Source organism: Limanda limanda, chromosome 13, assembly GCF_963576545.1.
Source record: "Limanda limanda chromosome 13, fLimLim1.1, whole genome shotgun sequence".
Lineage (NCBI taxonomy): Eukaryota > Metazoa > Chordata > Actinopteri > Pleuronectiformes > Pleuronectidae > Limanda > Limanda limanda.
The window spans coordinates 27,253,819-27,397,997 of NC_083648.1; positions in this window are offsets into that span (position 1 = coordinate 27,253,819).

The following is a 144,179-nucleotide window of genomic DNA, read 5'->3' on the forward strand; positions in this document are numbered from 1 at the left end:
GGGTAGCGCGCATCGATCGGTACCATCCTTGAGCTTCTCCGACTTTCGGAAGGGTTAGGGTTAGGGTTAGGGATGAAAGCACATAGGAGAAAGAGATATTCTTGAATAACTTTTTTTGTGAAGGTCGGAGAGACTTGCAAGTAGGCTCTACCCCCACTAAATGGGGTAGCGCGCATCGATCGGTACCATCCCTGAGCTTCTCCGACTTTCGGAAGGGTTAGGGTTAGGGTTAGGGATGAAAGCACATAGGAGAAAGAGATATTCTTGAATAACTTTTTTTGTGAAGGTCGGAGAGACTTGGAAAGTGGTTGCATCTGGACTAATTTGGGTCCTGCGGATCGATTGGTACCATCCCTGAGCTTGTACGACCTTCGGAAGAGGTCGACCGACGAAATTCCCCCAAATCTGAGGAGATATTCTTGAATAACTTTTTTTGTGAAGGTCGGAGAGACTTGCAAGTAGGCTCTACCCCCACTAAATGGGGTAGCGCGCATCGATCGGTACCATCCTTGAGCTTCTCCGACTTTCGGAAGGGTTAGGGTTAGGGATGAAAGCACATAGGAGAAAGAGATATTCTTGAATAACTTTTTTTGTGAAGGTCGGAGAGACTTGCAAGTAGGCTCTACCCCCACTAAATGGGGTAGCGCGCATCGATCGGTACCATCCTTGAGCTTCTCCGACTTTCGGAAGGGTTAGGGTTAGGGATGAAAGCACATAGGAGAAAGAGATATTCTTGAATAACTTTTTTTGTGAAGGTCGGAGAGACTTGGAAAGTGGTTGCATCTGGACTAATTTGGGTCCTGCGGATCGATTGGTACCATTCCCGAGCTTGTACGACCTTCGGAAGAGGTCGACCGACGAAATTCCCCCAAATCTGAGGAGATATTCTTGAATAACTTTTTTTGTGAAGGTCGGAGAGACTTGCAAGTAGGCTCTACCCCCACTAAATGGGGTAGCGCGCATCGATCGGTACCATCCTTGAGCTTCTCCGACTTTCGGAAGGGTTAGGGTTAGGGATGAAAGCACATAGGAGAAAGAGATATTCTTGAATAACTTTTTTTGTGAAGGTCGGAGAGACTTGGAAAGTGGTTGCATCTGGACTAATTTGGGTCCTGCAGATCGATTGGTACCATCCCCGAGCTTGTACGACCTTCGGAAGAGGTCGACCGACGAAATTCCCCCAAATCTGAGGAGATATTCTTGAATAACTTTTTTTGTGAAGGTCGGAGAGACTTGCAAGTAGGCTCTACCCCCACTAAATGGGGTAGCGCGCATCGATCGGTACCATCCTTGAGCTTCTCCAACTTTCGGAAGGGTTAGGGTTAGGGTTAGGGATGAAAGCACATAGGAGAAAGAGATATTCTTGAATAACTTTTTTTGTGAAGGTCGGAGAGACTTGGAAAGTGGTTGCATCTGGACTAATTTGGGTCCTGCGGATCGATTGGTACCATCCCCGAGCTTGTACGACCTTCGGAAGAGGTCGACCGACGAAATTCCCCCAAATCTGAGGAGATATTCTTGAATAACTTTTTTTGTGAAGGTCGGAGAGACTTGCAAGTAGGCTCTACCCCCACTAAATGGGGTAGCGCGCATCGATCGGTACCATCCTTGAGCTTCTCCGACTTTCGGAAGGGTTAGGGTTAGGGTTAGGGATGAAAGCACATAGGAGAAAGAGATATTCTTGAATAACTTTTTTTGTGAAGGTCGGAGAGACTTGCAAGTAGGCTCTACCCCCACTAAATGGGGTAGCGCGCATCGATCGGTACCATCCCTGAGCTTCTCCGACTTTCGGAAGGGTTAGGGTTAGGGTTAGGGATGAAAGCACATAGGAGAAAGAGATATTCTTGAATAACTTTTTTTGTGAAGGTCGGAGAGACTTGGAAAGTGGTTGCATCTGGACTAATTTGGGTCCTGCGGATCGATTGGTACCATCCCTGAGCTTGTACGACCTTCGGAAGAGGTCGACCGACGAAATTCCCCCAAATCTGAGGAGATATTCTTGAATAACTTTTTTTGTGAAGGTCGGAGAGACTTGCAAGTAGGCTCTACCCCCACTAAATGGGGTAGCGCGCATCGATCGGTACCATCCTTGAGCTTCTCCGACTTTCGGAAGGGTTAGGGTTAGGGTTAGGGATGAAAGCACATAGGAGAAAGAGATATTCTTGAATAACTTTTTTTGTGAAGGTTGGAGAGACTTGCAAGTAGGCTCTACCCCCACTAAATGGGGTAGCGCGCATCGATCGGTACCATCCTTGAGCTTCTCCGACTTTCGGAAGGGTTAGGGTTAGGGATGAAAGCACATAGGAGAAAGAGATATTCTTGAATAACTTTTTTTGTGAAGGTCGGAGAGACTTGAAAAGTGGTTGCATCTGGACTAATTTGGGTCCTGCGGATCGATTGGTACCATCCCCGAGCTTGTACGACCTTCGAAAGAGGTCGACCGACGAAATTCCCCCAAATCTGAGGAGATATTCTTGAATAACTTTTTTTGTGAAGGTCGGAGAGACTTGCAAGTAGGCTCTACCCCCACTAAATGGGGTAGCGCGCATCGATCGGTACCATCCTTGAGCTTCTCCGACTTTCGGAAGGGTTAGGGTTAGGGTTAGGGATGAAAGCACATAGGAGAAAGAGATATTCTTGAATAACTTTTTTTGTGAAGGTCGGAGAGACTTGCAAGTAGGCTCTACCCCCACTAAATGGGGTAGCGCGCATCGATCGGTACCATCCCTGAGCTTCTCCGACTTTCGGAAGGGTTAGGGTTAGGGTTAGGGATGAAAGCACATAGGAGAAAGAGATATTCTTGAATAACTTTTTTTGTGAAGGTCGGAGAGACTTGGAAAGTGGTTGCATCTGGACTAATTTGGGTCCTGCGGATCGATTGGTACCATCCCTGAGCTTGTACGACCTTCGGAAGAGGTCGACCGACGAAATTCCCCCAAATCTGAGGAGATATTCTTGAATAACTTTTTTTTTGAAGGTCGGAGAGACTTGCAAGTAGGCTCTACCCCCACTAAATGGGGTAGCGCGCATCGATCGGTACCATCCTTGAGCTTCTCCGACTTTCGGAAGGGTTAGGGTTAGGGTTAGGGATGAAAGCACATAGGAGAAAGAGATATTCTTGAATAACTTTTTTTGTGAAGGTTGGAGAGACTTGCAAGTAGGCTCTACCCCCACTAAATGGGGTAGCGCGCATCGATCGGTACCATCCTTGAGCTTCTCCGACTTTCGGAAGGGTTAGGGTTAGGGATGAAAGCACATAGGAGAAAGAGATATTCTTGAATAACTTTTTTTGTGAAGGTCGGAGAGACTTGGAAAGTGGTTGCATCTGGACTAATTTGGGTCCTGCGGATCGATTGGTACCATCCCCGAGCTTGTACGACCTTCGAAAGAGGTCGACCGACGAAATTCCCCCAAATCTGAGGAGATATTCTTGAATAACTTTTTTTGTGAAGGTCGGAGAGACTTGCAAGTAGGCTCTACCCCCACTAAATGGGGTAGCGCGCATCGATCGGTACCATTCTTGAGCTTCTCCGACTTTCGGAAGGGTTAGGGTTAGGGTTAGGGATGAAAGCACATAGGAGAAAGAGATATTCTTGAATAACTTTTTTTGTGAAGGTCGGAGAGACTTGCAAGTAGGCTGTACCCCCACTAAATGGGGTAGTGCGCATCGATCGGTACCATCCTTGAGCTTCTCCGACTTTCGGAAGGGTTAGGGTTAGGGTTAGGGATGAAAGCACATAGGAGAAAGAGATATTCTTGAATAACTTTTTTTGTGAAGGTCGGAGAGACTTGGAAAGTGGTTGCATCTGGACTAATTTGGGTCCTGCAGATCGATTGGTACCATCCCCGAGCTTGTACGACCTTCGGAAGAGGTCGACCGACGAAATTCCCCCAAATCTGAGGAGATATTCTTGAATAACTTTTTTTGTGAAGGTCGGAGAGACTTGCAAGTAGGCTCTACCCCCACTAAATGGGGTAGCGCGCATCGATCGGTACCATCCTTGAGCTTCTCCGACTTTCGGAAGGGTTAGGGTTAGGGTTAGGGATGAAAGCACATAGGAGAAAGAGATATTCTTGAATAACTTTTTTTGTGAAGGTCGGAGAGACTTGCAAGTAGGCTGTACCCCCACTAAATGGGGTAGTGCGCATCGATCGGTACCATCCTTGAGCTTCTCCGACTTTCGGAAGGGTTAGGGTTAGGGTTAGGGATGAAAACACATAGGAGAAAGAGATATTCTTGAATAACTTTTTTTGTGAAGGTCGGAGAGAGTTGGAAAGTGGTTGCATCTGGACTAATTTGGGTCCTGCAGATCGATTGGTACCATCCCCGAGCTTGTACGACCTTCGGAAGAGGTCGACCGACGAAATTCCCCCAAATCTGAGGAGATATTCTTGAATAACTTTTTTTGTGAAGGTCGGAGAGACTTGCAAGTAGGCTCTACCCCCACTAAATGGGGTAGCACGCATCGATCGGTACCATCCTTGAGCTTCTCCGACTTTCGGAAGGGTTAGGGTTAGGGTTAGGGATGAAAGCACATAGGAGAAAGAGATATTCTTGAATAACTTTTTTTGTGAAGGTCGGAGAGACTTGGAAAGTGGTTGCATCTGGACTAATTTGGGTCCTGCAGATCGATTGGTACCATCCCCGAGCTTGTACGACCTTCGGAAGAGGTCGACCGACGAAATTCCCCCAAATCTGAGGAGATATTCTTGAATAACTTTTTTTGTGAAGGTCGGAGAGACTTGCAAGTAGGCTCTACCCCCACTAAATGGGGTAGCGCGCATCGATCGGTACCATCCTTGAGCTTCTCCGACTTTCGGAAGGGTTAGGGTTAGGGTTAGGGATGAAAGCACATAGGAGAAAGAGATATTCTTGAATAACTTTTTTTGTGAAGGTCGGAGAGACTTGCAAGTAGGCTCTACCCCCACTAAATGGGGTAGCGCTCATCGATCGGTACCATCCTTGAGCTTCTCCGACTTTCGGAAGGGTTAGGGTTAGGGTTAGGGATGAAAGCACATAGGAGAAAGAGATATTCTTGAATAACTTTTTTTGTGAAGGTCGGAGAGACTTGGAAAGTGGTTGCATCTGGACTAATTTGGGTCCTGCGGATCGATTGGTACCATCCCCGAGCTTGTACGACCTTCGGAAGAGGTCGACCGACGAAATTCCCCCAAATCTGAGGAGATATTCTTGAATAACTTTTTTTGTGAAGGTCGGAGAGACTTGCAAGTAGGCTCTACCCCCACTAAATGGGGTAGCGCGCATCGATCGGTACCATCCTTGAGCTTCTCCGACTTTCGGAAGGGTTAGGGTTAGGGTTAGGGATGAAAGCACATAGGAGAAAGAGATATTCTTGAATAACTTTTTTTGTGAAGGTCGGAGAGACTTGCAAGTAGGCTCTACCCCCACTAAATGGGGTAGTGCGCATCGATTGGTACCATCCTTGAGCTTCTCCGACTTTCGGAAGGGTTAGGGTTAGGGTTAGGGATGAAAGCACATAGGAGAAAGAGATATTCTTGAATAACTTTTTTTGTGAAGGTCGGAGAGACTTGGAAAGTGGTTGCATCTGGACTAATTTGGGTCCTGCAGATCGATTGGTACCATCCCCGAGCTTGTACGACCTTCGGAAGAGGTCGACCGACGAAATTCCCCCAAATCTGAGGAGATATTCTTGAATAACTTTTTTTGTGAAGGTCGGAGAGACTTGCAAGTAGGCTCTACCCCCACTAAATGGGGTAGCGCGCATCGATCGGTACCATCCTTGAGCTTCTCCGACTTTCGGAAGGGTTAGGGTTAGGGTTAGGGATGAAAGCACATAGGAGAAAGAGATATTCTTGAATAACTTTTTTTGTAAAGGTCGGAGAGACTTGGAAAGTGGTTGCATCTGGACTAATTTGGGTCCTGCGGATCGATTGGTACCATCCCTGAGCTTGTACGACCTTCGGAAGAGGTCGACCGACGAAATTCCCCCAAATCTGAGGAGATATTCTTGAATAACTTTTTTTGTGAAGGTCGGAGAGACTTGCAAGTAGGCTCTACCCCCACTAAATGGGGTAGCGCGCATCGATCGGTACCATCCTTGAGCTTCTCCGACTTTCGGAAGGGTTAGGGTTAGGGTTAGGGATGAAAGCACATAGGAGAAAGAGATATTCTTGAATAACTTTTTTTGTGAAGGTCGGAGAGACTTGCAAGTAGGCTCTACCCCCACTAAATGGGGTAGCGCTCATCGATCGGTACCATCCTTGAGCTTCTCCGACTTTCGGAAGGGTTAGGGTTAGGGTTAGGGATGAAAGCACATAGGAGAAAGAGATATTCTTGAATAACTTTTTTTGTGAAGGTCGGAGAGACTTGGAAAGTGGTTGCATCTGGACTAATTTGGGTCCTGCGGATCGATTGGTACCATCCCCGAGCTTGTACGACCTTCGGAAGAGGTCGACCGACGAAATTCCCCCAAATCTGAGGAGATATTCTTGAATAACTTTTTTTGTGAAGGTCGGAGAGACTTGCAAGTAGGCTCTACCCCCACTAAATGGGGTAGCGCGCATCGATCGGTACCATCCTTGAGCTTCTCCGACTTTCGGAAGGGTTAGGGTTAGGGATGAAAGCACATAGGAGAAAGAGATATTCTTGAATAACTTTTTTTGTGAAGGTCGGAGAGACTTGCAAGTAGGCTCTACCCCCACTAAATGGGGTAGTGCGCATCGATCGGTACCATCCTTGAGCTTCTCCGACTTTCGGAAGGGTTAGGGTTAGGGTTAGGGATGAAAGCACATAGGAGAAAGAGATATTCTTGAATAACTTTTTTTGTGAAGGTCGGAGAGACTTGGAAAGTGGTTGCATCTGGACTAATTTGGGTCCTGCAGATCGATTGGTACCATCCCCGAGCTTGTACGACCTTCGGAAGAGGTCGACCGACGAAATTCCCCCAAATCTGAGGAGATATTCTTGAATAACTTTTTTTGTGAAGGTCGGAGAGACTTGCAAGTAGGCTCTACCCCCACTAAATGGGGTAGCGCGCATCGATCGGTACCATCCTTGAGCTTCTCCGACTTTCGGAAGGGTTAGGGTTAGGGTTAGGGATGAAAGCACATAGGAGAAAGAGATATTCTTGAATAACTTTTTTTGTGAAGGTCGGAGAGACTTGGAAAGTGGTTGCATCTGGACTAATTTGGGTCCTGCGGATCGATTGGTACCATCCCCGAGCTTGTACGACCTTCGGAAGAGGTCGACCGACGAAATTCCCCCAAATCTGAGGAGATATTCTTGAATAACTTTTTTTGTGAAGGTCGGAGAGACTTGCAAGTAGGCTCTACCCCCACTAAATGGGGTAGCGCGCATCGATCGGTACCATCCTTGAGCTTCTCCGACTTTCGGAAGGGTTAGGGTTAGGGTTAGGGATGAAAGCACATAGGAGAAAGAGATATTCTTGAATAACTTTTTTTGTGAAGGTCGGAGAGACTTGCAAGTAGGCTCTACCCCCACTAAATGGGGTAGCGCTCATCGATCGGTACCATCCTTGAGCTTCTCCGACTTTCGGAAGGGTTAGGGTTAGGGTTAGGGATGAAAGCACATAGGAGAAAGAGATATTCTTGAATAACTTTTTTTGTGAAGGTCGGAGAGACTTGGAAAGTGGTTGCATCTGGACTAATTTGGGTCCTGCAGATCGATTGGTACCATCCCCGAGCTTGTACGACCTTCGGAAGAGGTCGACCGACGAAATTCCCCCAAATCTGAGGAGATATTCTTGAATAACTTTTTTTGTGAAGGTCGGAGAGACTTGCAAGTAGGCTCTACCCCCACTAAATGGGGTAGCGCGCATCGATCAGTACCATCCTTGAGCTTCTCCGACTTTCGGAAGGGTTAGGGTTAGGGTTAGGGATGAAAGCACATAGGAGAAAGAGATATTCTTGAATAACTTTTTTTGTGAAGGTCGGAGAGACTTGGAAAGTGGTTGCATCTGGACTAATTTGGGTCCTGCAGATCGATTGGTACCATCCCCGAGCTTGTACGACCTTCGGAAGAGGTCGACCGACGAAATTCCCCCAAATCTGAGGAGATATTCTTGAATAACTTTTTTTGTGAAGGTCGGAGAGACTTGCAAGTAGGCTCTACCCCCACTAAATGGGGTAGCGCGCATCGATCGGTACCATCCTTGAGCTTCTCCGACTTTCGGAAGGGTTAGGGTTAGGGTTAGGGATGAAAGCACATAGGAGAAAGAGATATTCTTGAATAACTTTTTTTGTGAAGGTCGGAGAGACTTGGAAAGTGGTTGCATCTGGACTAATTTGGGTCCTGCGGATCGATTGGTACCATCCCCGAGCTTGTACGACCTTCGGAAGAGGTCGACCGACGAAATTCCCCCAAATCTGAGGAGATATTCTTGAATAACTTTTTTTGTGAAGGTCGGAGAGACTTGCAAGTAGGCTCTACCCCCACTAAATGGGGTAGCGCGCATCGATCGGTACCATCCTTGAGCTTCTCCGACTTTCGGAAGGGTTAGGGTTAGGGTTAGGGATGAAAGCACATAGGAGAAAGAGATATTCTTGAATAACTTTTTTTGTGAAGGTCGGAGAGACTTGCAAGTAGGCTCTACCCCCACTAAATGGGGTAGCGCTCATCGATCGGTACCATCCTTGAGCTTCTCCGACTTTCGGAAGGGTTAGGGTTAGGGTTAGGGATGAAAGCACATAGGAGAAAGAGATATTCTTGAATAACTTTTTTTGTGAAGGTCGGAGAGACTTGGAAAGTGGTTGCATCTGGACTAATTTGGGTCCTGCAGATCGATTGGTACCATCCCCGAGCTTGTACGACCTTCGGAAGAGGTCGACCGACGAAATTCCCCCAAATCTGAGGAGATATTCTTGAATAACTTTTTTTGTGAAGGTCGGAGAGACTTGCAAGTAGGCTCTACCCCCACTAAATGGGGTAGCGCGCATCGATCGGTACCATCCTTGAGCTTCTCCGACTTTCGGAAGGGTTAGGGTTAGGGTTAGGGATGAAAGCACATAGGAGAAAGAGATATTCTTGAATAACTTTTTTTGTGAAGGTCGGAGAGACTTGCAAGTAGGCTCTACCCCCACTAAATGGGGTAGCGCGCATCGATCGGTACCATCCTTGAGCTTCTCCGACTTTCGGAAGGGTTAGGGTTAGGGTTAGGGATGAAAGCACATAGGAGAAAGAGATATTCTTGAATAACTTTTTTTGTGAAGGTCGGAGAGACTTGTAAAGTGGTTGCATCTGGACTAATTTGGGTCCTGCGGATCGATTGGTACCATCCCCGAGCTTGTACGACCTTCGGAAGAGGTCGACCGACGAAATTCCCCCAAATCTGAGGAGATATTCTTGAATAACTTTTTTTGTGAAGGTCGGAGAGACTTGCAAGTAGGCTCTACCCCCACTAAATGGGGTAGCGCGCATCGATCAGTACCATCCTTGAGCTTCTCCGACTTTCGGAAGGGTTAGGGTTAGGGTTAGGGATGAAAGCACATAGGAGAAAGAGATATTCTTGAATAACTTTTTTTGTGAAGGTCGGAGAGACTTGCAAGTAGGCTGTACCCCCACTAAATGGGGTAGTGCGCATCGATCGGTACCATCTTTGAGCTTCTCCGACTTTCGGAAGGGTTAGGGTTAGGGTTAGGGATGAAAGCACATAGGAGAAAGAGATATTCTTGAATAACTTTTTTTGTGAAGGTCGGAGAGACTTGGAAAGTGGTTGCATCTGGACTAATTTGGGTCCTGCAGATCGATTGGTACCATCCCCGAGCTTGTACGACCTTCGGAAGAGGTCGATCGACGAAATTCCCCCAAATCTGAGGAGATATTCTTGAATAACTTTTTTTGTGAAGGTCGGAGAGACTTGCAAGTAGGCTCTACCCCCACTAAATGGGGTAGCGCGCATCGATCGGTACCATCCTTGAGCTTCTCCGACTTTCGGAAGGGTTAGGGTTAGGGTTAGGGATGAAAGCACATAGGAGAAAGAGATATTCTTGAATAACTTTTTTTGTGAAGGTCGGAGAGACTTGGAAAGTGGTTGCATCTGGACTAATTTGGGTCCTGCGGATCGATTGGTACCATCCCCGAGCTTGTACGACCTTCGAAAGAGGTCGACCGACGAAATTCCCCCAAATCTGAGGAGATATTCTTGAATAACTTTTTTTGTGAAGGTCGGAGAGACTTGCAAGTAGGCTCTACCCCCACTAAATGGGGTAGCGCGCATCGATCGGTACCATCCTTGAGCTTCTCCGACTTTCGGAAGGGTTAGGGTTAGGGTTAGGGATGAAAGCACATAGGAGAAAGAGATATTCTTGAATAACTTTTTTTGTGAAGGTCGGAGAGACTTGCAAGTAGGCTCTACCCCCACTAAATGGGGTAGCGCTCATCGATCGGTACCATCCTTGAGCTTCTCCGACTTTCGGAAGGGTTAGGGTTAGGGTTAGGGATGAAAGCACATAGGAGAAAGAGATATTCTTGAATAACTTTTTTTGTGAAGGTCGGAGAGACTTGGAAAGTGGTTGCATCTGGACTAATTTGGGTCCTGCAGATCGATTGGTACCATCCCCGAGCTTGTACGACCTTCGGAAGAGGTCGACCGACGAAATTCCCCCAAATCTGAGGAGATATTCTTGAATAACTTTTTTTGTGAAGGTCGGAGAGACTTGCAAGTAGGCTCTACCCCCACTAAATGGGGTAGCGCGCATCGATCGGTACCATCCCTGAGCTTCTCCGACTTTCGGAAGGGTTAGGGTTAGGGTTAGGGATGAAAGCACATAGGAGAAAGAGATATTCTTGAATAACTTTTTTTGTGAAGGTCGGAGAGACTTGGAAAGTGGTTGCATCTGGACTAATTTGGGTCCTGCGGATCGATTGGTACCATCCCTGAGCTTGTACGACCTTCGGAAGAGGTCGACCGACGAAATTCCCCCAAATCTGAGGAGATATTCTTGAATAACTTTTTTTGTGAAGGTCGGAGAGACTTGCAAGTAGGCTGTACCCCCACTAAATGGGGTAGCGCGCATCGATCGGTACCATCCTTGAGCTTCTCCGACTTTCGGAAGGGTTAGGGTTAGGGTTAGGGATGAAAGCACATAGGAGAAAGAGATATTCTTGAATAACTTTTTTTGTGAAGGTCGGAGAGACTTGCAAGTAGGCTCTACCCCCACTAAATGGGGTAGCGCGCATCGATCGGTACCATCCTTGAGCTTCTCCGACTTTCGGAAGGGTTAGGGTTAGGGATGAAAGCACATAGGAGAAAGAGATATTCTTGAATAACTTTTTTTGTGAAGGTCGGAGAGACTTGCAAGTAGGCTCTACCCCCACTAAATGGGGTAGCGCGCATCGATCGGTACCATCCCTGAGCTTCTCCGACTTTCGGAAGGGTTAGGGTTAGGGTTAGGGATGAAAGCACATAGGAGAAAGAGATATTCTTGAATAACTTTTTTTGTGAAGGTCGGAGAGACTTGGAAAGTGGTTGCATCTGGACTAATTTGGGTCCTGCGGATCGATTGGTACCATCCCTGAGCTTGTACGACCTTCGGAAGAGGTCGACCGACGAAATTCCCCCAAATCTGAGGAGATATTCTTGAATAACTTTTTTTGTGAAGGTCGGAGAGACTTGCAAGTAGGCTCTACCCCCACTAAATGGGGTAGCGCACATCGATCGGTACCATCCTTGAGCTTCTCCGACTTTCGGAAGGGTTAGGGTTAGGGTTAGGGATGAAAGCACATAGGAGAAAGAGATATTCTTGAATAACTTTTTTTGTGAAGGTCGGAGAGACTTGCAAGTAGGCTCTACCCCCACTAAATGGGGTAGCGCGCATCGATCGGTACCATCCTTGAGCTTCTCCGACTTTCGGAAGGGTTAGGGTTAGGGATGAAAGCACATAGGAGAAAGAGATATTCTTGAATAACTTTTTTTGTGAAGGTCGGAGAGACTTGAAAAGTGGTTGCATCTGGACTAATTTGGGTCCTGCGGATCGATTGGTACCATCCCCGAGCTTGTACGACCTTCGGAAGAGGTCGACCGACGAAATTCCCCCAAATCTGAGGAGATATTCTTGAATAACTTTTTTTGTGAAGGTCGGAGAGACTTGCAAGTAGGCTCTACCCCCACTAAATGGGGTAGCGCGCATCGATCAGTACCATCCTTGAGCTTCTCCGACTTTCGGAAGGGTTAGGGTTAGGGTTAGGGATGAAAGCACATAGGAGAAAGAGATATTCTTGAATAACTTTTTTTGTGAAGGTCGGAGAGACTTGCAAGTAGGCTGTACCCCCACTAAATGGGGTAGTGCGCATCGATCGGTACCATCCTTGAGCTTCTCCGACTTTCGGAAGGGTTAGGGTTAGGGTTAGGGATGAAAGCACATAGGAGAAAGAGATATTCTTGAATAACTTTTTTTGTGAAGGTCGGAGAGACTTGGAAAGTGGTTGCATCTGGACTAATTTGGGTCCTGCAGATCGATTGGTACCATCCCCGAGCTTGTACGACCTTCGGAAGAGGTCGACCGACGAAATTCCCCCAAATCTGAGGAGATATTCTTGAATAACTTTTTTTGTGAAGGTCGGAGAGACTTGCAAGTAGGCTCTACCCCCACTAAATGGGGTAGCGCGCATCGATCGGTACCATCCTTGAGCTTCTCCGACTTTCGGAAGGGTTAGGGTTAGGGTTAGGGATGAAAGCACATAGGAGAAAGAGATATTCTTGAATAACTTTTTTTGTGAAGGTCGGAGAGACTTGGAAAGTGGTTGCATCTGGACTAATTTGGGTCCTGCGGATCGATTGGTACCATCACCGAGCTTGTACGACCTTCGGAAGAGGTCGACCGACGAAATTCCCCCAAATCTGAGGAGATATTCTTGAATAACTTTTTTTGTGAAGGTCGGAGAGACTTGCAAGTAGGCTCTACCCCCACTAAATGGGGTAGCGCGCATCGATCGGTACCATCCTTGAGCTTCTCCGACTTTCGGAAGGGTTAGGGTTAGGGTTAGGGATGAAAGCACATAGGAGAAAGAGATATTCTTGAATAACTTTTTTTGTGAAGGTCGGAGAGACTTGCAAGTAGGCTCTACCCCCACTAAATGGGGTAGCGCGCATCGATCGGTACCATCCTTGAGCTTCTCCGACTTTCGGAAGGGTTAGGGTTAGGGTTAGGGATGAAAGCACATAGGAGAAAGAGATATTCTTGAATAACTTTTTTTGTGAAGGTCGGAGAGACTTGTAAAGTGGTTGCATCTGGACTAATTTGGGTCCTGCAGATCGATTGGTACCATCCCCGAGCTTGTACGACCTTCGGAAGAGGTCGACCGACGAAATTCCCCCAAATCTGAGGAGATATTCTTGAATAACCTTTTTTGTGAAGGTCGGAGAGACTTGCAAGTAGGCTCTACCCCCACTAAATGGGGTAGCGCGCATCGATCGGTACCATCCTTGAGCTTCTCCGACTTTCGGAAGGGTTAGGGTTAGGGTTAGGGATGAAAGCACATAGGAGAAAGAGATATTCTTGAATAACTTTTTTTGTGAAGGTCGGAGAGACTTGGAAAGTGGTTGCATCTGGACTAATTTGGGTCCTGCGGATCGATTGGTACCATCCCCGAGCTTGTACGACCTTCGAAAGAGGTCGACCGACGAAATTCCCCCAAATCTGAGGAGATATTCTTGAATAACTTTTTTTGTGAAGGTCGGAGAGACTTGCAAGTAGGCTCTACCCCCACTAAATGGGGTAGCGCGCATCGATCGGTACCATCTTTGAGCTTCTCCGACTTTCGGAAGGGTTAGGGTTAGGGTTAGGGATGAAAGCACATAGGAGAAAGAGATATTCTTGAATAACTTTTTTTGTGAAGGTCGGAGAGACTTGCAAGTAGGCTCTACCCCCACTAAATGGGGTAGCGCTCATCGATCGGTACCATCCTTGAGCTTCTCCGACTTTCGGAAGGGTTAGGGTTAGGGTTAGGGATGAAAGCACATAGGAGAAAGAGATATTCTTGAATAACTTTTTTTGTGAAGGTCGGAGAGACTTGGAAAGTGGTTGCATCTGGACTAATTTGGGTCCTGCAGATCGATTGGTACCATCCCCGAGCTTGTACGACCTTCGGAAGAGGTCGACCGACGAAATTCCCCCAAATCTGAGGAGATATTCTTGAATAACTTTTTTTGTGAAGGTCGGAGAGACTTGCAAGTAGGCTCTACCCCCACTAAATGGGGTAACGCGCATCGATCGGTACCATCCCTGAGCTTCTCCGACTTTCGGAAGGGTTAGTGTTAGGGTTAGGGATGAAAGCACATAGGAGAAAGAGATATTCTTGAATAACTTTTTTTGTGAAGGTCGGAGAGACTTGGAAAGTGGTTGCATCTGGACTATTTTGGGTCCTGCGGATCGATTGGTACCATCCCTGAGCTTGTACGACCTTCGGAAGAGGTCGACCGACGAAATTCCCCCAAATCTGAGGAGATATTCTTGAATAACTTTTTTTGTGAAGGTCGGAGAGACTTGCAAGTAGGCTCTACCCCCACTAAATGGGGTAGCGCGCATCGATCGGTACCATCCTTGAGCTTCTCCGACTTTCGGAAGGGTTAGGGTTAGGGATGAAAGCACATAGGAGAAAGAGATATTCTTGAATAACTTTTTTTGTGAAGGTCGGAGAGACTTGCAAGTAGGCTCTACCCCCACTAAATGGGGTAGCGCGCATCGATCGGTACCATCCTTGAGCTTCTCCGACTTTCGGAAGGGTTAGGGTTAGGGATGAAAGCACATAGGAGAAAGAGATATTCTTGAATAACTTTTTTTGTGAAGGTCGGAGAGACTTGCAAGTAGGCTCTACCCCCACTAAATGGGGTAGCGCGCATCGATCGGTACCATCCCTGAGCTTCTCCGACTTTCGGAAGGGTTAGGGTTAGGGTTAGGGATGAAAGCACATAGGAGAAAGAGATATTCTTGAATAACTTTTTTTGTGAAGGTCGGAGAGACTTGGAAAGTGGTTGCATCTGGACTAATTTGGGTCCTGCGGATCGATTGGTACCATCCCTGAGCTTGTACGACCTTCGGAAGAGGTCGACCGACGAAATTCCCCCAAATCTGAGGAGATATTCTTGAATAACTTTTTTTGTGAAGGTCGGAGAGACTTGCAAGTAGGCTCTACCCCCACTAAATGGGGTAGCGCGCATCGATCGGTACCATCCTTGAGCTTCTCCGACTTTCGGAAGGGTTAGGGTTAGGGTTAGGGATGAAAGCACATAGGAGAAAGAGATATTCTTGAATAACTTTTTTTGTGAAGGTCGGAGAGACTTGCAAGTAGGCTCTACCCCCACTAAATGGGGTAGCGCGCATCGATCGGTACCATCCTTGAGCTTCTCCGACTTTCGGAAGGGTTAGGGTTAGGGATGAAAGCACATAGGAGAAAGAGATATTCTTGAATAACTTTTTTTGTGAAGGTCGGAGAGACTTGGAAAGTGGTTGCATCTGGACTAATTTGGGTCCTGCGGATCGATTGGTACCATCCCCGAGCTTGTACGACCTTCGGAAGAGGTCGACCGACGAAATTCCCCCAAATCTGAGGAGATATTCTTGAATAACTTTTTTTGTGAAGGTCGGAGAGACTTGCAAGTAGGCTCTACCCCCACTAAATGGGGTAGCGCGCATCGATCGGTACCATCCTTGAGCTTCTCCGACTTTCGGAAGGGTTAGGGTTAGGGTTAGGGATGAAAGCACATAGGAGAAAGAGATATTCTTGAATAACTTTTTTTGTGAAGGTCGGAGAGACTTGCAAGTAGGCTGTACCCCCACTAAATGGGGTAGTGCGCATCGATCGGTACCATCCTTGAGCTTCTCCGACTTTCGGAAGGGTTAGGGTTAGGGTTAGGGATGAAAGCACATAGGAGAAAGAGATATTCTTGAATAACTTTTTTTGTGAAGGTCGGAGAGACTTGGAAAGTGGTTGCATCTGGACTAATTTGGGTCCTGCAGATCGATTGGTACCATCCCCGAGCTTGTACGACCTTCGGAAGAGGTCGACCGACGAAATTCCCCCAAATCTGAGGAGATATTCTTGAATAACTTTTTTTGTGAAGGTCGGAGAGACTTGCAAGTAGGCTCTACCCCCACTAAATGGGGTAGCGCGCATCGATCGGTACCATCCTTGAGCTTCTCCGACTTTCGGAAGGGTTAGGGTTAGGGTTAGGGATGAAAGCACATAGGAGAAAGAGATATTCTTGAATAACTTTTTTTGTGAAGGTCGGAGAGACTTGGAAAGTGGTTGCATCTGGACTAATTTGGGTCCTGCGGATCGATTGGTACCATCCCCGAGCTTGTACGACCTTCGGAAGAGGTCGACCGACGAAATTCCCCCAAATCTGAGGAGATATTCTTGAATAACTTTTTTTGTGAAGGTCGGAGAGACTTGCAAGTAGGCTCTACCCCCACTAAATGGGGTAGCGCGCATCGATCGGTACCATCCTTGAGCTTCTCCGACTTTCGGAAGGGTTAGGGTTAGGGTTAGGGATGAAAGCACATAGGAGAAAGAGATATTCTTGAATAACTTTTTTTGTGAAGGTCGGAGAGACTTGGAAAGTGGTTGCATCTGGACTAATTTGGGTCCTGCGGATCGATTGGTACCATCCCCGAGCTTGTACGACCTTCGGAAGAGGTCGACCGACGAAATTCCCCCAAATCTGAGGAGATATTCTTGAATAACTTTTTTTGTGAAGGTCGGAGAGACTTGCAAGTAGGCTCTACCCCCACTAAATGGGGTAGCGCGCATCGATCGGTACCATCTTTGAGCTTCTCCGACTTTCGGAAGGGTTAGGGTTAGGGTTAGGGATGAAAGCACATAGGAGAAAGAGATATTCTTGAATAACTTTTTTTGTGAAGGTCGGAGAGACTTGCAAGTAGGCTCTACCCCCACTAAATGGGGTAGCGCTCATCGATCGGTACCATCCTTGAGCTTCTCCGACTTTCGGAAGGGTTAGGGTTAGGGTTAGGGATGAAAGCACATAGGAGAAAGAGATATTCTTGAATAACTTTTTTTGTGAAGGTCGGAGAGACTTGGAAAGTGGTTGCATCTGGACTAATTTGGGTCCTGCAGATCGATTGGTACCATCCCCGAGCTTGTACGACCTTCGGAAGAGGTCGACCGACGAAATTCCCCCAAATCTGAGGAGATATTCTTGAATAACTTTTTTTGTGAAGGTCGGAGAGACTTGCAAGTAGGCTCTACCCCCACTAAATGGGGTAACGCGCATCGATCGGTACCATCCCTGAGCTTCTCCGACTTTCGGAAGGGTTAGGGTTAGGGTTAGGGATGAAAGCACATAGGAGAAAGAGATATTCTTGAATAACTTTTTTTGTGAAGGTCGGAGAGACTTGGAAAGTGGTTGCATCTGGACTATTTTGGGTCCTGCGGATCGATTGGTACCATCCCTGAGCTTGTACGACCTTCGGAAGAGGTCGACCGACGAAATTCCCCCAAATCTGAGGAGATATTCTTGAATAACTTTTTTTGTGAAGGTCGGAGAGACTTGCAAGTAGGCTCTACCCCCACTAAATGGGGTAGCGCGCATCGATCGGTACCATCCTTGAGCTTCTCCGACTTTCGGAAGGGTTAGGGTTAGGGATGAAAGCACATAGGAGAAAGAGATATTCTTGAATAACTTTTTTTGTGAAGGTCGGAGAGACTTGCAAGTAGGCTCTACCCCCACTAAATGGGGTAGCGCGCATCGATCGGTACCATCCTTGAGCTTCTCCGACTTTCGGAAGGGTTAGGGTTAGGGATGAAAGCACATAGGAGAAAGAGATATTCTTGAATAACTTTTTTTGTGAAGGTCGGAGAGACTTGCAAGTAGGCTCTACCCCCACTAAATGGGGTAGCGCGCATCGATCGGTACCATCCCTGAGCTTCTCCGACTTTCGGAAGGGTTAGGGTTAGGGTTAGGGATGAAAGCACATAGGAGAAAGAGATATTCTTGAATAACTTTTTTTGTGAAGGTCGGAGAGACTTGGAAAGTGGTTGCATCTGGACTAATTTGGGTCCTGCGGATCGATTGGTACCATCCCTGAGCTTGTACGACCTTCGGAAGAGGTCGACCGACGAAATTCCCCCAAATCTGAGGAGATATTCTTGAATAACTTTTTTTGTGAAGGTCGGAGAGACTTGCAAGTAGGCTCTACCCCCACTAAATGGGGTAGCGCGCATCGATCGGTACCATCCTTGAGCTTCTCCGACTTTCGGAAGGGTTAGGGTTAGGGTTAGGGATGAAAGCACATAGGAGAAAGAGATATTCTTGAATAACTTTTTTTGTGAAGGTCGGAGAGACTTGCAAGTAGGCTCTACCCCCACTAAATGGGGTAGCGCGCATCGATCGGTACCATCCTTGAGCTTCTCCGACTTTCGGAAGGGTTAGGGTTAGGGATGAAAGCACATAGGAGAAAGAGATATTCTTGAATAACTTTTTTTGTGAAGGTCGGAGAGACTTGGAAAGTGGTTGCATCTGGACTAATTTGGGTCCTGCGGATCGATTGGTACCATCCCCGAGCTTGTACGACCTTCGGAAGAGGTCGACCGACGAAATTCCCCCAAATCTGAGGAGATATTCTTGAATAACTTTTTTTGTGAAGGTCGGAGAGACTTGCAAGTAGGCTCTACCCCCACTAAATGGGGTAGCGCGCATCGATCGGTACCATCCTTGAGCTTCTCCGACTTTCGGAAGGGTTAGGGTTAGGGTTAGGGATGAAAGCACATAGGAGAAAGAGATATTCTTGAATAACTTTTTTTGTGAAGGTCGGAGAGACTTGCAAGTAGGCTGTACCCCCACTAAATGGGGTAGTGCGCATCGATCGGTACCATCCTTGAGCTTCTCCGACTTTCGGAAGGGTTAGGGTTAGGGTTAGGGATGAAAGCACATAGGAGAAAGAGATATTCTTGAATAACTTTTTTTGTGAAGGTCGGAGAGACTTGGAAAGTGGTTGCATCTGGACTAATTTGGGTCCTGCAGATCGATTGGTACCATCCCCGAGCTTGTACGACCTTCGGAAGAGGTCGACCGACGAAATTCCCCCAAATCTGAGGAGATATTCTTGAATAACTTTTTTTGTGAAGGTCGGAGAGACTTGCAAGTAGGCTCTACCCCCACTAAATGGGGTAGCGCGCATCGATCGGTACCATCCTTGAGCTTCTCCGACTTTCGGAAGGGTTAGGGTTAGGGTTAGGGATGAAAGCACATAGGAGAAAGAGATATTCTTGAATAACTTTTTTTGTGAAGGTCGGAGAGACTTGGAAAGTGGTTGCATCTGGACTAATTTGGGTCCTGCGGATCGATTGGTACCATCCCCGAGCTTGTACGACCTTCGGAAGAGGTCGACCGACGAAATTCCCCCAAATCTGAGGAGATATTCTTGAATAACTTTTTTTGTGAAGGTCGGAGAGACTTGCAAGTAGGCTCTACCCCCACTAAATGGGGTAGCGCGCATCGATCGGTACCATCCTTGAGCTTCTCCGACTTTCGGAAGGGTTAGGGTTAGGGTTAGGGATGAAAGCACATAGGAGAAAGAGATATTCTTGAATAACTTTTTTTGTGAAGGTCGGAGAGACTTGGAAAGTGGTTGCATCTGGACTAATTTGGGTCCTGCGGATCGATTGGTACCATCCCCGAGCTTGTACGACCTTCGGAAGAGGTCGACCGACGAAATTCCCCCAAATCTGAGGAGATATTCTTGAATAACTTTTTTTGTGAAGGTCGGAGAGACTTGCAAGTAGGCTCTACCCCCACTAAATGGGGTAGCGCGCATCGATCGGTACCATCTTTGAGCTTCTCCGACTTTCGGAAGGGTTAGGGTTAGGGTTAGGGATGAAAGCACATAGGAGAAAGAGATATTCTTGAATAACTTTTTTTGTGAAGGTCGGAGAGACTTGCAAGTAGGCTGTACCCCCACTAAATGGGGTAGCGCTCATCGATCGGTACCATCCTTGAGCTTCTCCGACTTTCGGAAGGGTTAGGGTTAGGGTTAGGGATGAAAGCACATAGGAGAAAGAGATATTCTTGAATAACTTTTTTTGTGAAGGTCGGAGAGACTTGGAAAGTGGTTGCATCTGGACTAATTTGGGTCCTGCAGATCGATTGGTACCATCCCCGAGCTTGTACGACCTTCGGAAGAGGTCGACCGACGAAATTCCCCCAAATCTGAGGAGATATTCTTGAATAACTTTTTTTGTGAAGGTCGGAGAGACTTGCAAGTAGGCTCTACCCCCACTAAATGGGGTAGCGCGCATCGATCGGTACCATCCTTGAGCTTCTCCGACTTTCGGAAGGGTTAGGGTTAGGGTTAGGGATGAAAGCACATAGGAGAAAGAGATATTCTTGAATAACTTTTTTTGTGAAGGTCGGAGAGACTTGCAAGTAGGCTCTACCCCCACTAAATGGGGTAGCGCGCATCGATCGGTACCATCCTTGAGCTTCTCCGACTTTCGGAAGGGTTAGGGTTAGGGTTAGGGATGAAAGCACATAGGAGAAAGACATATTCTTGAATAACTTTTTTTGTGAAGGTCGGAGAGACTTGTAAAGTGGTTGCATCTGGACTAATTTGGGTCCTGCGGATCGATTGGTACCATCCCCGAGCTTGTACGACCTTCGGAAGAGGTCGACCGACGAAATTCCCCCAAATCTGAGGAGATATTCTTGAATAACTTTTTTTGTGAAGGTCGGAGAGACTTGCAAGTAGGCTCTACCCCCACTAAATGGGGTAGCGCGCATCGATCGGTACCATCCTTGAGCTTCTCCGACTTTCGGAAGGGTTAGGGTTAGGGTTAGGGATGAAAGCACATAGGAGAAAGAGATATTCTTGAATAACTTTTTTTGTGAAGGTCGGAGAGACTTGCAAGTAGGCTGTACCCCCACTAAATGGGGTAGTGCGCATCGATCGGTACCATCTTTGAGCTTCTCCGACTTTCGGAAGGGTTAGGGTTAGGGTTAGGGATGAAAGCACATAGGAGAAAGAGATATTCTTGAATAACTTTTTTTGTGAAGGTCGGAGAGACTTGGAAAGTGGTTGCATCTGGACTAATTTGGGTCCTGCAGATCGATTGGTACCATCCCCGAGCTTGTACGACCTTCGGAAGAGGTCGATCGACGAAATTCCCCCAAATCTGAGGAGATATTCTTGAATAACTTTTTTTGTGAAGGTCGGAGAGACTTGCAAGTAGGCTCTACCCCCACTAAATGGGGTAGCGCGCATCGATCGGTACCATCCTTGAGCTTCTCCGACTTTCGGAAGGGTTAGGGTTAGGGTTAGGGGTGAAAGCACATAGGAGAAAGAGATATTCTTGAATAACTTTTTTTGTGAAGGTCGGAGAGACTTGGAAAGTGGTTGCATCTGGACTAATTTGGGTCCTGCAGATCGATTGGTACCATCCCCGAGCTTGTACGACCTTCGAAAGAGGTCGACCGACGAAATTCCCCCAAATCTGAGGAGATATTCTTGAATAACTTTTTTTGTGAAGGTCGGAGAGACTTGCAAGTAGGCTCTACCCCCACTAAATGGGGTAGCGCGCATCGATCGGTACCATCCTTGAGCTTCTCCGACTTTCGGAAGGGTTAGGGTTAGGGTTAGGGATGAAAGCACATAGGAGAAAGAGATATTCTTGAATAACTTTTTTTGTGAAGGTCGGAGAGACTTGCAAGTAGGCTCTACCCCCACTAAATGGGGTAGCGCTCATCGATCGGTACCATCTTTGAGCTTCTCCGACTTTCGGAAGGGTTAGGGTTAGGGTTAGGGATGAAAGCACATAGGAGAAAGAGATATTCTTGAATAACTTTTTTTGTGAAGGTCAGAGAGACTTGCAAGTAGGCTGTACCCCCACTAAATGGGGTAGCGCGCATCGATCGGTACCATCCTTGAGCTTCTCCGACTTTCGGAAGGGTTAGGGTTAGGGTTAGGGATGAAAGCACATAGGAGAAAGAGATATTCTTGAATAACTTTTTTTGTGAAGGTCGGAGAGACTTGCAAGTAGGCTCTACCCCCACTAAATGGGGTAGCGCGCATCGATCGGTACCATCCTTGAGCTTCTCCGACTTTCGGAAGGGTTAGGGTTAGGGATGAAAGCACATAGGAGAAAGAGATATTCTTGAATAACTTTTTTTGTGAAGGTCGGAGAGACTTGCAAGTAGGCTCTACCCCCACTAAATGGGGTAGCGCGCATCGATCGGTACCATCCCTGAGCTTCTCCGACTTTCGGAAGGGTTAGGGTTAGGGTTAGGGATGAAAGCACATAGGAGAAAGAGATATTCTTGAATAACTTTTTTTGTGAAGGTCGGAGAGACTTGGAAAGTGGTTGCATCTGGACTAATTTGGGTCCTGCGGATCGATTGGTACCATCCCTGAGCTTGTACGACCTTCGGAAGAGGTCGACCGATGAAATTCCCCCAAATCTGAGGAGATATTCTTGAATAACTTTTTTTGTGAAGGTCGGAGAGACTTGCAAGTAGGCTCTACCCCCACTAAATGGGGTAGCGCGCATCGATCGGTACCATCCTTGAGCTTCTCCGACTTTCGGAAGGGTTAGGGTTAGGGTTAGGGATGAAAGCACATAGGAGAAAGAGATATTCTTGAATAACTTTTTTTGTGAAGGTCGGAGAGACTTGCAAGTAGGCTCTACCCCCACTAAATGGGGTAGCGCGCATCGATCGGTACCATCCTTGAGCTTCTCCGACTTTCGGAAGGGTTAGGGTTAGGGATGAAAGCACATAGGAGAAAGAGATATTCTTGAATAACTTTTTTTGTGAAGGTCGGAGAGACTTGAAAAGTGGTTGCATCTGGACTAATTTGGGTCCTGCGGATCGATTGGTACCATCCCCGAGCTTGTACGACCTTCGGAAGAGGTCGACCGACGAAATTCCCCCAAATCTGAGGAGATATTCTTGAATAACTTTTTTTGTGAAGGTCGGAGAGACTTGCAAGTAGGCTCTACCCCCACTAAATGGGGTAGCGCGCATCGATCGGTACCATCCTTGAGCTTCTCCGACTTTCGGAAGGGTTAGGGTTAGGGTTAGGGATGAAAGCACATAGGAGAAAGAGATATTCTTGAATAACTTTTTTTGTGAAGGTCGGAGAGACTTGCAAGTAGGCTCTACCCCCACTAAATGGGGTAGCGCGCATCGATCGGTACCATCTTTGAGCTTCTCCGACTTTCGGAAGGGTTAGGGTTAGGGATGAAAGCACATAGGAGAAAGAGATATTCTTGAATAACTTTTTTTGTGAAGGTCGGAGAGACTTGCAAGTAGGCTCTACCCCCACTAAATGGGGTAGCGCACATCGATCGGTACCATCCCTGAGCTTCTCCGACTTTCGGAAGGGTTAGGGTTAGGGTTAGGGATGAAAGCACATAGGAGAAAGAGATATTCTTGAATAACTTTTTTTGTGAAGGTCGGAGAGACTTGGAAAGTGGTTGCATCTGGACTAATTTGGGTCCTGCGGATCGATTGGTACCATCCCTGAGCTTGTACGACCTTCGGAAGAGGTCGACCGATGAAATTCTCCCAAATCTGAGGAGATATTCTTGAATAACTTTTTTTGTGAAGGTCGGAGAGACTTGCAAGTAGGCTCTACCCCCACTAAATGGGGTAGCGCGCATCGATCGGTACCATCCTTGAGCTTCTCCGACTTTCGGAAGGGTTAGGGTTAGGGTTAGGGATGAAAGCACATAGGAGAAAGAGATATTCTTGAATAACTTTTTTTGTGAAGGTCGGAGAGACTTGCAAGTAGGCTCTACCCCCACTAAATGGGGTAGCGCGCATCGATCGGTACCATCCTTGAGCTTCTCCGACTTTCGGAAGGGTTAGGGTTAGGGATGAAAGCACATAGGAGAAAGAGATATTCTTGAATAACTTTTTTTGTGAAGGTCGGAGAGACTTGAAAAGTGGTTGCATCTGGACTAATTTGGGTCCTGCGGATCGATTGGTACCATCCCCGAGCTTGTACGACCTTCGGAAGAGGTCGACCGACGAAATTCCCCCAAATCTGAGGAGATATTCTTGAATAACTTTTTTTGTGAAGGTCGGAGAGACTTGCAAGTAGGCTCTACCCCCACTAAATGGGGTAGCGCGCATCGATCGGTACCATCCTTGAGCTTCTCCGACTTTCGGAAGGGTTAGGGTTAGGGTTAGGGATGAAAGCACATAGGAGAAAGAGATATTCTTGAATAACTTTTTTTGTGAAGGTCGGAGAGACTTGCAAGTAGGCTCTACCCCCACTAAATGGGGTAGCGCTCATCGATCGGTACCATCCTTGAGCTTCTCCGACTTTCGGAAGGGTTAGGGTTAGGGTTAGGGATGAAAGCACATAGGAGAAAGAGATATTCTTGAATAACTTTTTTTGTGAAGGTCGGAGAGACTTGGAAAGTGGTTGCATCTGGACTAATTTGGGTCCTGCAGATCGATTGGTACCATCCCCGAGCTTGTACGACCTTCGGAAGAGGTCGACCGACGAAATTCCCCCAAATCTGAGGAGATATTCTTGAATAACTTTTTTTGTGAAGGTCGGAGAGACTTGCAAGTAGGCTCTACCCCCACTAAATGGGGTAGCGCGCATCGATCGGTACCATCCCTGAGCTTCTCCGACTTTCGGAAGGGTTAGGGTTAGGGTTAGGGATGAAAGCACATAGGAGAAAGAGATATTCTTGAATAACTTTTTTTGTGAAGGTCGGAGAGACTTGGAAAGTGGTTGCATCTGGACTAATTTGGGTCCTGCGGATCGATTGGTACCATCCCTGAGCTTGTACGACCTTCGGAAGAGGTCGACCGACGAAATTCCCCCAAATCTGAGGAGATATTCTTGAATAACTTTTTTTGTGAAGGTCAAAGAGACTTGCAAGTAGGCTGTACCCCCACTAAATGGGGTAGCGCGCATCGATCGGTACCATCCTTGAGCTTCTCCGACTTTCGGAAGGGTTAGGGTTAGGGTTAGGGATGAAAGCACATAGGAGAAAGAGATATTCTTGAATAACTTTTTTTGTGAAGGTCGGAGAGACTTGCAAGTAGGCTCTACCCCCACTAAATGGGGTAGCGCGCATCGATCGGTACCATCCTTGAGCTTCTCCGACTTTCGGAAGGGTTAGGGTTAGGGATGAAAGCACATAGGAGAAAGAGATATTCTTGAATAACTTTTTTTGTGAAGGTCGGAGAGACTTGCAAGTAGGCTCTACCCCCACTAAATGGGGTAGCGCGCATCGATCGGTACCATCCCTGAGCTTCTCCGACTTTCGGAAGGGTTAGGGTTAGGGTTAGGGATGAAAGCACATAGGAGAAAGAGATATTCTTGAATAACTTTTTTTGTGAAGGTCGGAGAGACTTGGAAAGTGGTTGCATCTGGACTAATTTGGGTCCTGCGGATCGATTGGTACCATCCCTGAGCTTGTACGACCTTCGGAAGAGGTCGACCGACGAAATTCCCCCAAATCTGAGGAGATATTCTTGAATAACTTCTTTTGTGAAGGTCGGAGAGACTTGCAAGTAGGCTCTACCCCCACTAAATGGGGTAGCGCGCATCGATCGGTACCATCCTTGAGCTTCTCCGACTTTCGGAAGGGTTAGGGTTAGGGTTAGGGATGAAAGCACATAGGAGAAAGAGATATTCTTGAATAACTTTTTTTGTGAAGGTCGGAGAGACTTGCAAGTAGGCTCTACCCCCACTAAATGGGGTAGCGCGCATCGATCGGTACCATCCTTGAGCTTCTCCGACTTTCGGAAGGGTTAGGGTTAGGGATGAAAGCACATAGGAGAAAGAGATATTCTTGAATAACTTTTTTTGTGAAGGTCGGAGAGACTTGAAAAGTGGTTGCATCTGGACTAATTTGGGTCCTGCGGATCGATTGGTACCATCCCCGAGCTTGTACGACCTTCGGAAGAGGTCGACCGACGAAATTCCCCCAAATCTGAGGAGATATTCTTGAATAACTTTTTTTGTGAAGGTCGGAGAGACTTGCAAGTAGGCTCTACCCCCACTAAATGGGGTAGCGCGCATCGATCAGTACCATCCTTGAGCTTCTCCGACTTTCGGAAGGGTTAGGGTTAGGGTTAGGGATGAAAGCACATAGGAGAAAGAGATATTCTTGAATAACTTTTTTTGTGAAGGTCGGAGAGACTTGCAAGTAGGCTGTACCCCCACTAAATGGGGTAGTGCGCATCGATCAGTACCATCCTTGAGCTTCTCCGACTTTCGGAAGGGTTAGGGTTAGGGTTAGGGATGAAAGCACATAGGAGAAAGAGATATTCTTGAATAACTTTTTTTGTGAAGGTCGGAGAGACTTGGAAAGTGGTTGCATCTGGACTAATTTGGGTCCTGCAGATCGATTGGTACCATCCCCGAGCTTGTACGACCTTCGGAAGAGGTCGACCGACGAAATTCCCCCAAATCTGAGGAGATATTCTTGAATAACTTTTTTTGTGAAGGTCGGAGAGACTTGCAAGTAGGCTCTACCCCCACTAAATGGGGTAGCGCGCATCGATCGGTACCATCCTTGAGCTTCTCCGACTTTCGGAAGGGTTAGGGTTAGGGTTAGGGATGAAAGCACATAGGAGAAAGAGATATTCTTGAATAACTTTTTTTGTGAAGGTCGGAGAGACTTGGAAAGTGGTTGCATCTGGACTAATTTGGGTCCTGCGGATCGATTGGTACCATCCCTGAGCTTGTACGACCTTCGGAAGAGGTCGACCGACGAAATTCCCCCAAATCTGAGGAGATATTCTTGAATAACTTTTTTTGTGAAGGTCAAAGAGACTTGCAAGTAGGCTGTACCCCCACTAAATGGGGTAGCGCGCATCGATCGGTACCATCCTTGAGCTTCTCCGACTTTCGGAAGGGTTAGGGTTAGGGTTAGGGATGAAAGCACATAGGAGAAAGAGATATTCTTGAATAACTTTTTTTGTGAAGGTCGGAGAGACTTGCAAGTAGGCTCTACCCCCACTAAATGGGGTAGCGCGCATCGATCGGTACCATCCTTGAGCTTCTCCGACTTTCGGAAGGGTTAGGGTTAGGGATGAAAGCACATAGGAGAAAGAGATATTCTTGAATAACTTTTTTTGTGAAGGTCGGAGAGACTTGCAAGTAGGCTCTACCCCCACTAAATGGGGTAGCGCGCATCGATCGGTACCATCCCTGAGCTTCTCCGACTTTCGGAAGGGTTAGGGTTAGGGTTAGGGATGAAAGCACATAGGAGAAAGAGATATTCTTGAATAACTTTTTTTGTGAAGGTCGGAGAGACTTGGAAAGTGGTTGCATCTGGACTAATTTGGGTCCTGCGGATCGATTGGTACCATCCCTGAGCTTGTACGACCTTCGGAAGAGGTCGACCGACGAAATTCCCCCAAATCTGAGGAGATATTCTTGAATAACTTCTTTTGTGAAGGTCGGAGAGACTTGCAAGTAGGCTCTACCCCCACTAAATGGGGTAGCGCGCATCGATCGGTACCATCCTTGAGCTTCTCCGACTTTCGGAAGGGTTAGGGTTAGGGTTAGGGATGAAAGCACATAGGAGAAAGAGATATTCTTGAATAACTTTTTTTGTGAAGGTCGGAGAGACTTGCAAGTAGGCTCTACCCCCACTAAATGGGGTAGCGCGCATCGATCGGTACCATCCTTGAGCTTCTCCGACTTTCGGAAGGGTTAGGGTTAGGGATGAAAGCACATAGGAGAAAGAGATATTCTTGAATAACTTTTTTTGTGAAGGTCGGAGAGACTTGAAAAGTGGTTGCATCTGGACTAATTTGGGTCCTGCGGATCGATTGGTACCATCCCCGAGCTTGTACGACCTTCGGAAGAGGTCGACCGACGAAATTCCCCCAAATCTGAGGAGATATTCTTGAATAACTTTTTTTGTGAAGGTCGGAGAGACTTGCAAGTAGGCTCTACCCCCACTAAATGGGGTAGCGCGCATCGATCAGTACCATCCTTGAGCTTCTCCGACTTTCGGAAGGGTTAGGGTTAGGGTTAGGGATGAAAGCACATAGGAGAAAGAGATATTCTTGAATAACTTTTTTTGTGAAGGTCGGAGAGACTTGCAAGTAGGCTGTACCCCCACTAAATGGGGTAGTGCGCATCGATCAGTACCATCCTTGAGCTTCTCCGACTTTCGGAAGGGTTAGGGTTAGGGTTAGGGATGAAAGCACATAGGAGAAAGAGATATTCTTGAATAACTTTTTTTGTGAAGGTCGGAGAGACTTGGAAAGTGGTTGCATCTGGACTAATTTGGGTCCTGCAGATCGATTGGTACCATCCCCGAGCTTGTACGACCTTCGGAAGAGGTCGACCGACGAAATTCCCCCAAATCTGAGGAGATATTCTTGAATAACTTTTTTTGTGAAGGTCGGAGAGACTTGCAAGTAGGCTCTACCCCCACTAAATGGGGTAGCGCGCATCGATCGGTACCATCCTTGAGCTTCTCCGACTTTCGGAAGGGTTAGGGTTAGGGTTAGGGATGAAAGCACATAGGAGAAAGAGATATTCTTGAATAACTTTTTTTGTGAAGGTCGGAGAGACTTGGAAAGTGGTTGCATCTGGACTAATTTGGGTCCTGCGGATCGATTGGTACCATCCCCGAGCTTGTACGACCTTCGGAAGAGGTCGACCGACGAAATTCCCCCAAATCTGAGGAGATATTCTTGAATAACTTTTTTTGTGAAGGTCGGAGAGACTTGCAAGTAGGCTCTACCCCCACTAAATGGGGTAGCGCGCATCGATCGGTACCATCCTTGAGCTTCTCCGACTTTCGGAAGGGTTAGGGTTAGGGTTAGGGATGAAAGCACATAGGAGAAAGAGATATTCTTGAATAACTTTTTTTGTGAAGGTCGGAGAGACTTGCAAGTAGGCTCTACCTCCACTAAATGGGGTAGCGCTCATCGATCGGTACCATCCTTGAGCTTCTCCGACTTTCGGAAGGGTTAGGGTTAGGGTTAGGGATGAAAGCACATAGGAGAAAGAGATATTCTTGAATAACTTTTTTTGTGAAGGTCGGAGAGACTTGGAAAGTGGTTGCATCTGGACTAATTTGGGTCCTGCAGATCGATTGGTACCATCCCCGAGCTTGTACGACCTTCGGAAGAGGTCGACCGACGAAATTCCCCCAAATCTGAGGAGATATTCTTGAATAACTTTTTTTGTGAAGGTCGGAGAGACTTGCAAGTAGGCTCTACCCCCACTAAATGGGGTAGCGCGCATCGATCGGTACCATCCTTGAGCTTCTCCGACTTTCGGAAGGGTTAGGGTTAGGGTTAGGGATGAAAGCACATAGGAGAAAGAGATATTCTTGAATAACTTTTTTTGTGAAGGTCGGAGAGACTTGCAAGTAGGCTCTACCCCCACTAAATGGGGTAGCGCGCATCGATCGGTACCATCCTTGAGCTTCTCCGACTTTCGGAAGGGTTAGGGTTAGGGTTAGGGATGAAAGCACATAGGAGAAAGAGATATTCTTGAATAACTTTTTTTGTGAAGGTCGGAGAGACTTGTAAAGTGGTTGCATCTGGACTAATTTGGGTCCTGCGGATCGATTGGTACCATCCCCGAGCTTGTACGACCTTCGGAAGAGGTCGACCGACGAAATTCCCCCAAATCTGAGGAGATATTCTTGAATAACTTTTTTTGTGAAGGTCGGAGAGACTTGCAAGTAGGCTCTACCCCCACTAAATGGGGTAGCGCGCATCGATCAGTACCATCCTTGAGCTTCTCCGACTTTCGGAAGGGTTAGGGTTAGGGTTAGGGATGAAAGCACATAGGAGAAAGAGATATTCTTGAATAACTTTTTTTGTGAAGGTCGGAGAGACTTGCAAGTAGGCTGTACCCCCACTAAATGGGGTAGTGCGCATCGATCGGTACCATCTTTGAGCTTCTCCGACTTTCGGAAGGGTTAGGGTTAGGGTTAGGGATGAAAGCACATAGGAGAAAGAGATATTCTTGAATAACTTTTTTTGTGAAGGTCGGAGAGACTTGGAAAGTGGTTGCATCTGGACTAATTTGGGTCCTGCAGATCGATTGGTACCATCCCCGAGCTTGTACGACCTTCGGAAGAGGTCGATCGACGAAATTCCCCCAAATCTGAGGAGATATTCTTGAATAACTTTTTTTGTGAAGGTCGGAGAGACTTGCAAGTAGGCTCTACCCCCACTAAATGGGGTAGCGCGCATCGATCGGTACCATCCTTGAGCTTCTCCGACTTTCGGAAGGGTTAGGGTTAGGGTTAGGGATGAAAGCACATAGGAGAAAGAGATATTCTTGAATAACTTTTTTTGTGAAGGTCGGAGAGACTTGGAAAGTGGTTGCATCTGGACTAATTTGGGTCCTGCGGATCGATTGGTACCATCCCCGAGCTTGTACGACCTTCGAAAGAGGTCGACCGACGAAATTCCCCCAAATCTGAGGAGATATTCTTGAATAACTTTTTTTGTGAAGGTCGGAGAGACTTGCAAGTAGGCTCTACCCCCACTAAATGGGGTAGCGCGCATCGATCGGTACCATCCTTGAGCTTCTCCGACTTTCGGAAGGGTTAGGGTTAGGGTTAGGGATGAAAGCACATAGGAGAAAGAGATATTCTTGAATAACTTTTTTTGTGAAGGTCGGAGAGACTTGCAAGTAGGCTCTACCCCCACTAAATGGGGTAGCGCTCATCGATCGGTACCATCCTTGAGCTTCTCCGACTTTCGGAAGGGTTAGGGTTAGGGTTAGGGATGAAAGCACATAGGAGAAAGAGATATTCTTGAATAACTTTTTTTGTGAAGGTCGGAGAGACTTGGAAAGTGGTTGCATCTGGACTAATTTGGGTCCTGCAGATCGATTGGTACCATCCCCGAGCTTGTACGACCTTCGGAAGAGGTCGACCGACGAAATTCCCCCAAATCTGAGGAGATATTCTTGAATAACTTTTTTTGTGAAGGTCGGAGAGACTTGCAAGTAGGCTCTACCCCCACTAAATGGGGTAGCGCGCATCGATCGGTACCATCCCTGAGCTTCTCCGACTTTCGGAAGGGTTAGGGTTAGGGTTAGGGATGAAAGCACATAGGAGAAAGAGATATTCTTGAATAACTTTTTTTGTGAAGGTCGGAGAGACTTGGAAAGTGGTTGCATCTGGACTAATTTGGGTCCTGCGGATCGATTGGTACCATCCCTGAGCTTGTACGACCTTCGGAAGAGGTCGACCGACGAAATTCCCCCAAATCTGAGGAGATATTCTTGAATAACTTTTTTTGTGAAGGTCGGAGAGACTTGCAAGTAGGCTGTACCCCCACTAAATGGGGTAGCGCGCATCGATCGGTACCATCCTTGAGCTTCTCCGACTTTCGGAAGGGTTAGGGTTAGGGTTAGGGATGAAAGCACATAGGAGAAAGAGATATTCTTGAATAACTTTTTTTGTGAAGGTCGGAGAGACTTGCAAGTAGGCTCTACCCCCACTAAATGGGGTAGCGCGCATCGATCGGTACCATCCTTGAGCTTCTCCGACTTTCGGAAGGGTTAGGGTTAGGGATGAAAGCACATAGGAGAAAGAGATATTCTTGAATAACTTTTTTTGTGAAGGTCGGAGAGACTTGCAAGTAGGCTCTACCCCCACTAAATGGGGTAGCGCGCATCGATCGGTACCATCCCTGAGCTTCTCCGACTTTCGGAAGGGTTAGGGTTAGGGTTAGGGATGAAAGCACATAGGAGAAAGAGATATTCTTGAATAACTTTTTTTGTGAAGGTCGGAGAGACTTGGAAAGTGGTTGCATCTGGACTAATTTGGGTCCTGCGGATCGATTGGTACCATCCCTGAGCTTGTACGACCTTCGGAAGAGGTCGACCGACGAAATTCCCCCAAATCTGAGGAGATATTCTTGAATAACTTTTTTTGTGAAGGTCGGAGAGACTTGCAAGTAGGCTCTACCCCCACTAAATGGGGTAGCGCACATCGATCGGTACCATCCTTGAGCTTCTCCGACTTTCGGAAGGGTTAGGGTTAGGGTTAGGGATGAAAGCACATAGGAGAAAGAGATATTCTTGAATAACTTTTTTTGTGAAGGTCGGAGAGACTTGCAAGTAGGCTCTACCCCCACTAAATGGGGTAGCGCGCATCGATCGGTACCATCCTTGAGCTTCTCCGACTTTCGGAAGGGTTAGGGTTAGGGATGAAAGCACATAGGAGAAAGAGATATTCTTGAATAACTTTTTTTGTGAAGGTCGGAGAGACTTGGAAAGTGGTTGCATCTGGACTAATTTGGGTCCTGCGGATCGATTGGTACCATCCCCGAGCTTGTACGACCTTCGGAAGAGGTCGACCGACGAAATTCCCCCAAATCTGAGGAGATATTCTTGAATAACTTTTTTTGTGAAGGTCGGAGAGACTTGCAAGTAGGCTCTACCCCCACTAAATGGGGTAGCGCGCATCGATCAGTACCATCCTTGAGCTTCTCCGACTTTCGGAAGGGTTAGGGTTAGGGTTAGGGATGAAAGCACATAGGAGAAAGAGATATTCTTGAATAACTTTTTTTGTGAAGGTCGGAGAGACTTGCAAGTAGGCTGTACCCCCACTAAATGGGGTAGTGCGCATCGATCGGTACCATCCTTGAGCTTCTCCGACTTTCGGAAGGGTTAGGGTTAGGGTTAGGGATGAAAGCACATAGGAGAAAGAGATATTCTTGAATAACTTTTTTTGTGAAGGTCGGAGAGACTTGGAAAGTGGTTGCATCTGGACTAATTTGGGTCCTGCAGATCGATTGGTACCATCCCCGAGCTTGTACGACCTTCGGAAGAGGTCGACCGACGAAATTCCCCCAAATCTGAGGAGATATTCTTGAATAACTTTTTTTGTGAAGGTCGGAGAGACTTGCAAGTAGGCTCTACCCCCACTAAATGGGGTAGCGCGCATCGATCGGTACCATCCTTGAGCTTCTCCGACTTTCGGAAGGGTTAGGGTTAGGGTTAGGGATGAAAGCACATAGGAGAAAGAGATATTCTTGAATAACTTTTTTTGTGAAGGTCGGAGAGACTTGGAAAGTGGTTGCATCTGGACTAATTTGGGTCCTGCGGATCGATTGGTACCATCACCGAGCTTGTACGACCTTCGGAAGAGGTCGACCGACGAAATTCCCCCAAATCTGAGGAGATATTCTTGAATAACTTTTTTTGTGAAGGTCGGAGAGACTTGCAAGTAGGCTCTACCCCCACTAAATGGGGTAGCGCGCATCGATCGGTACCATCCTTGAGCTTCTCCGACTTTCGGAAGGGTTAGGGTTAGGGTTAGGGATGAAAGCACATAGGAGAAAGAGATATTCTTGAATAACTTTTTTTGTGAAGGTCGGAGAGACTTGCAAGTAGGCTCTACCCCCACTAAATGGGGTAGCGCGCATCGATCGGTACCATCCTTGAGCTTCTCCGACTTTCGGAAGGGTTAGGGTTAGGGTTAGGGATGAAAGCACATAGGAGAAAGAGATATTCTTGAATAACTTTTTTTGTGAAGGTCGGAGAGACTTGGAAAGTGGTTGCATCTGGACTAATTTGGGTCCTGCGGATCGATTGGTACCATCCCCGAGCTTGTACGACCTTCGAAAGAGGTCGACCGACGAAATTCCCCCAAATCTGAGGAGATATTCTTGAATAACTTTTTTTGTGAAGGTCGGAGAGACTTGCAAGTAGGCTCTACCCCCACTAAATGGGGTAGCGCGCATCGATCGGTACCATCTTTGAGCTTCTCCGACTTTCGGAAGGGTTAGGGTTAGGGTTAGGGATGAAAGCACATAGGAGAAAGAGATATTCTTGAATAACTTTTTTTGTGAAGGTCGGAGAGACTTGCAAGTAGGCTCTACCCCCACTAAATGGGGTAGCGCTCATCGATCGGTACCATCCTTGAGCTTCTCCGACTTTCGGAAGGGTTAGGGTTAGGGTTAGGGATGAAAGCACATAGGAGAAAGAGATATTCTTGAATAACTTTTTTTGTGAAGGTCGGAGAGACTTGGAAAGTGGTTGCATCTGGACTAATTTGGGTCCTGCGGATCGATTGGTACCATCCCCGAGCTTGTACGACCTTCGAAAGAGGTCGACCGACGAAATTCCCCCAAATCTGAGGAGATATTCTTGAATAACTTTTTTTGTGAAGGTCGGAGAGACTTGCAAGTAGGCTCTACCCCCACTAAATGGGGTAGCGCGCATCGATCGGTACCATCTTTGAGCTTCTCCGACTTTCGGAAGGGTTAGGGTTAGGGTTAGGGATGAAAGCACATAGGAGAAAGAGATATTCTTGAATAACTTTTTTTGTGAAGGTCGGAGAGACTTGCAAGTAGGCTCTACCCCCACTAAATGGGGTAGCGCTCATCGATCGGTACCATCCTTGAGCTTCTCCGACTTTCGGAAGGGTTAGGGTTAGGGTTAGGGATGAAAGCACATAGGAGAAAGAGATATTCTTGAATAACTTTTTTTGTGAAGGTCGGAGAGACTTGGAAAGTGGTTGCATCTGGACTAATTTGGGTCCTGCAGATCGATTGGTACCATCCCCGAGCTTGTACGACCTTCGGAAGAGGTCGACCGACGAAATTCCCCCAAATCTGAGGAGATATTCTTGAATAACTTTTTTTGTGAAGGTCGGAGAGACTTGCAAGTAGGCTCTACCCCCACTAAATGGGGTAACGCGCATCGATCGGTACCATCCCTGAGCTTCTCCGACTTTCGGAAGGGTTAGGGTTAGGGTTAGGGATGAAAGCACATAGGAGAAAGAGATATTCTTGAATAACTTTTTTTGTGAAGGTCGGAGAGACTTGGAAAGTGGTTGCATCTGGACTATTTTGGGTCCTGCGGATCGATTGGTACCATCCCTGAGCTTGTACGACCTTCGGAAGAGGTCGACCGACGAAATTCCCCCAAATCTGAGGAGATATTCTTGAATAACTTTTTTTGTGAAGGTCGGAGAGACTTGCAAGTAGGCTCTACCCCCACTAAATGGGGTAGCGCGCATCGATCGGTACCATCCTTGAGCTTCTCCGACTTTCGGAAGGGTTAGGGTTAGGGATGAAAGCACATAGGAGAAAGAGATATTCTTGAATAACTTTTTTTGTGAAGGTCGGAGAGACTTGCAAGTAGGCTCTACCCCCACTAAATGGGGTAGCGCGCATCGATCGGTACCATCCTTGAGCTTCTCCGACTTTCGGAAGGGTTAGGGTTAGGGATGAAAGCACATAGGAGAAAGAGATATTCTTGAATAACTTTTTTTGTGAAGGTCGGAGAGACTTGCAAGTAGGCTCTACCCCCACTAAATGGGGTAGCGCGCATCGATCGGTACCATCCCTGAGCTTCTCCGACTTTCGGAAGGGTTAGGGTTAGGGTTAGGGATGAAAGCACATAGGAGAAAGAGATATTCTTGAATAACTTTTTTTGTGAAGGTCGGAGAGACTTGGAAAGTGGTTGCATCTGGACTAATTTGGGTCCTGCGGATCGATTGGTACCATCCCTGAGCTTGTACGACCTTCGGAAGAGGTCGACCGACGAAATTCCCCCAAATCTGAGGAGATATTCTTGAATAACTTTTTTTGTGAAGGTCGGAGAGACTTGCAAGTAGGCTCTACCCCCACTAAATGGGGTAGCGCGCATCGATCGGTACCATCCTTGAGCTTCTCCGACTTTCGGAAGGGTTAGGGTTAGGGTTAGGGATGAAAGCACATAGGAGAAAGAGATATTCTTGAATAACTTTTTTTGTGAAGGTCGGAGAGACTTGCAAGTAGGCTCTACCCCCACTAAATGGGGTAGCGCGCATCGATCGGTACCATCCTTGAGCTTCTCCGACTTTCGGAAGGGTTAGGGTTAGGGATGAAAGCACATAGGAGAAAGAGATATTCTTGAATAACTTTTTTTGTGAAGGTCGGAGAGACTTGGAAAGTGGTTGCATCTGGACTAATTTGGGTCCTGCGGATCGATTGGTACCATCCCCGAGCTTGTACGACCTTCGGAAGAGGTCGACCGACGAAATTCCCCCAAATCTGAGGAGATATTCTTGAATAACTTTTTTTGTGAAGGTCGGAGAGACTTGCAAGTAGGCTCTACCCCCACTAAATGGGGTAGCGCGCATCGATCGGTACCATCCTTGAGCTTCTCCGACTTTCGGAAGGGTTAGGGTTAGGGTTAGGGATGAAAGCACATAGGAGAAAGAGATATTCTTGAATAACTTTTTTTGTGAAGGTCGGAGAGACTTGCAAGTAGGCTGTACCCCCACTAAATGGGGTAGTGCGCATCGATCGGTACCATCCTTGAGCTTCTCCGACTTTCGGAAGGGTTAGGGTTAGGGTTAGGGATGAAAGCACATAGGAGAAAGAGATATTCTTGAATAACTTTTTTTGTGAAGGTCGGAGAGACTTGGAAAGTGGTTGCATCTGGACTAATTTGGGTCCTGCAGATCGATTGGTACCATCCCCGAGCTTGTACGACCTTCGGAAGAGGTCGACCGACGAAATTCCCCCAAATCTGAGGAGATATTCTTGAATAACTTTTTTTGTGAAGGTCGGAGAGACTTGCAAGTAGGCTCTACCCCCACTAAATGGGGTAGCGCGCATCGATCGGTACCATCCTTGAGCTTCTCCGACTTTCGGAAGGGTTAGGGTTAGGGTTAGGGATGAAAGCACATAGGAGAAAGAGATATTCTTGAATAACTTTTTTTGTGAAGGTCGGAGAGACTTGGAAAGTGGTTGCATCTGGACTAATTTGGGTCCTGCGGATCGATTGGTACCATCCCCGAGCTTGTACGACCTTCGGAAGAGGTCGACCGACGAAATTCCCCCAAATCTGAGGAGATATTCTTGAATAACTTTTTTTGTGAAGGTCGGAGAGACTTGCAAGTAGGCTCTACCCCCACTAAATGGGGTAGCGCGCATCGATCGGTACCATCCTTGAGCTTCTCCGACTTTCGGAAGGGTTAGGGTTAGGGTTAGGGATGAAAGCACATAGGAGAAAGAGATATTCTTGAATAACTTTTTTTGTGAAGGTCAGAGAGACTTGGAAAGTGGTTGCATCTGGACTAATTTGGGTCCTGCGGATCGATTGGTACCATCCCCGAGCTTGTACGACCTTCGGAAGAGGTCGACCGACGAAATTCCCCCAAATCTGAGGAGATATTCTTGAATAACTTTTTTTGTGAAGGTCGGAGAGACTTGCAAGTAGGCTCTACCCCCACTAAATGGGGTAGCGCGCATCGATCGGTACCATCTTTGAGCTTCTCCGACTTTCGGAAGGGTTAGGGTTAGGGTTAGGGATGAAAGCACATAGGAGAAAGAGATATTCTTGAATAACTTTTTTTGTGAAGGTCGGAGAGACTTGCAAGTAGGCTGTACCCCCACTAAATGGGGTAGCGCTCATCGATCGGTACCATCCTTGAGCTTCTCCGACTTTCGGAAGGGTTAGGGTTAGGGTTAGGGATGAAAGCACATAGGAGAAAGAGATATTCTTGAATAACTTTTTTTGTGAAGGTCGGAGAGACTTGGAAAGTGGTTGCATCTGGACTAATTTGGGTCCTGCAGATCGATTGGTACCATCCCCGAGCTTGTACGACCTTCGGAAGAGGTCGACCGACGAAATTCCCCCAAATCTGAGGAGATATTCTTGAATAACTTTTTTTGTGAAGGTCGGAGAGACTTGCAAGTAGGCTCTACCCCCACTAAATGGGGTAGCGCGCATCGATCGGTACCATCCTTGAGCTTCTCCGACTTTCGGAAGGGTTAGGGTTAGGGTTAGGGATGAAAGCACATAGGAGAAAGAGATATTCTTGAATAACTTTTTTTGTGAAGGTCGGAGAGACTTGCAAGTAGGCTCTACCCCCACTAAATGGGGTAGCGCGCATCGATCGGTACCATCCTTGAGCTTCTCCGACTTTCGGAAGGGTTAGGGTTAGGGTTAGGGATGAAAGCACATAGGAGAAAGACATATTCTTGAATAACTTTTTTTGTGAAGGTCGGAGAGACTTGTAAAGTGGTTGCATCTGGACTAATTTGGGTCCTGCGGATCGATTGGTACCATCCCCGAGCTTGTACGACCTTCGGAAGAGGTCGACCGACGAAATTCCCCCAAATCTGAGGAGATATTCTTGAATAACTTTTTTTGTGAAGGTCGGAGAGACTTGCAAGTAGGCTCTACCCCCACTAAATGGGGTAGCGCGCATCGATCGGTACCATCCTTGAGCTTCTCCGACTTTCGGAAGGGTTAGGGTTAGGGTTAGGGATGAAAGCACATAGGAGAAAGAGATATTCTTGAATAACTTTTTTTGTGAAGGTCGGAGAGACTTGCAAGTAGGCTGTACCCCCACTAAATGGGGTAGTGCGCATCGATCGGTACCATCTTTGAGCTTCTCCGACTTTCGGAAGGGTTAGGGTTAGGGTTAGGGATGAAAGCACATAGGAGAAAGAGATATTCTTGAATAACTTTTTTTGTGAAGGTCGGAGAGACTTGGAAAGTGGTTGCATCTGGACTAATTTGGGTCCTGCAGATCGATTGGTACCATCCCCGAGCTTGTACGACCTTCGGAAGAGGTCGATCGACGAAATTCCCCCAAATCTGAGGAGATATTCTTGAATAACTTTTTTTGTGAAGGTCGGAGAGACTTGCAAGTAGGCTCTACCCCCACTAAATGGGGTAGCGCGCATCGATCGGTACCATCCTTGAGCTTCTCCGACTTTCGGAAGGGTTAGGGTTAGGGTTAGGGGTGAAAGCACATAGGAGAAAGAGATATTCTTGAATAACTTTTTTTGTGAAGGTCGGAGAGACTTGGAAAGTGGTTGCATCTGGACTAATTTGGGTCCTGCAGATCGATTGGTACCATCCCCGAGCTTGTACGACCTTCGAAAGAGGTCGACCGACGAAATTCCCCCAAATCTGAGGAGATATTCTTGAATAACTTTTTTTGTGAAGGTCGGAGAGACTTGCAAGTAGGCTCTACCCCCACTAAATGGGGTAGCGCGCATCGATCGGTACCATCCTTGAGCTTCTCCGACTTTCGGAAGGGTTAGGGTTAGGGTTAGGGATGAAAGCACATAGGAGAAAGAGATATTCTTGAATAACTTTTTTTGTGAAGGTCGGAGAGACTTGCAAGTAGGCTCTACCCCCACTAAATGGGGTAGCGCTCATCGATCGGTACCATCTTTGAGCTTCTCCGACTTTCGGAAGGGTTAGGGTTAGGGTTAGGGATGAAAGCACATAGGAGAAAGAGATATTCTTGAATAACTTTTTTTGTGAAGGTCGGAGAGACTTGCAAGTAGGCTCTACCCCCACTAAATGGGGTAGCGCGCATCGATCGGTACCATCCTTGAGCTTCTCCGACTTTCGGAAGGGTTAGGGTTAGGGATGAAAGCACATAGGAGAAAGAGATATTCTTGAATAACTTTTTTTGTGAAGGTCGGAGAGACTTGCAAGTAGGCTCTACCCCCACTAAATGGGGTAGCGCGCATCGATCGGTACCATCCCTGAGCTTCTCCGACTTTCGGAAGGGTTAGGGTTAGGGTTAGGGATGAAAGCACATAGGAGAAAGAGATATTCTTGAATAACTTTTTTTGTGAAGGTCGGAGAGACTTGGAAAGTGGTTGCATCTGGACTAATTTGGGTCCTGCGGATCGATTGGTACCATCCCTTAGCTTGTACGACCTTCGGAAGAGGTCGACCGATGAAATTCCCCCAAATCTGAGGAGATATTCTTGAATAACTTTTTTTGTGAAGGTCGGAGAGACTTGCAAGTAGGCTCTACCCCCACTAAATGGGGTAGCGCGCATCGATCGGTACCATCCTTGAGCTTCTCCGACTTTCGGAAGGGTTAGGGTTAGGGTTAGGGATGAAAGCACATAGGAGAAAGAGATATTCTTGAATAACTTTTTTTGTGAAGGTCGGAGAGACTTGCAAGTAGGCTCTACCCCCACTAAATGGGGTAGCGCGCATCGATCGGTACCATCCTTGAGCTTCTCCGACTTTCGGAAGGGTTAGGGTTAGGGATGAAAGCACATAGGAGAAAGAGATATTCTTGAATAACTTTTTTTGTGAAGGTCGGAGAGACTTGAAAAGTGGTTGCATCTGGACTAATTTGGGTCCTGCGGATCGATTGGTATCATCCCCGAGCTTGTACGACCTTCGGAAGAGGTCGACCGACGAAATTCCCCCAAATCTGAGGAGATATTCTTGAATAACTTTTTTTGTGAAGGTCGGAGAGACTTGCAAGTAGGCTCTACCCCCACTAAATGGGGTAGCGCGCATCGATCGGTACCATCCTTGAGCTTCTCCGACTTTCGGAAGGGTTAGGGTTAGGGTTAGGGATGAAAGCACATAGGAGAAAGAGATATTCTTGAATAACTTTTTTTGTGAAGGTCGGAGAGACTTGCAAGTAGGCTCTACCCCCACTAAATGGGGTAGCGCTCATCGATCGGTACCATCCTTGAGCTTCTCCGACTTTCGGAAGGGTTAGGGTTAGGGTTAGGGATGAAAGCACATAGGAGAAAGAGATATTCTTGAATAACTTTTTTTGTGAAGGTCGGAGAGACTTGGAAAGTGGTTGCATCTGGACTAATTTGGGTCCTGCAGATCGATTGGTACCATCCCCGAGCTTGTACGACCTTCGGAAGAGGTCGACCGACGAAATTCCCCCAAATCTGAGGAGATATTCTTGAATAACTTTTTTTGTGAAGGTCGGAGAGACTTGCAAGTAGGCTCTACCCCCACTAAATGGGGTAGCGCGCATCGATCGGTACCATCCCTGAGCTTCTCCGACTTTCGGAAGGGTTAGGGTTAGGGTTAGGGATGAAAGCACATAGGAGAAAGAGATATTCTTGAATAACTTTTTTTGTGAAGGTCGGAGAGACTTGCAAGTAGGCTGTACCCCCACTAAATGGGGTAGCGCTCATCGATCGGTACCATCCTTGAGCTTCTCCGACTTTCGGAAGGGTTAGGGTTAGGGTTAGGGATGAAAGCACATAGGAGAAAGAGATATTCTTGAATAACTTTTTTTGTGAAGGTCGGAGAGACTTGGAAAGTGGTTGCATCTGGACTAATTTGGGTCCTGCAGATCGATTGGTACCATCCCCGAGCTTGTACGACCTTCGGAAGAGGTCGACCGACGAAATTCCCCCAAATCTGAGGAGATATTCTTGAATAACTTTTTTTGTGAAGGTCGGAGAGACTTGCAAGTAGGCTCTACCCCCACTAAATGGGGTAGCGCGCATCGATCGGTACCATCCTTGAGCTTCTCCGACTTTCGGAAGGGTTAGGGTTAGGGTTAGGGATGAAAGCACATAGGAGAAAGAGATATTCTTGAATAACTTTTTTTGTGAAGGTCGGAGAGACTTGCAAGTAGGCTCTACCCCCACTAAATGGGGTAGCGCGCATCGATCGGTACCATCCTTGAGCTTCTCCGACTTTCGGAAGGGTTAGGGTTAGGGTTAGGGATGAAAGCACATAGGAGAAAGACATATTCTTGAATAACTTTTTTTGTGAAGGTCGGAGAGACTTGTAAAGTGGTTGCATCTGGACTAATTTGGGTCCTGCGGATCGATTGGTACCATCCCCGAGCTTGTACGACCTTCGGAAGAGGTCGACCGACGAAATTCCCCCAAATCTGAGGAGATATTCTTGAATAACTTTTTTTGTGAAGGTCGGAGAGACTTGCAAGTAGGCTCTACCCCCACTAAATGGGGTAGCGCGCATCGATCGGTACCATCCTTGAGCTTCTCCGACTTTCGGAAGGGTTAGGGTTAGGGTTAGGGATGAAAGCACATAGGAGAAAGAGATATTCTTGAATAACTTTTTTTGTGAAGGTCGGAGAGACTTGCAAGTAGGCTGTACCCCCACTAAATGGGGTAGTGCGCATCGATCGGTACCATCTTTGAGCTTCTCCGACTTTCGGAAGGGTTAGGGTTAGGGTTAGGGATGAAAGCACATAGGAGAAAGAGATATTCTTGAATAACTTTTTTTGTGAAGGTCGGAGAGACTTGGAAAGTGGTTGCATCTGGACTAATTTGGGTCCTGCAGATCGATTGGTACCATCCCCGAGCTTGTACGACCTTCGGAAGAGGTCGATCGACGAAATTCCCCCAAATCTGAGGAGATATTCTTGAATAACTTTTTTTGTGAAGGTCGGAGAGACTTGCAAGTAGGCTCTACCCCCACTAAATGGGGTAGCGCGCATCGATCGGTACCATCCTTGAGCTTCTCCGACTTTCGGAAGGGTTAGGGTTAGGGTTAGGGGTGAAAGCACATAGGAGAAAGAGATATTCTTGAATAACTTTTTTTGTGAAGGTCGGAGAGACTTGGAAAGTGGTTGCATCTGGACTAATTTGGGTCCTGCAGATCGATTGGTACCATCCCCGAGCTTGTACGACCTTCGAAAGAGGTCGACCGACGAAATTCCCCCAAATCTGAGGAGATATTCTTGAATAACTTTTTTTGTGAAGGTCGGAGAGACTTGCAAGTAGGCTCTACCCCCACTAAATGGGGTAGCGCGCATCGATCGGTACCATCCTTGAGCTTCTCCGACTTTCGGAAGGGTTAGGGTTAGGGTTAGGGATGAAAGCACATAGGAGAAAGAGATATTCTTGAATAACTTTTTTTGTGAAGGTCGGAGAGACTTGCAAGTAGGCTCTACCCCCACTAAATGGGGTAGCGCTCATCGATCGGTACCATCTTTGAGCTTCTCCGACTTTCGGAAGGGTTAGGGTTAGGGTTAGGGATGAAAGCACATAGGAGAAAGAGATATTCTTGAATAACTTTTTTTGTGAAGGTCAGAGAGACTTGCAAGTAGGCTGTACCCCCACTAAATGGGGTAGCGCGCATCGATCGGTACCATCCTTGAGCTTCTCCGACTTTCGGAAGGGTTAGGGTTAGGGTTAGGGATGAAAGCACATAGGAGAAAGAGATATTCTTGAATAACTTTTTTTGTGAAGGTCGGAGAGACTTGCAAGTAGGCTCTACCCCCACTAAATGGGGTAGCGCGCATCGATCGGTACCATCCTTGAGCTTCTCCGACTTTCGGAAGGGTTAGGGTTAGGGATGAAAGCACATAGGAGAAAGAGATATTCTTGAATAACTTTTTTTGTGAAGGTCGGAGAGACTTGCAAGTAGGCTCTACCCCCACTAAATGGGGTAGCGCGCATCGATCGGTACCATCCCTGAGCTTCTCCGACTTTCGGAAGGGTTAGGGTTAGGGTTAGGGATGAAAGCACATAGGAGAAAGAGATATTCTTGAATAACTTTTTTTGTGAAGGTCGGAGAGACTTGGAAAGTGGTTGCATCTGGACTAATTTGGGTCCTGCGGATCGATTGGTACCATCCCTTAGCTTGTACGACCTTCGGAAGAGGTCGACCGATGAAATTCCCCCAAATCTGAGGAGATATTCTTGAATAACTTTTTTTGTGAAGGTCGGAGAGACTTGCAAGTAGGCTCTACCCCCACTAAATGGGGTAGCGCGCATCGATCGGTACCATCCTTGAGCTTCTCCGACTTTCGGAAGGGTTAGGGTTAGGGTTAGGGATGAAAGCACATAGGAGAAAGAGATATTCTTGAATAACTTTTTTTGTGAAGGTCGGAGAGACTTGCAAGTAGGCTCTACCCCCACTAAATGGGGTAGCGCGCATCGATCGGTACCATCCTTGAGCTTCTCCGACTTTCGGAAGGGTTAGGGTTAGGGATGAAAGCACATAGGAGAAAGAGATATTCTTGAATAACTTTTTTTGTGAAGGTCGGAGAGACTTGAAAAGTGGTTGCATCTGGACTAATTTGGGTCCTGCGGATCGATTGGTATCATCCCCGAGCTTGTACGACCTTCGGAAGAGGTCGACCGACGAAATTCCCCCAAATCTGAGGAGATATTCTTGAATAACTTTTTTTGTGAAGGTCGGAGAGACTTGCAAGTAGGCTCTACCCCCACTAAATGGGGTAGCGCGCATCGATCGGTACCATCCTTGAGCTTCTCCGACTTTCGGAAGGGTTAGGGTTAGGGTTAGGGATGAAAGCACATAGGAGAAAGAGATATTCTTGAATAACTTTTTTTGTGAAGGTCGGAGAGACTTGCAAGTAGGCTCTACCCCCACTAAATGGGGTAGCGCTCATCGATCGGTACCATCCTTGAGCTTCTCCGACTTTCGGAAGGGTTAGGGTTAGGGTTAGGGATGAAAGCACATAGGAGAAAGAGATATTCTTGAATAACTTTTTTTGTGAAGGTCGGAGAGACTTGGAAAGTGGTTGCATCTGGACTAATTTGGGTCCTGCAGATCGATTGGTACCATCCCCGAGCTTGTACGACCTTCGGAAGAGGTCGACCGACGAAATTCCCCCAAATCTGAGGAGATATTCTTGAATAACTTTTTTTGTGAAGGTCGGAGAGACTTGCAAGTAGGCTCTACCCCCACTAAATGGGGTAGCGCGCATCGATCGGTACCATCCCTGAGCTTCTCCGACTTTCGGAAGGGTTAGGGTTAGGGTTAGGGATGAAAGCACATAGGAGAAAGAGATATTCTTGAATAACTTTTTTTGTGAAGGTCGGAGAGACTTGGAAAGTGGTTGCATCTGGACTAATTTGGGTCCTGCGGATCGATTGGTACCATCCCTGAGCTTGTACGACCTTCGGAAGAGGTCGACCGACGAAATTCCCCCAAATCTGAGGAGATATTCTTGAATAACTTTTTTTGTGAAGGTCAGAGAGACTTGCAAGTAGGCTGTACCCCCACTAAATGGGGTAGCGCGCATCGATCGGTACCATCCTTGAGCTTCTCCGACTTTCGGAAGGGTTAGGGTTAGGGTTAGGGATGAAAGCACATAGGAGAAAGAGATATTCTTGAATAACTTTTTTTGTGAAGGTCGGAGAGACTTGCAAGTAGGCTCTACCCCCACTAAATGGGGTAGCGCGCATCGATCGGTACCATCTTTGAGCTTCTCCGACTTTCGGAAGGGTTAGGGTTAGGGATGAAAGCACATAGGAGAAAGAGATATTCTTGAATAACTTTTTTTGTGAAGGTCGGAGAGACTTGCAAGTAGGCTCTACCCCCACTAAATGGGGTAGCGCGCATCGATCGGTACCATCCCTGAGCTTCTCCGACTTTCGGAAGGGTTAGGGTTAGGGTTAGGGATGAAAGCACATAGGAGAAAGAGATATTCTTGAATAACTTTTTTTGTGAAGGTCGGAGAGACTTGGAAAGTGGTTGCATCTGGACTAATTTGGGTCCTGCGGATCGATTGGTACCATCCCTGAGCTTGTACGACCTTCGGAAGAGGTCGACCGATGAAATTCCCCCAAATCTGAGGAGATATTCTTGAATAACTTTTTTTGTGAAGGTCGGAGAGACTTGCAAGTAGGCTCTACCCCCACTAAATGGGGTAGCGCGCATCGATCGGTACCATCCTTGAGCTTCTCCGACTTTCGGAAGGGTTAGGGTTAGGGTTAGGGATGAAAGCACATAGGAGAAAGAGATATTCTTGAATAACTTTTTTTGTGAAGGTTGGAGAGACTTGCAAGTAGGCTCTACCCCCACTAAATGGGGTAGCGCGCATCGATCGGTACCATCCTTGAGCTTCTCCGACTTTCGGAAGGGTTAGGGTTAGGGATGAAAGCACATAGGAGAAAGAGATATTCTTGAATAACTTTTTTTGTGAAGGTCGGAGAGACTTGAAAAGTGGTTGCATCTGGACTAATTTGGGTCCTGCGGATCGATTGGTACCATCCCCGAGCTTGTACGACCTTCGGAAGAGGTCGACCGACGAAATTCCCCCAAATCTGAGGAGATATTCTTGAATAACTTTTTTTGTGAAGGTCGGAGAGACTTGCAAGTAGGCTCTACCCCCACTAAATGGGGTAGCGCGCATCGATCGGTACCATCCTTGAGCTTCTCCGACTTTCGGAAGGGTTAGGGTTAGGGTTAGGGATGAAAGCACATAGGAGAAAGAGATATTCTTGAATAACTTTTTTTGTGAAGGTCGGAGAGACTTGCAAGTAGGCTCTACCCCCACTAAATGGGGTAGCGCTCATCGATCGGTACCATCCTTGAGCTTCTCCGACTTTCGGAAGGGTTAGGGTTAGGGTTAGGGATGAAAGCACATAGGAGAAAGAGATATTCTTGAATAACTTTTTTTGTGAAGGTCGGAGAGACTTGGAAAGTGGTTGCATCTGGACTAATTTGGGTCCTGCAGATCGATTGGTACCATCCCCGAGCTTGTACGACCTTCGGAAGAGGTCGACCGACGAAATTCCCCCAAATCTGAGGAGATATTCTTGAATAACTTTTTTTGTGAAGGTCGGAGAGACTTGCAAGTAGGCTCTACCCCCACTAAATGGGGTAGCGCGCATCGATCGGTACCATCCCTGAGCTTCTCCGACTTTCGGAAGGGTTAGGGTTAGGGTTAGGGATGAAAGCACATAGGAGAAAGAGATATTCTTGAATAACTTTTTTTGTGAAGGTCGGAGAGACTTGGAAAGTGGTTGCATCTGGACTAATTTGGGTCCTGCGGATCGATTGGTACCATCCCTGAGCTTGTACGACCTTCGAAAGAGGTCGACCGACGAAATTCCCCCAAATCTGAGGAGATATTCTTGAATAACTTTTTTTGTGAAGGTCAAAGAGACTTGCAAGTAGGCTGTACCCCCACTAAATGGGGTAGCGCGCATCGATCGGTACCATCCTTGAGCTTCTCCGACTTTCGGAAGGGTTAGGGTTAGGGTTAGGGATGAAAGCACATAGGAGAAAGAGATATTCTTGAATAACTTTTTTTGTGAAGGTCGGAGAGACTTGCAAGTAGGCTCTACCCCCACTAAATGGGGTAGCGCGCATCGATCGGTACCATCCTTGAGCTTCTCCGACTTTCGGAAGGGTTAGGGTTAGGGATGAAAGCACATAGGAGAAAGAGATATTCTTGAATAACTTTTTTTGTGAAGGTCGGAGAGACTTGCAAGTAGGCTCTACCCCCACTAAATGGGGTAGCGCGCATCGATCGGTACCATCCCTGAGCTTCTCCGACTTTCGGAAGGGTTAGGGTTAGGGTTAGGGATGAAAGCACATAGGAGAAAGAGATATTCTTGAATAACTTTTTTTGTGAAGGTCGGAGAGACTTGGAAAGTGGTTGCATCTGGACTAATTTGGGTCCTGCGGATCGATTGGTACCATCCCTGAGCTTGTACGACCTTCGGAAGAGGTCGACCGACGAAATTCCCCCAAATCTGAGGAGATATTCTTGAATAACTTCTTTTGTGAAGGTCGGAGAGACTTGCAAGTAGGCTCTACCCCCACTAAATGGGGTAGCGCTCATCGATCGGTACCATCCTTGAGCTTCTCCGACTTTCGGAAGGGTTAGGGTTAGGGATGAAAGCACATAGGAGAAAGAGATATTCTTGAATAACTTTTTTTGTGAAGGTCGGAGAGACTTGAAAAGTGGTTGCATCTGGACTAATTTGGGTCCTGCGGATCGATTGGTACCATCCCCGAGCTTGTACGACCTTCGGAAGAGGTCGACCGACGAAATTCCCCCAAATCTGAGGAGATATTCTTGAATAACTTTTTTTGTGAAGGTCGGAGAGACTTGCAAGTAGGCTCTACCCCCACTAAATGGGGTAGCGCGCATCGATCGGTACCATCCTTGAGCTTCTCCGACTTTCGGAAGGGTTAGGGTTAGGGTTAGGGATGAAAGCACATAGGAGAAAGAGATATTCTTGAATAACTTTTTTTGTGAAGGTCGGAGAGACTTGCAAGTAGGCTCTACCCCCACTAAATGGGGTAGCGCTCATCGATCGGTACCATCCTTGAGCTTCTCCGACTTTCGGAAGGGTTAGGGTTAGGGTTAGGGATGAAAGCACATAGGAGAAAGAGATATTCTTGAATAACTTTTTTTGTGAAGGTCGGAGAGACTTGGAAAGTGGTTGCATCTGGACTAATTTGGGTCCTGCAGATCGATTGGTACCATCCCCGAGCTTGTACGACCTTCGGAAGAGGTCGACCGACGAAATTCCCCCAAATCTGAGGAGATATTCTTGAATAACTTTTTTTGTGAAGGTCGGAGAGACTTGCAAGTAGGCTCTACCCCCACTAAATGGGGTAGCGCGCATCGATCGGTACCATCCCTGAGCTTCTCCGACTTTCGGAAGGGTTAGGGTTAGGGTTAGGGATGAAAGCACATAGGAGAAAGAGATATTCTTGAATAACTTTTTTTGTGAAGGTCGGAGAGACTTGGAAAGTGGTTGCATCTGGACTAATTTGGGTCCTGCGGATCGATTGGTACCATCCCTGAGCTTGTACGACCTTCGAAAGAGGTCGACCGACGAAATTCCCCCAAATCTGAGGAGATATTCTTGAATAACTTTTTTTGTGAAGGTCAAAGAGACTTGCAAGTAGGCTGTACCCCCACTAAATGGGGTAGCGCGCATCGATCGGTACCATCCTTGAGCTTCTCCGACTTTCGGAAGGGTTAGGGTTAGGGTTAGGGATGAAAGCACATAGGAGAAAGAGATATTCTTGAATAACTTTTTTTGTGAAGGTCGGAGAGACTTGCAAGTAGGCTCTACCCCCACTAAATGGGGTAGCGCGCATCGATCGGTACCATCCTTGAGCTTCTCCGACTTTCGGAAGGGTTAGGGTTAGGGATGAAAGCACATAGGAGAAAGAGATATTCTTGAATAACTTTTTTTGTGAAGGTCGGAGAGACTTGCAAGTAGGCTCTACCCCCACTAAATGGGGTAGCGCGCATCGATCGGTACCATCCCTGAGCTTCTCCGACTTTCGGAAGGGTTAGGGTTAGGGTTAGGGATGAAAGCACATAGGAGAAAGAGATATTCTTGAATAACTTTTTTTGTGAAGGTCGGAGAGACTTGGAAAGTGGTTGCATCTGGACTAATTTGGGTCCTGCGGATCGATTGGTACCATCCCTGAGCTTGTACGACCTTCGGAAGAGGTCGACCGACGAAATTCCCCCAAATCTGAGGAGATATTCTTGAATAACTTCTTTTGTGAAGGTCGGAGAGACTTGCAAGTAGGCTCTACCCCCACTAAATGGGGTAGCGCGCATCGATCGGTACCATCCTTGAGCTTCTCCGACTTTCGGAAGGGTTAGGGTTAGGGTTAGGGATGAAAGCACATAGGAGAAAGAGATATTCTTGAATAACTTTTTTTGTGAAGGTCGGAGAGACTTGCAAGTAGGCTCTACCCCCACTAAATGGGGTAGCGCGCATCGATCGGTACCATCCTTGAGCTTCTCCGACTTTCGGAAGGGTTAGGGTTAGGGATGAAAGCACATAGGAGAAAGAGATATTCTTGAATAACTTTTTTTGTGAAGGTCGGAGAGACTTGAAAAGTGGTTGCATCTGGACTAATTTGGGTCCTGCGGATCGATTGGTACCATCCCCGAGCTTGTACGACCTTCGGAAGAGGTCGACCGACGAAATTCCCCCAAATCTGAGGAGATATTCTTGAATAACTTTTTTTGTGAAGGTCGGAGAGACTTGCAAGTAGGCTCTACCCCCACTAAATGGGGTAGCGCGCATCGATCAGTACCATCCTTGAGCTTCTCCGACTTTCGGAAGGGTTAGGGTTAGGGTTAGGGATGAAAGCACATAGGAGAAAGAGATATTCTTGAATAACTTTTTTTGTGAAGGTCGGAGAGACTTGCAAGTAGGCTGTACCCCCACTAAATGGGGTAGTGCGCATCGATCAGTACCATCCTTGAGCTTCTCCGACTTTCGGAAGGGTTAGGGTTAGGGTTAGGGATGAAAGCACATAGGAGAAAGAGATATTCTTGAATAACTTTTTTTGTGAAGGTCGGAGAGACTTGGAAAGTGGTTGCATCTGGACTAATTTGGGTCCTGCAGATCGATTGGTACCATCCCCGAGCTTGTACGACCTTCGGAAGAGGTCGACCGACGAAATTCCCCCAAATCTGAGGAGATATTCTTGAATAACTTTTTTTGTGAAGGTCGGAGAGACTTGCAAGTAGGCTCTACCCCCACTAAATGGGGTAGCGCGCATCGATCGGTACCATCCTTGAGCTTCTCCGACTTTCGGAAGGGTTAGGGTTAGGGTTAGGGATGAAAGCACATAGGAGAAAGAGATATTCTTGAATAACTTTTTTTGTGAAGGTCGGAGAGACTTGGAAAGTGGTTGCATCTGGACTAATTTGGGTCCTGCGGATCGATTGGTACCATCCCCGAGCTTGTACGACCTTCGGAAGAGGTCGACCGACGAAATTCCCCCAAATCTGAGGAGATATTCTTGAATAACTTTTTTTGTGAAGGTCGGAGAGACTTGCAAGTAGGCTCTACCCCCACTAAATGGGGTAGCGCGCATCGATCGGTACCATCCTTGAGCTTCTCCGACTTTCGGAAGGGTTAGGGTTAGGGTTAGGGATGAAAGCACATAGGAGAAAGAGATATTCTTGAATAACTTTTTTTGTGAAGGTCGGAGAGACTTGCAAGTAGGCTCTACCCCCACTAAATGGGGTAGCGCGCATCGATCGGTACCATCCTTGAGCTTCTCCGACTTTCGGAAGGGTTAGGGTTAGGGTTAGGGATGAAAGCACATAGGAGAAAGAGATATTCTTGAATAACTTTTTTTGTGAAGGTCGGAGAGACTTGTAAAGTGGTTGCATCTGGACTAATTTGGGTCCTGCGGATCGATTGGTACCATCCCCGAGCTTGTACGACCTTCGGAAGAGGTCGACCGACGAAATTCCCCCAAATCTGAGGAGATATTCTTGAATAACTTTTTTTGTGAAGGTCGGAGAGACTTGCAAGTAGGCTCTACCCCCACTAAATGGGGTAGCGCGCATCGATCGGTACCATCCTTGAGCTTCTCCGACTTTCGGAAGGGTTAGGGTTAGGGATGAAAGCACATAGGAGAAAGAGATATTCTTGAATAACTTTTTTTGTGAAGGTCGGAGAGACTTGCAAGTAGGCTGTACCCCCACTAAATGGGGTAGTGCGCATCGATCGGTACCATCCTTGAGCTTCTCCGACTTTCGGAAGGGTTAGGGTTAGGGTTAGGGATGAAAGCACATAGGAGAAAGAGATATTCTTGAATAACTTTTTTTGTGAAGGTCGGAGAGACTTGGAAAGTGGTTGCATCTGGACTAATTTGGGTCCTGCGGATCGATTGGTACCATCCCCGAGCTTGTACGACCTTCGAAAGAGGTCGACCGACGAAATTCCCCCAAATCTGAGGAGATATTCTTGAATAACTTTTTTTGTGAAGGTCGGAGAGACTTGCAAGTAGGCTCTACCCCCACTAAATGGGGTAGCGCGCATCGATCGGTACCATCCTTGAGCTTCTCCGACTTTCGGAAGGGTTAGGGTTAGGGTTAGGGATGAAAGCACATAGGAGAAAGAGATATTCTTGAATAACTTTTTTTGTGAAGGTCGGAGAGACTTGCAAGTAGGCTCTACCCCCACTAAATGGGGTAGCGCTCATCGATCGGTACCATCCTTGAGCTTCTCCGACTTTCGGAAGGGTTAGGGTTAGGGTTAGGGATGAAAGCACATAGGAGAAAGAGATATTCTTGAATAACTTTTTTTGTGAAGGTCGGAGAGACTTGGAAAGTGGTTGCATCTGGACTAATTTGGGTCCTGCAGATCGATTGGTACCATCCCCGAGCTTGTACGACCTTCGGAAGAGGTCGACCGACGAAATTCCCCCAAATCTGAGGAGATATTCTTGAATAACTTTTTTTGTGAAGGTCGGAGAGACTTGCAAGTAGGCTCTACCCCCACTAAATGGGGTAGCGCGCATCGATCAGTACCATCCTTGAGCTTCTCCGACTTTCGGAAGGGTTAGGGTTAGGGTTAGGGATGAAAGCACATAGGAGAAAGAGATATTCTTGAATAACTTTTTTTGTGAAGGTCGGAGAGACTTGCAAGTAGGCTGTACCCCCACTAAATGGGGTAGTGCGCATCGATCAGTACCATCCTTGAGCTTCTCCGACTTTCGGAAGGGTTAGGGTTAGGGTTAGGGATGAAAGCACATAGGAGAAAGAGATATTCTTGAATAACTTTTTTTGTGAAGGTCGGAGAGACTTGGAAAGTGGTTGCATCTGGACTAATTTGGGTCCTGCAGATCGATTGGTACCATCCCCGAGCTTGTACGACCTTCGGAAGAGGTCGACCGACGAAATTCCCCCAAATCTGAGGAGATATTCTTGAATAACTTTTTTTGTGAAGGTCGGAGAGACTTGCAAGTAGGCTCTACCCCCACTAAATGGGGTAGCGCGCATCGATCAGTACCATCCTTGAGCTTCTCCGACTTTCGGAAGGGTTAGGGTTAGGGTTAGGGATGAAAGCACATAGGAGAAAGAGATATTCTTGAATAACTTTTTTTGTGAAGGTCGGAGAGACTTGCAAGTAGGCTGTACCCCCACTAAATGGGGTAGTGCGCATCGATCAGTACCATCCTTGAGCTTCTCCGACTTTCGGAAGGGTTAGGGTTAGGGTTAGGGATGAAAGCACATAGGAGAAAGAGATATTCTTGAATAACTTTTTTTGTGAAGGTCGGAGAGACTTGGAAAGTGGTTGCATCTGGACTAATTTGGGTCCTGCAGATCGATTGGTACCATCCCCGAGCTTGTACGACCTTCGGAAGAGGTCGACCGACGAAATTCCCCCAAATCTGAGGAGATATTCTTGAATAACTTTTTTTGTGAAGGTCGGAGAGACTTGCAAGTAGGCTCTACCCCCACTAAATGGGGTAGCGCGCATCGATCGGTACCATCCTTGAGCTTCTCCGACTTTCGGAAGGGTTAGGGTTAGGGTTAGGGATGAAAGCACATAGGAGAAAGAGATATTCTTGAATAACTTTTTTTGTGAAGGTCGGAGAGACTTGCAAGTAGGCTCTACCCCCACTAAATGGGGTAGCGCGCATCGATCGGTACCATCCTTGAGCTTCTCCGACTTTCGGAAGGGTTAGGGTTAGGGTTAGGGATGAAAGCACATAGGAGAAAGAGATATTCTTGAATAACTTTTTTTGTGAAGGTCGGAGAGACTTGTAAAGTGGTTGCATCTGGACTAATTTGGGTCCTGCGGATCGATTGGTACCATCCCCGAGCTTGTACGACCTTCGGAAGAGGTCGACCGACGAAATTCCCCCAAATCTGAGGAGATATTCTTGAATAACTTTTTTTGTGAAGGTCGGAGAGACTTGCAAGTAGGCTCTACCCCCACTAAATGGGGTAGCGCGCATCGATCGGTACCATCCTTGAGCTTCTCCGACTTTCGGAAGGGTTAGGGTTAGGGTTAGGGATGAAAGCACATAGGAGAAAGAGATATTCTTGAATAACTTTTTTTGTGAAGGTCGGAGAGACTTGCAAGTAGGCTGTACCCCCACTAAATGGGGTAGTGCGCATCGATCGGTACCATCCTTGAGCTTCTCCGACTTTCGGAAGGGTTAGGGTTAGGGTTAGGGATGAAAGCACATAGGAGAAAGAGATATTCTTGAATAACTTTTTTTGTGAAGGTCGGAGAGACTTGGAAAGTGGTTGCATCTGGACTAATTTGGGTCCTGCGGATCGATTGGTACCATCCCCGAGCTTGTACGACCTTCGAAAGAGGTCGACCGACGAAATTCCCCCAAATCTGAGGAGATATTCTTGAATAACTTTTTTTGTGAAGGTCGGAGAGACTTGCAAGTAGGCTCTACCCCCACTAAATGGGGTAGCGCGCATCGATCGGTACCATCCTTGAGCTTCTCCGACTTTCGGAAGGGTTAGGGTTAGGGTTAGGGATGAAAGCACATAGGAGAAAGAGATATTCTTGAATAACTTTTTTTGTGAAGGTCGGAGAGACTTGCAAGTAGGCTCTACCCCCACTAAATGGGGTAGCGCGCATCGATCGGTACCATCCTTGAGCTTCTCCGACTTTCGGAAGGGTTAGGGTTAGGGATGAAAGCACATAGGAGAAAGAGATATTCTTGAATAACTTTTTTTGTGAAGGTCGGAGAGACTTGAAAAGTGGTTGCATCTGGACTAATTTGGGTCCTGCGGATCGATTGGTACCATCCCCGAGCTTGTACGACCTTCGGAAGAGGTCGACCGACGAAATTCCCCCAAATCTGAGGAGATATTCTTGAATAACTTTTTTTGTGAAGGTCGGAGAGACTTGCAAGTAGGCTCTACCCCCACTAAATGGGGTAGCGCGCATCGATCAGTACCATCCTTGAGCTTCTCCGACTTTCGGAAGGGTTAGGGTTAGGGTTAGGGATGAAAGCACATAGGAGAAAGAGATATTCTTGAATAACTTTTTTTGTGAAGGTCGGAGAGACTTGCAAGTAGGCTGTACCCCCACTAAATGGGGTAGTGCGCATCGATCAGTACCATCCTTGAGCTTCTCCGACTTTCGGAAGGGTTAGGGTTAGGGTTAGGGATGAAAGCACATAGGAGAAAGAGATATTCTTGAATAACTTTTTTTGTGAAGGTCGGAGAGACTTGGAAAGTGGTTGCATCTGGACTAATTTGGGTCCTGCAGATCGATTGGTACCATCCCCGAGCTTGTACGACCTTCGGAAGAGGTCGACCGACGAAATTCCCCCAAATCTGAGGAGATATTCTTGAATAACTTTTTTTGTGAAGGTCGGAGAGACTTGCAAGTAGGCTCTACCCCCACTAAATGGGGTAGCGCGCATCGATCGGTACCATCCTTGAGCTTCTCCGACTTTCGGAAGGGTTAGGGTTAGGGTTAGGGATGAAAGCACATAGGAGAAAGAGATATTCTTGAATAACTTTTTTTGTGAAGGTCGGAGAGACTTGGAAAGTGGTTGCATCTGGACTAATTTGGGTCCTGCGGATCGATTGGTACCATCCCCGAGCTTGTACGACCTTCGGAAGAGGTCGACCGACGAAATTCCCCCAAATCTGAGGAGATATTCTTGAATAACTTTTTTTGTGAAGGTCGGAGAGACTTGCAAGTAGGCTCTACCCCCACTAAATGGGGTAGCGCGCATCGATCGGTACCATCCTTGAGCTTCTCCGACTTTCGGAAGGGTTAGGGTTAGGGTTAGGGATGAAAGCACATAGGAGAAAGAGATATTCTTGAATAACTTTTTTTGTGAAGGTCGGAGAGACTTGCAAGTAGGCTCTACCCCCACTAAATGGGGTAGCGCGCATCGATCGGTACCATCCTTGAGCTTCTCCGACTTTCGGAAGGGTTAGGGTTAGGGTTAGGGATGAAAGCACATAGGAGAAAGAGATATTCTTGAATAACTTTTTTTGTGAAGGTCGGAGAGACTTGTAAAGTGGTTGCATCTGGACTAATTTGGGTCCTGCGGATCGATTGGTACCATCCCCGAGCTTGTACGACCTTCGGAAGAGGTCGACCGACGAAATTCCCCCAAATCTGAGGAGATATTCTTGAATAACTTTTTTTGTGAAGGTCGGAGAGACTTGCAAGTAGGCTCTACCCCCACTAAATGGGGTAGCGCGCATCGATCGGTACCATCCTTGAGCTTCTCCGACTTTCGGAAGGGTTAGGGTTAGGGTTAGGGATGAAAGCACATAGGAGAAAGAGATATTCTTGAATAACTTTTTTTGTGAAGGTCGGAGAGACTTGCAAGTAGGCTGTACCCCCACTAAATGGGGTAGTGCGCATCGATCGGTACCATCCTTGAGCTTCTCCGACTTTCGGAAGGGTTAGGGTTAGGGTTAGGGATGAAAGCACATAGGAGAAAGAGATATTCTTGAATAACTTTTTTTGTGAAGGTCGGAGAGACTTGGAAAGTGGTTGCATGTGGACTAATTTGGGTCCTGCGGATCGATTGGTACCATCCCCGAGCTTGTACGACCTTCGAAAGAGGTCGACCGACGAAATTCCCCCAAATCTGAGGAGATATTCTTGAATAACTTTTTTTGTGAAGGTCGGAGAGACTTGCAAGTAGGCTCTACCCCCACTAAATGGGGTAGCGCGCATCGATCGGTACCATCCTTGAGCTTCTCCGACTTTCGGAAGGGTTAGGGTTAGGGTTAGGGATGAAAGCACATAGGAGAAAGAGATATTCTTGAATAACTTTTTTTGTGAAGGTCGGAGAGACTTGCAAGTAGGCTCTACCCCCACTAAATGGGGTAGCGCTCATCGATCGGTACCATCCTTGAGCTTCTCCGACTTTCGGAAGGGTTAGGGTTAGGGTTAGGGATGAAAGCACATAGGAGAAAGAGATATTCTTGAATAACTTTTTTTGTGAAGGTCGGAGAGACTTGGAAAGTGGTTGCATCTGGACTAATTTGGGTCCTGCAGATCGATTGGTACCATCCCCGAGCTTGTACGACCTTCGGAAGAGGTCGACCGACGAAATTCCCCCAAATCTGAGGAGATATTCTTGAATAACTTTTTTTGTGAAGGTCGGAGAGACTTGCAAGTAGGCTCTACCCCCACTAAATGGGGTAGCGCGCATCGATCAGTACCATCCTTGAGCTTCTCCGACTTTCGGAAGGGTTAGGGTTAGGGTTAGGGATGAAAGCACATAGGAGAAAGAGATATTCTTGAATAACTTTTTTTGTGAAGGTCGGAGAGACTTGCAAGTAGGCTGTACCCCCACTAAATGGGGTAGTGCGCATCGATCAGTACCATCCTTGAGCTTCTCCGACTTTCGGAAGGGTTAGGGTTAGGGTTAGGGATGAAAGCACATAGGAGAAAGAGATATTCTTGAATAACTTTTTTTGTGAAGGTCGGAGAGACTTGGAAAGTGGTTGCATCTGGACTAATTTGGGTCCTGCAGATCGATTGGTACCATCCCCGAGCTTGTACGACCTTCGGAAGAGGTCGACCGACGAAATTCCCCCAAATCTGAGGAGATATTCTTGAATAACTTTTTTTGTGAAGGTCGGAGAGACTTGCAAGTAGGCTCTACCCCCACTAAATGGGGTAGCGCGCATCGATCAGTACCATCCTTGAGCTTCTCCGACTTTCGGAAGGGTTAGGGTTAGGGTTAGGGATGAAAGCACATAGGAGAAAGAGATATTCTTGAATAACTTTTTTTGTGAAGGTCGGAGAGACTTGCAAGTAGGCTGTACCCCCACTAAATGGGGTAGTGCGCATCGATCAGTACCATCCTTGAGCTTCTCCGACTTTCGGAAGGGTTAGGGTTAGGGTTAGGGATGAAAGCACATAGGAGAAAGAGATATTCTTGAATAACTTTTTTTGTGAAGGTCGGAGAGACTTGGAAAGTGGTTGCATCTGGACTAATTTGGGTCCTGCAGATCGATTGGTACCATCCCCGAGCTTGTACGACCTTCGGAAGAGGTCGACCGACGAAATTCCCCCAAATCTGAGGAGATATTCTTGAATAACTTTTTTTGTGAAGGTCGGAGAGACTTGCAAGTAGGCTCTACCCCCACTAAATGGGGTAGCGCGCATCGATCGGTACCATCCTTGAGCTTCTCCGACTTTCGGAAGGGTTAGGGTTAGGGTTAGGGATGAAAGCACATAGGAGAAAGAGATATTCTTGAATAACTTTTTTTGTGAAGGTCGGAGAGACTTGCAAGTAGGCTCTACCCCCACTAAATGGGGTAGCGCGCATCGATCGGTACCATCCTTGAGCTTCTCCGACTTTCGGAAGGGTTAGGGTTAGGGTTAGGGATGAAAGCACATAGGAGAAAGAGATATTCTTGAATAACTTTTTTTGTGAAGGTCGGAGAGACTTGTAAAGTGGTTGCATCTGGACTAATTTGGGTCCTGCGGATCGATTGGTACCATCCCCGAGCTTGTACGACCTTCGGAAGAGGTCGACCGACGAAATTCCCCCAAATCTGAGGAGATATTCTTGAATAACTTTTTTTGTGAAGGTCGGAGAGACTTGCAAGTAGGCTCTACCCCCACTAAATGGGGTAGCGCGCATCGATCGGTACCATCCTTGAGCTTCTCCGACTTTCGGAAGGGTTAGGGTTAGGGTTAGGGATGAAAGCACATAGGAGAAAGAGATATTCTTGAATAACTTTTTTTGTGAAGGTCGGAGAGACTTGCAAGTAGGCTGTACCCCCACTAAATGGGGTAGTGCGCATCGATCGGTACCATCCTTGAGCTTCTCCGACTTTCGGAAGGGTTAGGGTTAGGGTTAGGGATGAAAGCACATAGGAGAAAGAGATATTCTTGAATAACTTTTTTTGTGAAGGTCGGAGAGACTTGGAAAGTGGTTGCATCTGGACTAATTTGGGTCCTGCGGATCGATTGGTACCATCCCCGAGCTTGTACGACCTTCGAAAGAGGTCGACCGACGAAATTCCCCCAAATCTGAGGAGATATTCTTGAATAACTTTTTTTGTGAAGGTCGGAGAGACTTGCAAGTAGGCTCTACCCCCACTAAATGGGGTAGCGCGCATCGATCGGTACCATCCTTGAGCTTCTCCGACTTTCGGAAGGGTTAGGGTTAGGGTTAGGGATGAAAGCACATAGGAGAAAGAGATATTCTTGAATAACTTTTTTTGTGAAGGTCGGAGAGACTTGCAAGTAGGCTCTACCCCCACTAAATGGGGTAGCGCTCATCGATCGGTACCATCCTTGAGCTTCTCCGACTTTCGGAAGGGTTAGGGTTAGGGTTAGGGATGAAAGCACATAGGAGAAAGAGATATTCTTGAATAACTTTTTTTGTGAAGGTCGGAGAGACTTGGAAAGTGGTTGCATCTGGACTAATTTGGGTCCTGCAGATCGATTGGTACCATCCCCGAGCTTGTACGACCTTCGGAAGAGGTCGACCGACGAAATTCCCCCAAATCTGAGGAGATATTCTTGAATAACTTTTTTTGTGAAGGTCGGAGAGACTTGCAAGTAGGCTCTACCCCCACTAAATGGGGTAGCGCGCATCGATCGGTACCATCCCTGAGCTTCTCCGACTTTCGGAAGGGTTAGGGTTAGGGTTAGGGATGAAAGCACATAGGAGAAAGAGATATTCTTGAATAACTTTTTTTGTGAAGGTCGGAGAGACTTGGAAAGTGGTTGCATCTGGACTATTTTGGGTCCTGCGGATCGATTGGTACCATCCCTGAGCTTGTACGACCTTCGGAAGAGGTCGACCGACGAAATTCCCCCAAATCTGAGGAGATATTCTTGAATAACTTTTTTTGTGAAGGTCGGAGAGACTTGCAAGTAGGCTCTACCCCCACTAAATGGGCTAGCGCGCATCGATCGGTACCATCCTTGAGCTTCTCCGACTTTCGGAAGGGTTAGGGTTAGGGTTAGGGATGAAAGCACATAGGAGAAAGAGATATTCTTGAATAACTTTTTTTGTGAAGGTCGGAGAGACTTGCAAGTAGGCTCTACCCCCACTAAATGGGGTAGCGCGCATCGATCGGTACCATCCTTGAGCTTCTCCGACTTTCGGAAGGGTTAGGGTTAGGGATGAAAGCACATAGGAGAAAGAGATATTCTTGAATAACTTTTTTTGTGAAGGTCGGAGAGACTTGCAAGTAGGCTCTACCCCCACTAAATGGGGTAGCGCGCATCGATCGGTACCATCCCTGAGCTTCTCCGACTTTCGGAAGGGTTAGGGTTAGGGTTAGGGATGAAAGCACATAGGAGAAAGAGATATTCTTGAATAACTTTTTTTGTGAAGGTCGGAGAGACTTGGAAAGTGGTTGCATCTGGACTAATTTGGGTCCTGCGGATCGATTGGTACCATCCCTGAGCTTGTACGACCTTCGGAAGAGGTCGACCGACGAAATTCCCCCAAATCTGAGGAGATATTCTTGAATAACTTTTTTTGTGAAGGTCGGAGAGACTTGCAAGTAGGCTCTACCCCCACTAAATGGGGTAGCGCGCATCGATCGGTACCATCCTTGAGCTTCTCCGACTTTCGGAAGGGTTAGGGTTAGGGTTAGGGATGAAAGCACATAGGAGAAAGAGATATTCTTGAATAACTTTTTTTGTGAAGGTCGGAGAGACTTGCAAGTAGGCTCTACCCCCACTAAATGGGGTAGCGCGCATCGATCGGTACCATCCTTGAGCTTCTCCGACTTTCGGAAGGGTTAGGGTTAGGGATGAAAGCACATAGGAGAAAGAGATATTCTTGAATAACTTTTTTTGTGAAGGTCGGAGAGACTTGGAAAGTGGTTGCATCTGGACTAATTTGGGTCCTGCGGATCGATTGGTACCATCCCCGAGCTTGTACGACCTTCGGAAGAGGTCGACCGACGAAATTCCCCCAAATCTGAGGAGATATTCTTGAATAACTTTTTTTGTGAAGGTCGGAGAGACTTGCAAGTAGGCTCTACCCCCACTAAATGGGGTAGCGCGCATCGATCGGTACCATCCTTGAGCTTCTCCGACTTTCGGAAGGGTTAGGGTTAGGGTTAGGGATGAAAGCACATAGGAGAAAGAGATATTCTTGAATAACTTTTTTTGTGAAGGTCGGAGAGACTTGCAAGTAGGCTCTACCCCCACTAAATGGGGTAGCGCTCATCGATCGGTACCATCCTTGAGCTTCTCCGACTTTCGGAAGGGTTAGGGTTAGGGTTAGGGATGAAAGCACATAGGAGAAAGAGATATTCTTGAATAACTTTTTTTGTGAAGGTCGGAGAGACTTGGAAAGTGGTTGCATCTGGACTAATTTGGGTCCTGCAGATCGATTGGTACCATCCCCGAGCTTGTACGACCTTCGGAAGAGGTCGACCGACGAAATTCCCCCAAATCTGAGGAGATATTCTTGAATAACTTTTTTTGTGAAGGTCGGAGAGACTTGCAAGTAGGCTCTACCCCCACTAAATGGGGTAGCGCGCATCGATCGGTACCATCCCTGAGCTTCTCCGACTTTCGGAAGGGTTAGGGTTAGGGTTAGGGATGAAAGCACATAGGAGAAAGAGATATTCTTGAATAACTTTTTTTGTGAAGGTCGGAGAGACTTGGAAAGTGGTTGCATCTGGACTAATTTGGGTCCTGCGGATCGATTGGTACCATCCCTGAGCTTGTACGACCTTCGGAAGAGGTCGACCGACGAAATTCCCCCAAATCTGAGGAGATATTCTTGAATAACTTTTTTTGTGAAGGTCAAAGAGACTTGCAAGTAGGCTGTACCCCCACTAAATGGGGTAGCGCGCATCGAGCGGTACCATCCTTGAGCTTCTCCGACTTTCGGAAGGGTTAGGGTTAGGGTTAGGGATGAAAGCACATAGGAGAAAGAGATATTCTTGAATAACTTTTTTTGTGAAGGTCGGAGAGACTTGCAAGTAGGCTCTACCCCCACTAAATGGGGTAGCGCGCATCGATCGGTACCATCCTTGAGCTTCTCCGACTTTCGGAAGGGTTAGGGTTAGGGATGAAAGCACATAGGAGAAAGAGATATTCTTGAATAACTTTTTTTGTGAAGGTCGGAGAGACTTGCAAGTAGGCTCTACCCCCACTAAATGGGGTAGCGCGCATCGATCGGTACCATCCCTGAGCTTCTCCGACTTTCGGAAGGGTTAGGGTTAGGGATGAAAGCACATAGGAGAAAGAGATATTCTTGAATAACTTTTTTTGTGAAGGTCGGAGAGACTTGAAAAGTGGTTGCATCTGGACTAATTTGGGTCCTGCGGATCGATTGGTACCATCCCCGAGCTTGTACGACCTTCGGAAGAGGTCGACCGACGAAATTCCCCCAAATCTGAGGAGATATTCTTGAATAACTTTTTTTGTGAAGGTCGGAGAGACTTGCAAGTAGGCTCTACCCCCACTAAATGGGGTAGCGCGCATCGATCAGTACAATCCTTGAGCTTCTCCGACTTTCGGAAGGGTTAGGGTTAGGGTTAGGGATGAAAGCACATAGGAGAAAGAGATATTCTTGAATAACTTTTTTTGTGAAGGTCGGAGAGACTTGCAAGTAGGCTGTACCCCCACTAAATGGGGTAGTGCGCATCGATCAGTACCATCCTTGAGCTTCTCCGACTTTCGGAAGGGTTAGGGTTAGGGTTAGGGATGAAAGCACATAGGAGAAAGAGATATTCTTGAATAACTTTTTTTGTGAAGGTCGGAGAGACTTGGAAAGTGGTTGCATCTGGACTAATTTGGGTCCTGCAGATCGATTGGTACCATCCCCGAGCTTGTACGACCTTCGGAAGAGGTCGACCGACGAAATTCCCCCAAATCTGAGGAGATATTCTTGAATAACTTTTTTTGTGAAGGTCGGAGAGACTTGCAAGTAGGCTCTACCCCCACTAAATGGGGTAGCGCGCATCGATCGGTACCATCCTTGAGCTTCTCCGACTTTCGGAAGGGTTAGGGTTAGGGTTAGGGATGAAAGCACATAGGAGAAAGAGATATTCTTGAATAACTTTTTTTGTGAAGGTCGGAGAGACTTGGAAAGTGGTTGCATCTGGACTAATTTGGGTCCTGCGGATCGATTGGTACCATCCCCGAGCTTGTACGACCTTCGGAAGAGGTCGACCGACGAAATTCCCCCAAATCTGAGGAGATATTCTTGAATAACTTTTTTTGTGAAGGTCGGAGAGACTTGCAAGTAGGCTCTACCCCCACTAAATGGGGTAGCGCGCATCGATCGGTACCATCGTTGAGCTTCTCCGACTTTCGGAAGGGTTAGGGTTAGGGTTAGGGATGAAAGCACATAGGAGAAAGAGATATTCTTGAATAACTTTTTTTGTGAAGGTCGGAGAGACTTGCAAGTAGGCTTTACCCCCACTAAATGGGGTAGCGCGCATCGATCGGTACCATCCTTGAGCTTCTCCGACTTTCGGAAGGGTTAGGGTTAGGGTTAGGGATGAAAGCACATAGGAGAAAGAGATATTCTTGAATAACTTTTTTTGTGAAGGTCGGAGAGACTTGTAAAGTGGTTGCATCTGGACTAATTTGGGTCCTGCGGATCGATTGGTACCATCCCCGAGCTTGTACGACCTTCGGAAGAGGTCGACCGACGAAATTCCCCCAAATCTGAGGAGATATTCTTGAATAACTTTTTTTGTGAAGGTCGGAGAGACTTGCAAGTAGGCTCTACCCCCACTAAATGGGGTAGCGCGCATCGATCGGTACCATCCTTGAGCTTCTCCGACTTTCGGAAGGGTTAGGGTTAGGGTTAGGGATGAAAGCACATAGGAGAAAGAGATATTCTTGAATAACTTTTTTTGTGAAGGTCGGAGAGACTTGCAAGTAGGCTCTACCCCCACTAAATGGGGTAGCGCTCATCGATCGGTACCATCCTTGAGCTTCTCCGACTTTCGGAAGGGTTAGGGTTAGGGTTAGGGATGAAAGCACATAGGAGAAAGAGATATTCTTGAATAACTTTTTTTGTGAAGGTCGGAGAGACTTGGAAAGTGGTTGCATCTGGACTAATTTGGGTCCTGCAGATCGATTGGTACCATCCCCGAGCTTGTACGACCTTCGGAAGAGGTCGACCGACGAAATTCCCCCAAATCTGAGGAGATATTCTTGAATAACTTTTTTTGTGAAGGTCGGAGAGACTTGCAAGTAGGCTCTACCCCCACTAAATGGGGTAGCGCGCATCGATCGGTACCATCCCTGAGCTTCTCCGACTTTCGGAAGGGTTAGGGTTAGGGTTAGGGATGAAAGCACATAGGAGAAAGAGATATTCTTGAATAACTTTTTTTGTGAAGGTCGGAGAGACTTGGAAAGTGGTTGCATCTGGACTAATTTGGGTCCTGCGGATCGATTGGTACCATCCCTGAGCTTGTACGACCTTCGGAAGAGGTCGACCGACGAAATTCCCCCAAATCTGAGGAGATATTCTTGAATAACTTTTTTTGTGAAGGTCAAAGAGACTTGCAAGTAGGCTGTACCCCCACTAAATGGGGTAGCGCGCATCGAGCGGTACCATCCTTGAGCTTCTCCGACTTTCGGAAGGGTTAGGGTTAGGGTTAGGGATGAAAGCACATAGGAGAAAGAGATATTCTTGAATAACTTTTTTTGTGAAGGTCGGAGAGACTTGCAAGTAGGCTCTACCCCCACTAAATGGGGTAGCGCGCATCGATCGGTACCATCCTTGAGCTTCTCCGACTTTCGGAAGGGTTAGGGTTAGGGATGAAAGCACATAGGAGAAAGAGATATTCTTGAATAACTTTTTTTGTGAAGGTCGGAGAGACTTGCAAGTAGGCTCTACCCCCACTAAATGGGGTAGCGCGCATCGATCAGTACCATCCCTGAGCTTCTCCGACTTTCGGAAGGGTTAGGGTTAGGGATGAAAGCACATAGGAGAAAGAGATATTCTTGAATAACTTTTTTTGTGAAGGTCGGAGAGACTTGAAAAGTGGTTGCATCTGGACTAATTTGGGTCCTGCGGATCGATTGGTACCATCCCCGAGCTTGTACGACCTTCGGAAGAGGTCGACCGACGAAATTCCCCCAAATCTGAGGAGATATTCTTGAATAACTTTTTTTGTGAAGGTCGGAGAGACTTGCAAGTAGGCTCTACCCCCACTAAATGGGGTAGCGCGCATCGATCAGTACCATCCTTGAGCTTCTCCGACTTTCGGAAGGGTTAGGGTTAGGGTTAGGGATGAAAGCACATAGGAGAAAGAGATATTCTTGAATAACTTTTTTTGTGAAGGTCGGAGAGACTTGCAAGTAGGCTGTACCCCCACTAAATGGGGTAGTGCGCATCGATCAGTACCATCCTTGAGCTTCTCCGACTTTCGGAAGGGTTAGGGTTAGGGTTAGGGATGAAAGCACATAGGAGAAAGAGATATTCTTGAATAACTTTTTTTGTGAAGGTCGGAGAGACTTGGAAAGTGGTTGCATCTGGACTAATTTGGGTCCTGCAGATCGATTGGTACCATCCCCGAGCTTGTACGACCTTCGGAAGAGGTCGACCGACGAAATTCCCCCAAATCTGAGGAGATATTCTTGAATAACTTTTTTTGTGAAGGTCGGAGAGACTTGCAAGTAGGCTCTACCCCCACTAAATGGGGTAGCGCGCATCGATCGGTACCATCCTTGAGCTTCTCCGACTTTCGGAAGGGTTAGGGTTAGGGTTAGGGATGAAAGCACATAGGAGAAAGAGATATTCTTGAATAACTTTTTTTGTGAAGGTCGGAGAGACTTGGAAAGTGGTTGCATCTGGACTAATTTGGGTCCTGCGGATCGATTGGTACCATCCCCGAGCTTGTACGACCTTCGGAAGAGGTCGACCGACGAAATTCCCCCAAATCTGAGGAGATATTCTTGAATAACTTTTTTTGTGAAGGTCGGAGAGACTTGCAAGTAGGCTCTACCCCCACTAAATGGGGTAGCGCGCATCGATCGGTACCATCGTTGAGCTTCTCCGACTTTCGGAAGGGTTAGGGTTAGGGTTAGGGATGAAAGCACATAGGAGAAAGAGATATTCTTGAATAACTTTTTTTGTGAAGGTCGGAGAGACTTGCAAGTAGGCTTTACCCCCACTAAATGGGGTAGCGCGCATCGATCGGTACCATCCTTGAGCTTCTCCGACTTTCGGAAGGGTTAGGGTTAGGGTTAGGGATGAAAGCACATAGGAGAAAGAGATATTCTTGAATAACTTTTTTTGTGAAGGTCGGAGAGACTTGTAAAGTGGTTGCATCTGGACTAATTTGGGTCCTGCGGATCGATTGGTACCATCCCCGAGCTTGTACGACCTTCGGAAGAGGTCGACCGACGAAATTCCCCCAAATCTGAGGAGATATTCTTGAATAACTTTTTTTGTGAAGGTCGGAGAGACTTGCAAGTAGGCTCTACCCCCACTAAATGGGGTAGCGCGCATCGATCGGTACCATCCTTGAGCTTCTCCGACTTTCGGAAGGGTTAGGGTTAGGGTTAGGGATGAAAGCACATAGGAGAAAGAGATATTCTTGAATAACTTTTTTTGTGAAGGTCGGAGAGACTTGCAAGTAGGCTGTACCCCCACTAAATGGGGTAGTGCGCATCGATCGGTACCATCCTTGAGCTTCTCCGACTTTCGGAAGGGTTAGGGTTAGGGTTAGGGATGAAAGCACATAGGAGAAAGAGATATTCTTGAATAACTTTTTTTGTGAAGGTCGGAGAGACTTGGAAAGTGGTTGCATCTGGACTAATTTGGGTCCTGCGGATCGATTGGTACCATCCCCGAGCTTGTACGACCTTCGAAAGAGGTCGACCGACGAAATTCCCCCAAATCTGAGGAGATATTCTTGAATAACTTTTTTTGTGAAGGTCGGAGAGACTTGCAAGTAGGCTCTACCCCCACTAAATGGGGTAGCGCGCATCGATCGGTACCATCCTTGAGCTTCTCCGACTTTCGGAAGGGTTAGGGTTAGGGTTAGGGATGAAAGCACATAGGAGAAAGAGATATTCTTGAATAACTTTTTTTGTGAAGGTCGGAGAGACTTGCAAGTAGGCTCTACCCCCACTAAATGGGGTAGCGCTCATCGATCGGTACCATCCTTGAGCTTCTCCGACTTTCGGAAGGGTTAGGGTTAGGGTTAGGGATGAAAGCACATAGGAGAAAGAGATATTCTTGAATAACTTTTTTTGTGAAGGTCGGAGAGACTTGGAAAGTGGTTGCATCTGGACTAATTTGGGTCCTGCAGATCGATTGGTACCATCCCCGAGCTTGTACGACCTTCGGAAGAGGTCGACCGACGAAATTCCCCCAAATCTGAGGAGATATTCTTGAATAACTTTTTTTGTGAAGGTCGGAGAGACTTGCAAGTAGGCTCTACCCCCACTAAATGGGGTAGCGCGCATCGATCGGTACCATCCCTGAGCTTCTCCGACTTTCGGAAGGGTTAGGGTTAGGGTTAGGGATGAAAGCACATAGGAGAAAGAGATATTCTTGAATAACTTTTTTTGTGAAGGTCGGAGAGACTTGGAAAGTGGTTGCATCTGGACTATTTTGGGTCCTGCGGATCGATTGGTACCATCCCTGAGCTTGTACGACCTTCGGAAGAGGTCGACCGACGAAATTCCCCCAAATCTGAGGAGATATTCTTGAATAACTTTTTTTGTGAAGGTCGGAGAGACTTGCAAGTAGGCTCTACCCCCACTAAATGGGGTAGCGCGCATCGATCGGTACCATCCTTGAGCTTCTCCGACTTTCGGAAGGGTTAGGGTTAGGGTTAGGGATGAAAGCACATAGGAGAAAGAGATATTCTTGAATAACTTTTTTTGTGAAGGTCGGAGAGACTTGCAAGTAGGCTCTACCCCCACTAAATGGGGTAGCGCGCATCGATCGGTACCATCCTTGAGCTTCTCCGACTTTCGGAAGGGTTAGGGTTAGGGATGAAAGCACATAGGAGAAAGAGATATTCTTGAATAACTTTTTTTGTGAAGGTCGGAGAGACTTGCAAGTAGGCTCTACCCCCACTAAATGGGGTAGCGCGCATCGATCGGTACCATCCCTGAGCTTCTCCGACTTTCGGAAGGGTTAGGGTTAGGGTTAGGGATGAAAGCACATAGGAGAAAGAGATATTCTTGAATAACTTTTTTTGTGAAGGTCGGAGAGACTTGGAAAGTGGTTGCATCTGGACTAATTTGGGTCCTGCGGATCGATTGGTACCATCCCTGAGCTTGTACGACCTTCGGAAGAGGTCGACCGACGAAATTCCCCCAAATCTGAGGAGATATTCTTGAATAACTTTTTTTGTGAAGGTCGGAGAGACTTGCAAGTAGGCTCTACCCCCACTAAATGGGGTAGCGCGCATCGATCGGTACCATCCTTGAGCTTCTCCGACTTTCGGAAGGGTTAGGGTTAGGGTTAGGGATGAAAGCACATAGGAGAAAGAGATATTCTTGAATAACTTTTTTTGTGAAGGTCGGAGAGACTTGCAAGTAGGCTCTACCCCCACTAAATGGGGTAGCGCGCATCGATCGGTACCATCCTTGAGCTTCTCCGACTTTCGGAAGGGTTAGGGTTAGGGATGAAAGCACATAGGAGAAAGAGATATTCTTGAATAACTTTTTTTGTGAAGGTCGGAGAGACTTGGAAAGTGGTTGCATCTGGACTAATTTGGGTCCTGCGGATCGATTGGTACCATCCCCGAGCTTGTACGACCTTCGGAAGAGGTCGACCGACGAAATTCCCCCAAATCTGAGGAGATATTCTTGAATAACTTTTTTTGTGAAGGTCGGAGAGACTTGCAAGTAGGCTCTACCCCCACTAAATGGGGTAGCGCGCATCGATCGGTACCATCCTTGAGCTTCTCCGACTTTCGGAAGGGTTAGGGTTAGGGTTAGGGATGAAAGCACATAGGAGAAAGAGATATTCTTGAATAACTTTTTTTGTGAAGGTCGGAGAGACTTGCAAGTAGGCTGTACCCCCACTAAATGGGGTAGTGCGCATCGATCGGTACCATCCTTGAGCTTCTCCGACTTTCGGAAGGGTTAGGGTTAGGGTTAGGGATGAAAGCACATAGGAGAAAGAGATATTCTTGAATAACTTTTTTTGTGAAGGTCGGAGAGACTTGGAAAGTGGTTGCATCTGGACTAATTTGGGTCCTGCAGATCGATTGGTACCATCCCCGAGCTTGTACGACCTTCGGAAGAGGTCGACCGACGAAATTCCCCCAAATCTGAGGAGATATTCTTGAATAACTTTTTTTGTGAAGGTCGGAGAGACTTGCAAGTAGGCTCTACCCCCACTAAATGGGGTAGCGCGCATCGATCGGTACCATCCTTGAGCTTCTCCGACTTTCGGAAGGGTTAGGGTTAGGGTTAGGGATGAAAGCACATAGGAGAAAGAGATATTCTTGAATAACTTTTTTTGTGAAGGTCGGAGAGACTTGGAAAGTGGTTGCATCTGGACTAATTTGGGTCCTGCGGATCGATTGGTACCATCCCCGAGCTTGTACGACCTTCGGAAGAGGTCGACCGACGAAATTCCCCCAAATCTGAGGAGATATTCTTGAATAACTTTTTTTGTGAAGGTCGGAGAGACTTGCAAGTAGGCTCTACCCCCACTAAATGGGGTAGCGCGCATCGATCGGTACCATCCTTGAGCTTCTCCGACTTTCGGAAGGGTTAGGGTTAGGGTTAGGGATGAAAGCACATAGGAGAAAGAGATATTCTTGAATAACTTTTTTTGTGAAGGTCGGAGAGACTTGGAAAGTGGTTGCATCTGGACTAATTTGGGTCCTGCGGATCGATTGGTACCATCCCCGAGCTTGTACGACCTTCGGAAGAGGTCGACCGACGAAATTCCCCCAAATCTGAGGAGATATTCTTGAATAACTTTTTTTGTGAAGGTCGGAGAGACTTGCAAGTAGGCTCTACCCCCACTAAATGGGGTAGCGCGCATCGATCGGTACCATCCTTGAGCTTCTCCGACTTTCGGAAGGGTTAGGGTTAGGGTTAGGGATGAAAGCACATAGGAGAAAGAGATATTCTTGAATAACTTTTTTTGTGAAGGTCGGAGAGACTTGCAAGTAGGCTCTACCCCCACTAAATGGGGTAGCGCTCATCGATCGGTACCATCCTTGAGCTTCTCCGACTTTCGGAAGGGTTAGGGTTAGGGTTAGGGATGAAAGCACATAGGAGAAAGAGATATTCTTGAATAACTTTTTTTGTGAAGGTCGGAGAGACTTGGAAAGTGGTTGCATCTGGACTAATTTGGGTCCTGCAGATCGATTGGTACCATCCCCGAGCTTGTACGACCTTCGGAAGAGGTCGACCGACGAAATTCCCCCAAATCTGAGGAGATATTCTTGAATAACTTTTTTTGTGAAGGTCGGAGAGACTTGCAAGTAGGCTCTACCCCCACTAAATGGGGTAGCGCGCATCGATCGGTACCATCCCTGAGCTTCTCCGACTTTCGGAAGGGTTAGGGTTAGGGTTAGGGATGAAAGCACATAGGAGAAAGAGATATTCTTGAATAACTTTTTTTGTGAAGGTCGGAGAGACTTGGAAAGTGGTTGCATCTGGACTAATTTGGGTCCTGCGGATCGATTGGTACCATCCCTGAGCTTGTACGACCTTCGGAAGAGGTCGACCGACGAAATTCCCCCAAATCTGAGGAGATATTCTTGAATAACTTTTTTTGTGAAGGTCAAAGAGACTTGCAAGTAGGCTGTACCCCCACTAAATGGGGTAGCGCGCATCGAGCGGTACCATCCTTGAGCTTCTCCGACTTTCGGAAGGGTTAGGGTTAGGGTTAGGGATGAAAGCACATAGGAGAAAGAGATATTCTTGAATAACTTTTTTTGTGAAGGTCGGAGAGACTTGCAAGTAGGCTCTACCCCCACTAAATGGGGTAGCGCGCATCGATCGGTACCATCCTTGAGCTTCTCCGACTTTCGGAAGGGTTAGGGTTAGGGATGAAAGCACATAGGAGAAAGAGATATTCTTGAATAACTTTTTTTGTGAAGGTCGGAGAGACTTGCAAGTAGGCTCTACCCCCACTAAATGGGGTAGCGCGCATCGATCAGTACCATCCCTGAGCTTCTCCGACTTTCGGAAGGGTTAGGGTTAGGGATGAAAGCACATAGGAGAAAGAGATATTCTTGAATAACTTTTTTTGTGAAGGTCGGAGAGACTTGAAAAGTGGTTGCATCTGGACTAATTTGGGTCCTGCGGATCGATTGGTACCATCCCCGAGCTTGTACGACCTTCGGAAGAGGTCGACCGACGAAATTCCCCCAAATCTGAGGAGATATTCTTGAATAACTTTTTTTGTGAAGGTCGGAGAGACTTGCAAGTAGGCTCTACCCCCACTAAATGGGGTAGCGCGCATCGATCAGTACCATCCTTGAGCTTCTCCGACTTTCGGAAGGGTTAGGGTTAGGGTTAGGGATGAAAGCACATAGGAGAAAGAGATATTCTTGAATAACTTTTTTTGTGAAGGTCGGAGAGACTTGCAAGTAGGCTGTACCCCCACTAAATGGGGTAGTGCGCATCGATCAGTACCATCCTTGAGCTTCTCCGACTTTCGGAAGGGTTAGGGTTAGGGTTAGGGATGAAAGCACATAGGAGAAAGAGATATTCTTGAATAACTTTTTTTGTGAAGGTCGGAGAGACTTGGAAAGTGGTTGCATCTGGACTAATTTGGGTCCTGCAGATCGATTGGTACCATCCCCGAGCTTGTACGACCTTCGGAAGAGGTCGACCGACGAAATTCCCCCAAATCTGAGGAGATATTCTTGAATAACTTTTTTTGTGAAGGTCGGAGAGACTTGCAAGTAGGCTCTACCCCCACTAAATGGGGTAGCGCGCATCGATCGGTACCATCCTTGAGCTTCTCCGACTTTCGGAAGGGTTAGGGTTAGGGTTAGGGATGAAAGCACATAGGAGAAAGAGATATTCTTGAATAACTTTTTTTGTGAAGGTCGGAGAGACTTGGAAAGTGGTTGCATCTGGACTAATTTGGGTCCTGCGGATCGATTGGTACCATCCCCGAGCTTGTACGACCTTCGGAAGAGGTCGACCGACGAAATTCCCCCAAATCTGAGGAGATATTCTTGAATAACTTTTTTTGTGAAGGTCGGAGAGACTTGCAAGTAGGCTCTACCCCCACTAAATGGGGTAGCGCGCATCGATCGGTACCATCGTTGAGCTTCTCCGACTTTCGGAAGGGTTAGGGTTAGGGTTAGGGATGAAAGCACATAGGAGAAAGAGATATTCTTGAATAACTTTTTTTGTGAAGGTCGGAGAGACTTGCAAGTAGGCTTTACCCCCACTAAATGGGGTAGCGCGCATCGATCGGTACCATCCTTGAGCTTCTCCGACTTTCGGAAGGGTTAGGGTTAGGGTTAGGGATGAAAGCACATAGGAGAAAGAGATATTCTTGAATAACTTTTTTTGTGAAGGTCGGAGAGACTTGTAAAGTGGTTGCATCTGGACTAATTTGGGTCCTGCGGATCGATTGGTACCATCCCCGAGCTTGTACGACCTTCGGAAGAGGTCGACCGACGAAATTCCCCCAAATCTGAGGAGATATTCTTGAATAACTTTTTTTGTGAAGGTCGGAGAGACTTGCAAGTAGGCTCTACCCCCACTAAATGGGGTAGCGCGCATCGATCGGTACCATCCTTGAGCTTCTCCGACTTTCGGAAGGGTTAGGGTTAGGGTTAGGGATGAAAGCACATAGGAGAAAGAGATATTCTTGAATAACTTTTTTTGTGAAGGTCGGAGAGACTTGCAAGTAGGCTGTACCCCCACTAAATGGGGTAGTGCGCATCGATCGGTACCATCCTTGAGCTTCTCCGACTTTCGGAAGGGTTAGGGTTAGGGTTAGGGATGAAAGCACATAGGAGAAAGAGATATTCTTGAATAACTTTTTTTGTGAAGGTCGGAGAGACTTGGAAAGTGGTTGCATCTGGACTAATTTGGGTCCTGCGGATCGATTGGTACCATCCCCGAGCTTGTACGACCTTCGAAAGAGGTCGACCGACGAAATTCCCCCAAATCTGAGGAGATATTCTTGAATAACTTTTTTTGTGAAGGTCGGAGAGACTTGCAAGTAGGCTCTACCCCCACTAAATGGGGTAGCGCGCATCGATCGGTACCATCCTTGAGCTTCTCCGACTTTCGGAAGGGTTAGGGTTAGGGTTAGGGATGAAAGCACATAGGAGAAAGAGATATTCTTGAATAACTTTTTTTGTGAAGGTCGGAGAGACTTGCAAGTAGGCTCTACCCCCACTAAATGGGGTAGCGCTCATCGATCGGTACCATCCTTGAGCTTCTCCGACTTTCGGAAGGGTTAGGGTTAGGGTTAGGGATGAAAGCACATAGGAGAAAGAGATATTCTTGAATAACTTTTTTTGTGAAGGTCGGAGAGACTTGGAAAGTGGTTGCATCTGGACTAATTTGGGTCCTGCAGATCGATTGGTACCATCCCCGAGCTTGTACGACCTTCGGAAGAGGTCGACCGACGAAATTCCCCCAAATCTGAGGAGATATTCTTGAATAACTTTTTTTGTGAAGGTCGGAGAGACTTGCAAGTAGGCTCTACCCCCACTAAATGGGGTAGCGCGCATCGATCGGTACCATCCCTGAGCTTCTCCGACTTTCGGAAGGGTTAGGGTTAGGGTTAGGGATGAAAGCACATAGGAGAAAGAGATATTCTTGAATAACTTTTTTTGTGAAGGTCGGAGAGACTTGGAAAGTGGTTGCATCTGGACTATTTTGGGTCCTGCGGATCGATTGGTACCATCCCTGAGCTTGTACGACCTTCGGAAGAGGTCGACCGACGAAATTCCCCCAAATCTGAGGAGATATTCTTGAATAACTTTTTTTGTGAAGGTCGGAGAGACTTGCAAGTAGGCTCTACCCCCACTAAATGGGGTAGCGCGCATCGATCGGTACCATCCTTGAGCTTCTCCGACTTTCGGAAGGGTTAGGGTTAGGGTTAGGGATGAAAGCACATAGGAGAAAGAGATATTCTTGAATAACTTTTTTTGTGAAGGTCGGAGAGACTTGCAAGTAGGCTCTACCCCCACTAAATGGGGTAGCGCGCATCGATCGGTACCATCCTTGAGCTTCTCCGACTTTCGGAAGGGTTAGGGTTAGGGATGAAAGCACATAGGAGAAAGAGATATTCTTGAATAACTTTTTTTGTGAAGGTCGGAGAGACTTGCAAGTAGGCTCTACCCCCACTAAATGGGGTAGCGCGCATCGATCGGTACCATCCCTGAGCTTCTCCGACTTTCGGAAGGGTTAGGGTTAGGGTTAGGGATGAAAGCACATAGGAGAAAGAGATATTCTTGAATAACTTTTTTTGTGAAGGTCGGAGAGACTTGGAAAGTGGTTGCATCTGGACTAATTTGGGTCCTGCGGATCGATTGGTACCATCCCTGAGCTTGTACGACCTTCGGAAGAGGTCGACCGACGAAATTCCCCCAAATCTGAGGAGATATTCTTGAATAACTTTTTTTGTGAAGGTCGGAGAGACTTGCAAGTAGGCTCTACCCCCACTAAATGGGGTAGCGCGCATCGATCGGTACCATCCTTGAGCTTCTCCGACTTTCGGAAGGGTTAGGGTTAGGGTTAGGGATGAAAGCACATAGGAGAAAGAGATATTCTTGAATAACTTTTTTTGTGAAGGTCGGAGAGACTTGCAAGTAGGCTCTACCCCCACTAAATGGGGTAGCGCGCATCGATCGGTACCATCCTTGAGCTTCTCCGACTTTCGGAAGGGTTAGGGTTAGGGATGAAAGCACATAGGAGAAAGAGATATTCTTGAATAACTTTTTTTGTGAAGGTCGGAGAGACTTGGAAAGTGGTTGCATCTGGACTAATTTGGGTCCTGCGGATCGATTGGTACCATCCCCGAGCTTGTACGACCTTCGGAAGAGGTCGACCGACGAAATTCCCCCAAATCTGAGGAGATATTCTTGAATAACTTTTTTTGTGAAGGTCGGAGAGACTTGCAAGTAGGCTCTACCCCCACTAAATGGGGTAGCGCGCATCGATCGGTACCATCCTTGAGCTTCTCCGACTTTCGGAAGGGTTAGGGTTAGGGTTAGGGATGAAAGCACATAGGAGAAAGAGATATTCTTGAATAACTTTTTTTGTGAAGGTCGGAGAGACTTGCAAGTAGGCTGTACCCCCACTAAATGGGGTAGTGCGCATCGATCGGTACCATCCTTGAGCTTCTCCGACTTTCGGAAGGGTTAGGGTTAGGGTTAGGGATGAAAGCACATAGGAGAAAGAGATATTCTTGAATAACTTTTTTTGTGAAGGTCGGAGAGACTTGGAAAGTGGTTGCATCTGGACTAATTTGGGTCCTGCAGATCGATTGGTACCATCCCCGAGCTTGTACGACCTTCGGAAGAGGTCGACCGACGAAATTCCCCCAAATCTGAGGAGATATTCTTGAATAACTTTTTTTGTGAAGGTCGGAGAGACTTGCAAGTAGGCTCTACCCCCACTAAATGGGGTAGCGCGCATCGATCGGTACCATCCTTGAGCTTCTCCGACTTTCGGAAGGGTTAGGGTTAGGGTTAGGGATGAAAGCACATAGGAGAAAGAGATATTCTTGAATAACTTTTTTTGTGAAGGTCGGAGAGACTTGGAAAGTGGTTGCATCTGGACTAATTTGGGTCCTGCGGATCGATTGGTACCATCCCCGAGCTTGTACGACCTTCGGAAGAGGTCGACCGACGAAATTCCCCCAAATCTGAGGAGATATTCTTGAATAACTTTTTTTGTGAAGGTCGGAGAGACTTGCAAGTAGGCTCTACCCCCACTAAATGGGGTAGCGCGCATCGATCGGTACCATCCTTGAGCTTCTCCGACTTTCGGAAGGGTTAGGGTTAGGGTTAGGGATGAAAGCACATAGGAGAAAGAGATATTCTTGAATAACTTTTTTTGTGAAGGTCGGAGAGACTTGGAAAGTGGTTGCATCTGGACTAATTTGGGTCCTGCGGATCGATTGGTACCATCCCCGAGCTTGTACGACCTTCGGAAGAGGTCGACCGACGAAATTCCCCCAAATCTGAGGAGATATTCTTGAATAACTTTTTTTGTGAAGGTCGGAGAGACTTGCAAGTAGGCTCTACCCCCACTAAATGGGGTAGCGCGCATCGATCGGTACCATCCTTGAGCTTCTCCGACTTTCGGAAGGGTTAGGGTTAGGGTTAGGGATGAAAGCACATAGGAGAAAGAGATATTCTTGAATAACTTTTTTTGTGAAGGTCGGAGAGACTTGCAAGTAGGCTGTACCCCCACTAAATGGGGTAGCGCTCATCGATCGGTACCATCCTTGAGCTTCTCCGACTTTCGGAAGGGTTAGGGTTAGGGTTAGGGATGAAAGCACATAGGAGAAAGAGATATTCTTGAATAACTTTTTTTGTGAAGGTCGGAGAGACTTGGAAAGTGGTTGCATCTGGACTAATTTGGGTCCTGCAGATCGATTGGTACCATCCCCGAGCTTGTACGACCTTTGGAAGAGGTCGACCGACGAAATTCCCCCAAATCTGAGGAGATATTCTTGAATAACTTTTTTTGTGAAGGTCGGAGAGACTTGCAAGTAGGCTCTACCCCCACTAAATGGGGTAGCGCGCATCGATCGGTACCATCCTTGAGCTTCTCCGACTTTCGGAAGGGTTAGGGTTAGGGTTAGGGATGAAAGCACATAGGAGAAAGAGATATTCTTGAATAACTTTTTTTGTGAAGGTCGGAGAGACTTGCAAGTAGGCTCTACCCCCACTAAATGGGGTAGCGCTCATCGATCGGTACCATCCTTGAGCTTCTCCGACTTTCGGAAGGGTTAGGGTTAGGGTTAGGGATGAAAGCACATAGGAGAAAGAGATATTCTTGAATAACTTTTTTTGTGAAGGTCGGAGAGACTTGGAAAGTGGTTGCATCTGGACTAATTTGGGTCCTGCAGATCGATTGGTACCATCCCCGAGCTTGTACGACCTTCGGAAGAGGTCGACCGACGAAATTCCCCCAAATCTGAGGAGATATTCTTGAATAACTTTTTTTGTGAAGGTCGGAGAGACTTGCAAGTAGGCTCTACCCCCACTAAATGGGGTAGCGCGCATCGATCGGTACCATCCTTGAGCTTCTCCGACTTTCGGAAGGGTTAGGGTTAGGGTTAGGGATGAAAGCACATAGGAGAAAGAGATATTCTTGAATAACTTTTTTTGTGAAGGTCGGAGAGACTTGGAAAGTGGTTGCATCTGGACTAATTTGGGTCCTGCGGATCGATTGGTACCATCCCCGAGCTTGTACGACCTTCGGAAGAGGTCGACCGACGAAATTCCCCCAAATCTGAGGAGATATTCTTGAATAACTTTTTTTGTGAAGGTCGGAGAGACTTGCAAGTAGGCTCTACCCCCACTAAATGGGGTAGCGCGCATCGATCGGTACCATCCTTGAGCTTCTCCGACTTTCGGAAGGGTTAGGGTTAGGGTTAGGGATGAAAGCACATAGGAGAAAGAGATATTCTTGAATAACTTTTTTTGTGAAGGTCGGAGAGACTTGGAAAGTGGTTGCATCTGGACTAATTTGGGTCCTGCGGATCGATTGGTACCATCCCCAAGCTTGTACGACCTTCGGAAGAGGTCGACCGACGAAATTCCCCCAAATCTGAGGAGATATTCTTGAATAACTTTTTTTGTGAAGGTCGGAGAGACTTGCAAGTAGGCTCTACCCCCACTAAATGGGGTAGCGCGCATCGATCGGTACCATCCTTGAGCTTCTCCGACTTTCGGAAGGGTTAGGGTTAGGGTTAGGGATGAAAGCACATAGGAGAAAGAGATATTCTTGAATAACTTTTTTTGTGAAGGTCGGAGAGACTTGCAAGTAGGCTGTACCCCCACTAAATGGGGTAGCGCTCATCGATCGGTACCATCCTTGAGCTTCTCCGACTTTCGGAAGGGTTAGGGTTAGGGTTAGGGATGAAAGCACATAGGAGAAAGAGATATTCTTGAATAACTTTTTTTGTGAAGGTCGGAGAGACTTGGAAAGTGGTTGCATCTGGACTAATTTGGGTCCTGCAGATCGATTGGTACCATCCCCGAGCTTGTACGACCTTTGGAAGAGGTCGACCGACGAAATTCCCCCAAATCTGAGGAGATATTCTTGAATAACTTTTTTTGTGAAGGTCGGAGAGACTTGCAAGTAGGCTCTACCCCCACTAAATGGGGTAGCGCGCATCGATCGGTACCATCCTTGAGCTTCTCCGACTTTCGGAAGGGTTAGGGTTAGGGTTAGGGATGAAAGCACATAGGAGAAAGAGATATTCTTGAATAACTTTTTTTGTGAAGGTCGGAGAGACTTGCAAGTAGGCTCTACCCCCACTAAATGGGGTAGCGCGCATCGATCGGTACCATCCTTGAGCTTCTCCGACTTTCGGAAGGGTTAGGGTTAGGGTTAGGGATGAAAGCACATAGGAGAAAGACATATTCTTGAATAACTTTTTTTGTGAAGGTCGGAGAGACTTGTAAAGTGGTTGCATCTGGACTAATTTGGGTCCTGCGGATCGATTGGTACCATCCCCGAGCTTGTACGACCTTCGGAAGAGGTCGACCGACGAAATTCCCCCAAATCTGAGGAGATATTCTTGAATAACTTTTTTTGTGAAGGTCGGAGAGACTTGCAAGTAGGCTCTACCCCCACTAAATGGGGTAGCGCGCATCGATCGGTACCATCCTTGAGCTTCTCCGACTTTCGGAAGGGTTAGGGTTAGGGTTAGGGATGAAAGCACATAGGAGAAAGAGATATTCTTGAATAACTTTTTTTGTGAAGGTCGGAGAGACTTGCAAGTAGGCTGTACCCCCACTAAATGGGGTAGTGCGCATCGATCAGTACCATCTTTGAGCTTCTCCGACTTTCGGAAGGGTTAGGGTTAGGGTTAGGGATGAAAGCACATAGGAGAAAGAGATATTCTTGAATAACTTTTTTTGTGAAGGTCGGAGAGACTTGGAAAGTGGTTGCATCTGGACTAATTTGGGTCCTGCGGATCGATTGGTACCATCCCCGAGCTTGTACGACCTTCGAAAGAGGTCGACCGACGAAATTCCCCCAAATCTGAGGAGATATTCTTGAATAACTTTTTTTGTGAAGGTCGGAGAGACTTGCAAGTAGGCTCTACCCCCACTAAATGGGGTAGCGCGCATCGATCGGTACCATCCTTGAGCTTCTCCGACTTTCGGAAGGGTTAGGGTTAGGGTTAGGGATGAAAGCACATAGGAGAAAGAGATATTCTTGAATAACTTTTTTTGTGAAGGTCGGAGAGACTTGCAAGTAGGCTCTACCCCCACTAAATGGGGTAGCGCTCATCGATCGGTACCATCCTTGAGCTTCTCCGACTTTTGGAAGGGTTAGGGTTAGGGTTAGGGATGAAAGCACATAGGAGAAAGAGATATTCTTGAATAACTTTTTTTGTGAAGGTCGGAGAGACTTGGAAAGTGGTTGCATCTGGACTAATTTGGGTCCTGCAGATCGATTGGTACCATCCCCGAGCTTGTACGACCTTCGGAAGAGGTCGACCGACGAAATTCCCCCAAATCTGAGGAGATATTCTTGAATAACTTTTTTTGTGAAGGTCGGAGAGACTTGCAAGTAGGCTCTACCCCCACTAAATGGGGTAGCGCGCATCGATCGGTACCATCCCTGAGCTTCTCCGACTTTCGGAAGGGTTAGGGTTAGGGTTAGGGATGAAAGCACATAGGAGAAAGAGATATTCTTGAATAACTTTTTTTGTGAAGGTCGGAGAGACTTGGAAAGTGGTTGCATCTGGACTAATTTGGGTCCTGCGGATCGATTGGTACCATCCCTGAGCTTGTACGACCTTCGGAAGAGGTCGACCGACGAAATTCCCCCAAATCTGAGGAGATATTCTTGAATAACTTTTTTTGTGAAGGTCAGAGAGACTTGCAAGTAGGCTGTACCCCCACTAAATGGGGTAGCGCGCATCGATCGGTACCATCCTTGAGCTTCTCCGACTTTCGGAAGGGTTAGGGTTAGGGTTAGGGATGAAAGCACATAGGAGAAAGAGATATTCTTGAATAACTTTTTTTGTGAAGGTCGGAGAGACTTGCAAGTAGGCTCTACCCCCACTAAATGGGGTAGCGCGCATCGATCGGTACCATCCTTGAGCTTCTCCGACTTTCGGAAGGGTTAGGGTTAGGGATGAAAGCACATAGGAGAAAGAGATATTCTTGAATAACTTTTTTTGTGAAGGTCGGAGAGACTTGCAAGTAGGCTCTACCCCCACTAAATGGGGTAGCGCGCATCGATCGGTACCATCCCTGAGCTTCTCCGACTTTCGGAAGGGTTAGGGTTAGGGTTAGGGATGAAAGCACATAGGAGAAAGAGATATTCTTGAATAACTTTTTTTGTGAAGGTCGGAGAGACTTGGAAAGTGGTTGCATCTGGACTAATTTGGGTCCTGCGGATCGATTGGTACCATCCCTGAGCTTGTACGACCTTGGAAGAGGTCGACCGACGAAATTCCCCCAAATCTGAGGAGATATTCTTGAATAACTTTTTTTGTGAAGGTCGGAGAGACTTGCAAGTAGGCTCTACCCCCACTAAATGGGGTAGCGCGCATCGATCGGTACCATCCTTGAGCTTCTCCGACTTTCGGAAGGGTTAGGGTTAGGGTTAGGGATGAAAGCACATAGGAGAAAGAGATATTCTTGAATAACTTTTTTTGTGAAGGTCGGAGAGACTTGCAAGTAGGCTCTACCCCCACTAAATGGGGTAGCGCGCATCGATCGGTACCATCCTTGAGCTTCTCCGACTTTCGGAAGGGTTAGGGTTAGGGATGAAAGCACATAGGAGAAAGAGATATTCTTGAATAACTTTTTTTGTGAAGGTCGGAGAGACTTGAAAAGTGGTTGCATCTGGACTAATTTGGGTCCTGCGGATCGATTGGTACCATCCCCGAGCTTGTACGACCTTCGGAAGAGGTCGACCGACGAAATTCCCCCAAATCTGAGGAGATATTCTTGAATAACTTTTTTTGTGAAGGTCGGAGAGACTTGCAAGTAGGCTCTACCCCCACTAAATGGGGTAGCGCGCATCGATCAGTACCATCCTTGAGCTTCTCCGACTTTCGGAAGGGTTAGGGTTAGGGTTAGGGATGAAAGCACATAGGAGAAAGAGATATTCTTGAATAACTTTTTTTGTGAAGGTCGGAGAGACTTGCAAGTAGGCTCTACCCCCACTAAATGGGGTAGCGCGCATCGATCAGTACCATCCTTGAGCTTCTCCGACTTTCGGAAGGGTTAGGGTTAGGGTTAGGGATGAAAGCACATAGGAGAAAGAGATATTCTTGAATAACTTTTTTTGTGAAGGTCGGAGAGACTTGGAAAGTGGTTGCATCTGGACTAATTTGGGTCCTGCAGATCGATTGGTACCATCCCCGAGCTTGTACGACCTTCGGAAGAGGTCGACCGACGAAATTCCCCCAAATCTGAGGAGATATTCTTGAATAACTTTTTTTGTGAAGGTCGGAGAGACTTGCAAGTAGGCTCTACCCCCACTAAATGGGGTAGCGCGCATCGATCGGTACCATCCCTGAGCTTCTCCGACTTTCGGAAGGGTTAGGGTTAGGGTTAGGGATGAAAGCACATAGGAGAAAGAGATATTCTTGAATAACTTTTTTTGTGAAGGTCGGAGAGACTTGGAAAGTGGTTGCATCTGGACTAATTTGGGTCCTGCGGATCGATTGGTACCATCCCTGAGCTTGTACGACCTTCGGAAGAGGTCGACCGACGAAATTCCCCCAAATCTGAGGAGATATTCTTGAATAACTTTTTTTGTGAAGGTCAGAGAGACTTGCAAGTAGGCTGTACCCCCACTAAATGGGGTAGCGCGCATCGATCGGTACCATCCTTGAGCTTCTCCGACTTTCGGAAGGGTTAGGGTTAGGGTTAGGGATGAAAGCACATAGGAGAAAGAGATATTCTTGAATAACTTTTTTTGTGAAGGTCGGAGAGACTTGCAAGTAGGCTCTACCCCCACTAAATGGGGTAGCGCGCATCGATCGGTACCATCCTTGAGCTTCTCCGACTTTCGGAAGGGTTAGGGTTAGGGATGAAAGCACATAGGAGAAAGAGATATTCTTGAATAACTTTTTTTGTGAAGGTCGGAGAGACTTGCAAGTAGGCTCTACCCCCACTAAATGGGGTAGCGCGCATCGATCGGTACCATCCCTGAGCTTCTCCGACTTTCGGAAGGGTTAGGGTTAGGGTTAGGGATGAAAGCACATAGGAGAAAGAGATATTCTTGAATAACTTTTTTTGTGAAGGTCGGAGAGACTTGGAAAGTGGTTGCATCTGGACTAATTTGGGTCCTGCGGATCGATTGGTACCATCCCTGAGCTTGTACGACCTTGGAAGAGGTCGACCGACGAAATTCCCCCAAATCTGAGGAGATATTCTTGAATAACTTTTTTTGTGAAGGTCGGAGAGACTTGCAAGTAGGCTCTACCCCCACTAAATGGGGTAGCGCGCATCGATCGGTACCATCCTTGAGCTTCTCCGACTTTCGGAAGGGTTAGGGTTAGGGTTAGGGATGAAAGCACATAGGAGAAAGAGATATTCTTGAATAACTTTTTTTGTGAAGGTCGGAGAGACTTGCAAGTAGGCTCTACCCCCACTAAATGGGGTAGCGCGCATCGATCGGTACCATCCTTGAGCTTCTCCGACTTTCGGAAGGGTTAGGGTTAGGGATGAAAGCACATAGGAGAAAGAGATATTCTTGAATAACTTTTTTTGTGAAGGTCGGAGAGACTTGAAAAGTGGTTGCATCTGGACTAATTTGGGTCCTGCGGATCGATTGGTACCATCCCCGAGCTTGTACGACCTTCGGAAGAGGTCGACCGACGAAATTCCCCCAAATCTGAGGAGATATTCTTGAATAACTTTTTTTGTGAAGGTCGGAGAGACTTGCAAGTAGGCTCTACCCCCACTAAATGGGGTAGCGCGCATCGATCAGTACCATCCTTGAGCTTCTCCGACTTTCGGAAGGGTTAGGGTTAGGGTTAGGGATGAAAGCACATAGGAGAAAGAGATATTCTTGAATAACTTTTTTTGTGAAGGTCGGAGAGACTTGCAAGTAGGCTGTACCCCCACTAAATGGGGTAGTGCGCATCGATCGGTACCATCCTTGAGCTTCTCCGACTTTCGGAAGGGTTAGGGTTAGGGTTAGGGATGAAAGCACATAGGAGAAAGAGATATTCTTGAATAACTTTTTTTGTGAAGGTCGGAGAGACTTGGAAAGTGGTTGCATCTGGACTAATTTGGGTCCTGCAGATCGATTGGTACCATCCCCGAGCTTGTACGACCTTCGGAAGAGGTCGACCGACGAAATTCCCCCAAATCTGAGGAGATATTCTTGAATAACTTTTTTTGTGAAGGTCGGAGAGACTTGCAAGTAGGCTCTACCCCCACTAAATGGGGTAGCGCGCATCGATCGGTACCATCCTTGAGCTTCTCCGACTTTCGGAAGGGTTAGGGTTAGGGTTAGGGATGAAAGCACATAGGAGAAAGAGATATTCTTGAATAACTTTTTTTGTGAAGGTCGGAGAGACTTGGAAAGTGGTTGCATCTGGACTAATTTGGGTCCTGCGGATCGATTGGTACCATCCCCGAGCTTGTACGACCTTCGGAAGAGGTCGACCGACGAAATTCCCCCAAATCTGAGGAGATATTCTTGAATAACTTTTTTTGTGAAGGTCGGAGAGACTTGCAAGTAGGCTCTACCCCCACTAAATGGGGTAGCGCGCATCGATCGGTACCATCCTTGAGCTTCTCCGACTTTCGGAAGGGTTAGGGTTAGGGTTAGGGATGAAAGCACATAGGAGAAAGAGATATTCTTGAATAACTTTTTTTGTGAAGGTCGGAGAGACTTGCAAGTAGGCTCTACCCCCACTAAATGGGGTAGCGCGCATCGATCGGTACCATCCTTGAGCTTCTCCGACTTTCGGAAGGGTTAGGGTTAGGGTTAGGGATGAAAGCACATAGGAGAAAGAGATATTCTTGAATAACTTTTTTTGTGAAGGTCGGAGAGACTTGTAAAGTGGTTGCATCTGGACTAATTTGGGTCCTGCGGATCGATTGGTACCATCCCCGAGCTTGTACGACCTTCGGAAGAGGTCGACCGACGAAATTCCCCCAAATCTGAGGAGATATTCTTGAATAACTTTTTTTGTGAAGGTCGGAGAGACTTGCAAGTAGGCTCTACCCCCACTAAATGGGGTAGCGCGCATCGATCGGTACCATCCTTGAGCTTCTCCGACTTTCGGAAGGGTTAGGGTTAGGGTTAGGGATGAAAGCACATAGGAGAAAGAGATATTCTTGAATAACTTTTTTTGTGAAGGTCGGAGAGACTTGCAAGTAGGCTGTACCCCCACTAAATGGGGTAGTGCGCATCGATCGGTACCATCCTTGAGCTTCTCCGACTTTCGGAAGGGTTAGGGTTAGGGTTAGGGATGAAAGCACATAGGAGAAAGAGATATTCTTGAATAACTTTTTTTGTGAAGGTTGGAGAGACTTGGAAAGTGGTTGCATCTGGACTAATTTGGGTCCTGCGGATCGATTGGTACCATCCCCGAGCTTGTACGACCTTCGAAAGAGGTCGACCGACGAAATTCCCCCAAATCTGAGGAGATATTCTTGAATAACTTTTTTTGTGAAGGTCGGAGAGACTTGCAAGTAGGCTCTACCCCCACTAAATGGGGTAGCGCGCATCGATCGGTACCATCCTTGAGCTTCTCCGACTTTCGGAAGGGTTAGGGTTAGGGTTAGGGATGAAAGCACATAGGAGAAAGAGATATTCTTGAATAACTTTTTTTGTGAAGGTCGGAGAGACTTGCAAGTAGGCTCTACCCCCACTAAATGGGGTAGCGCTCATCGATCGGTACCATCCTTGAGCTTCTCCGACTTTCGGAAGGGTTAGGGTTAGGGTTAGGGATGAAAGCACATAGGAGAAAGAGATATTCTTGAATAACTTTTTTTGTGAAGGTCGGAGAGACTTGGAAAGTGGTTGCATCTGGACTAATTTGGGTCCTGCAGATCGATTGGTACCATCCCCGAGCTTGTACGACCTTCGGAAGAGGTCGACCGACGAAATTCCCCCAAATCTGAGGAGATATTCTTGAATAACTTTTTTTGTGAAGGTCGGAGAGACTTGCAAGTAGGCTCTACCCCCACTAAATGGGGTAGCGCGCATCGATCGGTACCATTCCTGAGCTTCTCCGACTTTCGGAAGGGTTAGGGTTAGGGTTAGGGATGAAAGCACATAGGAGAAAGAGATATTCTTGAATAACTTTTTTTGTGAAGGTCGGAGAGACTTGGAAAGTGGTTGCATCTGGACTAATTTGGGTCCTGCGGATCGATTGGTACCATCCCTGAGCTTGTACGACCTTCGGAAGAGGTCGACCGACGAAATTCCCCCAAATCTGAGGAGATATTCTTGAATAACTTTTTTTGTGAAGGTCGGAGAGACTTGCAAGTAGGCTCTACCCCCACTAAATGGGGTAGCGCGCATCGATCGGTACCATCCTTGAGCTTCTCCGACTTTCGGAAGGGTTAGGGTTAGGGTTAGGGTTAGGGATGAAAGCACATAGGAGAAAGAGATATTCTTGAATAACTTTTTTTGTGAAGGTCGGAGAGACTTGCAAGTAGGCTCTACCCCCACTAAATGGGGTAGCGCGCATCGATCGGTACCATCCTTGAGCTTCTCCGACTTTCGGAAGGGTTAGGGTTAGGGATGAAAGCACATAGGAGAAAGAGATATTCTTGAATAACTTTTTTTGTGAAGGTCGGAGAGACTTGCAAGTAGGCTCTACCCCCACTAAATGGGGTAGCGCGCATCGATCGGTACCATCCCTGAGCTTCTCCGACTTTCGGAAGGGTTAGGGTTAGGGTTAGGGATGAAAGCACATAGGAGAAAGAGATATTCTTGAATAACTTTTTTTGTGAAGGTCGGAGAGACTTGGAAAGTGGTTGCATCTGGACTAATTTGGGTCCTGCGGATCGATTGGTACCATCCCTGAGCTTGTACGACCTTCGGAAGAGGTCGACCGACGAAATTCCCCCAAATCTGAGGAGATATTCTTGAATAACTTTTTTTGTGAAGGTCGGAGAGACTTGCAAGTAGGCTCTACCCCCACTAAATGGGGTAGCGCGCATCGATCGGTACCATCCTTGAGCTTCTCCGACTTTCGGAAGGGTTAGGGTTAGGGTTAGGGATGAAAGCACATAGGAGAAAGAGATATTCTTGAATAACTTTTTTTGTGAAGGTCGGAGAGACTTGCAAGTAGGCTCTACCCCCACTAAATGGGGTAGCGCGCATCGATCGGTACCATCCTTGAGCTTCTCCGACTTTCGGAAGGGTTAGGGTTAGGGTTAGGGATGAAAGCACATAGGAGAAAGAGATATTCTTGAATAACTTTTTTTGTGAAGGTCGGAGAGACTTGCAAGTAGGCTGTACCCCCACTAAATGGGGTAGTGCGCATCGATCGGTACCATCCTTGAGCTTCTCCGACTTTCGGAAGGGTTAGGGTTAGGGTTAGGGATGAAAGCACATAGGAGAAAGAGATATTCTTGAATAACTTTTTTTGTGAAGGTCGGAGAGACTTGGAAAGTGGTTGCATCTGGACTAATTTGGGTCCTGCAGATCGATTGGTACCATCCCCGAGCTTGTACGACCTTCGGAAGAGGTCGACCGACGAAATTCCCCCAAATCTGAGGAGATATTCTTGAATAACTTTTTTTGTGAAGGTCGGAGAGACTTGCAAGTAGGCTCTACCCCCACTAAATGGGGTAGCGCGCATCGATCGGTACCATCCTTGAGCTTCTCCGACTTTCGGAAGGGTTAGGGTTAGGGTTAGGGATGAAAGCACATAGGAGAAAGAGATATTCTTGAATAACTTTTTTTGTGAAGGTCGGAGAGACTTGCAAGTAGGCTCTACCCCCACTAAATGGGGTAGCGCGCATCGATCTGTACCATTCTTGAGCTTCTCCGACTTTCGGAAGGGTTAGGGTTAGGGTTAGGGATGAAAGCACATAGGAGAAAGAGATATTCTTGAATAACTTTTTTTGTGAAGGTCGGAGAGACTTGAAAAGTGGTTGCATCTGGACTAATTTGGGACCTGCGGATCGATTGGTACCATCCCCGAGCTTGTACGACCTTCGGAAGAGGTCGACCGACGAAATTCCCCCAAATCTGAGGAGATATTCTTGAATAACTTTTTTTGTGAAGGTCGGAGAGACTTGCAAGTAGGCTCTACCCCCACTAAATGGGGTAGCGCGCATCGATCAGTACCATCCTTGAGCTTCTCCGACTTTCGGAAGGGTTAGGGTTAGGGTTAGGGATGAAAGCACATAGGAGAAAGAGATATTCTTGAATAACTTTTTTTGTGAAGGTCGGAGAGACTTGCAAGTAGGCTGTACCCCCACTAAATGGGGTAGTGCGCATCGATCGGTACCATCCTTGAGCTTCTCCGACTTTCGGAAGGGTTAGGGTTAGGGTTAGGGATGAAAGCACATAGGAGAAAGAGATATTCTTGAATAACTTTTTTTGTGAAGGTCGGAGAGACTTGGAAAGTGGTTGCATCTGGACTAATTTGGGTCCTGCAGATCGATTGGTACCATCCCCGAGCTTGTACGACCTTCGGAAGAGGTCGACCGACGAAATTCCCCCAAATCTGAGGAGATATTCTTGAATAACTTTTTTTGTGAAGGTCGGAGAGACTTGCAAGTAGGCTCTACCCCCACTAAATGGGGTAGCGCGCATCGATCGGTACCATCCTTGAGCTTCTCCGACTTTCGGAAGGGTTAGGGTTAGGGTTAGGGATGAAAGCACATAGGAGAAAGAGATATTCTTGAATAACTTTTTTTGTGAAGGTCGGAGAGACTTGGAAAGTGGTTGCATCTGGACTAATTTGGGTCCTGCGGATCGATTGGTACCATCCCCGAGCTTGTACGACCTTCGGAAGAGGTCGACCGACGAAATTCCCCCAAATCTGAGGAGATATTCTTGAATAACTTTTTTTGTGAAGGTCGGAGAGACTTGCAAGTAGGCTCTACCCCCACTAAATGGGGTAGCGCGCATCGATCGGTACCATCCTTGAGCTTCTCCGACTTTCGGAAGGGTTAGGGTTAGGGTTAGGGATGAAAGCACATAGGAGAAAGAGATATTCTTGAATAACTTTTTTTGTGAAGGTCGGAGAGACTTGCAAGTAGGCTCTACCCCCACTAAATGGGGTAGCGCGCATCGATCGGTACCATCCTTGAGCTTCTCCGACTTTCGGAAGGGTTAGGGTTAGGGTTAGGGATGAAAGCACATAGGAGAAAGAGATATTCTTGAATAACTTTTTTTGTGAAGGTCGGAGAGACTTGTAAAGTGGTTGCATCTGGACTAATTTGGGTCCTGCGGATCGATTGGTACCATCCCCGAGCTTGTACGACCTTCGGAAGAGGTCGACCGACGAAATTCCCCCAAATCTGAGGAGATATTCTTGAATAACTTTTTTTGTGAAGGTCGGAGAGACTTGCAAGTAGGCTCTACCCCCACTAAATGGGGTAGCGCGCATCGATCGGTACCATCCTTGAGCTTCTCCGACTTTCGGAAGGGTTAGGGTTAGGGTTAGGGATGAAAGCACATAGGAGAAAGAGATATTCTTGAATAACTTTTTTTGTGAAGGTCGGAGAGACTTGGAAAGTGGTTGCATCTGGACTAATTTGGGTCCTGCGGATCGATTGGTACCATCCCCGAGCTTGTACGACCTTCGGAAGAGGTCGACCGACGAAATTCCCCCAAATCTGAGGAGATATTCTTGAATAACTTTTTTTGTGAAGGTCGGAGAGACTTGCAAGTAGGCTCTACCCCCACTAAATGGGGTAGCGCGCATCGATCGGTACCATCCTTGAGCTTCTCCGACTTTCGGAAGGGTTAGGGTTAGGGTTAGGGATGAAAGCACATAGGAGAAAGAGATATTCTTGAATAACTTTTTTTGTGAAGGTCGGAGAGACTTGCAAGTAGGCTGTACCCCCACTAAATGGGGTAGCGCTCATCGATCGGTACCATCCTTGAGCTTCTCCGACTTTCGGAAGGGTTAGGGTTAGGGTTAGGGATGAAAGCACATAGGAGAAAGAGATATTCTTGAATAACTTTTTTTGTGAAGGTCGGAGAGACTTGGAAAGTGGTTGCATCTGGACTAATTTGGGTCCTGCAGATCGATTGGTACCATCCCCGAGCTTGTACGACCTTTGGAAGAGGTCGACCGACGAAATTCCCCCAAATCTGAGGAGATATTCTTGAATAACTTTTTTTGTGAAGGTCGGAGAGACTTGCAAGTAGGCTCTACCCCCACTAAATGGGGTAGCGCGCATCGATCGGTACCATCCTTGAGCTTCTCCGACTTTCGGAAGGGTTAGGGTTAGGGTTAGGGATGAAAGCACATAGGAGAAAGAGATATTCTTGAATAACTTTTTTTGTGAAGGTCGGAGAGACTTGCAAGTAGGCTCTACCCCCACTAAATGGGGTAGCGCTCATCGATCGGTACCATCCTTGAGCTTCTCCGACTTTCGGAAGGGTTAGGGTTAGGGTTAGGGATGAAAGCACATAGGAGAAAGAGATATTCTTGAATAACTTTTTTTGTGAAGGTCGGAGAGACTTGGAAAGTGGTTGCATCTGGACTAATTTGGGTCCTGCAGATCGATTGGTACCATCCCCGAGCTTGTACGACCTTCGGAAGAGGTCGACCGACGAAATTCCCCCAAATCTGAGGAGATATTCTTGAATAACTTTTTTTGTGAAGGTCGGAGAGACTTGGAAAGTGGTTGCATCTGGACTAATTTGGGTCCTGCAGATCGATTGGTACCATCCCCGAGCTTGTACGACCTTCGGAAGAGGTCGACCGACGAAATTCCCCCAAATCTGAGGAGATATTCTTGAATAACTTTTTTTGTGAAGGTCGGAGAGACTTGCAAGTAGGCTCTACCCCCACTAAATGGGGTAGCGCGCATCGATCGGTACCATCCTTGAGCTTCTCCGACTTTCGGAAGGGTTAGGGTTAGGGTTAGGGATGAAAGCACATAGGAGAAAGAGATATTCTTGAATAACTTTTTTTGTGAAGGTCGGAGAGACTTGGAAAGTGGTTGCATCTGGACTAATTTGGGTCCTGCGGATCGATTGGTACCATCCCCGAGCTTGTACGACCTTCGGAAGAGGTCGACCGACGAAATTCCCCCAAATCTGAGGAGATATTCTTGAATAACTTTTTTTGTGAAGGTCGGAGAGACTTGCAAGTAGGCTCTACCCCCACTAAATGGGGTAGCGCGCATCGATCGGTACCATCCTTGAGCTTCTCCGACTTTCGGAAGGGTTAGGGTTAGGGTTAGGGATGAAAGCACATAGGAGAAAGAGATATTCTTGAATAACTTTTTTTGTGAAGGTCGGAGAGACTTGCAAGTAGGCTCTACCCCCACTAAATGGGGTAGCGCGCATCGATCGGTACCATCCTTGAGCTTCTCCGACTTTCGGAAGGGTTAGGGTTAGGGTTAGGGATGAAAGCACATAGGAGAAAGAGATATTCTTGAATAACTTTTTTTGTGAAGGTCGGAGAGACTTGTAAAGTGGTTGCATCTGGACTAATTTGGGTCCTGCGGATCGATTGGTACCATCCCCGAGCTTGTACGACCTTCGGAAGAGGTCGACCGACGAAATTCCCCCAAATCTGAGGAGATATTCTTGAATAACTTTTTTTGTGAAGGTCGGAGAGACTTGCAAGTAGGCTCTACCCCCACTAAATGGGGTAGCGCGCATCGATCGGTACCATCCTTGAGCTTCTCCGACTTTCGGAAGGGTTAGGGTTAGGGTTAGGGATGAAAGCACATAGGAGAAAGAGATATTCTTGAATAACTTTTTTTGTGAAGGTCGGAGAGACTTGGAAAGTGGTTGCATCTGGACTAATTTGGGTCCTGCGGATCGATTGGTACCATCCCCGAGCTTGTACGACCTTCGGAAGAGGTCGACCGACGAAATTCCCCCAAATCTGAGGAGATATTCTTGAATAACTTTTTTTGTGAAGGTCGGAGAGACTTGCAAGTAGGCTCTACCCCCACTAAATGGGGTAGCGCGCATCGATCGGTACCATCCTTGAGCTTCTCCGACTTTCGGAAGGGTTAGGGTTAGGGTTAGGGATGAAAGCACATAGGAGAAAGAGATATTCTTGAATAACTTTTTTTGTGAAGGTCGGAGAGACTTGCAAGTAGGCTGTACCCCCACTAAATGGGGTAGCGCTCATCGATCGGTACCATCCTTGAGCTTCTCCGACTTTCGGAAGGGTTAGGGTTAGGGTTAGGGATGAAAGCACATAGGAGAAAGAGATATTCTTGAATAACTTTTTTTGTGAAGGTCGGAGAGACTTGGAAAGTGGTTGCATCTGGACTAATTTGGGTCCTGCAGATCGATTGGTACCATCCCCGAGCTTGTACGACCTTTGGAAGAGGTCGACCGACGAAATTCCCCCAAATCTGAGGAGATATTCTTGAATAACTTTTTTTGTGAAGGTCGGAGAGACTTGCAAGTAGGCTCTACCCCCACTAAATGGGGTAGCGCGCATCGATCGGTACCATCCTTGAGCTTCTCCGACTTTCGGAAGGGTTAGGGTTAGGGTTAGGGATGAAAGCACATAGGAGAAAGAGATATTCTTGAATAACTTTTTTTGTGAAGGTCGGAGAGACTTGCAAGTAGGCTCTACCCCCACTAAATGGGGTAGCGCTCATCGATCGGTACCATCCTTGAGCTTCTCCGACTTTCGGAAGGGTTAGGGTTAGGGTTAGGGATGAAAGCACATAGGAGAAAGAGATATTCTTGAATAACTTTTTTTGTGAAGGTCGGAGAGACTTGGAAAGTGGTTGCATCTGGACTAATTTGGGTCCTGCAGATCGATTGGTACCATCCCCGAGCTTGTACGACCTTCGGAAGAGGTCGACCGACGAAATTCCCCCAAATCTGAGGAGATATTCTTGAATAACTTTTTTTGTGAAGGTCGGAGAGACTTGCAAGTAGGCTCTACCCCCACTAAATGGGGTAGCGCGCATCGATCGGTACCATCCTTGAGCTTCTCCGACTTTCGGAAGGGTTAGGGTTAGGGTTAGGGATGAAAGCACATAGGAGAAAGAGATATTCTTGAATAACTTTTTTTGTGAAGGTCGGAGAGACTTGGAAAGTGGTTGCATCTGGACTAATTTGGGTCCTGCGGATCGATTGGTACCATCCCCGAGCTTGTACGACCTTCGGAAGAGGTCGACCGACGAAATTCCCCCAAATCTGAGGAGATATTCTTGAATAACTTTTTTTGTGAAGGTCGGAGAGACTTGCAAGTAGGCTCTACCCCCACTAAATGGGGTAGCGCGCATCGATCGGTACCATCCTTGAGCTTCTCCGACTTTCGGAAGGGTTAGGGTTAGGGTTAGGGATGAAAGCACATAGGAGAAAGAGATATTCTTGAATAACTTTTTTTGTGAAGGTCGGAGAGACTTGGAAAGTGGTTGCATCTGGACTAATTTGGGTCCTGCGGATCGATTGGTACCATCCCCAAGCTTGTACGACCTTCGGAAGAGGTCGACCGACGAAATTCCCCCAAATCTGAGGAGATATTCTTGAATAACTTTTTTTGTGAAGGTCGGAGAGACTTGCAAGTAGGCTCTACCCCCACTAAATGGGGTAGCGCGCATCGATCGGTACCATCCTTGAGCTTCTCCGACTTTCGGAAGGGTTAGGGTTAGGGTTAGGGATGAAAGCACATAGGAGAAAGAGATATTCTTGAATAACTTTTTTTGTGAAGGTCGGAGAGACTTGCAAGTAGGCTGTACCCCCACTAAATGGGGTAGCGCTCATCGATCGGTACCATCCTTGAGCTTCTCCGACTTTCGGAAGGGTTAGGGTTAGGGTTAGGGATGAAAGCACATAGGAGAAAGAGATATTCTTGAATAACTTTTTTTGTGAAGGTCGGAGAGACTTGGAAAGTGGTTGCATCTGGACTAATTTGGGTCCTGCAGATCGATTGGTACCATCCCCGAGCTTGTACGACCTTTGGAAGAGGTCGACCGACGAAATTCCCCCAAATCTGAGGAGATATTCTTGAATAACTTTTTTTGTGAAGGTCGGAGAGACTTGCAAGTAGGCTCTACCCCCACTAAATGGGGTAGCGCGCATCGATCGGTACCATCCTTGAGCTTCTCCGACTTTCGGAAGGGTTAGGGTTAGGGTTAGGGATGAAAGCACATAGGAGAAAGAGATATTCTTGAATAACTTTTTTTGTGAAGGTCGGAGAGACTTGCAAGTAGGCTCTACCCCCACTAAATGGGGTAGCGCGCATCGATCGGTACCATCCTTGAGCTTCTCCGACTTTCGGAAGGGTTAGGGTTAGGGTTAGGGATGAAAGCACATAGGAGAAAGACATATTCTTGAATAACTTTTTTTGTGAAGGTCGGAGAGACTTGCAAGTAGGCTGTACCCCCACTAAATGGGGTAGTGCGCATCGATCAGTACCATCTTTGAGCTTCTCCGACTTTCGGAAGGGTTAGGGTTAGGGTTAGGGATGAAAGCACATAGGAGAAAGAGATATTCTTGAATAACTTTTTTTGTGAAGGTCGGAGAGACTTGGAAAGTGGTTGCATCTGGACTAATTTGGGTCCTGCGGATCGATTGGTACCATCCCCGAGCTTGTACGACCTTCGAAAGAGGTCGACCGACGAAATTCCCCCAAATCTGAGGAGATATTCTTGAATAACTTTTTTTGTGAAGGTCGGAGAGACTTGCAAGTAGGCTCTACCCCCACTAAATGGGGTAGCGCGCATCGATCGGTACCATCCTTGAGCTTCTCCGACTTTCGGAAGGGTTAGGGTTAGGGTTAGGGATGAAAGCACATAGGAGAAAGAGATATTCTTGAATAACTTTTTTTGTGAAGGTCGGAGAGACTTGCAAGTAGGCTCTACCCCCACTAAATGGGGTAGCGCTCATCGATCGGTACCATCCTTGAGCTTCTCCGACTTTCGGAAGGGTTAGGGTTAGGGTTAGGGATGAAAGCACATAGGAGAAAGAGATATTCTTGAATAACTTTTTTTGTGAAGGTCGGAGAGACTTGGAAAGTGGTTGCATCTGGACTAATTTGGGTCCTGCAGATCGATTGGTACCATCCCCGAGCTTGTACGACCTTCGGAAGAGGTCGACCGACGAAATTCCCCCAAATCTGAGGAGATATTCTTGAATAACTTTTTTTGTGAAGGTCGGAGAGACTTGCAAGTAGGCTCTACCCCCACTAAATGGGGTAGCGCGCATCGATCGGTACCATCCCTGAGCTTCTCCGACTTTCGGAAGGGTTAGGGTTAGGGTTAGGGATGAAAGCACATAGGAGAAAGAGATATTCTTGAATAACTTTTTTTGTGAAGGTCGGAGAGACTTGGAAAGTGGTTGCATCTGGACTAATTTGGGTCCTGCGGATCGATTGGTACCATCCCTGAGCTTGTACGACCTTCGGAAGAGGTCGACCGACGAAATTCCCCCAAATCTGAGGAGATATTCTTGAATAACTTTTTTTGTGAAGGTCAGAGAGACTTGCAAGTAGGCTGTACCCCCACTAAATGGGGTAGCGCGCATCGATCGGTACCATCCTTGAGCTTCTCCGACTTTCGGAAGGGTTAGGGTTAGGGTTAGGGATGAAAGCACATAGGAGAAAGAGATATTCTTGAATAACTTTTTTTGTGAAGGTCGGAGAGACTTGCAAGTAGGCTCTACCCCCACTAAATGGGGTAGCGCGCATCGATCGGTACCATCCTTGAGCTTCTCCGACTTTCGGAAGGGTTAGGGTTAGGGATGAAAGCACATAGGAGAAAGAGATATTCTTGAATAACTTTTTTTGTGAAGGTCGGAGAGACTTGCAAGTAGGCTCTACCCCCACTAAATGGGGTAGCGCGCATCGATCGGTACCATCCCTGAGCTTCTCCGACTTTCGGAAGGGTTAGGGTTAGGGTTAGGGATGAAAGCACATAGGAGAAAGAGATATTCTTGAATAACTTTTTTTGTGAAGGTCGGAGAGACTTGGAAAGTGGTTGCATCTGGACTAATTTGGGTCCTGCGGATCGATTGGTACCATCCCTGAGCTTGTACGACCTTGGAAGAGGTCGACCGACGAAATTCCCCCAAATCTGAGGAGATATTCTTGAATAACTTTTTTTGTGAAGGTCGGAGAGACTTGCAAGTAGGCTCTACCCCCACTAAATGGGGTAGCGCGCATCGATCGGTACCATCCTTGAGCTTCTCCGACTTTCGGAAGGGTTAGGGTTAGGGTTAGGGATGAAAGCACATAGGAGAAAGAGATATTCTTGAATAACTTTTTTTGTGAAGGTCGGAGAGACTTGCAAGTAGGCTCTACCCCCACTAAATGGGGTAGCGCGCATCGATCGGTACCATCCTTGAGCTTCTCCGACTTTCGGAAGGGTTAGGGTTAGGGATGAAAGCACATAGGAGAAAGAGATATTCTTGAATAACTTTTTTTGTGAAGGTCGGAGAGACTTGAAAAGTGGTTGCATCTGGACTAATTTGGGTCCTGCGGATCGATTGGTACCATCCCCGAGCTTGTACGACCTTCGGAAGAGGTCGACCGACGAAATTCCCCCAAATCTGAGGAGATATTCTTGAATAACTTTTTTTGTGAAGGTCGGAGAGACTTGCAAGTAGGCTCTACCCCCACTAAATGGGGTAGCGCGCATCGATCAGTACCATCCTTGAGCTTCTCCGACTTTCGGAAGGGTTAGGGTTAGGGTTAGGGATGAAAGCACATAGGAGAAAGAGATATTCTTGAATAACTTTTTTTGTGAAGGTCGGAGAGACTTGCAAGTAGGCTGTACCCCCACTAAATGGGGTAGTGCGCATCGATCGGTACCATCCTTGAGCTTCTCCGACTTTCGGAAGGGTTAGGGTTAGGGTTAGGGATGAAAGCACATAGGAGAAAGAGATATTCTTGAATAACTTTTTTTGTGAAGGTCGGAGAGACTTGGAAAGTGGTTGCATCTGGACTAATTTGGGTCCTGCAGATCGATTGGTACCATCCCCGAGCTTGTACGACCTTCGGAAGAGGTCGACCGACGAAATTCCCCCAAATCTGAGGAGATATTCTTGAATAACTTTTTTTGTGAAGGTCGGAGAGACTTGCAAGTAGGCTCTACCCCCACTAAATGGGGTAGCGCGCATCGATCGGTACCATCCTTGAGCTTCTCCGACTTTCGGAAGGGTTAGGGTTAGGGTTAGGGATGAAAGCACATAGGAGAAAGAGATATTCTTGAATAACTTTTTTTGTGAAGGTCGGAGAGACTTGGAAAGTGGTTGCATCTGGACTAATTTGGGTCCTGCGGATCGATTGGTACCATCCCCGAGCTTGTACGACCTTCGGAAGAGGTCGACCGACGAAATTCCCCCAAATCTGAGGAGATATTCTTGAATAACTTTTTTTGTGAAGGTCGGAGAGACTTGCAAGTAGGCTCTACCCCCACTAAATGGGGTAGCGCGCATCGATCGGTACCATCCTTGAGCTTCTCCGACTTTCGGAAGGGTTAGGGTTAGGGTTAGGGATGAAAGCACATAGGAGAAAGAGATATTCTTGAATAACTTTTTTTGTGAAGGTCGGAGAGACTTGCAAGTAGGCTCTACCCCCACTAAATGGGGTAGCGCGCATCGATCGGTACCATCCTTGAGCTTCTCCGACTTTCGGAAGGGTTAGGGTTAGGGTTAGGGATGAAAGCACATAGGAGAAAGAGATATTCTTGAATAACTTTTTTTGTGAAGGTCGGAGAGACTTGTAAAGTGGTTGCATCTGGACTAATTTGGGTCCTGCGGATCGATTGGTACCATCCCCGAGCTTGTACGACCTTCGGAAGAGGTCGACCGACGAAATTCCCCCAAATCTGAGGAGATATTCTTGAATAACTTTTTTTGTGAAGGTCGGAGAGACTTGCAAGTAGGCTCTACCCCCACTAAATGGGGTAGCGCGCATCGATCGGTACCATCCTTGAGCTTCTCCGACTTTCGGAAGGGTTAGGGTTAGGGTTAGGGATGAAAGCACATAGGAGAAAGAGATATTCTTGAATAACTTTTTTTGTGAAGGTCGGAGAGACTTGCAAGTAGGCTGTACCCCCACTAAATGGGGTAGTGCGCATCGATCGGTACCATCCTTGAGCTTCTCCGACTTTCGGAAGGGTTAGGGTTAGGGTTAGGGATGAAAGCACATAGGAGAAAGAGATATTCTTGAATAACTTTTTTTGTGAAGGTTGGAGAGACTTGGAAAGTGGTTGCATCTGGACTAATTTGGGTCCTGCGGATCGATTGGTACCATCCCCGAGCTTGTACGACCTTCGAAAGAGGTCGACCGACGAAATTCCCCCAAATCTGAGGAGATATTCTTGAATAACTTTTTTTGTGAAGGTCGGAGAGACTTGCAAGTAGGCTCTACCCCCACTAAATGGGGTAGCGCGCATCGATCGGTACCATCCTTGAGCTTCTCCGACTTTCGGAAGGGTTAGGGTTAGGGTTAGGGATGAAAGCACATAGGAGAAAGAGATATTCTTGAATAACTTTTTTTGTGAAGGTCGGAGAGACTTGCAAGTAGGCTCTACCCCCACTAAATGGGGTAGCGCTCATCGATCGGTACCATCCTTGAGCTTCTCCGACTTTCGGAAGGGTTAGGGTTAGGGTTAGGGATGAAAGCACATAGGAGAAAGAGATATTCTTGAATAACTTTTTTTGTGAAGGTCGGAGAGACTTGGAAAGTGGTTGCATCTGGACTAATTTGGGTCCTGCAGATCGATTGGTACCATCCCCGAGCTTGTACGACCTTCGGAAGAGGTCGACCGACGAAATTCCCCCAAATCTGAGGAGATATTCTTGAATAACTTTTTTTGTGAAGGTCGGAGAGACTTGCAAGTAGGCTCTACCCCCACTAAATGGGGTAGCGCGCATCGATCGGTACCATTCCTGAGCTTCTCCGACTTTCGGAAGGGTTAGGGTTAGGGTTAGGGATGAAAGCACATAGGAGAAAGAGATATTCTTGAATAACTTTTTTTGTGAAGGTCGGAGAGACTTGGAAAGTGGTTGCATCTGGACTAATTTGGGTCCTGCGGATCGATTGGTACCATCCCTGAGCTTGTACGACCTTCGGAAGAGGTCGACCGACGAAATTCCCCCAAATCTGAGGAGATATTCTTGAATAACTTTTTTTGTGAAGGTCGGAGAGACTTGCAAGTAGGCTCTACCCCCACTAAATGGGGTAGCGCGCATCGATCGGTACCATCCTTGAGCTTCTCCGACTTTCGGAAGGGTTAGGGTTAGGGTTAGGGTTAGGGATGAAAGCACATAGGAGAAAGAGATATTCTTGAATAACTTTTTTTGTGAAGGTCGGAGAGACTTGCAAGTAGGCTCTACCCCCACTAAATGGGGTAGCGCGCATCGATCGGTACCATCCTTGAGCTTCTCCGACTTTCGGAAGGGTTAGGGTTAGGGATGAAAGCACATAGGAGAAAGAGATATTCTTGAATAACTTTTTTTGTGAAGGTCGGAGAGACTTGCAAGTAGGCTCTACCCCCACTAAATGGGGTAGCGCGCATCGATCGGTACCATCCCTGAGCTTCTCCGACTTTCGGAAGGGTTAGGGTTAGGGTTAGGGATGAAAGCACATAGGAGAAAGAGATATTCTTGAATAACTTTTTTTGTGAAGGTCGGAGAGACTTGGAAAGTGGTTGCATCTGGACTAATTTGGGTCCTGCGGATCGATTGGTACCATCCCTGAGCTTGTACGACCTTCGGAAGAGGTCGACCGACGAAATTCCCCCAAATCTGAGGAGATATTCTTGAATAACTTTTTTTGTGAAGGTCGGAGAGACTTGCAAGTAGGCTCTACCCCCACTAAATGGGGTAGCGCGCATCGATCGGTACCATCCTTGAGCTTCTCCGACTTTCGGAAGGGTTAGGGTTAGGGATGAAAGCACATAGGAGAAAGAGATATTCTTGAATAACTTTTTTTGTGAAGGTCGGAGAGACTTGCAAGTAGGCTCTACCCCCACTAAATGGGGTAGCGCGCATCGATCGGTACCATCCTTGAGCTTCTCCGACTTTCGGAAGGGTTAGGGTTAGGGATGAAAGCACATAGGAGAAAGAGATATTCTTGAATAACTTTTTTTGTGAAGGTCGGAGAGACTTGGAAAGTGGTTGCATCTGGACTAATTTGGGTCCTGCGGATCGATTGGTACCATCCCCGAGCTTGTACGACCTTCGGAAGAGGTCGACCGACGAAATTCCCCCAAATCTGAGGAGATATTCTTGAATAACTTTTTTTGTGAAGGTCGGAGAGACTTGCAAGTAGGCTCTACCCCCACTAAATGGGGTAGCGCGCATCGATCGGTACCATCCTTGAGCTTCTCCGACTTTCGGAAGGGTTAGGGTTAGGGATGAAAGCACATAGGAGAAAGAGATATTCTTGAATAACTTTTTTTGTGAAGGTCGGAGAGACTTGCAAGTAGGCTGTACCCCCACTAAATGGGGTAGTGCGCATCGATCGGTACCATCCTTGAGCTTCTCCGACTTTCGTAAGGGTTAGGGTTAGGGTTAGGGATGAAAGCACATAGGAGAAAGAGATATTCTTGAATAACTTTTTTTGTGAAGGTCGGAGAGACTTGGAAAGTGGTTGCATCTGGACTAATTTGGGTCCTGCAGATCGATTGGTACCATCCCCGAGCTTGTACGACCTTCGGAAGAGGTCGACCGACGAAATTCCCCCAAATCTGAGGAGATATTCTTGAATAACTTTTTTTGTGAAGGTCGGAGAGACTTGCAAGTAGGCTCTACCCCCACTAAATGGGGTAGCGCGCATCGATCGGTACCATCCTTGAGCTTCTCCGACTTTCGGAAGGGTTAGGGTTAGGGTTAGGGATGAAAGCACATAGGAGAAAGAGATATTCTTGAATAACTTTTTTTGTGAAGGTCGGAGAGACTTGGAAAGTGGTTGCATCTGGACTACTTTGGGTCCTGCAGATCGATTGGTACCATCCCCGAGCTTGTACGACCTTCGGAAGAGGTCGACCGACGAAATTCCCCCAAATCTGAGGAGATATTCTTGAATAACTTTTTTTGTGAAGGTCGGAGAGACTTGCAAGTAGGCTCTACCCCCACTAAATGGGGTAGCGCGCATCGATCGGTACCATCCTTGAGCTTCTCCGACTTTCGGAAGGGTTAGGGTTAGGGTTAGGGATGAAAGCACATAGGAGAAAGAGATATTCTTGAATAACTTTTTTTGTGAAGGTCGGAGAGACTTGGAAAGTGGTTGCATCTGGACTAATTTGGGTCCTGCGGATCGATTGGTACCATCCCCGAGCTTGTACGACCTTCGGAAGAGGTCGACCGACGAAATTCCCCCAAATCTGAGGAGATATTCTTGAATAACTTTTTTTGTGAAGGTCGGAGAGACTTGCAAGTAGGCTCTACTCCCACTAAATGGGGTAGCGCGCATCGATCGGTACCATCCTTGAGCTTCTCCGACTTTCGGAAGGGTTAGGGTTAGGGTTAGGGATGAAAGCACATAGGAGAAAGAGATATTCTTGAATAACTTTTTTTGTGAAGGTCGGAGAGACTTGCAAGTAGGCTCTACCCCCACTAAATGGGGTAGCGCTCATCGATCGGTACCATCCTTGAGCTTCTCCGACTTTCGGAAGGGTTAGGGTTAGGGTTAGGGATGAAAGCACATAGGAGAAAGAGATATTCTTGAATAACTTTTTTTGTGAAGGTCGGAGAGACTTGGAAAGTGGTTGCATCTGGACTAATTTGGGTCCTGCAGATCGATTGGTACCATCCCCGAGCTTGTAAGACCTTCGGAAGAGGTCGACCGACGAAATTCCCCCAAATCTGAGGAGATATTCTTGAATAACTTTTTTTGTGAAGGTCGGAGAGACTTGCAAGTAGGCTCTACCCCCACTAAATGGGGTAGCGCGCATCGATCGGTACCATCCTTGAGCTTCTCCGACTTTCGGAAGGGTTAGGGTTAGGGATGAAAGCACATAGGAGAAAGAGATATTCTTGAATAACTTTTTTTGTGAAGGTCGGAGAGACTTGGAAAGTGGTTGCATCTGGACTAATTTGGGTCCTGCGGATCGATTGGTACCATCCCCGAGCTTGTACGACCTTCGGAAGAGGTCGACCGACGAAATTCCCCCAAATCTGAGGAGATATTCTTGAATAACTTTTTTTGTGAAGGTCGGAGAGACTTGCAAGTAGGCTCTACCCCCACTAAATGGGGTAGCGCGCATCGATCGGTACCATCCTTGAGCTTCTCCGACTTTCGGAAGGGTTAGGGTTAGGGTTAGGGATGAAAGCACATAGGAGAAAGAGATATTCTTGAATAACTTTTTTTGTGAAGGTCGGAGAGACTTGGAAAGTGGTTGCATCTGGACTAATTTGGGTCCTGCGGATCGATTGGTACCATCCCCGAGCTTGTACGACCTTCGGAAGAGGTCGACCGACGAAATTCCCCCAAATCTGAGGAGATATTCTTGAATAACTTTTTTTGTGAAGGTCGGAGAGACTTGCAAGTAGGCTCTACCCCCACTAAATGGGGTAGCGCGCATCGATCGGTACCATCCTTGAGCTTCTCCGACTTTCGGAAGGGTTAGGGTTAGGGTTAGGGATGAAAGCACATAGGAGAAAGAGATATTCTTGAATAACTTTTTTTGTGAAGGTCGGAGAGACTTGCAAGTAGGCTCTACCCCCACTAAATGGGGTAGCGCTCATCGATCGGTACCATCCTTGAGCTTCTCCGACTTTCGGAAGGGTTAGGGTTAGGGTTAGGGATGAAAGCACATAGGAGAAAGAGATATTCTTGAATAACTTTTTTTGTGAAGGTCGGAGAGACTTGGAAAGTGGTTGCATCTGGACTAATTTGGGTCCTGCAGATCGATTGGTACCATCCCCGAGCTTGTACGACCTTCGGAAGAGGTCGACCGACGAAATTCCCCCAAATCTGAGGAGATATTCTTGAATAACTTTTTTTGTGAAGGTCGGAGAGACTTGCAAGTAGGCTCTACCCCCACTGAATGGGGTAGCGCGCATCGATCGGTACCATCCTTGAGCTTCTCCGACTTTCGGAAGGGTTAGGGTTAGGGTTAGGGATGAAAGCACATAGGAGAAAGAGATATTCTTGAATAACTTTTTTTGTGAAGGTCGGAGAGACTTGCAAGTAGGCTCTACCCCCACTAAATGGGGTAGCGCGCATCGATCGGTACCATCCTTGAGCTTCTCCGACTTTCGGAAGGGTTAGGGTTAGGGTTAGGGATGAAAGCACATAGGAGAAAGAGATATTCTTGAATAACTTTTTTTGTGAAGGTCGGAGAGACTTGCAAGTAGGCTCTACCCCCACTAAATGGGGTAGCGCGCATCGATCGGTACCATCCTTGAGCTTCTCCGACTTTCGGAAGGGTTAGGGTTAGGGATGAAAGCACATAGGAGAAAGAGATATTCTTGAATAACTTTTTTTGTGAAGGTCGGAGAGACTTGGAAAGTGGTTGCATCTGGACTAATTTGGGTCCTGCGGATCGATTGGTACCATCCCCGAGCTTGTACGACCTTCGGAAGAGGTCGACCGACGAAATTCCCCCAAATCTGAGGAGATATTCTTGAATAACTTTTTTTGTGAAGGTCGGAGAGACTTGCAAGTAGGCTCTACCCCCACTAAATGGGGTAGCGCGCATCGATCGGTACCATCCTTGAGCTTCTCCGACTTTCGGAAGGGTTAGGGTTAGGGTTAGGGATGAAAGCACATAGGAGAAAGAGATATTCTTGAATAACTTTTTTTGTGAAGGTCGGAGAGATGTGCAAGTAGGCTCTACCCCCACTAATAGGGGTAGCGCGCATCGATCGGTACCATCCTTGAGCTTCTCCGACTTTCGGAAGGGTTAGGATTAGGGTTAGGGATGAAAGCACATAGGAGAAAGAGATATTCTTGAATAACTTTTTTTGTGAAGGTCGGAGAGACTTGGAAAGTAGTTGCATCTGGACTAATTTGGGTCCTGCGGATCGATTGGTACCATCCCCGAGCTTGTACGACCTTCGGAAGAGGTCGACCGACGAAATTCCCCCAAATCTGAGGAGATATTCTTGAATAACTTTTTTTGTGAAGGTCGGAGAGACTTGCAAGTAGGCTCTACCCCCACTAAATGGGGTAGCGCGCATCGATCGGTACCATCCTTGAGCTTCTCCGACTTTCGGAAGGGTTAGGGTTAGGGTTAGGGATGAAAGCACATAGGAGAAAGAGATATTCTTGAATAACTTTTTTTGTGAAGGTCGGAGAGACTTGCAAGTAGGCTCTACCCCCACTAAATGGGGTAGCGCGCATCGATCGGTACCATCCTTGAGCTTCTCCGACTTTCGGAAGGGTTAGGGTTAGGGTTAGGGATGAAAGCACATAGGAGAAAGACATATTCTTGAATAACTTTTTTTGTGAAGGTCGGAGAGACTTGGAAAGTGGTTGCATCTGGACTAATTTGGGTCCTGCGGATCGATTGGTACCATCCCCGAGCTTGTACGACCTTCGGAAGAGGTCGACCGACGAAATTCCCCCAAATCTGAGGAGATATTCTTGAATAACTTTTTTTGTGAAGGTCGGAGAGACTTGCAAGTAGGCTCTACCCCCACTAAATGGGGTAGCGCACATCGATCGGTACCATCCTTGAGCTTCTCCGACTTTCGGAAGGGTTAGGGTTAGGGTTAGGGATGAAAGCACATAGGAGAAAGAGATATTCTTGAATAACTTTTTTTGTGAAGGTCGGAGAGATGTGCAAGTAGGCTCTACCCCCACTAATAGGGGTAGCGCGCATCGATCGGTACCATCCTTGAGCTTCTCCGACTTTCGGAAGGGTTAGGATTAGGGTTAGGGATGAAAGCACATAGGAGAAAGAGATATTCTTGAATAACTTTTTTTGTGAAGGTCGGAGAGACTTGAAAAGTAGTTGCATCTGGACTAATTTGGGTCCTGCGGATCGATTGGTACCATCCCCGAGCTTGTACGACCTTCGGAAGAGGTCGACCGACGAAATTCCCCCAAATCTGAGGAGATATTCTTGAATAACTTTTTTTGTGAAGGTCGGAGAGACTTGCAAGTAGGCTCTACCCCCACTAAATGGGGTAGCGCGCATCGATCGGTACCATCCTTGAGCTTCTCCGACTTTCGGAAGGGTTAGGGTTAGGGTTAGGGATGAAAGCACATAGGAGAAAGAGATATTCTTGAATAACTTTTTTTGTGAAGGTCGGAGAGACTTGCAAGTAGGCTCTACCCCCACTAAATGGGGTAGCGCGCATCGATCGGTACCATCCTTGAGCTTCTCCGACTTTCGGAAGGGTTAGGGTTAGGGTTAGGGATGAAAGCACATAGGAGAAAGACATATTCTTGAATAACTTTTTTTGTGAAGGTCGGAGAGACTTGGAAAGTGGTTGCATCTGGACTAATTTGGGTCCTGCAGATCGATTGGTACCATCCCCGAGCTTGTACGACCTTCGGAAGAGGTCGACCGACGAAATTCCCCCAAATCTGAGGAGATATTCTTGAATAACTTTTTTTGTGAAGGTCGGAGAGACTTGCAAGTAGGCTCTACCCCCACTAAATGGGGTAGCGCGCATCGATCAGTACCATCCTTGAGCTTCTCCGACTTTCGGAAGGGTTAGGGTTAGGGTTAGGGATGAAAGCACATAGGAGAAAGAGATATTCTTGAATAACTTTTTTTGTGAAGGTCGGAGAGACTTGCAAGTAGGCTCTACCCCCACTAAATGGGGTAGCGCGCATCGATCTGTACCATTCTTGAGCTTCTCCGACTTTCGGAAGGGTTAGGGTTAGGGTTAGGGATGAAAGCACATAGGAGAAAGAGATATTCTTGAATAACTTTTTTTGTGAAGGTCGGAGAGACTTGAAAAGTGGTTGCATCTGGACTAATTTGGGACCTGCGGATCGATTGGTACCATCCCCGAGCTTGTACGACCTTCGGAAGAGGTCGACCGACGAAATTCCCCCAAATCTGAGGAGATATTCTTGAATAACTTTTTTTGTGAAGGTCGGAGAGACTTGCAAGTAGGCTCTACCCCCACTAAATGGGGTAGCGCGCATCGATCAGTACCATCCTTGAGCTTCTCCGACTTTCGGAAGGGTTAGGGTTAGGGTTAGGGATGAAAGCACATAGGAGAAAGAGATATTCTTGAATAACTTTTTTTGTGAAGGTCGGAGAGACTTGCAAGTAGGCTGTACCCCCACTAAATGGGGTAGTGCGCATCGATCGGTACCATCCTTGAGCTTCTCCGACTTTCGGAAGGGTTAGGGTTAGGGTTAGGGATGAAAGCACATAGGAGAAAGAGATATTCTTGAATAACTTTTTTTGTGAAGGTCGGAGAGACTTGGAAAGTGGTTGCATCTGGACTAATTTGGGTCCTGCAGATCGATTGGTACCATCCCCGAGCTTGTACGACCTTCGGAAGAGGTCGACCGACGAAATTCCCCCAAATCTGAGGAGATATTCTTGAATAACTTTTTTTGTGAAGGTCGGAGAGACTTGCAAGTAGGCTCTACCCCCACTAAATGGGGTAGCGCGCATCGATCGGTACCATCCTTGAGCTTCTCCGACTTTCGGAAGGGTTAGGGTTAGGGTTAGGGATGAAAGCACATAGGAGAAAGAGATATTCTTGAATAACTTTTTTTGTGAAGGTCGGAGAGACTTGGAAAGTGGTTGCATCTGGACTAATTTGGGTCCTGCGGATCGATTGGTATCATCCCCGAGCTTGTACGACCTTCGGAAGAGGTCGACCGACGAAATTCCCCCAAATCTGAGGAGATATTCTTGAATAACTTTTTTTGTGAAGGTCGGAGAGACTTGCAAGTAGGCTCTACCCCCACTAAATGGGGTAGCGCGCATCGATCGGTACCATCCTTGAGCTTCTCCGACTTTCGGAAGGGTTAGGGTTAGGGTTAGGGATGAAAGCACATAGGAGAAAGAGATATTCTTGAATAACTTTTTTTGTGAAGGTCGGAGAGACTTGCAAGTAGGCTCTACCCCCACTAAATGGGGTAGCGCGCATCGATCGGTACCATCCTTGAGCTTCTCCGACTTTCGGAAGGGTTAGGGTTAGGGTTAGGGATGAAAGCACATAGGAGAAAGAGATATTCTTGAATAACTTTTTTTGTGAAGGTCGGAGAGACTTGTAAAGTGGTTGCATCTGGACTAATTTGGGTCCTGCGGATCGATTGGTACCATCCCCGAGCTTGTACGACCTTCGGATGAGGTCGACCGACGAAATTCCCCCAAATCTGAGGAGATATTCTTGAATAACTTTTTTTGTGAAGGTCGGAGAGACTTGCAAGTAGGCTCTACCCCCACTAAATGGGGTAGCGCGCATCGATCGGTACCATCCTTGAGCTTCTCCGACTTTCGGAAGGGTTAGGGTTAGGGTTAGGGATGAAAGCACATAGGAGAAAGAGATATTCTTGAATAACTTTTTTTGTGAAGGTCGGAGAGACTTGCAAGTAGGCTGTACCCCCACTAAATGGGGTAGTGCGCATCGATCGGTACCATCCTTGAGCTTCTCCGACTTTCGGAAGGGTTAGGGTTAGGGTTAGGGATGAAAGCACATAGGAGAAAGAGATATTCTTGAATAACTTTTTTTGTGAAGGTCGGAGAGACTTGGAAAGTGGTTGCATCTGGACTAATTTGGGTCCTGCGGATCGATTGGTACCATCCCCGAGCTTGTACGACCTTCGAAAGAGGTCGACCGACGAAATTCCCCCAAATCTGAGGAGATATTCTTGAATAACTTTTTTTGTGAAGGTCGGAGAGACTTGCAAGTAGGCTCTACCCCCACTAAATGGGGTAGCGCGCATCGATCGGTACCATCCTTGAGCTTCTCCGACTTTCGGAAGGGTTAGGGTTAGGGTTAGGGATGAAAGCACATAGGAGAAAGAGATATTCTTGAATAACTTTTTTTGTGAAGGTCGGAGAGACTTGCAAGTAGGCTCTACCCCCACTAAATGGGGTAGCGCTCATCGATCGGTACCATCCTTGAGCTTCTCCGACTTTCGGAAGGGTTAGGGTTAGGGTTAGGGATGAAAGCACATAGGAGAAAGAGATATTCTTGAATAACTTTTTTTGTGAAGGTCGGAGAGACTTGGAAAGTGGTTGCATCTGGACTAATTTGGGTCCTGCAGATCGATTGGTACCATCCCCGAGCTTGTACGACCTTCGGAAGAGGTCGACCGACGAAATTCCCCCAAATCTGAGGAGATATTCTTGAATAACTTTTTTTGTGAAGGTCGGAGAGACTTGCAAGTAGGCTCTACCCCCACTAAATGGGGTAGCGCGCATCGATCGGTACCATTCCTGAGCTTCTCCGACTTTCGGAAGGGTTAGGGTTAGGGTTAGGGATGAAAGCACATAGGAGAAAGAGATATTCTTGAATAACTTTTTTTGTGAAGGTCGGAGAGACTTGGAAAGTGGTTGCATCTGGACTAATTTGGGTCCTGCGGATCGATTGGTACCATCCCTGAGCTTGTACGACCTTCGGAAGAGGTCGACCGACGAAATTCCCCCAAATCTGAGGAGATATTCTTGAATAACTTTTTTTGTGAAGGTCGGAGAGACTTGCAAGTAGGCTCTACCCCCACTAAATGGGGTAGCGCGCATCGATCGGTACCATCCTTGAGCTTCTCCGACTTTCGGAAGGGTTAGGGTTAGGGTTAGGGTTAGGGATGAAAGCACATAGGAGAAAGAGATATTCTTGAATAACTTTTTTTGTGAAGGTCGGAGAGACTTGCAAGTAGGCTCTACCCCCACTAAATGGGGTAGCGCGCATCGATCGGTACCATCCTTGAGCTTCTCCGACTTTCGGAAGGGTTAGGGTTAGGGATGAAAGCACATAGGAGAAAGAGATATTCTTGAATAACTTTTTTTGTGAAGGTCGGAGAGACTTGCAAGTAGGCTCTACCCCCACTAAATGGGGTAGCGCGCATCGATCGGTACCATCCCTGAGCTTCTCCGACTTTCGGAAGGGTTAGGGTTAGGGTTAGGGATGAAAGCACATAGGAGAAAGAGATATTCTTGAATAACTTTTTTTGTGAAGGTCGGAGAGACTTGGAAAGTGGTTGCATCTGGACTAATTTGGGTCCTGCGGATCGATTGGTACCATCCCTGAGCTTGTACGACCTTCGGAAGAGGTCGACCGACGAAATTCCCCCAAATCTGAGGAGATATTCTTGAATAACTTTTTTTGTGAAGGTCGGAGAGACTTGCAAGTAGGCTCTACCCCCACTAAATGGGGTAGCGCGCATCGATCGGTACCATCCTTGAGCTTCTCCGACTTTCGGAAGGGTTAGGGTTAGGGTTAGGGATGAAAGCACATAGGAGAAAGAGATATTCTTGAATAACTTTTTTTGTGAAGGTCGGAGAGACTTGCAAGTAGGCTCTACCCCCACTAAATGGGGTAGCGCGCATCGATCGGTACCATCCTTGAGCTTCTCCGACTTTCGGAAGGGTTAGGGTTAGGGATGAAAGCACATAGGAGAAAGAGATATTCTTGAATAACTTTTTTTGTGAAGGTCGGAGAGACTTGGAAAGTGGTTGCATCTGGACTAATTTGGGTCCTGCGGATCGATTGGTACCATCCCCGAGCTTGTACGACCTTCGGAAGAGGTCGACCGACGAAATTCCCCCAAATCTGAGGAGATATTCTTGAATAACTTTTTTTGTGAAGGTCGGAGAGACTTGCAAGTAGGCTCTACCCCCACTAAATGGGGTAGCGCGCATCGATCGGTACCATCCTTGAGCTTCTCCGACTTTCGGAAGGGTTAGGGTTAGGGTTAGGGATGAAAGCACATAGGAGAAAGAGATATTCTTGAATAACTTTTTTTGTGAAGGTCGGAGAGACTTGCAAGTAGGCTGTACCCCCACTAAATGGGGTAGTGCGCATCGATCGGTACCATCCTTGAGCTTCTCCGACTTTCGGAAGGGTTAGGGTTAGGGTTAGGGATGAAAGCACATAGGAGAAAGAGATATTCTTGAATAACTTTTTTTGTGAAGGTCGGAGAGACTTGGAAAGTGGTTGCATCTGGACTAATTTGGGTCCTGCAGATCGATTGGTACCATCCCCGAGCTTGTACGACCTTCGGAAGAGGTCGACCGACGAAATTCCCCCAAATCTGAGGAGATATTCTTGAATAACTTTTTTTGTGAAGGTCGGAGAGACTTGCAAGTAGGCTCTACCCCCACTAAATGGGGTAGCGCGCATCGATCGGTACCATCCTTGAGCTTCTCCGACTTTCGGAAGGGTTAGGGTTAGGGTTAGGGATGAAAGCACATAGGAGAAAGAGATATTCTTGAATAACTTTTTTTGTGAAGGTCGGAGAGACTTGGAAAGTGGTTGCATCTGGACTACTTTGGGTCCTGCGGATCGATTGGTACCATCCCCGAGCTTGTACGACCTTCGGAAGAGGTCGACCGACGAAATTCCCCCAAATCTGAGGAGATATTCTTGAATAACTTTTTTTGTGAAGGTCGGAGAGACTTGCAAGTAGGCTCTACCCCCACTAAATGGGGTAGCGCGCATCGATCGGTACCATCCCTGAGCTTCTCCGACTTTCGGAAGGGTTAGGGTTAGGGTTAGGGATGAAAGCACATAGGAGAAAGAGATATTCTTGAATAACTTTTTTTGTGAAGGTCGGAGAGACTTGGAAAGTGGTTGCATCTGGACTAATTTGGGTCCTGCGGATCGATTGGTACCATCCCTGAGCTTGTACGACCTTCGGAAGAGGTCGACCGACGAAATTCCCCCAAATCTGAGGAGATATTCTTGAATAACTTTTTTTGTGAAGGTCGGAGAGACTTGCAAGTAGGCTCTACCCCCACTAAATGGGGTAGCGCGCATCGATCGGTACCATCCTTGAGCTTCTCCGACTTTCGGAAGGGTTAGGGTTAGGGTTAGGGATGAAAGCACATAGGAGAAAGAGATATTCTTGAATAACTTTTTTTGTGAAGGTCGGAGAGACTTGCAAGTAGGCTCTACCCCCACTAAATGGGGTAGCGCGCATCGATCGGTACCATCCTTGAGCTTCTCCGACTTTCGGAAGGGTTAGGGTTAGGGTTAGGGATGAAAGCACATAGGAGAAAGAGATATTCTTGAATAACTTTTTTTGTGAAGGTCGGAGAGACTTGGAAAGTGGTTGCATCTGGACTAATTTGGGTCCTGCAGATCGATTGGTACCATCCCCGAGCTTGTACGACCTTCGGAAGAGGTCGACCGACGAAATTCCCCCAAATCTGAGGAGATATTCTTGAATAACTTTTTTTGTGAAGGTCGGAGAGACTTGCAAGTAGGCTCTACCCCCACTAAATGGGGTAGCGCGCATCGATCGGTACCATTCCTGAGCTTCTCCGACTTTCGGAAGGGTTAGGGTTAGGGTTAGGGATGAAAGCACATAGGAGAAAGAGATATTCTTGAATAACTTTTTTTGTGAAGGTCGGAGAGACTTGGAAAGTGGTTGCATCTGGACTAATTTGGGTCCTGCGGATCGATTGGTACCATCCCTGAGCTTGTACGACCTTCGGAAGAGGTCGACCGACGAAATTCCCCCAAATCTGAGGAGATATTCTTGAATAACTTTTTTTGTGAAGGTCGGAGAGACTTGCAAGTAGGCTCTACCCCCACTAAATGGGGTAGCGCGCATCGATCGGTACCATCCTTGAGCTTCTCCGACTTTCGGAAGGGTTAGGGTTAGGGTTAGGGTTAGGGATGAAAGCACATAGGAGAAAGAGATATTCTTGAATAACTTTTTTTGTGAAGGTCGGAGAGACTTGCAAGTAGGCTCTACCCCCACTAAATGGGGTAGCGCGCATCGATCGGTACCATCCTTGAGCTTCTCCGACTTTCGGAAGGGTTAGGGTTAGGGATGAAAGCACATAGGAGAAAGAGATATTCTTGAATAACTTTTTTTGTGAAGGTCGGAGAGACTTGCAAGTAGGCTCTACCCCCACTAAATGGGGTAGCGCGCATCGATCGGTACCATCCCTGAGCTTCTCCGACTTTCGGAAGGGTTAGGGTTAGGGTTAGGGATGAAAGCACATAGGAGAAAGAGATATTCTTGAATAACTTTTTTTGTGAAGGTCGGAGAGACTTGGAAAGTGGTTGCATCTGGACTAATTTGGGTCCTGCGGATCGATTGGTACCATCCCTGAGCTTGTACGACCTTCGGAAGAGGTCGACCGACGAAATTCCCCCAAATCTGAGGAGATATTCTTGAATAACTTTTTTTGTGAAGGTCGGAGAGACTTGCAAGTAGGCTCTACCCCCACTAAATGGGGTAGCGCGCATCGATCGGTACCATCCTTGAGCTTCTCCGACTTTCGGAAGGGTTAGGGTTAGGGTTAGGGATGAAAGCACATAGGAGAAAGAGATATTCTTGAATAACTTTTTTTGTGAAGGTCGGAGAGACTTGCAAGTAGGCTCTACCCCCACTAAATGGGGTAGCGCGCATCGATCGGTACCATCCTTGAGCTTCTCCGACTTTCGGAAGGGTTAGGGTTAGGGATGAAAGCACATAGGAGAAAGAGATATTCTTGAATAACTTTTTTTGTGAAGGTCGGAGAGACTTGGAAAGTGGTTGCATCTGGACTAATTTGGGTCCTGCGGATCGATTGGTACCATCCCCGAGCTTGTACGACCTTCGGAAGAGGTCGACCGACGAAATTCCCCCAAATCTGAGGAGATATTCTTGAATAACTTTTTTTGTGAAGGTCGGAGAGACTTGCAAGTAGGCTCTACCCCCACTAAATGGGGTAGCGCGCATCGATCGGTACCATCCTTGAGCTTCTCCGACTTTCGGAAGGGTTAGGGTTAGGGTTAGGGATGAAAGCACATAGGAGAAAGAGATATTCTTGAATAACTTTTTTTGTGAAGGTCGGAGAGACTTGCAAGTAGGCTGTACCCCCACTAAATGGGGTAGTGCGCATCGATCGGTACCATCCTTGAGCTTCTCCGACTTTCGGAAGGGTTAGGGTTAGGGTTAGGGATGAAAGCACATAGGAGAAAGAGATATTCTTGAATAACTTTTTTTGTGAAGGTCGGAGAGACTTGGAAAGTGGTTGCATCTGGACTAATTTGGGTCCTGCAGATCGATTGGTACCATCCCCGAGCTTGTACGACCTTCGGAAGAGGTCGACCGACGAAATTCCCCCAAATCTGAGGAGATATTCTTGAATAACTTTTTTTGTGAAGGTCGGAGAGACTTGCAAGTAGGCTCTACCCCCACTAAATGGGGTAGCGCGCATCGATCGGTACCATCCTTGAGCTTCTCCGACTTTCGGAAGGGTTAGGGTTAGGGTTAGGGATGAAAGCACATAGGAGAAAGAGATATTCTTGAATAACTTTTTTTGTGAAGGTCGGAGAGACTTGGAAAGTGGTTGCATCTGGACTACTTTGGGTCCTGCGGATCGATTGGTACCATCCCCGAGCTTGTACGACCTTCGGAAGAGGTCGACCGACGAAATTCCCCCAAATCTGAGGAGATATTCTTGAATAACTTTTTTTGTGAAGGTCGGAGAGACTTGCAAGTAGGCTCTACCCCCACTAAATGGGGTAGCGCGCATCGATCGGTACCATCCCTGAGCTTCTCCGACTTTCGGAAGGGTTAGGGTTAGGGTTAGGGATGAAAGCACATAGGAGAAAGAGATATTCTTGAATAACTTTTTTTGTGAAGGTCGGAGAGACTTGGAAAGTGGTTGCATCTGGACTAATTTGGGTCCTGCGGATCGATTGGTACCATCCCTGAGCTTGTACGACCTTCGGAAGAGGTCGACCGACGAAATTCCCCCAAATCTGAGGAGATATTCTTGAATAACTTTTTTTGTGAAGGTCGGAGAGACTTGCAAGTAGGCTCTACCCCCACTAAATGGGGTAGCGCGCATCGATCGGTACCATCCTTGAGCTTCTCCGACTTTCGGAAGGGTTAGGGTTAGGGTTAGGGATGAAAGCACATAGGAGAAAGAGATATTCTTGAATAACTTTTTTTGTGAAGGTCGGAGAGACTTGCAAGTAGGCTCTACCCCCACTAAATGGGGTAGCGCGCATCGATCGGTACCATCCTTGAGCTTCTCCGACTTTCGGAAGGGTTAGGGTTAGGGATGAAAGCACATAGGAGAAAGAGATATTCTTGAATAACTTTTTTTGTGAAGGTCGGAGAGACTTGGAAAGTGGTTGCATCTGGACTAATTTGGGTCCTGCGGATCGATTGGTACCATCCCCGAGCTTGTACGACCTTCGGAAGAGGTCGACCGACGAAATTCCCCCAAATCTGAGGAGATATTCTTGAATAACTTTTTTTGTGAAGGTCGGAGAGACTTGCAAGTAGGCTCTACCCCCACTAAATGGGGTAGCGCGCATCGATCGGTACCATCCTTGAGCTTCTCCGACTTTCGGAAGGGTTAGGGTTAGGGTTAGGGATGAAAGCACATAGGAGAAAGAGATATTCTTGAATAACTTTTTTTGTGAAGGTCGGAGAGACTTGCAAGTAGGCTGTACCCCCACTAAATGGGGTAGTGCGCATCGATCGGTACCATCCTTGAGCTTCTCCGACTTTCGGAAGGGTTAGGGTTAGGGTTAGGGATGAAAGCACATAGGAGAAAGAGATATTCTTGAATAACTTTTTTTGTGAAGGTCGGAGAGACTTGGAAAGTGGTTGCATCTGGACTAATTTGGGTCCTGCAGATCGATTGGTACCATCCCCGAGCTTGTACGACCTTCGGAAGAGGTCGACCGACGAAATTCCCCCAAATCTGAGGAGATATTCTTGAATAACTTTTTTTGTGAAGGTCGGAGAGACTTGCAAGTAGGCTCTACCCCCACTAAATGGGGTAGCGCGCATCGATCGGTACCATCCTTGAGCTTCTCCGACTTTCGGAAGGGTTAGGGTTAGGGTTAGGGATGAAAGCACATAGGAGAAAGAGATATTCTTGAATAACTTTTTTTGTGAAGGTCGGAGAGACTTGGAAAGTGGTTGCATCTGGACTACTTTGGGTCCTGCGGATCGATTGGTACCATCCCCGAGCTTGTACGACCTTCGGAAGAGGTCGACCGACGAAATTCCCCCAAATCTGAGGAGATATTCTTGAATAACTTTTTTTGTGAAGGTCGGAGAGACTTGCAAGTAGGCTCTACCCCCACTAAATGGGGTAGCGCGCATCGATCGGTACCATCCTTGAGCTTCTCCGACTTTCGGAAGGGTTAGGGTTAGGGTTAGGGATGAAAGCACATAGGAGAAAGAGATATTCTTGAATAACTTTTTTTGTGAAGGTCGGAGAGACTTGGAAAGTGGTTGCATCTGGACTAATTTGGGTCCTGCGGATCGATTGGTACCATCCCCGAGCTTGTACGACCTTCGGAAGAGGTCGACCGACGAAATTCCCCCAAATCTGAGGAGATATTCTTGAATAACTTTTTTTGTGAAGGTCGGAGAGACTTGCAAGTAGGCTCTACTCCCACTAAATGGGGTAGCGCGCATCGATCGGTACCATCCTTGAGCTTCTCCGACTTTCGGAAGGGTTAGGGTTAGGGTTAGGGATGAAAGCACATAGGAGAAAGAGATATTCTTGAATAACTTTTTTTGTGAAGGTCGGAGAGACTTGCAAGTAGGCTCTACCCCCACTAAATGGGGTAGCGCTCATCGATCGGTACCATCCTTGAGCTTCTCCGACTTTCGGAAGGGTTAGGGTTAGGGTTAGGGATGAAAGCACATAGGAGAAAGAGATATTCTTGAATAACTTTTTTTGTGAAGGTCGGAGAGACTTGGAAAGTGGTTGCATCTGGACTAATTTGGGTCCTGCAGATCGATTGGTACCATCCCCGAGCTTGTAAGACCTTCGGAAGAGGTCGACCGACGAAATTCCCCCAAATCTGAGGAGATATTCTTGAATAACTTTTTTTGTGAAGGTCGGAGAGACTTGCAAGTAGGCTCTACCCCCACTAAATGGGGTAGCGCGCATCGATCGGTACCATCCTTGAGCTTCTCCGACTTTCGGAAGGGTTAGGGTTAGGGTTAGGGATGAAAGCACATAGGAGAAAGAGATATTCTTGAATAACTTTTTTTGTGAAGGTCGGAGAGACTTGGAAAGTGGTTGCATCTGGACTAATTTGGGTCCTGCGGATCGATTGGTACCATCCCCGAGCTTGTACGACCTTCGGAAGAGGTCGACCGACGAAATTCCCCCAAATCTGAGGAGATATTCTTGAATAACTTTTTTTGTGAAGGTCGGAGAGACTTGCAAGTAGGCTCTACCCCCACTAAATGGGGTAGCGCGCATCGATCGGTACCATCCTTGAGCTTCTCCGACTTTCGGAAGGGTTAGGGTTAGGGTTAGGGATGAAAGCACATAGGAGAAAGAGATATTCTTGAATAACTTTTTTTGTGAAGGTCGGAGAGACTTGGAAAGTGGTTGCATCTGGACTACTTTGGGTCCTGCGGATCGATTGGTACCATCCCCGAGCTTGTACGACCTTCGGAAGAGGTCGACCGACGAAATTCCCCCAAATCTGAGGAGATATTCTTGAATAACTTTTTTTGTGAAGGTCGGAGAGACTTGCAAGTAGGCTCTACCCCCACTAAATGGGGTAGCGCGCATCGATCGGTACCATCCTTGAGCTTCTCCGACTTTCGGAAGGGTTAGGGTTAGGGTTAGGGATGAAAGCACATAGGAGAAAGAGATATTCTTGAATAACTTTTTTTGTGAAGGTCGGAGAGACTTGGAAAGTGGTTGCATCTGGACTAATTTGGGTCCTGCGGATCGATTGGTACCATCCCCGAGCTTGTACGACCTTCGGAAGAGGTCGACCGACGAAATTCCCCCAAATCTGAGGAGATATTCTTGAATAACTTTTTTTGTGAAGGTCGGAGAGACTTGCAAGTAGGCTCTACTCCCACTAAATGGGGTAGCGCGCATCGATCGGTACCATCCTTGAGCTTCTCCGACTTTCGGAAGGGTTAGGGTTAGGGTTAGGGATGAAAGCACATAGGAGAAAGAGATATTCTTGAATAACTTTTTTTGTGAAGGTCGGAGAGACTTGCAAGTAGGCTCTACCCCCACTAAATGGGGTAGCGCTCATCGATCGGTACCATCCTTGAGCTTCTCCGACTTTCGGAAGGGTTAGGGTTAGGGTTAGGGATGAAAGCACATAGGAGAAAGAGATATTCTTGAATAACTTTTTTTGTGAAGGTCGGAGAGACTTGGAAAGTGGTTGCATCTGGACTAATTTGGGTCCTGCAGATCGATTGGTACCATCCCCGAGCTTGTAAGACCTTCGGAAGAGGTCGACCGACGAAATTCCCCCAAATCTGAGGAGATATTCTTGAATAACTTTTTTTGTGAAGGTCGGAGAGACTTGCAAGTAGGCTCTACCCCCACTAAATGGGGTAGCGCGCATCGATCGGTACCATCCTTGAGCTTCTCCGACTTTCGGAAGGGTTAGGGTTAGGGTTAGGGATGAAAGCACATAGGAGAAAGAGATATTCTTGAATAACTTTTTTTGTGAAGGTCGGAGAGACTTGGAAAGTGGTTGCATCTGGACTAATTTGGGTCCTGCGGATCGATTGGTACCATCCCCGAGCTTGTACGACCTTCGGAAGAGGTCGACCGACGAAATTCCCCCAAATCTGAGGAGATATTCTTGAATAACTTTTTTTGTGAAGGTCGGAGAGACTTGCAAGTAGGCTCTACCCCCACTAAATGGGGTAGCGCGCATCGATCGGTACCATCCTTGAGCTTCTCCGACTTTCGGAAGGGTTAGGGTTAGGGTTAGGGATGAAAGCACATAGGAGAAAGAGATATTCTTGAATAACTTTTTTTGTGAAGGTCGGAGAGACTTGGAAAGTGGTTGCATCTGGACTAATTTGGGTCCTGCGGATCGATTGGTACCATCCCCGAGCTTGTACGACCTTCGGAAGAGGTCGACCGACGAAATTCCCCCAAATCTGAGGAGATATTCTTGAATAACTTTTTTTGTGAAGGTCGGAGAGACTTGCAAGTAGGCTCTACCCCCACTAAATGGGGTAGCGCGCATCGATCGGTACCATCCTTGAGCTTCTCCGACTTTCGGAAGGGTTAGGGTTAGGGTTAGGGATGAAAGCACATAGGAGAAAGAGATATTCTTGAATAACTTTTTTTGTGAAGGTCGGAGAGACTTGCAAGTAGGCTCTACCCCCACTAAATGGGGTAGCGCTCATCGATCGGTACCATCCTTGAGCTTCTCCGACTTTCGGAAGGGTTAGGGTTAGGGTTAGGGATGAAAGCACATAGGAGAAAGAGATATTCTTGAATAACTTTTTTTGTGAAGGTCGGAGAGACTTGGAAAGTGGTTGCATCTGGACTAATTTGGGTCCTGCAGATCGATTGGTACCATCCCCGAGCTTGTACGACCTTCGGAAGAGGTCGACCGACGAAATTCCCCCAAATCTGAGGAGATATTCTTGAATAACTTTTTTTGTGAAGGTCGGAGAGACTTGCAAGTAGGCTCTACCCCCACTGAATGGGGTAGCGCGCATCGATCGGTACCATCCTTGAGCTTCTCCGACTTTCGGAAGGGTTAGGGTTAGGGTTAGGGATGAAAGCACATAGGAGAAAGAGATATTCTTGAATAACTTTTTTTGTGAAGGTCGGAGAGACTTGCAAGTAGGCTCTACCCCCACTAAATGGGGTAGCGCGCATCGATCGGTACCATCCTTGAGCTTCTCCGACTTTCGGAAGGGTTAGGGTTAGGGTTAGGGATGAAAGCACATAGGAGAAAGAGATATTCTTGAATAACTTTTTTTGTGAAGGTCGGAGAGACTTGCAAGTAGGCTCTACCCCCACTAAATGGGGTAGCGCGCATCGATCGGTACCATCCTTGAGCTTCTCCGACTTTCGGAAGGGTTAGGGTTAGGGATGAAAGCACATAGGAGAAAGAGATATTCTTGAATAACTTTTTTTGTGAAGGTCGGAGAGACTTGGAAAGTGGTTGCATCTGGACTAATTTGGGTCCTGCAGATCGATTGGTACCATCCCCGAGCTTGTACGACCTTCGGAAGAGGTCGACCGACGAAATTCCCCCAAATCTGAGGAGATATTCTTGAATAACTTTTTTTGTGAAGGTCGGAGAGACTTGCAAGTAGGCTCTACCCCCACTAAATGGGGTAGCGCGCATCGATCGGTACCATCCTTGAGCTTCTCCGACTTTCGGAAGGGTTAGGGTTAGGGTTAGGGATGAAAGCACATAGGAGAAAGAGATATTCTTGAATAACTTTTTTTGTGAAGGTCGGAGAGATGTGCAAGTAGGCTCTACCCCCACTAATAGGGGTAGCGCGCATCGATCGGTACCATCCTTGAGCTTCTCCGACTTTCGGAAGGGTTAGGATTAGGGTTAGGGATGAAAGCACATAGGAGAAAGAGATATTCTTGAATAACTTTTTTTGTGAAGGTCGGAGAGACTTGGAAAGTAGTTGCATCTGGACTAATTTGGGTCCTGCGGATCGATTGGTACCATCCCCGAGCTTGTACGACCTTCGGAAGAGGTCGACCGACGAAATTCCCCCAAATCTGAGGAGATATTCTTGAATAACTTTTTTTGTGAAGGTCGGAGAGACTTGCAAGTAGGCTCTACCCCCACTAAATGGGGTAGCGCGCATCGATCGGTACCATCCTTGAGCTTCTCCGACTTTCGGAAGGGTTAGGGTTAGGGTTAGGGATGAAAGCACATAGGAGAAAGAGATATTCTTGAATAACTTTTTTTGTGAAGGTCGGAGAGACTTGCAAGTAGGCTCTACCCCCACTAAATGGGGTAGCGCGCATCGATCAGTACCATCCTTGAGCTTCTCCGACTTTCGGAAGGGTTAGGGTTAGGGTTAGGGATGAAAGCACATAGGAGAAAGACATATTCTTGAATAACTTTTTTTGTGAAGGTCGGAGAGACTTGGAAAGTGGTTGCATCTGGACTAATTTGGGTCCTGCGGATCGATTGGTACCATCCCCGAGCTTGTACGACCTTCGGAAGAGGTCGACCGACGAAATTCCCCCAAATCTGAGGAGATATTCTTGAATAACTTTTTTTGTGAAGGTCGGAGAGACTTGCAAGTAGGCTCTACCCCCACTAAATGGGGTAGCGCACATCGATCGGTACCATCCTTGAGCTTCTCCGACTTTCGGAAGGGTTAGGGTTAGGGTTAGGGATGAAAGCACATAGGAGAAAGAGATATTCTTGAATAACTTTTTTTGTGAAGGTCGGAGAGATGTGCAAGTAGGCTCTACCCCCACTAATAGGGGTAGCGCGCATCGATCGGTACCAACCTTGAGCTTCTCCGACTTTCGGAAGGGTTAGGATTAGGGTTAGGGATGAAAGCACATAGGAGAAAGAGATATTCTTGAATAACTTTTTTTGTGAAGGTCGGAGAGACTTGGAAAGTAGTTGCATCTGGACTAATTTGGGTCCTGCGGATCGATTGGTACCATCCCCGAGCTTGTACGACCTTCGGAAGAGGTCGACCGACGAAATTCCCCCAAATCTGAGGAGATATTCTTGAATAACTTTTTTTGTGAAGGTCGGAGAGACTTGCAAGTAGGCTCTACCCCCACTAAATGGGGTAGCGCGCATCGATCGGTACCATCCTTGAGCTTCTCCGACTTTCGGAAGGGTTAGGGTTAGGGTTAGGGATGAAAGCACATAGGAGAAAGAGATATTCTTGAATAACTTTTTTTGTGAAGGTCGGAGAGACTTGGAAAGTGGTTGCATCTGGACTAATTTGGGTCCTGCGGATCGATTGGTACCATCCCCGAGCTTGTACGACCTTCGGAAGAGGTCGACCGACGAAATTCCCCCAAATCTGAGGAGATATTCTTGAATAACTTTTTTTGTGAAGGTCGGAGAGACTTGCAAGTAGGCTCTACCCCCACTAAATGGGGTAGCGCGCATCGATCGGTACCATCCTTGAGCTTCTCCGACTTTCGGAAGGGTTAGGGTTAGGGTTAGGGATGAAAGCACATAGGAGAAAGAGATATTCTTGAATAACTTTTTTTGTGAAGGTCGGAGAGACTTGCAAGTAGGCTCTACCCCCACTAAATGGGGTAGCGCTCATCGATCGGTACCATCCTTGAGCTTCTCCGACTTTCGGAAGGGTTAGGGTTAGGGTTAGGGATGAAAGCACATAGGAGAAAGAGATATTCTTGAATAACTTTTTTTGTGAAGGTCGGAGAGACTTGGAAAGTGGTTGCATCTGGACTAATTTGGGTCCTGCAGATCGATTGGTACCATCCCCGAGCTTGTACGACCTTCGGAAGAGGTCGACCGACGAAATTCCCCCAAATCTGAGGAGATATTCTTGAATAACTTTTTTTGTGAAGGTCGGAGAGACTTGCAAGTAGGCTCTACCCCCACTGAATGGGGTAGCGCGCATCGATCGGTACCATCCTTGAGCTTCTCCGACTTTCGGAAGGGTTAGGGTTAGGGTTAGGGATGAAAGCACATAGGAGAAAGAGATATTCTTGAATAACTTTTTTTGTGAAGGTCGGAGAGACTTGCAAGTAGGCTCTACCCCCACTAAATGGGGTAGCGCGCATCGATCGGTACCATCCTTGAGCTTCTCCGACTTTCGGAAGGGTTAGGGTTAGGGTTAGGGATGAAAGCACATAGGAGAAAGAGATATTCTTGAATAACTTTTTTTGTGAAGGTCGGAGAGACTTGCAAGTAGGCTCTACCCCCACTAAATGGGGTAGCGCGCATCGATCGGTACCATCCTTGAGCTTCTCCGACTTTCGGAAGGGTTAGGGTTAGGGATGAAAGCACATAGGAGAAAGAGATATTCTTGAATAACTTTTTTTGTGAAGGTCGGAGAGACTTGGAAAGTGGTTGCATCTGGACTAATTTGGGTCCTGCAGATCGATTGGTACCATCCCCGAGCTTGTACGACCTTCGGAAGAGGTCGACCGACGAAATTCCCCCAAATCTGAGGAGATATTCTTGAATAACTTTTTTTGTGAAGGTCGGAGAGACTTGCAAGTAGGCTCTACCCCCACTAAATGGGGTAGCGCGCATCGATCGGTACCATCCTTGAGCTTCTCCGACTTTCGGAAGGGTTAGGGTTAGGGTTAGGGATGAAAGCACATAGGAGAAAGAGATATTCTTGAATAACTTTTTTTGTGAAGGTCGGAGAGATGTGCAAGTAGGCTCTACCCCCACTAATAGGGGTAGCGCGCATCGATCGGTACCATCCTTGAGCTTCTCCGACTTTCGGAAGGGTTAGGATTAGGGTTAGGGATGAAAGCACATAGGAGAAAGAGATATTCTTGAATAACTTTTTTTGTGAAGGTCGGAGAGACTTGGAAAGTAGTTGCATCTGGACTAATTTGGGTCCTGCGGATCGATTGGTACCATCCCCGAGCTTGTACGACCTTCGGAAGAGGTCGACCGACGAAATTCCCCCAAATCTGAGGAGATATTCTTGAATAACTTTTTTTGTGAAGGTCGGAGAGACTTGCAAGTAGGCTCTACCCCCACTAAATGGGGTAGCGCGCATCGATCGGTACCATCCTTGAGCTTCTCCGACTTTCGGAAGGGTTAGGGTTAGGGTTAGGGATGAAAGCACATAGGAGAAAGAGATATTCTTGAATAACTTTTTTTGTGAAGGTCGGAGAGACTTGCAAGTAGGCTCTACCCCCACTAAATGGGGTAGCGCGCATCGATCAGTACCATCCTTGAGCTTCTCCGACTTTCGGAAGGGTTAGGGTTAGGGTTAGGGATGAAAGCACATAGGAGAAAGACATATTCTTGAATAACTTTTTTTGTGAAGGTCGGAGAGACTTGGAAAGTGGTTGCATCTGGACTAATTTGGGTCCTGCGGATCGATTGGTACCATCCCCGAGCTTGTACGACCTTCGGAAGAGGTCGACCGACGAAATTCCCCCAAATCTGAGGAGATATTCTTGAATAACTTTTTTTGTGAAGGTCGGAGAGACTTGCAAGTAGGCTCTACCCCCACTAAATGGGGTAGCGCACATCGATCGGTACCATCCTTGAGCTTCTCCGACTTTCGGAAGGGTTAGGGTTAGGGTTAGGGATGAAAGCACATAGGAGAAAGAGATATTCTTGAATAACTTTTTTTGTGAAGGTCGGAGAGATGTGCAAGTAGGCTCTACCCCCACTAATAGGGGTAGCGCGCATCGATCGGTACCATCCTTGAGCTTCTCCGACTTTCGGAAGGGTTAGGATTAGGGTTAGGGATGAAAGCACATAGGAGAAAGAGATATTCTTGAATAACTTTTTTTGTGAAGGTCGGAGAGACTTGGAAAGTAGTTGCATCTGGACTAATTTGGGTCCTGCGGATCGATTGGTACCATCCCCGAGCTTGTACGACCTTCGGAAGAGGTCGACCGACGAAATTCCCCCAAATCTGAGGAGATATTCTTGAATAACTTTTTTTGTGAAGGTCGGAGAGACTTGCAAGTAGGCTCTACCCCCACTAAATGGGGTAGCGCGCATCGATCGGTACCATCCTTGAGCTTCTCCGACTTTCGGAAGGGTTAGGGTTAGGGTTAGGGATGAAAGCACATAGGAGAAAGAGATATTCTTGAATAACTTTTTTTGTGAAGGTCGGAGAGACTTGGAAAGTGGTTGCATCTGGACTACTTTGGGTCCTGCGGATCGATTGGTACCATCCCCGAGCTTGTACGACCTTCGGAAGAGGTCGACCGACGAAATTCCCCCAAATCTGAGGAGATATTCTTGAATAACTTTTTTTGTGAAGGTCGGAGAGACTTGCAAGTAGGCTCTACCCCCACTAAATGGGGTAGCGCGCATCGATCGGTACCATCCTTGAGCTTCTCCGACTTTCGGAAGGGTTAGGGTTAGGGTTAGGGATGAAAGCACATAGGAGAAAGAGATATTCTTGAATAACTTTTTTTGTGAAGGTCGGAGAGACTTGGAAAGTGGTTGCATCTGGACTAATTTGGGTCCTGCGGATCGATTGGTACCATCCCCGAGCTTGTACGACCTTCGGAAGAGGTCGACCGACGAAATTCCCCCAAATCTGAGGAGATATTCTTGAATAACTTTTTTTGTGAAGGTCGGAGAGACTTGCAAGTAGGCTCTACTCCCACTAAATGGGGTAGCGCGCATCGATCGGTACCATCCTTGAGCTTCTCCGACTTTCGGAAGGGTTAGGGTTAGGGTTAGGGATGAAAGCACATAGGAGAAAGAGATATTCTTGAATAACTTTTTTTGTGAAGGTCGGAGAGACTTGCAAGTAGGCTCTACCCCCACTAAATGGGGTAGCGCTCATCGATCGGTACCATCCTTGAGCTTCTCCGACTTTCGGAAGGGTTAGGGTTAGGGTTAGGGATGAAAGCACATAGGAGAAAGAGATATTCTTGAATAACTTTTTTTGTGAAGGTCGGAGAGACTTGGAAAGTGGTTGCATCTGGACTAATTTGGGTCCTGCAGATCGATTGGTACCATCCCCGAGCTTGTAAGACCTTCGGAAGAGGTCGACCGACGAAATTCCCCCAAATCTGAGGAGATATTCTTGAATAACTTTTTTTGTGAAGGTCGGAGAGACTTGCAAGTAGGCTCTACCCCCACTAAATGGGGTAGCGCGCATCGATCGGTACCATCCTTGAGCTTCTCCGACTTTCGGAAGGGTTAGGGTTAGGGTTAGGGATGAAAGCACATAGGAGAAAGAGATATTCTTGAATAACTTTTTTTGTGAAGGTCGGAGAGACTTGGAAAGTGGTTGCATCTGGACTAATTTGGGTCCTGCGGATCGATTGGTACCATCCCCGAGCTTGTACGACCTTCGGAAGAGGTCGACCGACGAAATTCCCCCAAATCTGAGGAGATATTCTTGAATAACTTTTTTTGTGAAGGTCGGAGAGACTTGCAAGTAGGCTCTACCCCCACTAAATGGGGTAGCGCGCATCGATCGGTACCATCCTTGAGCTTCTCCGACTTTCGGAAGGGTTAGGGTTAGGGTTAGGGATGAAAGCACATAGGAGAAAGAGATATTCTTGAATAACTTTTTTTGTGAAGGTCGGAGAGACTTGGAAAGTGGTTGCATCTGGACTAATTTGGGTCCTGCGGATCGATTGGTACCATCCCCGAGCTTGTACGACCTTCGGAAGAGGTCGACCGACGAAATTCCCCCAAATCTGAGGAGATATTCTTGAATAACTTTTTTTGTGAAGGTCGGAGAGACTTGCAAGTAGGCTCTACCCCCACTAAATGGGGTAGCGCGCATCGATCGGTACCATCCTTGAGCTTCTCCGACTTTCGGAAGGGTTAGGGTTAGGGTTAGGGATGAAAGCACATAGGAGAAAGAGATATTCTTGAATAACTTTTTTTGTGAAGGTCGGAGAGACTTGCAAGTAGGCTCTACCCCCACTAAATGGGGTAGCGCTCATCGATCGGTACCATCCTTGAGCTTCTCCGACTTTCGGAAGGGTTAGGGTTAGGGTTAGGGATGAAAGCACATAGGAGAAAGAGATATTCTTGAATAACTTTTTTTGTGAAGGTCGGAGAGACTTGGAAAGTGGTTGCATCTGGACTAATTTGGGTCCTGCAGATCGATTGGTACCATCCCCGAGCTTGTACGACCTTCGGAAGAGGTCGACCGACGAAATTCCCCCAAATCTGAGGAGATATTCTTGAATAACTTTTTTTGTGAAGGTCGGAGAGACTTGCAAGTAGGCTCTACCCCCACTGAATGGGGTAGCGCGCATCGATCGGTACCATCCTTGAGCTTCTCCGACTTTCGGAAGGGTTAGGGTTAGGGTTAGGGATGAAAGCACATAGGAGAAAGAGATATTCTTGAATAACTTTTTTTGTGAAGGTCGGAGAGACTTGCAAGTAGGCTCTACCCCCACTAAATGGGGTAGCGCGCATCGATCGGTACCATCCTTGAGCTTCTCCGACTTTCGGAAGGGTTAGGGTTAGGGTTAGGGATGAAAGCACATAGGAGAAAGAGATATTCTTGAATAACTTTTTTTGTGAAGGTCGGAGAGACTTGCAAGTAGGCTCTACCCCCACTAAATGGGGTAGCGCGCATCGATCGGTACCATCCTTGAGCTTCTCCGACTTTCGGAAGGGTTAGGGTTAGGGATGAAAGCACATAGGAGAAAGAGATATTCTTGAATAACTTTTTTTGTGAAGGTCGGAGAGACTTGGAAAGTGGTTGCATCTGGACTAATTTGGGTCCTGCAGATCGATTGGTACCATCCCCGAGCTTGTACGACCTTCGGAAGAGGTCGACCGACGAAATTCCCCCAAATCTGAGGAGATATTCTTGAATAACTTTTTTTGTGAAGGTCGGAGAGACTTGCAAGTAGGCTCTACCCCCACTAAATGGGGTAGCGCGCATCGATCGGTACCATCCTTGAGCTTCTCCGACTTTCGGAAGGGTTAGGGTTAGGGTTAGGGATGAAAGCACATAGGAGAAAGAGATATTCTTGAATAACTTTTTTTGTGAAGGTCGGAGAGATGTGCAAGTAGGCTCTACCCCCACTAATAGGGGTAGCGCGCATCGATCGGTACCATCCTTGAGCTTCTCCGACTTTCGGAAGGGTTAGGATTAGGGTTAGGGATGAAAGCACATAGGAGAAAGAGATATTCTTGAATAACTTTTTTTGTGAAGGTCGGAGAGACTTGGAAAGTAGTTGCATCTGGACTAATTTGGGTCCTGCGGATCGATTGGTACCATCCCCGAGCTTGTACGACCTTCGGAAGAGGTCGACCGACGAAATTCCCCCAAATCTGAGGAGATATTCTTGAATAACTTTTTTTGTGAAGGTCGGAGAGACTTGCAAGTAGGCTCTACCCCCACTAAATGGGGTAGCGCGCATCGATCGGTACCATCCTTGAGCTTCTCCGACTTTCGGAAGGGTTAGGGTTAGGGTTAGGGATGAAAGCACATAGGAGAAAGAGATATTCTTGAATAACTTTTTTTGTGAAGGTCGGAGAGACTTGCAAGTAGGCTCTACCCCCACTAAATGGGGTAGCGCGCATCGATCAGTACCATCCTTGAGCTTCTCCGACTTTCGGAAGGGTTAGGGTTAGGGTTAGGGATGAAAGCACATAGGAGAAAGACATATTCTTGAATAACTTTTTTTGTGAAGGTCGGAGAGACTTGGAAAGTGGTTGCATCTGGACTAATTTGGGTCCTGCGGATCGATTGGTACCATCCCCGAGCTTGTACGACCTTCGGAAGAGGTCGACCGACGAAATTCCCCCAAATCTGAGGAGATATTCTTGAATAACTTTTTTTGTGAAGGTCGGAGAGACTTGCAAGTAGGCTCTACCCCCACTAAATGGGGTAGCGCACATCGATCGGTACCATCCTTGAGCTTCTCCGACTTTCGGAAGGGTTAGGGTTAGGGTTAGGGATGAAAGCACATAGGAGAAAGAGATATTCTTGAATAACTTTTTTTGTGAAGGTCGGAGAGATGTGCAAGTAGGCTCTACCCCCACTAATAGGGGTAGCGCGCATCGATCGGTACCATCCTTGAGCTTCTCCGACTTTCGGAAGGGTTAGGATTAGGGTTAGGGATGAAAGCACATAGGAGAAAGAGATATTCTTGAATAACTTTTTTTGTGAAGGTCGGAGAGACTTGGAAAGTAGTTGCATCTGGACTAATTTGGGTCCTGCGGATCGATTGGTACCATCCCCGAGCTTGTACGACCTTCGGAAGAGGTCGACCGACGAAATTCCCCCAAATCTGAGGAGATATTCTTGAATAACTTTTTTTGTGAAGGTCGGAGAGACTTGCAAGTAGGCTCTACCCCCACTAAATGGGGTAGCGCGCATCGATCGGTACCATCCTTGAGCTTCTCCGACTTTCGGAAGGGTTAGGGTTAGGGTTAGGGATGAAAGCACATAGGAGAAAGAGATATTCTTGAATAACTTTTTTTGTGAAGGTCGGAGAGACTTGCAAGTAGGCTCTACCCCCACTAAATGGGGTAGCGCGCATCGATCGGTACCATCCTTGAGCTTCTCCGACTTTCGGAAGGGTTAGGGTTAGGGTTAGGGATGAAAGCACATAGGAGAAAGACATATTCTTGAATAACTTTTTTTGTGAAGGTCGGAGAGACTTGGAAAGTGGTTGCATCTGGACTAATTTGGGTCCTGCAGATCGATTGGTACCATCCCCGAGCTTGTACGACCTTCGGAAGAGGTCGACCGACGAAATTCCCCCAAATCTGAGGAGATATTCTTGAATAACTTTTTTTGTGAAGGTCGGAGAGACTTGCAAGTAGGCTCTACCCCCACTAAATGGGGTAGCGCGCATCGATCAGTACCATCCTTGAGCTTCTCCGACTTTCGGAAGGGTTAGGGTTAGGGTTAGGGATGAAAGCACATAGGAGAAAGAGATATTCTTGAATAACTTTTTTTGTGAAGGTCGGAGAGACTTGCAAGTAGGCTCTACCCCCACTAAATGGGGTAGCGCGCATCGATCTGTACCATTCTTGAGCTTCTCCGACTTTCGGAAGGGTTAGGGTTAGGGTTAGGGATGAAAGCACATAGGAGAAAGAGATATTCTTGAATAACTTTTTTTGTGAAGGTCGGAGAGACTTGCAAGTAGGCTCTACCCCGACTAAATGGGGTAGCGCGCATCGATCGGTACCATCCTTGAGCTTCTCCGACTTTCGGAAGGGTTAGGGTTAGGGTTAGGGATGAAAGCACATAGGAGAAAGAGATATTCTTGAATAACTTTTTTTGTGAAGGTCGGAGAGACTTGGAAAGTGGTTGCATCTGGACTAATTTGGGTCCTGCGGATCGATTGGTACCATCCCCGAGCTTGTAAGACCTTCGGAAGAGGTCGACCGACGAAATTCCCCCAAATCTGAGGAGATATTCTTGAATAACTTTTTTTGTGAAGGTCGGAGAGACTTGCAAGTAGGCTCTACCCCCACTAAATGGGGTAGCGCGCATCGATCAGTACCATCCTTGAGCTTCTCCGACTTTCGGAAGGGTTAGGGTTAGGGTTAGGGTTAGGGATGAAAGCACATAGGAGAAAGAGATATTCTTGAATAACTTTTTTTGTGAAGGTCGGAGAGACTTGCAAGTAGGCTGTACCCCCACTAAATGGGGTAGTGCGCATCGATCGGTACCATCCTTGAGCTTCTCCGACTTTCGGAAGGGTTAGGGTTAGGGTTAGGGATGAAAGCACATAGGAGAAAGAGATATTCTTGAATAACTTTTTTTGTGAAGGTCGGAGAGACTTGGAAAGTGGTTGCATCTGGACTAATTTGGGTCCTGCAGATCGATTGGTACCATCCCCGAGCTTGTACGACCTTCGGAAGAGGTCGACCGACGAAATTCCCCCAAATCTGAGGAGATATTCTTGAATAACTTTTTTTGTGAAGGTCGGAGAGACTTGCAAGTAGGCTCTACCCCCACTAAATGGGGTAGCGCGCATCGATCGGTACCATCCTTGAGCTTTTCCGACTTTCGGAAGGGTTAGGGTTAGGGTTAGGGATGAAAGCACATAGGAGAAAGAGATATTCTTGAATAACTTTTTTTGTGAAGGTCGGAGAGACTTGGAAAGTGGTTGCATCTGGACTAATTTGGGTCCTGCGGATCGATTGGTACCATCTTTGAGCTTGTACGACCTTCGGAAGAGGTCGACCGACGAAATTCCCCCAAATCTGAGGAGATATTCTTGAATAACTTTTTTTGTGAAGGTCGGAGAGACTTGCAAGTAGGCTCTACCCCCACTAAATGGGGTAGCGCGCATCGATCGGTACCATCCTTGAGCTTCTCCGACTTTCGGAAGGGTTAGGGTTAGGGTTAGGGATGAAAGCACATAGGAGAAAGAGATATTCTTGAATAACTTTTTTTGTGAAGGTCGGAGAGACTTGCAAGTAGGCTCTACCCCCACTAAATGGGGTAGCGCGCATCGATCGGTACCATCCTTGAGCTTCTCCGACTTTCGGAAGGGTTAGGGTTAGGGTTAGGGATGAAAGCACATAGGAGAAAGAGATATTCTTGAATAACTTTTTTTGTGAAGGTCGGAGAGACTTGGAAAGTGGTTGCATCTGGACTAATTTGGGTCCTGCGGATCGATTGGTACCATCCCCGAGCTTGTACGACCTTCGGAAGAGGTCTACCGACGAAATTCCCCCAAATCTGAGGAGATATTCTTGAATAACTTTTTTTGTGAAGGTCGGAGAGACTTGCAAGTAGGCTCTACCCCCACTAAATGGGGTAACGCGCATCGATCGGTACCATCCTTGAGCTTCTCCGACTTTCGGAAGGGTTAGGGTTAGGGTTAGGGATGAAAGCACATAGGAGAAAGAGATATTCTTGAATAACTTTTTTTGTGAAGGTCGGAGAGACTTGCAAGTAGGCTCTACCCCCACTAAATGGGGTAGTGCGCATCGATCGGTACCATCCTTGAGCTTCTCCGACTTTCGGAAGGGTTAGGGTTAGGGTTAGGGATGAAAGCACATAGGAGAAAGAGATATTCTTGAATAACTTTTTTTGTGAAGGTCGGAGAGACTTGGAAAGTGGTTGCATCTGGACTAATTTGGGTCCTGCGGATCGATTGGTACCATCCCCGAGCTTGTACGACCTTCGGAAGAGGTCGACCGACGAAATTCCCCCAAATCTGAGGAGATATTCTTGAATAACTTTTTTTGTGAAGGTCGGAGAGACTTGCAAGTAGGCTCTACCCCCACTAAATGGGGTAGCGCGCATCGATCAGTACCATCCTTGAGCTTCTCCGACTTTCGGAAGGGTTAGGGTTAGGGTTAGGGTTAGGGATGAAAGCACATAGGAGAAAGAGATATTCTTGAATAACTTTTTTTGTGAAGGTCGGAGAGACTTGCAAGTAGGCTGTACCCCCACTAAATGGGGTAGTGCGCATCGATCGGTACCATCCTTGAGCTTCTCCGACTTTCGGAAGGGTTAGGGTTAGGGTTAGGGATGAAAGCACATAGGAGAAAGAGATATTCTTGAATAACTTTTTTTGTGAAGGTCGGAGAGACTTGGAAAGTGGTTGCATCTGGACTAATTTGGGTCCTGCAGATCGATTGGTACCATCCCCGAGCTTGTACGACCTTCGGAAGAGGTCGACCGACGAAATTCCCCCAAATCTGAGGAGATATTCTTGAATAACTTTTTTTGTGAAGGTCGGAGAGACTTGCAAGTAGGCTCTACCCCCACTAAATGGGGTAGCGCGCATCGATCGGTACCATCCTTGAGCTTTTCCGACTTTCGGAAGGGTTAGGGTTAGGGTTAGGGATGAAAGCACATAGGAGAAAGAGATATTCTTGAATAACTTTTTTTGTGAAGGTCGGAGAGACTTGGAAAGTGGTTGCATCTGGACTAATTTGGGGCCTGCGGATCGATTGGTACCATCTTTGAGCTTGTACGACCTTCGGAAGAGGTCGACCGACGAAATTCCCCCAAATCTGAGGAGATATTCTTGAATAACTTTTTTTGTGAAGGTCGGAGAGACTTGCAAGTAGGCTCTACCCCCACTAAATGGGGTAGCGCGCATCGATCGGTACCATCCTTGAGCTTCTCCGACTTTCGGAAGGGTTAGGGTTAGGGTTAGGGATGAAAGCACATAGGAGAAAGAGATATTCTTGAATAACTTTTTTTGTGAAGGTCGGAGAGACTTGCAAGTAGGCTCTACCCCCACTAAATGGGGTAGCGCGCATCGATCGGTACCATCCTTGAGCTTCTCCGACTTTCGGAAGGGTTAGGGTTAGGGTTAGGGATGAAAGCACATAGGAGAAAGAGATATTCTTGAATAACTTTTTTTGTGAAGGTCGGAGAGACTTGGAAAGTGGTTGCATCTGGACTAATTTGGGTCCTGCGGATCGATTGGTACCATCCCCGAGCTTGTACGACCTTCGGAAGAGGTCGACCGACGAAATTCCCCCAAATCTGAGGAGATATTCTTGAATAACTTTTTTTGTGAAGGTCGGAGAGACTTGCAAGTAGGCTCTACCCCCACTAAATGGGGTAGCGCGCATCGATCGGTACCATCCTTGAGCTTCTCCGACTTTCGGAAGGGTTAGGGTTAGGGTTAGGGATGAAAGCACATAGGAGAAAGAGATATTCTTGAATAACTTTTTTTGTGAAGGTCGGAGAGACTTGCAAGTAGGCTCTACCCCCACTAAATGGGGTAGCGCTCATCGATCGGTACCATCCTTGAGCTTCTCCGACTTTCGGAAGGGTTAGGGTTAGGGTTAGGGATGAAAGCACATAGGAGAAAGAGATATTCTTGAATAACTTTTTTTGTGAAGGTCGGAGAGACTTGGAAAGTGGTTGCATCTGGACTAATTTGGGTCCTGCAGATCGATTGGTACCATCCCCGAGCTTGTACGACCTTCGGAAGAGGTCGACCGACGAAATTCCCCCAAATCTGAGGAGATATTCTTGAATAACTTTTTTTGTGAAGGTCGGAGAGACTTGCAAGTAGGCTCTACCCCCACTAAATGGGGTAGCGCGCATCGATCGGTACCATCCTTGAGCTTCTCCGACTTTCGGAAGGGTTAGGGTTAGGGTTAGGGATGAAAGCACATAGGAGAAAGAGATATTCTTGAATAACTTTTTTTGTGAAGGTCGGAGAGACTTGCAAGTAGGCTCTACCCCCACTAAATGGGGTAGCGCGCATCGATCGGTACCATCCTTGAGCTTCTCCGACTTTCGGAAGGGTTAGGGTTAGGGTTAGGGATGAAAGCACATAGGAGAAAGACATATTCTTGAATAACTTTTTTTGTGAAGGTCGGAGAGACTTGGAAAGTGGTTGCATCTGGACTAATTTGGGTCCTGCAGATCGATTGGTACCATCCCCGAGCTTGTACGACCTTCGGAAGAGGTCGACCGACGAAATTCCCCCAAATCTGAGGAGATATTCTTGAATAACTTTTTTTGTGAAGGTCGGAGAGACTTGCAAGTAGGCTCTACCCCCACTAAATGGGGTAGCGCGCATCGATCAGTACCATCCTTGAGCTTCTCCGACTTTCGGAAGGGTTAGGGTTAGGGTTAGGGATGAAAGCACATAGGAGAAAGAGATATTCTTGAATAACTTTTTTTGTGAAGGTCGGAGAGACTTGCAAGTAGGCTCTACCCCGACTAAATGGGGTAGCGCGCATCGATCGGTACCATCCTTGAGCTTCTCCGACTTTCGGAAGGGTTAGGGTTAGGGTTAGGGATGAAAGCACATAGGAGAAAGAGATATTCTTGAATAACTTTTTTTGTGAAGGTCGGAGAGACTTGGAAAGTGGTTGCATCTGGACTAATTTGGGTCCTGCGGATCGATTGGTACCATCCCCGAGCTTGTACGACCTTCGGAAGAGGTCGACCGACGAAATTCCCCCAAATCTGAGGAGATATTCTTGAATAACTTTTTTTGTGAAGGTCGGAGAGACTTGCAAGTAGGCTCTACCCCCACTAAATGGGGTAGCGCGCATCGATCAGTACCATCCTTGAGCTTCTCCGACTTTCGGAAGGGTTAGGGTTAGGGTTAGGGATGAAAGCACATAGGAGAAAGAGATATTCTTGAATAACTTTTTTTGTGAAGGTCGGAGAGACTTGCAAGTAGGCTGTACCCCCACTAAATGGGGTAGTGCGCATCGATCGGTACCATCCTTGAGCTTCTCCGACTTTCGGAAGGGTTAGGGTTAGGGTTAGGGTTAGGGATGAAAGCACATAGGAGAAAGAGATATTCTTGAATAACTTTTTTTGTGAAGGTCGGAGAGACTTGGAAAGTGGTTGCATCTGGACTAATTTGGGTCCTGCAGATCGATTGGTACCATCCCCGAGCTTGTACGACCTTCGGAAGAGGTCGACCGACGAAATTCCCCCAAATCTGAGGAGATATTCTTGAATAACTTTTTTTGTGAAGGTCGGAGAGACTTGCAAGTAGGCTCTACCCCCACTAAATGGGGTAGCGCGCATCGATTGGTACCATCCTTGAGCTTTTCCGACTTTCGGAAGGGTTAGGGTTAGGGTTAGGGATGAAAGCACATAGGAGAAAGAGATATTCTTGAATAACTTTTTTTGTGAAGGTCGGAGAGACTTGGAAAGTGGTTGCATCTGGACTAATTTGGGTCCTGCGGATCGATTGGTACCATCTTTGAGCTTGTACGACCTTCGGAAGAGGTCGACCGACGAAATTCCCCCAAATCTGAGGAGATATTCTTGAATAACTTTTTTTGTGAAGGTCGGAGAGACTTGCAAGTAGGCTCTACCCCCACTAAATGGGGTAGCGCACATCGATCGGTACCATCCTTGAGCTTCTCCGACTTTCGGAAGGGTTAGGGTTAGGGTTAGGGATGAAAGCACATAGGAGAAAGAGATATTCTTGAATAACTTTTTTTGTGAAGGTCGGAGAGACTTGCAAGTAGGCTTTACCCCCACTAAATGGGGTAGCGCGCATCGATCGGTACCATCCTTGAGCTTCTCCGACTTTCGGAAGGGTTAGGGTTAGGGATGAAAGCACATAGGAGAAAGAGATATTCTTGAATAACTTTTTTTGTGAAGGTCGGAGAGACTTGGAAAGTAGTTGCATCTGGACTAATTTGGGTCCTGCGGATCGATTGGTACCATCCCCGAGCTTGTACGACCTTCGGAAGAGGTCGACCGACGAAATTCCCCCAAATCTGAGGAGATATTCTTGAATAACTTTTTTTGTGAAGGTCGGAGAGACTTGCAAGTAGGCTCTACCCCCACTAAATGGGGTAGCGCGCATCGATCGGTACCATCCTTGAGCTTCTCCGACTTTCGGAAGGGTTAGGGTTAGGGTTAGGGATGAAAGCACATAGGAGAAAGAGATATTCTTGAATAACTTTTTTTGTGAAGGTCGGAGAGACTTGCAAGTAGGCTCTACCCCCACTAAATGGGGTAGCGCGCATCGATCGGTACCATCCTTGAGCTTCTCCGACTTTCGGAAGGGTTAGGGTTAGGGTTAGGGATGAAAGCACATAGGAGAAAGAGATATTCTTGAATAACTTTTTTTGTGAAGGTCGGAGAGACTTGCAAGTAGGCTCTACCCCCACTAAATGGGGTAGCGCGCATCGATCGGTACCATCCTTGAGCTTCTCCGACTTTCGGAAGGGTTAGGGTTAGGGTTAGGGATGAAAGCACATAGGAGAAAGAGATATTCTTGAATAACTTTTTTTGTGAAGGTCAGAGAGACTTGGAAAGTGGTTGCATCTGGACTAATTTGGGTCCTGCGGATCGATTGGTACCATCCCCGAGCTTGTACGACCTTCGGAAGAGGTCTACCGACGAAATTCCCCCAAATCTGAGGAGATATTCTTGAATAACTTTTTTTGTGAAGGTCGGAGAGACTTGCAAGTAGGCTCTACCCCCACTAAATGGGGTAACGCGCATCGATCGGTACCATCCTTGAGCTTCTCCGACTTTCGGAAGGGTTAGGGTTAGGGTTAGGGATGAAAGCACATAGGAGAAAGAGATATTCTTGAATAACTTTTTTTGTGAAGGTCGGAGAGACTTGCAAGTAGGCTCTACCCCCACTAAATGGGGTAGCGCGCATCGATCGGTACCATCCTTGAGCTTCTCCGACTTTCGGAAGGGTTAGGGTTAGGGTTAGGGATGAAAGCACATAGGAGAAAGAGATATTCTTGAATAACTTTTTTTGTGAAGGTCGGAGAGACTTGGAAAGTGGTTGCATCTGGACTAATTTGGGTCCTGCGGATCGATTGGTACCATCCCCGAGCTTGTACGACCTTCGGAAGAGGTCGACCGACGAAATTCCCCCAAATCTGAGGAGATATTCTTGAATAACTTTTTTTGTGAAGGTCGGAGAGACTTGCAAGTAGGCTCTACCCCCACTAAATGGGGTAGCGCGCATCGATCGGTACCATCCTTGAGCTTCTCCGACTTTCGGAAGGGTTAGGGTTAGGGTTAGGGATGAAAGCACATAGGAGAAAGAGATATTCTTGAATAACTTTTTTTGTGAAGGTCGGAGAGACTTGCAAGTAGGCTCTACCCCCACTAAATGGGGTAGCGCGCATCGATCGGTACCATCCTTGAGCTTCTCCGACTTTCGGAAGGGTTAGGGTTAGGGTTAGGGATGAAAGCACATAGGAGAAAGAGATATTCTTGAATAACTTTTTTTGTGAAGGTCGGAGAGACTTGCAAGTAGGCTCTACCCCCACTAAATGGGGTAGCGCGCATCGATCGGTACCATCCTTGAGCTTCTCCGACTTTCGGAAGGGTTAGGGTTAGGGTTAGGGATGAAAGCACATAGGAGAAAGAGATATTCTTGAATAACTTTTTTTGTGAAGGTCGGAGAGACTTGGAAAGTGGTTGCATCTGGACTAATTTGGGTCCTGCGGATCGATTGGTACCATCCCCGAGCTTGTACGACCTTCGGAAGAGGTCTACCGACGAAATTCCCCCAAATCTGAGGAGATATTCTTGAATAACTTTTTTTGTGAAGGTCGGAGAGACTTGCAAGTAGGCTCTACCCCCACTAAATGGGGTAACGCGCATCGATCGGTACCATCCTTGAGCTTCTCCGACTTTCGGAAGGGTTAGGGTTAGGGTTAGGGATGAAAGCACATAGGAGAAAGAGATATTCTTGAATAACTTTTTTTGTGAAGGTCGGAGAGACTTGCAAGTAGGCTCTACCCCCACTAAATGGGGTAGCGCGCATCGATCGGTACCATCCTTGAGCTTCTCCGACTTTCGGAAGGGTTAGGGTTAGGGATGAAAGCACATAGGAGAAAGAGATATTCTTGAATAACTTTTTTTGTGAAGGTCGGAGAGACTTGGAAAGTGGTTGCATCTGGACTAATTTGGGTCCTGCGGATCGATTGGTACCATCCCCGAGCTTGTACGACCTTCGGAAGAGGTCTACCGACGAAATTCCCCCAAATCTGAGGAGATATTCTTGAATAACTTTTTTTGTGAAGGTCGGAGAGACTTGCAAGTAGGCTCTACCCCCACTAAATGGGGTAACGCGCATCGATCGGTACCATCCTTGAGCTTCTCCGACTTTCGGAAGGGTTAGGGTTAGGGTTAGGGATGAAAGCACATAGGAGAAAGAGATATTCTTGAATAACTTTTTTTGTGAAGGTCGGAGAGACTTGCAAGTAGGCTCTACCCCCACTAAATGGGGTAACGCGCATCGATCGGTACCATCCTTGAGCTTCTCCGACTTTCGGAAGGGTTAGGGTTAGGGTTAGGGATGAAAGCACATAGGAGAAAGAGATATTCTTGAATAACTTTTTTTGTGAAGGTCGGAGAGACTTGGAAAGTGGTTGCATCTGGACTAATTTGGGTCCTGCGGATCGATTGGTACCATCCCCGAGCTTGTACGACCTTCGGAAGAGGTCGACCGACGAAATTCCCCCAAATCTGAGGAGATATTCTTGAATAACTTTTTTTGTGAAGGTCGGAGAGACTTGCAAGTAGGCTCTACCCCCACTAAATGGGGTAGCGCGCATCGATCAGTACCATCCTTGAGCTTCTCCGACTTTCGGAAGGGTTAGGGTTAGGGTTAGGGATGAAAGCACATAGGAGAAAGAGATATTCTTGAATAACTTTTTTTGTGAAGGTCGGAGAGACTTGCAAGTAGGCTGTACCCCCACTAAATGGGGTAGTGCGCATCGATCGGTACCATCCTTGAGCTTCTCCGACTTTCGGAAGGGTTAGGGTTAGGGTTAGGGTTAGGGATGAAAGCACATAGGAGAAAGAGATATTCTTGAATAACTTTTTTTGTGAAGGTCGGAGAGACTTGGAAAGTGGTTGCATCTGGACTAATTTGGGTCCTGCAGATCGATTGGTACCATCCCCGAGCTTGTACGACCTTCGGAAGAGGTCGACCGACGAAATTCCCCCAAATCTGAGGAGATATTCTTGAATAACTTTTTTTGTGAAGGTCGGAGAGACTTGCAAGTAGGCTCTACCCCCACTAAATGGGGTAGCGCGCATCGATTGGTACCATCCTTGAGCTTTTCCGACTTTCGGAAGGGTTAGGGTTAGGGTTAGGGATGAAAGCACATAGGAGAAAGAGATATTCTTGAATAACTTTTTTTGTGAAGGTCGGAGAGACTTGGAAAGTGGTTGCATCTGGACTAATTTGGGTCCTGCGGATCGATTGGTACCATCTTTGAGCTTGTACGACCTTCGGAAGAGGTCGACCGACGAAATTCCCCCAAATCTGAGGAGATATTCTTGAATAACTTTTTTTGTGAAGGTCGGAGAGACTTGCAAGTAGGCTCTACCCCCACTAAATGGGGTAGCGCACATCGATCGGTACCATCCTTGAGCTTCTCCGACTTTCGGAAGGGTTAGGGTTAGGGTTAGGGATGAAAGCACATAGGAGAAAGAGATATTCTTGAATAACTTTTTTTGTGAAGGTCGGAGAGACTTGCAAGTAGGCTTTACCCCCACTAAATGGGGTAGCGCGCATCGATCGGTACCATCCTTGAGCTTCTCCGACTTTCGGAAGGGTTAGGGTTAGGGATGAAAGCACATAGGAGAAAGAGATATTCTTGAATAACTTTTTTTGTGAAGGTCGGAGAGACTTGGAAAGTAGTTGCATCTGGACTAATTTGGGTCCTGCGGATCGATTGGTACCATCCCCGAGCTTGTACGACCTTCGGAAGAGGTCGACCGACGAAATTCCCCCAAATCTGAGGAGATATTCTTGAATAACTTTTTTTGTGAAGGTCGGAGAGACTTGCAAGTAGGCTCTACCCCCACTAAATGGGGTAGCGCGCATCGATCGGTACCATCCTTGAGCTTCTCCGACTTTCGGAAGGGTTAGGGTTAGGGTTAGGGATGAAAGCACATAGGAGAAAGAGATATTCTTGAATAACTTTTTTTGTGAAGGTCGGAGAGACTTGCAAGTAGGCTCTACCCCCACTAAATGGGGTAGCGCGCATCGATCGGTACCATCCTTGAGCTTCTCCGACTTTCGGAAGGGTTAGGGTTAGGGTTAGGGATGAAAGCACATAGGAGAAAGAGATATTCTTGAATAACTTTTTTTGTGAAGGTCGGAGAGACTTGCAAGTAGGCTCTACCCCCACTAAATGGGGTAGCGCGCATCGATCGGTACCATCCTTGAGCTTCTCCGACTTTCGGAAGGGTTAGGGTTAGGGTTAGGGATGAAAGCACATAGGAGAAAGAGATATTCTTGAATAACTTTTTTTGTGAAGGTCAGAGAGACTTGGAAAGTGGTTGCATCTGGACTAATTTGGGTCCTGCGGATCGATTGGTACCATCCCCGAGCTTGTACGACCTTCGGAAGAGGTCTACCGACGAAATTCCCCCAAATCTGAGGAGATATTCTTGAATAACTTTTTTTGTGAAGGTCGGAGAGACTTGCAAGTAGGCTCTACCCCCACTAAATGGGGTAACGCGCATCGATCGGTACCATCCTTGAGCTTCTCCGACTTTCGGAAGGGTTAGGGTTAGGGTTAGGGATGAAAGCACATAGGAGAAAGAGATATTCTTGAATAACTTTTTTTGTGAAGGTCGGAGAGACTTGCAAGTAGGCTCTACCCCCACTAAATGGGGTAGCGCGCATCGATCGGTACCATCCTTGAGCTTCTCCGACTTTCGGAAGGGTTAGGGTTAGGGTTAGGGATGAAAGCACATAGGAGAAAGAGATATTCTTGAATAACTTTTTTTGTGAAGGTCGGAGAGACTTGGAAAGTGGTTGCATCTGGACTAATTTGGGTCCTGCGGATCGATTGGTACCATCCCCGAGCTTGTACGACCTTCGGAAGAGGTCGACCGACGAAATTCCCCCAAATCTGAGGAGATATTCTTGAATAACTTTTTTTGTGAAGGTCGGAGAGACTTGCAAGTAGGCTCTACCCCCACTAAATGGGGTAGCGCGCATCGATCGGTACCATCCTTGAGCTTCTCCGACTTTCGGAAGGGTTAGGGTTAGGGTTAGGGATGAAAGCACATAGGAGAAAGAGATATTCTTGAATAACTTTTTTTGTGAAGGTCGGAGAGACTTGCAAGTAGGCTCTACCCCCACTAAATGGGGTAGCGCGCATCGATCGGTACCATCCTTGAGCTTCTCCGACTTTCGGAAGGGTTAGGGTTAGGGTTAGGGATGAAAGCACATAGGAGAAAGAGATATTCTTGAATAACTTTTTTTGTGAAGGTCGGAGAGACTTGGAAAGTGGTTGCATCTGGACTAATTTGGGTCCTGCGGATCGATTGGTACCATCCCCGAGCTTGTACGACCTTCGGAAGAGGTCTACCGACGAAATTCCCCCAAATCTGAGGAGATATTCTTGAATAACTTTTTTTGTGAAGGTCGGAGAGACTTGCAAGTAGGCTCTACCCCCACTAAATGGGGTAACGCGCATCGATCGGTACCATCCTTGAGCTTCTCCGACTTTCGGAAGGGTTAGGGTTAGGGTTAGGGATGAAAGCACATAGGAGAAAGAGATATTCTTGAATAACTTTTTTTGTGAAGGTCGGAGAGACTTGCAAGTAGGCTCTACCCCCACTAAATGGGGTAACGCGCATCGATCGGTACCATCCTTGAGCTTCTCCGACTTTCGGAAGGGTTAGGGTTAGGGTTAGGGATGAAAGCACATAGGAGAAAGAGATATTCTTGAATAACTTTTTTTGTGAAGGTCGGAGAGACTTGGAAAGTGGTTGCATCTGGACTAATTTGGGTCCTGCGGATCGATTGGTACCATCCCCGAGCTTGTACGACCTTCGGAAGAGGTCGACCGACGAAATTCCCCCAAATCTGAGGAGATATTCTTGAATAACTTTTTTTGTGAAGGTCGGAGAGACTTGCAAGTAGGCTCTACCCCCACTAAATGGGGTAGCGCGCATCGATCAGTACCATCCTTGAGCTTCTCCGACTTTCGGAAGGGTTAGGGTTAGGGTTAGGGATGAAAGCACATAGGAGAAAGAGATATTCTTGAATAACTTTTTTTGTGAAGGTCGGAGAGACTTGCAAGTAGGCTGTACCCCCACTAAATGGGGTAGTGCGCATCGATCGGTACCATCCTTGAGCTTCTCCGACTTTCGGAAGGGTTAGGGTTAGGGTTAGGGTTAGGGATGAAAGCACATAGGAGAAAGAGATATTCTTGAATAACTTTTTTTGTGAAGGTCGGAGAGACTTGGAAAGTGGTTGCATCTGGACTAATTTGGGTCCTGCAGATCGATTGGTACCATCCCCGAGCTTGTACGACCTTCGGAAGAGGTCGACCGACGAAATTCCCCCAAATCTGAGGAGATATTCTTGAATAACTTTTTTTGTGAAGGTCGGAGAGACTTGCAAGTAGGCTCTACCCCCACTAAATGGGGTAGCGCGCATCGATTGGTACCATCCTTGAGCTTTTCCGACTTTCGGAAGGGTTAGGGTTAGGGTTAGGGATGAAAGCACATAGGAGAAAGAGATATTCTTGAATAACTTTTTTTGTGAAGGTCGGAGAGACTTGGAAAGTGGTTGCATCTGGACTAATTTGGGTCCTGCAGATCGATTGGTACCATCTTTGAGCTTGTACGACCTTCGGAAGAGGTCGACCGACGAAATTCCCCCAAATCTGAGGAGATATTCTTGAATAACTTTTTTTGTGAAGGTCGGAGAGACTTGCAAGTAGGCTCTACCCCCACTAAATGGGGTAGCGCACATCGATCGGTACCATCCTTGAGCTTCTCCGACTTTCGGAAGGGTTAGGGTTAGGGTTAGGGATGAAAGCACATAGGAGAAAGAGATATTCTTGAATAACTTTTTTTGTGAAGGTCGGAGAGACTTGCAAGTAGGCTTTACCCCCACTAAATGGGGTAGCGCGCATCGATCGGTACCATCCTTGAGCTTCTCCGACTTTCGGAAGGGTTAGGGTTAGGGATGAAAGCACATAGGAGAAAGAGATATTCTTGAATAACTTTTTTTGTGAAGGTCGGAGAGACTTGGAAAGTAGTTGCATCTGGACTAATTTGGGTCCTGCGGATCGATTGGTACCATCCCCGAGCTTGTACGACCTTCGGAAGAGGTCGACCGACGAAATTCCCCCAAATCTGAGGAGATATTCTTGAATAACTTTTTTTGTGAAGGTCGGAGAGACTTGCAAGTAGGCTCTACCCCCACTAAATGGGGTAGCGCGCATCGATCGGTACCATCCTTGAGCTTCTCCGACTTTCGGAAGGGTTAGGGTTAGGGTTAGGGATGAAAGCACATAGGAGAAAGAGATATTCTTGAATAACTTTTTTTGTGAAGGTCGGAGAGACTTGCAAGTAGGCTCTACCCCCACTAAATGGGGTAGCGCGCATCGATCGGTACCATCCTTGAGCTTCTCCGACTTTCGGAAGGGTTAGGGTTAGGGTTAGGGATGAAAGCACATAGGAGAAAGAGATATTCTTGAATAACTTTTTTTGTGAAGGTCGGAGAGACTTGCAAGTAGGCTCTACCCCCACTAAATGGGGTAGCGCGCATCGATCGGTACCATCCTTGAGCTTCTCCGACTTTCGGAAGGGTTAGGGTTAGGGTTAGGGATGAAAGCACATAGGAGAAAGAGATATTCTTGAATAACTTTTTTTGTGAAGGTCAGAGAGACTTGGAAAGTGGTTGCATCTGGACTAATTTGGGTCCTGCGGATCGATTGGTACCATCCCCGAGCTTGTACGACCTTCGGAAGAGGTCTACCGACGAAATTCCCCCAAATCTGAGGAGATATTCTTGAATAACTTTTTTTGTGAAGGTCGGAGAGACTTGCAAGTAGGCTCTACCCCCACTAAATGGGGTAACGCGCATCGATCGGTACCATCCTTGAGCTTCTCCGACTTTCGGAAGGGTTAGGGTTAGGGTTAGGGATGAAAGCACATAGGAGAAAGAGATATTCTTGAATAACTTTTTTTGTGAAGGTCGGAGAGACTTGCAAGTAGGCTCTACCCCCACTAAATGGGGTAGCGCGCATCGATCGGTACCATCCTTGAGCTTCTCCGACTTTCGGAAGGGTTAGGGTTAGGGTTAGGGATGAAAGCACATAGGAGAAAGAGATATTCTTGAATAACTTTTTTTGTGAAGGTCGGAGAGACTTGGAAAGTGGTTGCATCTGGACTAATTTGGGTCCTGCGGATCGATTGGTACCATCCCCGAGCTTGTACGACCTTCGGAAGAGGTCGACCGACGAAATTCCCCCAAATCTGAGGAGATATTCTTGAATAACTTTTTTTGTGAAGGTCGGAGAGACTTGCAAGTAGGCTCTACCCCCACTAAATGGGGTAGCGCGCATCGATCGGTACCATCCTTGAGCTTCTCCGACTTTCGGAAGGGTTAGGGTTAGGGTTAGGGATGAAAGCACATAGGAGAAAGAGATATTCTTGAATAACTTTTTTTGTGAAGGTCGGAGAGACTTGCAAGTAGGCTCTACCCCCACTAAATGGGGTAGCGCGCATCGATCGGTACCATCCTTGAGCTTCTCCGACTTTCGGAAGGGTTAGGGTTAGGGTTAGGGATGAAAGCACATAGGAGAAAGAGATATTCTTGAATAACTTTTTTTGTGAAGGTCGGAGAGACTTGCAAGTAGGCTCTACCCCCACTAAATGGGGTAGCGCGCATCGATCGGTACCATCCTTGAGCTTCTCCGACTTTCGGAAGGGTTAGGGTTAGGGTTAGGGATGAAAGCACATAGGAGAAAGAGATATTCTTGAATAACTTTTTTTGTGAAGGTCGGAGAGACTTGGAAAGTGGTTGCATCTGGACTAATTTGGGTCCTGCGGATCGATTGGTACCATCCCCGAGCTTGTACGACCTTCGGAAGAGGTCTACCGACGAAATTCCCCCAAATCTGAGGAGATATTCTTGAATAACTTTTTTTGTGAAGGTCGGAGAGACTTGCAAGTAGGCTCTACCCCCACTAAATGGGGTAACGCGCATCGATCGGTACCATCCTTGAGCTTCTCCGACTTTCGGAAGGGTTAGGGTTAGGGTTAGGGATGAAAGCACATAGGAGAAAGAGATATTCTTGAATAACTTTTTTTGTGAAGGTCGGAGAGACTTGCAAGTAGGCTCTACCCCCACTAAATGGGGTAGCGCGCATCGATCGGTACCATCCTTGAGCTTCTCCGACTTTCGGAAGGGTTAGGGTTAGGGATGAAAGCACATAGGAGAAAGAGATATTCTTGAATAACTTTTTTTGTGAAGGTCGGAGAGACTTGGAAAGTGGTTGCATCTGGACTAATTTGGGTCCTGCGGATCGATTGGTACCATCCCCGAGCTTGTACGACCTTCGGAAGAGGTCTACCGACGAAATTCCCCCAAATCTGAGGAGATATTCTTGAATAACTTTTTTTGTGAAGGTCGGAGAGACTTGCAAGTAGGCTCTACCCCCACTAAATGGGGTAACGCGCATCGATCGGTACCATCCTTGAGCTTCTCCGACTTTCGGAAGGGTTAGGGTTAGGGTTAGGGATGAAAGCACATAGGAGAAAGAGATATTCTTGAATAACTTTTTTTGTGAAGGTCGGAGAGACTTGCAAGTAGGCTCTACCCCCACTAAATGGGGTAACGCGCATCGATCGGTACCATCCTTGAGCTTCTCCGACTTTCGGAAGGGTTAGGGTTAGGGTTAGGGATGAAAGCACATAGGAGAAAGAGATATTCTTGAATAACTTTTTTTGTGAAGGTCGGAGAGACTTGCAAGTAGGCTCTACCCCCACTAAATGGGGTAGCGCGCATCGATCGGTACCATCCTTGAGCTTCTCCGACTTTCGGAAGGGTTAGGGTTAGGGATGAAAGCACATAGGAGAAAGAGATATTCTTGAATAACTTTTTTTGTGAAGGTCGGAGAGACTTGGAAAGTGGTTGCATCTGGACTAATTTGGGTCCTGCGGATCGATTGGTACCATCCCCGAGCTTGTACGACCTTCGGAAGAGGTCTACCGACGAAATTCCCCCAAATCTGAGGAGATATTCTTGAATAACTTTTTTTGTGAAGGTCGGAGAGACTTGCAAGTAGGCTCTACCCCCACTAAATGGGGTAACGCGCATCGATCGGTACCATCCTTGAGCTTCTCCGACTTTCGGAAGGGTTAGGGTTAGGGTTAGGGATGAAAGCACATAGGAGAAAGAGATATTCTTGAATAACTTTTTTTGTGAAGGTCGGAGAGACTTGCAAGTAGGCTCTACCCCCACTAAATGGGGTAACGCGCATCGATCGGTACCATCCTTGAGCTTCTCCGACTTTCGGAAGGGTTAGGGTTAGGGTTAGGGATGAAAGCACATAGGAGAAAGAGATATTCTTGAATAACTTTTTTTGTGAAGGTCGGAGAGACTTGGAAAGTGGTTGCATCTGGACTAATTTGGGTCCTGCGGATCGATTGGTACCATCCCCGAGCTTGTACGACCTTCGGAAGAGGTCGACCGACGAAATTCCCCCAAATCTGAGGAGATATTCTTGAATAACTTTTTTTGTGAAGGTCGGAGAGACTTGCAAGTAGGCTCTACCCCCACTAAATGGGGTAGCGCGCATCGATCGGTACCATCCTTGAGCTTCTCCGACTTTCGGAAGGGTTAGGGTTAGGGTTAGGAATGAAAGCACATAGGAGAAAGAGATATTCTTGAATAACTTTTTTTGTGAAGGTCGGAGAGACTTGCAAGTAGGCTCTACCCCCACTAAATGGGGTAGCGCGCATCGATCGGTACCATCCTTGAGCTTCTCCGACTTTCGGAAGGGTTAGGGTTAGGGATGAAAGCACATAGGAGAAAGAGATATTCTTGAATAACTTTTTTTGTGAAGGTCGGAGAGACTTGGAAAGTGGTTGCATCTGGACTAATTTGGGTCCTGCGGATCGATTGGTACCATCCCCGAGCTTGTACGACCTTTGGAAGAGGTCGACCGACGAAATTCCCCCAAATCTGAGGAGATATTCTTGAATAACTT